The 144,179-nt window shown below is 37.8% G+C and overlaps 1 protein-coding gene across 12 annotated transcripts; it reads right to left on the bottom strand.

Annotated features, from left to right (window-relative positions):
- Positions 1-27,328: 27,328 nt before the first annotated feature.
- Positions 27,329-139,983, bottom strand: YAP1 (Yes1 associated transcriptional regulator). 12 transcript variants are annotated; one of them, XM_023644698.2, is made up of 9 exons: positions 139,523-139,983; positions 136,311-136,561; positions 87,038-87,153; positions 65,028-65,147; positions 49,209-49,402; positions 46,757-46,804; positions 36,307-36,437; positions 32,570-32,682; positions 27,329-31,039 (listed from the first exon to the last, which is right to left on the bottom strand). In XM_023644698.2, exons 1-9 carry the CDS (start codon positions 139,841-139,843, stop codon positions 30,801-30,803), a joined length of 1,533 nt encoding a protein of 510 aa, XP_023500466.1. In that variant the 5' UTR covers positions 139,844-139,983; the 3' UTR covers positions 27,329-30,800. The 12 variants fall into 12 exon arrangements, with proteins under 12 accessions (XP_023500466.1, XP_023500468.1, XP_023500467.1 ...); XM_023644700.2 differs by having other exon boundaries at positions 49,221-49,402; XM_023644699.2 differs by having other exon boundaries at positions 65,034-65,147.
- Between the last annotated feature and the right edge of the window lie 4,196 nt (positions 139,984-144,179).

The raw sequence follows: 144,179 nt of genomic DNA, 5'->3' as shown, positions 1-144,179 counted from the left end.
ACCTCTATCTCTAAGGCAGATGTATTATCTTTTGTTAACAAATTACCCCAGAACAGTGGCCTAAAATAATATTTCTCATATGATACAGTTACTATGGATCAGGAATCTGGGAATCACTTAGCAAGGTGGCCCCACCTCAGGGTCTCTCATGAATTTCCAGTCAAAACGGTATCAGGGGCTACAGTCATCTGAAGGCTTGACTGGGGCTGGAGGATTGGCTTCCAAGACGGCTCACTCACATGCCTGCCAAGTTAGTTCTGGTTGTTGGCACGTGGCCTCAGTTCCTTGCCATATAGACCTTACCATAAAGCTGCTGTATGTCCTTAGAGCACGGCAGCTGACTTCCCCCAAAGTGAGTGTTCCAACAAGGAGCAAAGCAGAAGCCACAATATCTTTTAACACCTGGGGAAGACATGCACCATCATTTCTGCAATATCTTATTGGTTACATAGGTCAGTCCTATTCAATGTGGGAGGGAACTACATAAGGGCGTGAATACTGGAGGTGAGAATCACTGGGGGCCATCTCAGAGGCTGGCCACCACAGCAGATGTTCCTGGGCTCATGCCTATTTCAATTCCCACAAGTAGAGCATCCATATGTTCAACTCTTCCTTTTTTTTCAAACTTGTTTCTTTTTCTGCATTCCCTGATCTACTTCCAATCACAAAATCTAGGAATCTCTAAACCACCTTACCCTCAAACTTCCCTCTCTTCTTCTTTCCCAAGTCTATTTCAAATCACTTGCTAAGCTTTGTCAAGTCTATAATTTACTTGTGTCTTGGAATATGAGTGATATTCTGAAGTCCATATGTACTATGGACTGAATTGTGTCCCCCCCAAATTCATATGTTGAGGCGCTAACCCCCCAGCATATCTGTACTTGAAGATATGGCCTGTAAGGAAGTAATTCAGGTTAAATGAAGTTCTATAGCTGGGGTCCTCATCCAATAGGATTAGTATTTTTATTTTTCTTTTGAGGAAGATTAGCCCTAAGCTAACTACTGCCAATCCTCCTCTTTTTGCTGAGGAAGAGTGGCCCTGAGCTAACATCCATGCCCATCTTTCTCTGCTTTATATGTGGGATGCCTGCCACAGCATGGCTTGCCAAGTGGTGCCATGTCTGCACTTGGGATCCAAACCGGCGAACCCCGGGCCACCACAGCAGAACATGAACACTTAACTGCTGCGCCACCGGGCCAGCCCCAGGATTAGTATTCTTATAAGAAGAGACATCAGAGAGCTTGCTCTTTCTTCCTCTCCACCATGTGAGGACACAGCAAGAAGATAGCCATCTGCAAGCCAGGAAGAGAGCTCTCACCAGAAACTGACCATGTTGGTACCCTATCTCAGACTTCCAGCCTCCAGAACTGGGAGGAAATAAATTTCCATTGTTTAAGCCACCTAGTCTATGGCATTTTGCTATGGCAGTCCAAGGACTAATGCAACATGAAACCAGAAAAATCTAGTTTGTGCGATGTTTTTATGTCTAGGTATAAGCAACACTTCAAGGCTCATTCTATGAAGCTTTCTCTGAACTTCCTAGTGAGAAGTACTCTCCTTTGAACGCACGTGGTTCTTTGTTAATATTTCTCCTGTGGCATAACCAGTTATAATGGTTTTTTGTGTGTAGGTGTCATCTTCAACTAAGTTACAGTGTCTTTGAGGGGAAGGACTATTTTTCTTTTTCCTTTTACCTTCCTACTGCTGTTAAAAGGAAGAAGCCACTAAAACAAAAAGCTAAACTTACGGCTTGCTGAGCAAGAGAGCGAGAGAGCTGCATAGTCTCTCTCTCTCTAAACAAAGCAGCAAGCTAGAGTTAAACTTTCTTTCTTTCTTTTCTTATTGAGGTATGACTGACAAATAAAAATTGCATATATTAATCTATACAACTTGGGGCAGCCCCAGTGGCCTAGTAGTTAAGTTTCGTGTGCTCCACTTCAGTGGCCTGGGTTAGGTTCCGGGGTGTGGATCCACACCGCTGGTCAGTGGCAATGTGGTGGTGGCAGCCCACAGGCAAAATAGAGGAAGATTTGCCATGGATGCTAGCTCGGGGCGAATCTTCCTCAGCAAAAAAAAACAACTTCGAAAACAACTTGATGTTTTGATATACATATACATTGTGAAATGATTACCATGATCAAGTAATTAACATAACCATCACCTCACATAGTTACCACTTAAAAATTTTTTAGAGTTAATCTTATATAGATTTTTGGTAGGTGTGAACTTCAAGGACTGGCAGACTTTCAAAAGAAGAATGTGTAGGGATTGGTTGACCTTTCACTGTGAAAGTGTGGTTACTGGAGGGAGATATAGCTGACTGCTGGCTTTCAGAAGTGTCAGGCTGTCACCAAGTCTGGTTTTCAGAAATGTGGTTACTGACGTTGTCATTGATTAGCTGGGATAAGCTTCACACCCGTCGTCTGGCAGTTACATGTGCAAGGACCAAAGAACAATTGGGTCTTTCCCTGAAGCCTTTTCTTCTCGGTGTCCACCTTGGTGTCTTACTCAGTTAGCATTTGTTGAGCAAGTGAACTAATAAAGTTACTCTTTTCTCCCACTCATCTTAAGTCTGTAAGAAACAATACGCTTTAAAAGTCCATAAAAACAATATCTTAAAAAGACAAAAACAGAAAGTTGAAAGCCAACTAAATGTCCAGTAATAAGGTATCAAAGCTGTGATTCATTCAGCCACTAGATTGTTGTGTCCCCTCTGAAAATGATGGTTATCGGAGCCATAGCACAACACAGAAGGATGTTTGTGATGTAATCATAAGTGAAAGAAAATGATACACAAATTTATAAGAAAGCAAAAAGCATACAAATAAAAAAATAAGAAAATGTACCAGAATGATAACATCGATTGTGATTTAGGAGGGTGGGGTTATTGGGTGATTTTTTTTTCTTTTTTCTATTCTCTAAGTGTTCTTCAATGTGTCGCTATTACTAATTATAATTGTTTTTAAACATTTTAAAGCTATATTCATTGTATTCCCCTTGCCTGTGGCACTTAAAAACAGAATGGCATGGCTGGAAAAGACTTCACAAGTCCTCTAACTCTGCTAACAAAGCTAGTTTCATCACTACCATGCAAGATACCTCCCCGAGTCACTGACACAGGAAAAGAGAAAGCAGATCTAGACAGAAAAGAAAGACGAAAGAAAAAAATTTTGCCTGGCATAGATTCATAAATTCAGCTTCCCCTGAGTGTGCTAGGGAAGACAAAAAAGAAGCATTTGCTGTTAGTCCTCACCTTATATTCCCCGTCTACTCAAACCTCATATTTTTCCCACTGGCCCTCCCCATGTCCCTTAGTTGCCTCACTGGTGTCCAGACCTGAACTGGTTCCCAAAGTGGTACTGATGCGGGCTGGGCATAAATTAAGGGCCTCCACACACTTCTACTCCCCAGACCTGGAAAGACTGAGTCAGACTTATTACTCGCAGGCCAGTCACACCTGCCGGACCCTATTATCCTCTGAGTTTCCTGTTTTACCCTCCCCAATCCTCCACAGCTCAGACCCCAGGTCCTGACAAGGCCTGGATGCCCACCTCTCCTGGAAGCCCTCCTCCGTCCCTGACCGCATGGTGTCCAATGCTGAAGATGGATGGGGATTGGGGGGACACCCTGACTTTAGCTGGGATTATCTATGGTGCTAATCCGAAAGGAGTATATAAAATTGTTAAATATATATATGTTTGTCATGTCCATGATTGATAGCCATATATATAATATGGAATATGTACAAAATTTATATATACAATTCAAATTATAATTTATAAAATAAATACATATACTATTTTATTTAATATGAGAAAAGCCACTATTTAAAAAATGCCAATTAGTAGGCAAAATTTATTTTAAAAATGAGGACTATGAGAGAGGTATTAGGAAATGGATCCCTTTGGTGGCAGAGTTTAGAACACTGCATAAGAATGTTTCAGTCAACAACAGACCACATATACAACAGCAGTCTCATAAGATCAGTCCCATAGAGCCTAAATGTGTAGTAGGCTATACCATCTAGGTTTGTGTAAGTACACGCCATGATGTTCCCACAACGACAAGATTGACTAACAATACATTTCTGAGAATGTATCCCCATAGTTAAGTGACACACAACTGTATACTGATATTCAACACAGAATGTTAGACATCTTAAATCCTTTTTTTTTTTTTGCTGGGAAAGATTGACCCTGAGCTAACATCTGTTGCCAATCTTCCTCTCTTTTTTTCCCCCCTCCCCAAAGCCTCAGTACATAGTTGTGCATTCTAGTTGTAAGACCATCTAGTTCTTCTATGTGAGCCACCACCACAGCATGGCTACTGACAGATGAATGGTGTGGTTCCACACCTGGGAACTGATCCCAGGCCACTGAAGTGGAGTGTGTCAAACTTTAACCACTGAGCCATCAGGGCTGGCTCCTTAAATCCTTTTTGAAACAAGGTGGAAAATTAATAAATACAGGAGATATTGGTATCCAAAAATGCCCATCTAAAATGGACTCTAATAGGAAACCAAAATTTCAGAGAAAAAAAGTTTGATTGCATTTTATTTTGAAAAACATAAAGTCATAAAAACAAGCATATTTTATCTTAGTTTATATTCCCCCCAAAATCAAGAATTCACTCTTTTATTGGCATCACTTTCTGATATCCTTCATCATCATGTTTGACTTCTGCAGCATGATCATAGAAAGGATCATTTTTATAGAAATGTGAAGGGGCTTCACTAATTTTTCCCAAAGGTTTCTATTAAATCTTTCGCTATCATTCTCTTTTGAAGCCCTGACCTTATCATCATCATTGTTGATGTTTTCCTCTAGTTTTTAGGTACATACTCTGGCCTGGCTAAATCCTTATTTACCAAAGGCTTTGCCATCTCCAACATTACTTTCATCAACTTTATGTAAACCTGTATATTTGACAAGACTTGTAACTTCACTTAGAAATTAATTTGCAATTATCAAATGACTGTTGACAAGCAAAAATGTAGACCCAGAGGAGTGTTTGATGAGGAGAGTTCATTAGATCATAGCTTCATGCTATGCCTTTAAATGCAAGGACTTGATATTGATGCTCTGATGACCAAAATCGCCCTAGAGGTGGAAGAACACTTCCAGCATTTTGTCAAACTCTCTCATTTTATAACTAAACCTCAGAGAATGGAACAAGTAATCCCAAATCACAGAACAAATTAGGAGCAGCTCAAGGCTAAAATCCAGATCTGCACTGTCCCGTATAATCAACTGAAAAAAAAAGGAGTTGATGTTGACAAGACTCACTCTCTTTCAACTCTCTAACCTGGAGGATGTCTCAGGAGAAGCCAAATAACCCACCCTCAAACCGTCTCAGTCATCCTCCCCATGCCAGGCTGGGGCTAGGCGGAGAGCACCTGAAGCCTGCACTGAGCAATCAGAGTAAATCACCACTCACTGGGTTTAAACAAGGACGACAGCATGGTTATTAGCTAATCCTGCAAACTGCTGTTTCAAAAGCGATGTTCAGGGGCGAATCATTGAAATAAAAACATCACCAACTCACACGTCACCTAACAGGAAACCAAGGGAGAGGAACAACTCCACTAACTTGTTTAGGGCTCCTGATCCCCCAAGCCAGCCTGCAAGCCAGAGCCTGAAGCCTCAGCCCTGCCCAGCTCCACCTTATTTGGCCAGGTCTCCAGAACATCTTCAGGGAGGGGCTGCTCTTATGCAAGCCTGATAACACTTTTCATTGCCTCCTGGCTTCTTGATCCCAGCAGCAAGCATGTGGAGGTGAGTGAGAAAGCAGGTTTACAAAGAGGCAGTTGAGTAATGTAGGTATAAAAGTTTTAATTTTTTTTTTCCAACCGAGTAATAAAATTTGCCTTGGAACCAAGCCTGGTTCATAGAGGGGATATTAAAACCCAACTCAATCCCACTTGTAGAGAAAGAACTAACAAATCCTCCTCGTCATTTCTGAGAACTCAGGATTACATAGTCTGAGCTCAAAATTTCCAAACAGTTTTGTTAGACTGCAAAAGAATTCTTCATTTGCCCCTCAAATGAAGCTGCCAACGATGAGGACCTTAGAAGTTAAATTGTACCTTGCACCTATGTGACCTCAGAGAAATCTTTCTAAAATCTAAATCAAATCATGTAACTCTCTTAAGATACTTCAATGGTTTTCCTTTGCTTCAAGATAGAAATCTGTAGTCAGTAAAATTTTACAATTTGGGAGTTCTTTCATGATCTGGCCCTCCAGCTTCACCTTTCCAGCCCGTCTGAACTACTTTCAGCTTCCCCGTTCTTGCTCTCATCCCACCTCTGATCTCTAACTGTGCCCTCTTCTTCCTCCTCAGACCTCTCTGCCTGGCCATCACCTTCTGACTTTATTTTTTGCTGAGGAATATTGGCCCTGAGCTAACATCTGTGCCCATCTTCCTCCATTTTATATGTGGACGCCTCCCACAGCATGGCTTGATAAGCACAGGCACTAGGCATCGGAACCAATGAACCCCAGGCCGGCAGCCAGCGCAGGAACATCACTACTACGCCACCAGGCCGGACCCCACCTCCACTTTTTGATTCTTTTTTCCTGTCAGACGCTCCCCTGACACCTCGCAAGTTGCTTAGGGGCCTCTATCGGGTGCTCCTAGAGCACCCAGCATAAGCTTCTTAAGGGTTATTTTACATCATGTCCCCTGTACCTAGAAACTAGTAGACCCACGATAGCTGTGCGTCGAATCAGATTGAATTTGGAAACAAACTAACGCTAAGGAGCACGTACTAGCGCTAGGCACGCAGATAATTTAAATACGTCTTTCTTTTAATCCTCAAACAGCTCTAAAATGTAAGGATCTTTAAGTCCATTTTGCGGATGAGGAAACTGAGACTCGAGAGTTCAGTCACTTCAGCAAGGGACACAGCGGGCAGGGGTCCAGAGCCGTCGTCGCCCGCACCAACGCTCTCCTCCAAGGCGGAGGGGCGCCGCCTCCCGACAGCCTGCCGGGCTGCAGCCGCGCCCCGAGCCCGCCGGGCAGCGAGCCAGGACCCCGCCCCCGGGGCCAGCAGGTGTCAGGGCGCAGGCCCCACCGACTCCGCCCACCCAGGATGCCCCGCCCACCTACTCGTGCACGGGGTCCGATGCCCCGCCCACCGCGCGCCCGCCGGGTGGCGGGAGCAGCGAGGCCGCGGGCGGGGCGGGCCCGGCGGTGCTTGCCTCCGCGGAATTGCGCTGGGAAGCGGCGACGCTGCCGTTCCAGGTGGCCTAGGGGCGTGGCAAGTGAGAATGTGGGAGAGGTGTTCCCCGAAAAGGAGTCGCCCGGGAATGTGACACCCACCGTTTGCCGTCAGCGTCACACGCAGACATCCACTGGGCCCGCAGCAGCCAGGCGGGCCGCCGAGCTGGAAGCTCCTCAGACTCGCCTCCGGCTCAAGTCTGAGGGTGGTTATAAGCTCCAACCGTCACAAGTTGTTTTTTCTACAATGTTCCAACTCCGCCAGGCTGTAAACAATGACTTTGCCTTAGAAGTCGCCGTTGAATAGGAAGAGCTTGGAAAAGCCTTTTGAATTGAATTGCCAAGTCCGAGCTTTTGAAGCTCCTCAGAAGTTGACTTGAATTGCAGCCCGAACTGCATCTTTTCCGCAAGGGCTGGACACGGTTCAGGAATCTGGGGCTGCTTTGGAGGATGTTTCCCTCTCCCCGATCTGGAAGCTGCTCTCCACGCTCTGTCTCTCTTTGCTTGTTCCCATCAGGTGAAATGGAGCCTCGTCCGGGTCAGGCAGAGCCCACCCTGTGGGGGACAAGCCCACTGTGGAGCGAGAGTCAAAGCTGCACACTCTTCCTCTTCTGATCCCAGCTCGAGATCGCCCCAGGACGTTCCCCTGGGCATTTTGGAACCCAAGGCCTTGGTTCTGTATCTGCTCTGCTTTGCCTTCTTGGGCACCTGCTCTTAGGTTTGGTGCCCTCCTCTGTGCTCCAAGACGCAACGTACATTTCTACCTCGGACAGAAAACTCACATAAATTTTGCTGACCTGTGTATTCATCTGTCTCCCCTAGTACCTGTGACCGCCTTGGATCAGAGACATTGTGCTGTTCCTGTGACAGCTTGATCCCTGGCACTTAGAAGCATGGTTGTGGAATGAGTAGGTTCCTCTAGCAAAAGGAAAGCTTCCCAAGCATGTGAATTGTCTCCTTGGCCTAGGGAGGACCAGGGCGAATAGGTCAGACTGGAAGAAGAATCCAGATCAAGTATGAGGCATTGGAAGCAAGCGGGTAACGCTTTCTTAATTTGATCTTTCACACATTGAAGCCGCTCAGCTAGATGAGAGAAGTAACTGCAAAGTACGGCATTTCACATCTACCATCCTTTCCTCCCCTCCTTCGACCGGCACATGTGTACATACAAATTACTCTGGGAATTCTGGGCCTGTTAAATTGCTCATATTCAATTAACAGATTTTTATTTTTAGAAATCCCCTCCTGCATGTATTTCCAAGCAGAATTAATATTGGGTAGGATAGTTTTAACAGTCATAGAGGCCTGAGGATGATTTTTCATTTTTCAAAGGAAGGAATTTCTGCCTAACCTCATCTCTGACATTCAGTTACAGATGATGTTTAAATTTTAATTTAAATATTCAAATAAGTGTCGCCTTTTCTTGGGAGGTTATATGTTTATTTAACAATGCTGTCTGTCATCTCTCAAAACATTTTTTAACACATTTTAGGCCGTGAAAGAAACAGACTTGTTTCTTCAAAGTGACACCTCAAATGTCCCAGGATTCTCAAGGCAGGGTGAGCAGGCATGCTGAATGCAGCCTCAGGGTCCCCACTCCCCCTCCAAGTTTCTTAAATTCACAATTAGCGTTCTTTCAACTAAGCGGACTAGAATATCTAAGTTTTCTGAAACAAAAAGGAACATGATTTATTGACCTTATTTAACCAGAGGAAACACATGGTGTCATTTAACACTAACTCCAGATTGCATCAAATTTTGAGAGTGAGCGATGCCTCTGCGTGAACTAAGCATCTCAGGAGTCATGCAAAGCTCAGTCTACTCAACTGAGAACAGAGCAGGCCAAAGTTTAAAATTATATTCCCCGGCTTTCTACAAGTTATTAAAATATTTGGCTGACTGGTTGAATAAACTTAACTGAAAGTCACAATATTTTCAGATACAACATTTGGAATTGAACGAGTTGCTGCTCGTCTGCTTCTCCAATGGATAGTGCGGCCCCCCTGACGTTCCCATGGCAAAGGCTATGGACTTTGCAAAATCACGGACTAAATTGGACACAGTCTCCTGGAGCATTGATTTTGCTGAATGGTGATTAGCCTAAAATATTTTATATTAAAAGTCATATTATGAATAGAATGCAACATTTGTACAAACTTTTCAGATAAAACAGGACATTTTAAAGAAATTTTTGTCTGCAGTGTCAGCATCATGTCTCCGATCATCTGAGGATATGTGTTCACTTTACTTTTTCTTGAGATTGGGAGAAATTTGGGATGCTCTAACCCAATGTGTTGGTCTCAGTCAGAGCTCACTAGATGACCTTGAGGAAAGCTAGCTAACTTTGACCTTAGCTGTGTTTTGGTCTTTATCGTTCTAGTTCTCCTCCCCCTCTCTCTCTTTCTCTGTCTCCCACGTGTGCTAACAACAAAAGGAGCTCATCTAAAGCTTATACTAGTGGCCAGCCCAGTGGTGTAGTGGTTAAGTTCACGTGCTCTGCTTTGGTGGCCCAGGGTTCCTAGGTTTGGATCTCGGGCACAGACCTACACACTGCTCATCAAGCCATGCTGCAGTGGCATCCCATGTACAAAGTAGGGGAAGATTGGCACAGATGTTAGCTCAGGGCCAATCTTCCTCACCAAAAATAAATAAATAAATAAATAAATAAATAAATAAAATAAAGCTTATACTACCTTTTAAAGGGTGCTTCCTTCCTTAGGCTGCTTTCGAGGACTGAAAGAAGTGTGCCAAACTGTTATGAATTCTCTTTTCTTTTCTTTTTTTAAATTGTCTATAAATATGTAAGTTTTGTGTGTGAGGCTTATGATTTCTGATCATGCTATTTATCTCACATTGGGTGTCACTTTCCTGAGAGTGCCAGTTCCCACACATCCACACCACTTTCTCCCATTCAGCATCCTGACTCCTGACTTACCTCTGTTCACATAACTTTACTCCCTCTCTGGCACCTGTGGTTATTCCTTCCAGTTTCTTTCTATGAATGTCCAGCTGTTTCTCCTGCTTTCCTATGGAGACAAGAGGCGAAAACATGAGCTGTTTTCTGCTAAAATGTGATATACCATTGCTGCATTTCCCAAGTTGGCTAGAGGTAAACACAGTTGATGATGCCAGTTTGTATAATTTTTAAGCCCTGTGTCTTTTTAAATTATTTTTGATTATTTCAACTCTTCCTCCAGTTTTTGCACAAAGCTTGGTAAAATCTCTAAGAGAAACTTTCTATAATCAAAAAACAGGACCATGCTCTAAAAATACTTGGAATGTGAATAGAGATGATAGTCTGAGTGATGACTGGATTTTAAAGATGTTGTTAAAAACCTAACAACTGCCCCCACTCCTTCCAACATGAGGCAGAGTAAGGCAGGAAGGAGATGACCAGCCCACTGAGAGAGAAAAGAAAGGCACTTACTTCACAGACTTCTCATTGTACTCTAGGGAATCAAAAGGCAGTGTCCAGGAAGGGAGCAGAACAGGGCGAAGAGACCTGTCTTTGGACGAGTTTATGGTCCTCTCATCAACTGAAGACGTTATTTATGAGGAACATGCAGTCAGGCAGTGGAAAATACAGAGAACGCATGACGGTGGACTTGACTCTAAACCTCATCATTACCTACAGTACAAATCTTGTTTCCCATCCAAGTACACAGTAACTTAATGCTGGGTCTCAAGAGGTGTGCAATTAAGTCATACCAGCACTGGGCAGAAGTTTTAAATTAAACAGATGTGATGTATATTAATGGCCTAATGTGACATCAAAGGAGCAGTTTGGGATTATTTTCTTTTTTTCTCCAAATGGGCTTTGATCTGGCGCGCTCTCTCATATTGCCAGGATTACTGTGATGTCTAGAGGCTCAGTGTTAGAAATGGACTGCCACTTAAGGACTCTCTGTGTGGCTGCGGCTGTCACTCACTGAATCCAATTTCCTGCGTAGAGACGGGACCATCGTCAGTTCTACTTAAAACAAAGCAAGCAAAACAAACTCAGGAAGGCTGAGGATGTTGTACCTACAAATATCAAGAATAAAACTTTCTTTAAAGAGGCTATTTCTATTATTTTGTTTTATGATTCTGCTATTTTTCAAACATTTTAACATATAAGGAATTTTAAAATTTTTGGACTTAATCTGTATAAAATCTAATACTTGAAAATGGAATAGGTTCAGTATATCAGTAAAGTACAAAGACAAAATATAATGATTTGATTTAAAAAATCCTTCTATCCCCTCCTGTCCTATTAGTGCAAATAAGGAGAGACGAACAAAAATACACTCTAGGCCAGTAAATAAAATGGAGACCTTGAACACTCTTTTTTAATGATGAAGGGTTTGAAGGAGAAATCTCTTCTTTTTGTGAATGTCAATTGATCTTATAAGCTGAATTGGACATTTGTTATTCCTTTTGGCTTCCCAGTGTCCAAACACCACTTTCTGTATTTGCAGAAACCCTACTGCAACTATAGACACTGAAAATGCTGGATATTTGCTTTCTCAGTTTACTTTGCATCTAGAGTGAAGGGATGTGACCAAGGTCCTCCCCATTAGATGCCCCTTTCCAGGACTTTGAATTGGAAGTGAGTGATACAAAAAATAGAGACCATACTGACTCTTTTCTGGCACAGCTAGCCACAGTGATGCCTCCTGCAACCACTTCCCAGAGGCAGCACGGACAGACATGTTGTGTCCTTGTCCAAGAGTGACATTAGTGGTGCAAGTGGCAGTGTGTGTGCCCAGCCAACTCCCTCCATAGCATGAGTTTGGGCACAGTTCCCAACTCATCTGCGACCTCTAAATCTGATGCTCCGACTCCTGCAGAGTCTATGATCTACTCAATATATATATTTTTAAAGTAATCTGTTTTCTGCTTAAAATAGCTTGAGTTTGTTTCCGTTGCTTATAACAAAAATCTTGATTCATATAGAAACCAATGACAGGAGCAACTATAGGCAACAGCCTCCCAGGAAATAATCAGAATCTGAGATTCATCCTTTGGATTCTTTGTGGTGACAGCAATGAAAATCCATCCAGTATTAAAGGACAGAACTCTGGGAGCCCATGAGGCACAGTGGCAAAACTGTTAACCAGAAGAGCATCTGAAGTGCTCATTAAAGGCAAGACTTTGCAGAAACAAGTGACAACTGACAGAGAACAATATGAAAGCCACAAGGAATTGAAGAACGATAGGCGTGGGTAGCTACTGTCGGACGGCTTGAAGAAAGAGCATGTCCAGCTCAAAGTTCTAAATTTTTGGCCAAGGACCAGCTGAAAACAAAAGACTTTCTATGATGGTCCTTAAAGGAAAACTTGTCTCTGGCAGCTGCTGGGCTAAGGTAGTTAAACCAAACTCCGAGTTGGATCTTATTGATTGCCAAATTATGTTAGCTGAATTCACAGATTCCCCACTTCAAAAAAGTGAAAGTTAGAACTCTCTCTGGGAAAAAATGTTGCCCAAAGAATTAAAATAGATCATGCCTGGAATTTTCAACATATTCTGAGCCTCCCTTGCTAGGGGAAGTTGCCCTGCTTCCCTTCTTATGACTCTATCTTGCCTTACTCAAAGACCCTACAACGCCTTAGCCTGCTTGCAAGAATAAGCCAGTTCTTCACTTGCCCTCTCCCCTCCGTTGTTGGCCAATCATAACTAGAATCAGAGCCCAGCATGCCCTGAGTGGCCAGTTACAAAGTCAAACTGAGGGGAGATTACCTGCTAATTCCTATTAGAAAAAAGAAAAAGGATGGAATACCTAAGTGGTATTCTGATGGTGCTAGAACAAATAGAAAAGATTAAAATTTTGGACTAGACTGAAATTATCAATGTGGGTGAAATTATCAGAGATTCTGAAATCACTGGGCTAGAGCAAACAGCTGGGAGCAATTCTAATTGTATGCTCCATTTTTATATTAAAATTGGCCCAATGCCATGTTGCCATTGATTTTTAGTAACATGAGTTTTAGTATTTCAGCATTTAATGTGACATTTCTTTTGTTTTTTAATTTATAGGTTCATCATTTTTAGGTAATTCCCTCCTATTTCTGCATAAATTTATATTTATATTGTATATAAAATAGTATATCTATCTATATCATATATGTACATTGGTCATAACAAAAAGAAAATTAACAACTGTGTATCTGCTACCTAGTTTAAGAAACAGAACATCACCAGGCTTTTGTAACACCCTTGGTATGCCCCTCCTGATCCACAGAGACTGTAGACAATAAATGTTTGTTTCTTCAGAAAAAAAAAAAAAAAAAGGCCCACCGAAGCTCACTGTGGCAAACTATTGCCCAGACGTGCTACAGCAAAGTTTCAAGTAGGCCTGACAATGCAGAAAGCCATCAAAGCAGCAGGAACCAGACTGTGTATCTGCAGTTGAGATATTACTCTGCAGTTAAGAAATTCCTTTTATGGAAATAGGTGAAGCCTTGGATGATACACGCCTTCCTTCTTTCAGCCTATGACACGAAAGGCAGCCAGTTATGTTTCTAAACTCTATTGACCTGATGAATTCATTACTCTGGGGGCTGTTGAGACCACCAAACTTAGGAGACACCTCTGTGATTAACAATGGAGATCCTGAGGTGTTTGTCTGGTCACACAGATGTGTATCCTTATTCATCTGTGTGTATTTTGAAGCAATTGTAAAACCAAGTAAGAGAAGTTTTAGCCAAGTCTGAGTTGTCATTCTCATCAATGTACAAACATGGACCCGCCTTTGTCTGCCCTAGCTTACCCATGCTAATTGAAGTTGAGATGCTAGAAATTCCTTGGTATAATGTGAAGGAAATAATTCAAAGACTTAGGGAGAAAGGAATGCTGGAGTAAATTTTTTTTTTAAAATAAAGATTGGCACCTGAGCTAACAACTGTTGCCAATCTTCTTTTTTTTTCTGCTTTTTTCTCCCTAAATCCCCCCAGCACATAGTTGTGTATTTTTAGTAGTAGGTCCTTCTAGTTGTGGTACATGCGATGACGCCTCAATGTGGCCTGACGAGAGGTGCCATGTCCGCGCCCAGGATCCGAACCAGCGAAACCCTGGGCTGAGGGAAGCAGAGTGCACGAACTTAACCACTTGGCCACAGGGCCAGCCCCTGGAGTAAATTTTTAATGAACTGCTCACTGACCTCCTAGCTATGTCCCTTGAAGGGCGAAAAGACACTCTATTCACCAAGACCTTGAGAAATATTGGAAAGGGGAGCACCAGCATCTTTAAATATTGCTATAGTGGCTATCAGGAAATACTCCAATTGAAATGAGCACCCTGATTTCTATGGGGAGAAAAAATATGATCCGGGAGTGACAGAGGCTAGGTAGAGGCCATTAATTGACAGATGCAAAGTGGGTGTCATGACAAAAATAGACGGCAGGGTCAGGGTCATTTTCAGAATAGTCTAACATACAGGCCCTGGCAGTGGCTGATAATTATACGTTCCCTATGGGCAAATTATAGAGCAGCTCATGCAGGTCCTGTCTGATCTATATAATAATAACAAACAAACAAAAAAACAAAATTTCTAGGTTTGGTAAAGACAAGCTGACATAAATCACTCGTATGGCGATTTATAGATTCACAAGTAATAGGACCTAGATGCCTTAGCAAGACACTTGCATCCCAGAAGGGTAGATAAATCCCACAAAAACCCAGGGGGGCCTGACACCACGTGATGTTTCTAAGGCTCTAGAAGTCTAGAGCAGGTTAAGTGATTTTCTCCCAAATCAAAGTTAAAATGATAGAAAAAGATATCCACATGTCAACATAATATCTTAAGCAAAGTCAAAAGGCTGGTGATAAACTGGGAAACTTTTCTACGACTGTGTCACAGAGGGCTAATCTCCCATAAAGAACTCCTGTGTATTCATGAGAAAAAAATCCAGCAACTCAATAATAAAATGGGAAAATGACCTGCATGCACAATTCAGAGTAAAAGATATACAAATCAGCCTTAAATATATCAAAGATACTCAACCTGACTCATAAAAAGTGACGTACAAATTCAAACTGCAGAGATACCATTTCTTCCCAATCAAATTGACAAAATGCCAAAAGTTAGATGCCACACTGTTGGTAAGGTTGTAGGGAAACTGGCATGCTCAGAAATTACTTCCAGAAGTATAAAAATGGGACAACCTCTATACTCTAAAATTCGTCTGAATTCATCAAATTACAAATGCACATACCCTTTAATTTAGCATTCTCACTTCTAGGACTCTATCCTACAGGTACTTGTATATTTGCACTTGAACATGTACATAATGGTGCCTGTACCAGAGTTTTATTGCAGCATTATTTGAAATGGCAAAAGATTGCAATAATGCATATTCATCAATAGAGAGCTGTTACATAAACTATGGTATATCCACACAGCACAATACTGTGCAGCTGAAAAAAAAATTGTGGACTTTATGTATTCATATAGAAGATATGTAGGATATATTGTTAAGTGAAAAAGTAAGGTACAGAACAGTGTGTATAAAGCGCTACTATTTGTGTAAGAAAGGTTCTGGGGAGGGATGAGAATATTTGTTGCTGTTGCTTTTAGGCCCTCCCAGCTGACAGAGCAAGGAAATATATGTGTGTACACTAACCCCTGTATATACATATAGCTATAAATATTTTAATATGTAACCAATTGTGTCTCCATTAAACTAAACATGAGTTCATCCTGATGTCTCCAATTCTAATCCGTTACCACATGGTTTATTTTAGCCTTTCTCCTCTTGCTTATCTGTAACCCCTTGCTCCGACAGTGAGAATCCTGGCTGTTACCCTCCATCATCCATTTAGTTAATTGTTCAGTTCCAGTATATGTTCATAGTGGCATCAGAATTGTTAAGCCATACCCCTGTGGGAAACACCTTTGTCAATTAGACCGCAGAGTTTATGTACAGTTCCTTCTTCCTTTAGTCTTACAGACTCCATTCATTTCCAAGGCTACTTAGGTTAGCAACTTTTTCCCCATCCCCTTCAGTGAGGTTGTTTCATAGACTTAAAAAATACATTTAGATTCCTTTGTCACATTCTGTATTCCATCCTGGGATGCCCTTACTTCCTAAATGACCTTTTAAATATTTGTATACGTTAAAGATAACTGTGCTGTCAAGGTCTATGGGTTTGACAAATGCATAGTGTCATGGATCCACCATTAGAGTATCATACAGAATTCACTGCCCTAAAATATCCAGAGGTTACATTTTAAAAACAGCTTTGTGAGATATAAATCTCATGTGGTGACTGCACTTACTTAAAGCAGGTGAGTAGCAAAGTCTCAGACTGGAGATGCATCAGTTCACAGGCCTTCAGAGATATGAACCTGCCGAAGGAACATCATCTCCTCAAAGGCATTCAGACTGTAGAGGTTTATAAATCACAAGTCTGAAGCTTTTTCATTTTTGTTTTTTAACTTAACAAAAGTAATACACGTTCCTTGTAGAAAATTAACCAAATAGAGATAAATAAAAAGGAATAAAAATCACATGTAATCCTGCCACTCAGAGATAATCTTTGTAATTACTTTAAGATATATAATTCCCTCTTAAAAATATATTTACCTATTTTTTTCAACAAAAATAGTGACATATGTATAATATTGCTTTGCTACTCAGTAATATTTATTAAGTGGCTGCTTTCTGTTAGTCGTGGAGTTAGTCTCTAGGAACATAATTTTGTAACTTACTTTTCATTAAAGAATATACAAGATTATTAATATCTTTCCATGTCAATCAATATGCTTCTTCAGCATCATTCCTGATAGTTACCACGTATTTCATTTATGGATATAACATAATTTAACTAATCTCCAACTTTTGGAAATCTAAGTTATTCCCAGAGTTTTTGCTCTGATTTTGCTAAATCTTTGCACACATCCCCAGTTGTTTCCTTAGGATAACCTCCTACAAGTGGAACCTACTGGCGGTCGTGTTAGGCGACTTTAAATGGAGTCTTCCATCACTTCCCTTTGGAGTCACAGGGCTACTGAGTTCCCCTGCTGTGTTGCAGCCTAGAAGCCTGCTCACTCTGATCCCTGCCCCAGAGAAGGTCTGCACAGCCTCCACCTCTCACCTGCAGGACTGCAGGCCACTCGTGGTAAGCCAGAGGGTTCCATCCATTGTCATTTGTGTTTAGTTTGCCTTCAGAGCATTCAAAACATATCAATAGAAAGAAAGGCTGAAAAGTTTAAAGTTTTAGTCAATTTGAAAAATGTTTCAAGTAAATTTTTAATCCAGTACCCCCTCTTCCATTTTGTTGCATATGTTAAACAATGTAGTATATGACACATTGATGTAGTTAGGCCAAATATGGATTTTAAAATAAATATATTTTATACCCATTTTCTTTATTAGTTCTGATTAATATCTTGGATTATAATGGATATTATACAGACTCGATTTCCATAGCTGGATTATATTCTAAGAGTTCTTCGCCAGTTGGTTGTTTGGAACAAGAATGAATTTACCCATCAAAAGCAATGTTATGAAGAGTCCTCAATGCCTACACTAGCACATAAAATCCATTTGATCTGTAGTGCTGCTGTAATATTAGGAGTTCTGTCGTCAAGACCCCAACTGTCAGCCTAAAGATCATGCTGGATTGTGGAGGGTTATGCCAAGAAGGGGACATTCTTCAAACAAGCCAGCTCTCTTCTCCCTAATGCCCAGTCCTGATCAGTCCCTCTTGGGCTCTGCTGCTGAACCTCAGACTCAGGCAGAGAACAGGCACCTCCTGTTGGGTGTGAAAAATAATGCCTGGCTTTTGTGGGGGGACCCCTTACCCTCAGGAGTGCTAGTTTGACTTTAACTGGCTTAGGCTCTTTAAAAGTAAAGTGTTCCAGCTGGGGCAGGGCCAGTGGGGTAGCTGTGAGATAAAGAAGCATGATGGGAACAGACTCTTCTTGAACGCACCTTGGTCAGTGATAGGCCTAGAGTGACCCTCTCTCTCACATTTCACTTCCTCTGGGAATCTCTTCCTACCCTCAGTAGCTATGGTCTATGACCACCGATGGTCTCCCTTAGCACACAGGGATGACCCAGACTGTGGCACAGTCAGCTGTCACTGCTGGTTTACATGTCCGCCTTCTCTACTCTGGCTCAGTGGTTCTCAATCCTGGCTGCACATCAAAGTTAGCTGGAGAGATAACTTTGAAAAAACTCTGATGCTCAGCCTTCACCCCTGTACAATTAAAGTAAATCTCTGGGGGTGGAGCCCACACATTAGGATGTTTTAAAAGCTACCCAAAGAATCCTAATATTCAGCCAGGATTTAGAACCATTTCCCTAAATAAGGAGCTCTATGAAAGCAGGGCACATGCTTATTCATCACTGTTATTAAATGGTTAACAAAGCTTGTAGAATAGTGCTTAGCTCTTAATAGTTTAGTTATTATTAGTAGTAGTAATAGTAGCACTAGTAGTTTTTAACTCCCCATTGGCCAGTACAGTTCCTGACCCATAGTAGGCACCTTACCACCCATTTAACTTATGTAAATTAAACTATACATATATGCTGAAGACAAAGAGGAGAGAGAGCAAGAGAGAAAGAATGTTTTAGAAGCCTGGGTGATTCCACGAACCCTTCCACTCAATAATCACAGGCCCCAGAGAAAGCCTGAAACTGGTGATCTGGATCTGGTATTCCTTCCATCGGTCTTAGTCCTAAGTGCCTTCCAAAGTGTGAGCATCTTCCTGTACCGTGTATAGGCAATTTAAGGGATGGGAGGTTTTTTTGAGTAATTTTGACTCTGTGACTTTTACCAGTGTATTTACAGGATAAATTCACTGGGAGTCAAAAGTCTTATGTTCTGTTCCTAGCTCTGCCACTTCTCAGCTGTATGGCTTTGAGCAAGTCTCTTCTACCTTCCGGGCCTCATTCTTCTCTCAAGAGTTCTTCTATTCTCTGATTTTGAAACCTGGATGAACCCTGTCGTATACCATCTTGTCCGCCTCTGTAACCCTGATGGATCAGGCTACCCAGTCATGACGGTGTGGGCCTCACTCCCAGCTACCCTGCTCAGCTGCCCGTTAAGGCTCTCACCCCACGAACGCTCCGGGAACCTTCCCACACCAGGGATGAGGCAGGGGAGGTTGTTAGTATCAGCCCTGAATAGTTCAGCAGCCGTGTGGGTTGAAAACATGGTCTTGGAAACCACTTGCCATTTACACCTCAGCCCAAAGGAAAAACACTCTGCTGGGGCCAAGGGGAAAGGGTAGCACCATAAACAAGTCTCCTCTTTCCTGGATGCCGGTTCTGGGGAATAAAGAGAGCTCTAGGAGTCCAGCTCAGGCTTTAGCATGTTTCTTTAAAAAAGGACCATCTTACATTTCACTCAGTCAGCCTGGACTTTCCCCATTTGTCCCAATCAAGGGAAGTTTTTCAGCCTGGCAGCTCATCAGGAACAGCTGGACAGATGCCAACAACAGTTCCCTAGCACGTTGTAAACAAGGTGTGAAATGCTAATCAAACACACATGGTGTTCTGGTCAATTTACAAATACACAAAGCCAATTGGAGGAATGAGGTGAATTCCTGCTAGGGATGAAATAACAGAATTGCCAACATTCTCTTGTACTTACATTATTTTAAATGAGAGTCTTTGGGTAGGACCAGGGATTTTTATTTTAACCACATACAGATATACTCTAATGGGATTTGACCTGCATTTAAAAATAGTGAAGTGAGAAATCTTTTAAATGCCTGGTGTGCACTGGGGACTGTTACATGTTAGCTTTGGTTTCTTTTGGTGTTGCTCTTGATTTTAAAGGGGTTAAGGACCTGTCTTGTCATTTGTGGTTTCCTGGGTGTCGTGTTAAACTTTAATGAGATCAGACACACTCTAGAGTTGCCCACTGCATTCACCATCTAAACCAGCTGCCCCTCGTGACAAGACAGGATTCACAGAGCAGAAACCTCTCTTTGGGCCAGGCTAGCAACCTTTATTTTATTTTATTTTTTATTTTTTTTTTTGAGGAAGATTAGCCCTAAGCTAACATCTGCTGCCAATCCTCCTCTTTTTGCTGAGGAAGACTGGCCCTGAGCTAACATCCATGCCCATCTTCCTCTACTTTATATATGGGACCTCTGCCATAGCGTCTCTTTACAAGCATTGCAGAGGTCTGCACCCTGGATCTCAACTGGCGACCCGGGGCCACCGAAGCTTGAGCAAGCGAACACAACTGTTACACCACGGCCGGCCCCAGAGATATTTCTCCCCAAACCTGCTCCTCCTCTATTGTCTCACAGCACTCCCTTCTCCTTCTCTCTCACATTTGGTCAATTATCCAGACTGTTGCTTTTATCTCCCATCTCCACAGCCCCAACCCGGTGCTAGCCACCCTCACCTCGCCCCTGGACTAACTGTAGTTTCCTAATTGGTCCCCAGCACCACACTCACCCACCTTCTGTTCGATGTCACACGGCAGCTACAGCTTCTTCTAAGCACACTAGCACGATCACATCCTTCCCTACTTAAAACTTCAATGGCTTTCCATTGCTCTCAGGATTGAATCGCAAATTCTCAGCATGGCTACCAGGCCTGCACGTCGACCACGTGCTCCTCTCACTGTGCTCCAGCCACACCCGTCTGTGTTGTGCTTTTGTTTGCAGTTTCTTCAGGGCTGATAGAAGCTCTTTTCCACCTCAAGCTTGTGGGAACTTGCTGTTCCGTCTGCCTGGCGTGACAAGCTCCCGGCCCCAGCCCCCAGCCAGCTTTCTTTACTTATCCTCTACGTTAAAATGTCTCCTTCTCAGAGAAGCCTCCCTTTACTCCACTCCTCCCCCAGCCCCCATCAGGTTAAATTTCTTTATAGGCTCTCATGGCTCCCAAGCTCCTTATGAATTAACAATGATCACAGTCATAGTTAGATAACTGTGAAATATTTCAAGTTGGCCTCTCCCTTGAGATAGTAAGCTCCATAGGCAGCCATCTTCGAGATCTTCAGGAAGAACCTATCTTAGTTATTACACACCAATCCCTGTCGGCATAGTTCTGCTGGTCTTTCTGTTGCCATTGGTCTCCAGTGAGCCACACAGAAGCAGGGGTAAATGGAGGGAGTACTTTATGATACTTTTCAAGTGTCACCTCTGCTCACATTGGCTTGTGATTACTGCACCCCAGCTGAAATGTTGGCACATCGCTCAAGTGCTGACATCACTTCTCTACTCATGGACAGTGCAGGAGAGTTTAGACTAGATTTTTGCTTTAGCACATATGGAGGTACTACTGACTCTGGTTGCTATGAGTCAGTCTATGACTTCAGTTTTCTTCAGCCCTTCTGGTTGGCCCATTCCTGTTCAATGACTCCCTGACAAGGGCTCACGGCCTTTGGTCTTTGAGTAACAGCTCTTGGTGGCCTCATGAGATTAGATTTTCCAGTTTTTCTTTGCTCGAGGTAAGTTTCACAAGTTAGGAATCTTTGCAGACATGAGCTTTCCTAACTTCTATCCCTGTATGATAAACAGACTATTTCTATTCTACAATACTTCACTGCCTGAGCAGACAAGTCTGATTATACTACTGGGGACACCAGTTCAGTTGCCTTTGAAATCATCACCTCCCTTTTCTGTCTTCTATTTGCCAGGTAGGAAAAAATTGACCCACGGTATGAAAGCAAATCAAGGGTACCCTGAGTTCACTCTTTAGGAATGTGTATACAGGTATCTATATTTTTTCCTCTCTCCACTTGTGTGTCCCAGTTATTTTTATTATCTTTTGGGTAAGTTCAATCATAATTTCCTTAAAATCTGATTTGATAGTTTGTACTTTAAATAATTTTAGATAGTGTTGTTCTCTTGTTTAAAAGACCTTCAAAGGCCTCCATTGCTCATTGGATATTCAAATTTCTTACTCTGGAATTCAACTCATAGAGCAAATGGTAGTAACAGGTCAGGTTCTGGAGCTAGACTGTCCAAATCCACTATTCAGAGATATGTGACCTCTGTGCCAGTTTCTTATCTGCAAAACTAGGATAGTACCCACCTCACTGGATTGTTGCAGGGATTAAATGATAATACACGGAAAGTACTTGGGAAAGTCTGGTCCTGTCCTGTTGAGAGTGTAGTAAACTCCACGAGGACAGGGATTTGTGTGTTTTGTTCGTTACTGTATTCCCAGAACCTAGACTAGTGCCTGGCACATATTAGACACTCAAATATTTGTTGGTTAATCCATTCTATGTTTACAGCCCAGTCAAACTGAAATACTCCCCCATTCCACATATTCTTAGTTTTCCTGCCTTGTGCTCTCTCCTCTGCTTGTAACACCACTTCTATTGGTTAGTCATAACCACTCAATGCCTAATTTAAATACCACCTGTATGAGGCCTTTCCCAATCATCCCAGAAGGAAGTAATCTTCCTGTAGACTATGCTGTCATGGTACATTGTATCAACTACTCTTCAGCTCTTAACAGGCTTATGTATTTTTTAATTAATTACTTTGGTAAAGAAGACTGGCCCTTAGCTAACATCTGTGGCAATCTTCCTCTATTTTTGTACATGGGATGCCACCACAGCATGGCTTGATGAACGGTGCACAGGTCCATACCCGGGATATGAACCCGTGAACCTCAGGCTGCCAAAGTGGAGGCGTGTGAACTTAGCCACTATGTCACCAGGGCTGGCCCCTTGCATCTTCTATTTTATAAGCAAATTGAGGAAGTTACCATACCATTTACTACTCAAGACTAGAATATGACCTGACAGCATGTTTGTTGAACCAATGTACACCATTTTTAAAAAAATGGACAGAAGACTTAAAAACCTACTAGAGCATTGTTATTGTTGTGGCAGTCTTTGTAGGATTACCTCTTCATGGAGAACAATGTCCCACCTACAAGGGGGCAAGAGTAGGAAAGCTCAGAACCAAGTAGAGATGGTTTTGAACTCCAATGAAGATGGTTAGCATTGGACAAAAAAGTTTCCCTGTTATGGGCTATGCTCTCAACTTCTAGTCATTTCATGATCATGATGTTGGATTTGGACCTAGGTTTGAGGCACATGGTTAGGAATAGTAATAATTAATACTACCTACATCTTACAGGATTTTGTGTGATCAAATAAGGTAATATGTGGAAGTGCTTTGATGATTATTATAAAATATTAAAACATTCATTGTTATTGAAAACAGCATACTTACATAAAACCGAGAAGGGGCAGGTCACTTGGTGTACACACTGATGAGAGCGAGGCAGACCCTCATGTACCTATGCAAATACCCTGAGTAGACCTACTCAAGTTTGAAGGGTGATTTTGAATTACTCAGTAACAATATAAGTCTCTAAACAAGATAATACTGAGAAAGATCACTGCCATGTTAAAGATATTGCTTTTAAAGAATGTCAACACTTTACCAGTTACTCGTTTGGTCCTCATAACCAGTGTCAGAGATTGTGTGAATTGTAGTATTTTCACTTTACCCCTGATGGAAAAAGTCTCAGTCCTCAAGTCCCACAGTTAGGTTGATGGCCATGGGATATCAACTTGATTGAAATAATTTGCTTTTAAAATTTGCCAAATTTAGCAGGATACAACAAACTGTTGGAAATGTTCAGGCCTTGAGAATTTTGCTTTCATGACCTTAGAAGATGGATAGAGATTTGCTTTATAGCTAATGTTTAGTTCAAATCAGCATTAAATTTCCTAAACAGTATTTCAGATTTGGCTAGGGCTTGCCACTCCATTCCAGATCAAAGATGTGCCCTGAAATGGGGAGTTCTGAGCTGGTTAACACACACATGCCCTGTTAGGCATCAGCTGTTTTTTGATTGGACAGTACATGGGCTCATGCTGTTTTTCTGCAAATCCCATTGCAGAATTCCACAGGAATTCCTTTGGCCTAGAATGCAGAAGAGCTACATTGTTGTTTCTGGTTTGGATTGTAAAAGACAACTAAATCTCAAATCCACATTCCTCTCTGGCCAGTCCCATTGGGATTATTTTACAAGGCTCAAGAGACTTCCTGGTGCCCAGAGAAAACACCTCAGCAAACGCCCTTCTTCAGAAGATACTGCACATGTGGTTTTGCAGTGTGACTTCAGGCTATGCAGTAGTCTGGCTGCTTGTGAATATGATTCTTTGCATCTCTCATAGAATCTAAGGTCTTGATTCATGGTCACCCCCGTGACAGGAGTCTCACCCAGTTGTGATGTTCTATCATTTAGATTCTGCTGACCTACAACCAATGAGTTGCCTCTGTGAACCCTGGCTGCAGATATGCTTACCTCTTAATCAATAGAAAGAGGTGCTTAAACACAAGTTGCTACAAGGATCACTTGAGAAATGATCCTCAGCCATGTTGCCTAGTCCATTCATCACTATGCTGGCTTTGAGTAGCTGGCTTCAGTAGCTCACAGAGGTAGTAGTGAAATGTAGCAGTGCTTTTTCCTCAGATTCTGCCACTTGATCCATAGTTTTGAGAAAATGAATTTTTCTTTCAATTGGCTAGCTAGAGCATCATTTTAACTTTGTGTAAATCCATTATAACATAACTTGATTTGTAACCGAACAAATGGCCTTAAAAGGAACTGAGATATGGTTTCTCATAATACCCCACAATGAAAACTACACCCAAAAGGTGATGTTTAACTCAGACTACTTCATTTTAGATTCTGTGAAGGTCACAGGAACTATAGTCTCATCATAAAATATACTTGGGGCAGGGCTGGCCCCATGACCGAGTGGTTAAGTTGGCGTGCTCTGCTTTGGGGGCCCAGGATTGCGCCGGTTAGGATCCTGGGCACAGACCCAGCACTGCTTATTAAGCCATGCCGAGGTGGCGTCCCACACAGCACAACCAGAAGGACCTACAACTAGAACATACAAGTATGTACTCGGGGGACTTTGGGGAAAAGAAGAGAAAAGATTGGCAACAGATGTTAGCTCAGGTGCCAGTCTTTAAAAAATAAATAAATAAAGTAAAATATACTTGGGGCAAGACATGAGGAAATATGGGTAAGGGTGTGTCATAACCCTAAGAAGTAAGTTAGCAGTCTTAAATATCATGCTACCTAAGAGTATCCTCCTGGTTTAGATCCTATTTTATTTCTTCTGTTGTTTCTTAGAGAGGTTCCTTTTACTGAGAATCAAGCCCTGCCCTCTCATTTACTTGGAGTAGAAACTAATATCAATTTCACAAAGTTACAGTAACTCAATAGTTTCATTTAAAAAAAGAAAAAAAACCATTCCAAGTACCAGCTTAGCTGTTTAAGAATTTTACAGAAGTACACTCTTTGCTCAGATATCTCCAAATATTGCTTTGAATAGCACAGAGATACCCGTTTTTTGTTTTAAACTTCCAACAGGGATATCAGGTCACCTAATTCAGGAATTTTCTTTTCTGCTAAAATACTGGCAGATTTTAAGATTCAGACTATCTTTTCACTATCATCTTGTTTTGCTAGTGTTTTGATTCTGCAACTGTTTTCATTTGTGGTGGTATTAAATCTGCCAGTTTAAGGTTATATTTACAGATAGGAAATTACCAATCAGAGCTTTTCATATCCAGAAAATATGGCAGAAAATATTCCATGTGTAATTTGGAAAAACTGCAGTACTAAATGCCACAGAATTCTCATCTTTCTAATTCATTAATTAAAATTTTAATCATAAAAGACCGTTAATCAAGTTTCTCATGATTATTAAAATAAAGTGACTAAATGCCAACAGCTCAAAGTGGGATAGGCATGACATGGCAGATACCCTACCAATGACATGGTTGATTCCGGAAGCACTAGCGCACATGGAACCCTGGAGGCCAAAGGATAACAGCACATGAATTTACCCATAAATACCAAATAAAGCCAGATTTTCAATATAATTAAGTCTAAACCTAATATAATTGATGATTGCCAAGACCAGGGACAGTCTGGTTGCCATTACAGAAAGTAGGAAGATATGATGGGGTCCTTGGGGCTACTCTTCTTGTGCAACCTCAGCTGACACTATGGAAATCAGGGGAATTAAACATAACTTAATAACGTCATAAACTTAATGAACATAACTGGTCTACTGACCACTCTTGCAATTATCACCTAGGTTTCCTTTTGTTACTAGCTATTGTTCTTTTTTCTCTCTGGAAAACCATTTTTCTGTTTATCCCAGCTGCACAATTTATTTACTGAGCTATTTTACTTTAGTTTCGGGTCTGTTTCTAAGAAAAACATTATGTAAATTATTCAATATTGAGTTCTAAGTAAGACTACTATACTTCTCAAATACTTAGACTGCCCCTCCTTGTTCACTCTAGAGGCCATTCTTCCCTAATCTAATATATTCTTCTGAATCAGACTAACTAAATCAGGTAGGTAAAGGTTGTACAACTCTGGCTCACAGGATCCAGAATGAAGGTAGTAGCCTCATGTTATGGGACTTCAAGCCATCCAACATAAAGAGCACCACCTCTCAGAGCAACTCCCAAGTAAGAGGTGCAACGCCTATAGACAGAAGGTATGGTTATGAGCTTAGATGTACAAGCACTACATTTTGCACAAGATAAGGGAAACAATAAATTTCAAGCCCCACAAAATTAGTGTTATACTACGGTAAAGAAATCATACATAATAAAATATGAAATGTTTTCAGATTTGCCTCACCAAAACTGATGTGCCAATAATTTATTATATACACAAACACAGAAATAAATCATTTCAAAGACAATCAAATCTACTTCTTACTCAAAGTTCAGGACCTACCACTTAAATTTATGTTTTTATTTATAAAACAAGAACTAATAATTTTCACTAATATAAGTGTTATATTTTGGAAATTTCAATAAATTTCAAAATTTATTTTGAAAGACTGTGTCAAGTTCTTCTCAGTTTCTTCTGTGCTGTTACATGTAATAAAGTCATTTAAGAATGAAGGAGACACACTTCTGCTTACAAACTATCATTGATGGGGAGAGTCTATGTGAAGAGTACAGAACATAAAGTTCAAAGGATTATATCTGTCCTGCAGAAGTTCCAAATGTCAAACTAACCTTAAGTTTAACCTGTCTACCAGTTACTACTGTAATCACCTTTTATTTCCTTTTATTACTACTATTCATTCTATTGGAAGACCATTAAGAAGCCAAAAAAGTTTTAAATATATTGTTAAAAACAACAAAGAAGAGTTTAAAGAAAGAATATATTTGAACCACATAAACAAACAGAAAGGTATTACATAAGAAAAAATAATGTAACAATTTATGTAAGTACCTAACATATGAGCATGCTCTTACAGCTAAAACAAAAAATAAAAAGGTAACATTGGTACTATATATATATATTTGACAAGTGTGCATTAAAGAATTCTCTAATATAAAACATTTAAAATGTGGAGAATACTTTTTCAAGATACAGAAAACAATTGTTAAGATAGGCACACCCACAATTCTTATAAAAACATGCTTATGGAAGGTAAAATTCATCTGAGCACTCTTCTCAGATGTGCAAAAGCTATGAAACTGTTAATCACTGGAGACTGCCTCCTACTTTTGCACTGTTTGAGTTTCAACACTGACTGGTATGAATTATGAATTACACAATTAATTACTGTTATTCTTCAGTGTTTCTGTCAAGGTTCCATATAGAATGCATCTATTTAATATGAATACTGAAACAGCAATATTACTTGTATAAAAGTCACTTCCTTATGTTCTTTTTCTTTTTTAAAAAAGGCACTATATTTAAAAAATAATTATTACAACAAATAGTGCTTTGGAAAATCTGAAACTCCAAATCAATGTGCTCCATCAATCATAAGTAGATCTAAGCAGCACTAACTGAAAAGAACACAAATGTAAAAAGCTGATAAATTTAAAGATTATAAAATTGGTTTATTGTAAAAGCAATTCAAGAATACCCAGTTAAAATCTTATCCCAATGCTATCCAATACAACCAAGAAGCAGTTAAACACTTTTACATTAGGAACAGGGACACAAAACAAGAAAGACCACATCAAGGCTGTGATTCCAACTCAGAAAGAGAAAGGACTCTTAGGCCTCCTTCAGGTCAGTACAGAGGGTACAATACAATCCAAGCACTGTGTCTGTCAGTTACCACAGTGCTGCTACAACATTGAGGTATAACTGGGCAAATTAAAGTCAAGGGGAAACAAAGAACTCCATTTTCTTGTTTTGTGGGTGTACTTAAGTGACTGAAATTTTAGGAACAACTGCCTTTAATGACAAGGATGCAAGATGAGTCTTGATTAAGAAAAAGAAGCTTATAAAGTTATCTATCAAGGTCCCACTAAGTCTTCACAACCCACCCCCCTCCCACCTTTCCACCCTCCCGCTAACCTAAAGCTACTCTGTTGATATATAAGATGTGATCTTAATTTGTGGCTTACTGGCAAATTGTAGGCACTCCTTCCAAGTAGCTTTGATCTTCTGCACATAAAAAACCCAACATGCTATATCATCCATATACTCAATTATGCATTCTAGGTAGAATTTCATTACTCTTTAAAACAAAAACAAAAATGATGCATTTGCACAGTGGCCATTTCCCCCTAGACTTATTTCAAGATTTAATCTTTCTGTTGTTTTCTTATTAGAAGCCTTAGAGTTAATTATTACGCATGATCGACCTATGAATCATTATATACAACACAGTGATTGCATTTTTTTGAGCACTGAAAGTACTTAATATAAAACTTCTTCCAACTTTTGCACTCCTCTAAATTGAAGGGTCAAATTACTCAGATTTTGTAATTAGGAAAAAAAAAATCTATCTTCCCAAGCGGAGGCTTTTCATAGCAGTTTTAGCCAGGAAGAGATTTTATGTCTGTTATAAACCCTTGAAAATAAGGGCTTATTCTAGACACACTGAAAAACCCTTAATCATAGAGGTACTAGCTTGGTGCCACTATAATTCACAACCAACTATTACTTCATAGCTTATACTGAAGAGTTGATTCATGCTCATTTTGTTCCTTTAAAAAATACTCTTTGGAAACCATTATTACTCCTGTAGACACATACTCTAGTTATATCTCTTCCTGTAAAAATAAAAGTATAATCATGATTATCTCTATTTCTTTGCTAAATTCAACTACCAATATACATTTATTAATCTGATCACTTTACCAGCTAACTTGTGACCTTACAGTATCCTACATACTGTCGAGGGTCAATTCTTCTTAGCACATAGAAGTAGGAGCAAGTCTTATAAGTAAGAACAATCTTGTAGGCAATATTTCAAAGTAACCTTTAATGTGTTCATTACAAATGAGAACTAAAGTACTAGAATTTATTTACTTCCAAAACTAAGGCGAAGGTAAAACTTCCCAAGCTAAAGGAGGGTGCACCACTATATAAAGCTTACTTCTGTCAGGGATATTATGAACCTACTCAGTTATGTCCCATCAAAACTTAAAATTAGTCCAAGGAAGTAACAAGGGGAAAATAAAGCCATTTCTTGTTTGCTTCTTTCAAATTCATCAGATAATATTTATCGTGTACCCAGAGGGCATACAGTACTCCTCAAGGCACAATCCATAACAATAGCCCTTTCTAGAACACTAAACTACCTCAGCCATCTGCAGACGGCCCCAACCAGATTTAAACTACCTGTGAAATATAAACTACTAGTCATTTATTCTAAATGCATACATTCGAAGCTACCATTTTAAAATAAATTGGAAAGTAGGGAAACCTAAAAAAAGATACATTCTGCTATCACACTATCATAAACATCATAAGTGTGTGTGTGGGTATATATAGAGCAGATAATCAAGACTTAAATATGATGGTAAAAAATCAGGAAATGTAGATTTTACCAAAGGAACTACAATAACCGTCCCAAGCTACAACTATAAACAGATTCACTACTATGGTCATTTGCCTAGGTTCTGAAAAAAACCCAATCAACCCAAACAAAACAAAAACAAAACAAAACAAACCCACAATAAAACCAAAACCTATACTAGAGTAGGTGGCAATAATTAATATATTTCTATGGAAACTGTCTCATGCCTTATAAGCTCCTAAAATAAAATCAAGGTCACTATGTGACTAATGATAGCACTAGGAGAAAAAAGAACACTGAAAGGAAAACAGTCTTCAGCCTTAGTTTCAGCTATCTCTTCAGATCAGCATTGAGTACTTAATGTCAGATACAACATTTTTGGCTTGTCAGACCAGTAAGTCATGTTTTTCCACTGGCCAAAGGCAGCTGAAGAAACAACTGCCTGAACAAACTAAATGCTGTGACATGAAGCATTTGACTTCCAAGTCTGAGTATTTAGTTAAAATGATTGGTGAACATCTAACTGGGCAAAAGGAATGGCATCCATCATCCAAACAGGCTCACTTCCCCCAGCCCCCGAAACGAACAGTAGTTATAATAGCAAAAGAAACAAAAAAAGTTTTTTTTGATTCTTTAGAGCCAACTATGAAAGAGGTCAGCAATATATTAACAGCAGCAATGGACAAGGAAGAGCAAACTAGTGGATGAAAGAGTCTTGCTGGACGTTTGTTCATCTTTTTCTGTATTAGCCAGAAGATCGCAACTGGCTTATTTGGACATTTCAGGTATATATGTCTTATCTCCTTAGATCCTTCACAGATGTAGAATTCAGTCTACCTGAGGGCTCTATAACCATGTAAGAAAGCTTTCTTTATCTAGCTTGGTGGCAGCCAAAACAGACTCCATGTCATTAAGGATGTCAGAACTCAAAGCTTCCTGCAGACTTGGCATCAACTCCTCTCCTTCTATGTTCATTCCGTCTCCCTCCAGTGTTCCAAGGTCCACATTTGTCCCAGGAATGGCTTCAAGGTAGTCTGGGAAACGGTTCTGCTGTGAGGGTAGGGTGCTTTGGTTGATAGTATCACCTAGTTGGAAGAGAAGGAGAGAATAAGGTCTTTTTAGAAAAGCCGACACCAGAGCTGTATCACATGAGCATACAGAAATGCACAGAGAAAGAAAAGTACTCCTGACCCACCTCCTGAACTGAGGCCCAGAGTTTATTTCAGGCCAAACCACCCGCAGATAACAAAATAACTCCAGGTTTACTTTTGCTCCAACATTTGTTCAGATACTGAACCAACAGCTTGACTGTTTATTACTATGTACTGAACACTGAAGGGGGTCATGAAAAAATTTAAAATCCCTTGAAAAATTATACACAGCAAGGGAGAAAGAACAAGTTCACTACATAACAGCATCACTACTTGACTCTCTTCCAGATATGCACCACCATAAGATAAAATATAAAAATGAATGGTATAGAACTGTCTTTCCCTTAAGTACACTTTGGGGAACACTAAAATAAAAGGACTGGATGAAAACTCTATTCTACTCTTGGAGATTCACATTCATAACAGGAAAACAAGCCTCCCAAAAGTCCCTGAACAAATAAATCTTCCTAGCTTTGCTTGCAGGTCTCCCAAATTTACCTGGCCACAGAACCGTTTTTGCACATGACAACATTAACGTTTGTTAGAGCTTCAATGGAACATGCTTTCAGAAAAAACTAGTATCAACATTTAAGTTTGGAGAAGAGAGAAATGGAGGACAGAGGAATAAGGAAACATGTTGTGAATGAGATGGGTTTGAAGTGACTCCTAAGGATAATTTAAGGTTTAGATAAGCAGGGAGGAGAGGGTGGTGTGGATTCTAGGAAGCATCAAAGCCATGAGCTGGATGATTACAGGCACAAAAGACTTGCCAAACACTCTCACGGGTGTCAGCTGAAGAACTAGCTAGTTTGGAGAACTCCTCCATTTCCCTGCCCATGCATGCCCTCTGACAGCTATCAAGTCCAGGGCAGTCAGTGGTCACCAGGTAAGCCAAAGGAGAAATGGTTCTTTAATTATTCCTGCGAAGTAGGTATTTCTTAGCTCCTGCAAAAACTTTGCATCTATTCTAATGATAAAGTAGGTGAGCCCCACCACCTAGCCTTTCCCACCAGGTTTCCAGAGCTCCATAATGCCTAAGTTGGACCAAAAACCCTCAGAGAAAAGAGGGAAGCAGATACTGCATCACACACAGAAACAGAGATATGAATCATATAGAAATCTCTCTCCAAAAATTAAGAATTAAGACTACAAATCTATAATAAGAGAGACTTCTAATAGGGTCCTCAACTGCTTTGACAATTAATATTTTAAATGCTAAAATAGGTCATCAGTTTTGTTCAAACAGAGCTAAGATATCCATGACATTTAAAAACTGGGAACCAAAGACTTAAATTACAAACTGCTATATAGAAACAAAGGCAGACTGGATATGAATTGAAGTTTACAGGATTTTAATTTGTTTTCTTTTCAATAATCTTTGCTCTCAACAGCTTATTAGACCTGGTGATAAAATGATCTATCTGACTGAAAGCCAGATTACTAAGAAGAATAAAGAATACCAACCTGTATCCATTTCATCAACACTGTTCAAGAAGTCATCTGGGGTTCGAGGGACACTGTAGCTGCTCATGCTTAGTCCACTGTCTGTACTCTCATCTCGAGAGTGGTAGGTGCCACTACAAGAATGAGAGTTAAAGACCGACAGAAAACATTTTTAAAATGATTTCAAAGTAAAAATAAACACCTGCTGAGTACCAACATGATTCTCAAAGAGGATTAGTGAAAATTCCGGCCCTGCAATGTCTGAAACAAGTACTCTCCTTTGGGGCCCCATCCACAGCCCTTACGCTATGAAGTGAAATAGACAAGTTAATCCTAATTGAAGCTGGCAGCTTTAAGGGGCCAAGATCTCTCCTAAGGTTCTGCGCTTGGTGGCAATAAGGGAAAAAAAGATACACTCAGTTTTCCTAGCTGACAGAAAATTCTCAGTACAGGTAGTCTCTCTGTAATACCATTTGCATCTGGGGATCCACAAAGCTCACTTATTTCAAGGTCTCAACCTTCCAAGCAGTGGCAGAACAGGCATGGGTCAAAACACAAACTCCAGGTGGGCGGTGAGACAGGTCTGCACTAGACTCACGTTAAATCCCCAGCTCTCATGCAGAGAGTTTAAGCCAAGGAAAAATCAACCCAAAATAAAGAACCAGAATTCCTTTTTGGACTAGGCCAAAACAGATGAGTCATTGCTGATAACTCCAGCTCAATCTTGCTTCTGTTGAAGGGGAAAAACCCCAAACACCTCAGCATAAATAGGAGTCCTTAGAGTTCCAGTTGAAGGAAAGATTAATAAAACAACAAAAAAACACTACAAGGCACATATCTTGAGAAAAACAGAAATGTAAGCCAAGACAGATTTTTACTTCAGGCTAAAAGAAAAAGTTTCTCAGATTTACATACAAGTATGCTAAATATCCTCAGAACATTACTTTCATAAGTAGAACACTTTCCCAAGTTAGTAGCATGTAGACGCCAGCTGGCACCGACTGTAAAATTTGGGGTTCTACTAATTCTAGAAAATCTTATGGTAAAGTGTAAAATAAAGGCAGTTTTATTCTTAATGGTCTCTGACCAGGATGTGAACTTCAACCTTCCCCATAGTTTGGACATTTAAACAGCTGTTCAGCTTACACAAAAGTTAAAAAACAAAAAACAACTAAGCTTTAAAAACAAGCTTTAACAGTTGCTCAAGGTTGAAAGCTCAGTCCCCCAAATTTCTGCCCTAAATTACTCAATGCATTTGCTGTCCTCTTCTCCCTCATTCTGTACATTGCAACCACTGGTTTACTCTAACGCTTCTGCGAGATTTTGGCAAGATTCAAAAGCCTAACGCAGATCCAAGAAAAGACAAATCTGCCTCTGAGACCATTTGTATACAATGCAGCCTTGCAGGAGAAAGCCTCAGGATGTGGTTTGTTTTTATTTTGCCTGCCCTGATCTGGGAAAAGGGCCTGGGCCTAGTCATCACTCTATTCCCACTGCTAAGTACAGGGCATATATCAGACACTCAAGACTCTGTTTCAGAAGAGCTGAATTTACACAGTTGTGCAGAGTTCCTTCCAAGCCACAGGGGAAGCACATGGGCATTCCTGAGGACAGTTCACAGGGCCATTTCCCTGATTAGGAACTGCTCCCTGCAGAACCCCACCGCCTGCAGCCCCCACTCGTTCAATAACATTCATTGAGCATCTGCTACTAAGTGATAGGCATTAGACTAGGCTCTAAGGATACAGAGGTTAACGTTAACAACAACAAGAAAAACCTACAACTGATGCTTTTTGAGAGGCTCACGACTTCGGGGAGGGAGATGAACAAATACATGAATGAATCATACACAAGGGCTATGTGAGCAAAGTGCTTTCAGGACAAAGAGGAGGGAGCTTGAAAAATACAGGGGAAAGGTTTCACGGAGGGGACATCAGAGCCAGTTTTGAAGGATCTCAGGGTGAAAGGGGGGTAAAGGGGATGTCACACCACTACTAAGAGTCAACTCTGTGGCAAGTTAGGGAACAGTGTTTAGAGCTTAAGGAATATGTAAGAATCGAATGACAGGCAATGGGGAAACCAAAAGAGTTTTTGAAAAGAGAAACGTTATAGTCAGATGTGTGTTTTAGACACTGAGGGCATTACAGAGAGTGGACACAGAATTCTGCCCTTAGACTGATAACACTGAGGATCTACCACTCTGTGACTGTTACCAGAAAACAGAGTAACAAACTGTAGCCCAGCTCCCATCAAAAGTTTTAAGAAAGATCTTCACAAAGACTATCAAGAAGGGTATTCAGTCCACTCATTTTTCTAAATAGTCTAATTTTATCCCTGGATCAGTAGAGGCCTTCAATGAGATGGGTACTGGAATTATATTGATCTGAAATTTCCCTTGTGGAAAAAAAAAAAAAGTTCTGTGGCTATGACCTTTACTAATTAAACGCAGTTTAAGTTCAGAACTATAATCTTGTATAATACACTCAATTTTTGGACAACTTTAAACTGTAGGTATCAGAAGAGTAAATACAAACTCAAAATACATTTTAGATGGTTTTCCAAACCAAACCCACCAATTAGGCCACCAGCACTAATCTTAACACTGCGCAAACCATGGGAAATTCTATTGTACTAAATATTTTGGTAGGATAAGATATTTCATTTTTCTTAGGATCATGAAGTTTTCAATTCAACTGGTGAGAAGTGAAAGGGCAGCATAATAGCTTTCCCAAACCAAGTATCTTTAAATATTTTTAAAAATGCATTGTTTAAAATTGGTTAAAAAACAAAAATGAAAAGCACAAAGAACAGAAAGTATTTGTTCCATATATATATTTTTTTTGCTGAGGAAAATTCACCCTGAGCTAACATCTATTGCCAATCTTCCTCTTTTTATATGAGAGCCACCACCACAGCATGGCCACTGACAGATGAGTGGAGTAGGACTGTGCCCAGGAACTGAACCTGGGCTGCCGAAGCGGAGGGTGGTGAACCTAACCACTAGGCCACCAGGGCTGGCCCTGTTCCATATTTTTAAAACTGAAATTCCATAAATATTTTACAACCTAGAAGAATGAATTGTAGTCAAATCTTAATTTTAAGTGGCTTTCTAGACAAAGAATATGACCTGTTTCAGCTTGCAGTTTTCAACATAGCGCTATATATAATCACATTTTTGTAATTTGCCTGAAATACAAGATTTGTGGTAACTCACCAAAAAACATCCTTAAGCTATGTTATTTTCAAATACTGCCTTTTAACATTAACACATTTTTTTTTGAAAGCGGCACAACCATAGATTTTATCTCCTTAAACTATAGCCCTTAAGAAATGAGGCCTTACAGGGCTATTGCAGTAAAACCTCTCAGGTTGAACACTCACGTGGAAAATTCCTTGCAATGATCCTTACAATGTAGCCCTAAGTAGATTTAAGATGCAGTTCACTTGCTTTCATAGAAAGGCATTCACAAGTTCCTTCATGATCCTGTAATTTTAACTGTTAGTCAACAGTATAGGCAGAAGCAAACACGTGACTGAATAAGTACCCACTCTACAAGTCTGAACATCTCACTTCCTCTCACAGGAGCCTGCTTTTAATCCTCAAGTTTTATTGTACTTGCCATTTATGGAGAGATTCATTTACAGCTATGGTTTTTGGCCCACACAGATGTTCAAACAGCTTATTACAAGTACCAAGGAGAATAATCTTAAAGCTATGATCCTCTTCAGATATCGGCCAGTAGCCAACTCTAACTAACCTGTTAAGAAAGGGATCTGAGCTATTGGTCGTCATTGTTCTCAATTCCTGAGACATCCCAGGAGAAGATACTGGATTTTGAGTCCCACCATCCTGCTCCAGTGTTGGTAACTGGCTACGGAGAGCTAATTCCTAGAAAACAGACACAAACAGAATCACAGAATTTACTAACAAATTTATTGTTAGGTTTAAAGAAATAAAGCGCACATTAGGGTAACCATGTACACATAAAGTTGAATATTAACATATATTTTAACGTTAATAAGTTTCCCAGAGAGACCAAGTTCTTCTATCCATTTCAAGTGACTGAAAATTAAATTATATAAATTGAAAGTGTATCTAGTCTTACGAACTCCAAAAAACACATATACTTTACTACCTAGTTTCATTTTGTTATTTTCCTTACTCTGGCAGATACCCCCCCCTTTGGGGCAGGATGGCAAGTCTGGTCTTCCAAAAAGGAATTCTTCTTAAAGTTTATTTTTACTCACCAACCTTCATATGATTTTTTGTGTTCAGTACCAGTAATAAAAACAAAGTTGGAAGAACAACATTTGATGATTTACCATAAGATACCAATTCCCTCCACTGCCCCATGCATTGTTTTATACTTTGCTATCAAGTGTTTCATTTTGACTTCAAGTTTTTCTATCTTGAACTACCTTCAGGGGCATCCAACAATTTCTTTCTGGAAACCTGAGCAAAAGCTATGGGCCACTACTACCCTGATGGTTCCAGAAGGTCAGCCTCAACAAGCTTCAAACATTCGAGGCCTCAGCCTTATATTTCCCCAGAGCCTCAAGGCTAGGTCTTCTCACTCTGGCCAATCTAACACATTCATTACTACTCTATCCTTTTTCTCATCTTTTCATCCATTCATTGTTCCCTTCTCTAAGAATTTCCACTGTCTCTCTCAAGGCCTCATAAACATCATCGCTGCTAGAGCATCAGCTTCCTTTCCTTCAACTTTTCTGGTTTGACTTGAACTATGGCTTTTAATCACAAAGGACACTGCCCTGGCTGCAGCCTTTCTGAGCCAAGCTTACTCACTGAGGCACACACCCACCGTCCCCAGTCCCCTCACTCCCACAGTCATCACTGGGTCGAGAGGCAGTGAGAGATATCCTCTGAGCTCTATATCACCATTTCTATACTACAAATTCTTCCTCATTCAAAAATCACTTCTTTTTATTCAAGTTTATGCCTTCTGGATATACCATCCTTTAAACGTGAGTTTCTTAACCTGAGGATCATGACAGAATGGAGAGGGTCTCTGAACTTGGATGGAGGAAAAAAAATACCACTAACTGCAAACTGAAATTTACCATTTTCTTCAATTACAAATATAAGCAACAACAGTAGTATTTACTATACCTTTGACTTTTCAACAATAGGAGACATTTTCATATCATGTTGCAGCTGTGGCAAATATCTTAAAATACCATTTATGCTCATTACGATGTCAATATCATAGTAGTTGTGAGACATGTTTGTTATTTATACATTTTTAGTTGGATGATTCACTCAAAATGACAGCTCCTTGACTTTCTGGATTCCAATGATCTTCATCTCCACCTCCCTCAATCACCCACTTGCACAGCCAAGACCCTGTTATTTAAAACCAAACCAACTTCTAAAATCTTTAGTCATGTTTGGGACAATAATCAGTGTTTCACTTCATTGCAACTATATCCATCACTTTGGAACTGTCAACATCCATGCACAAAACCTATACAGTCATGTGCCTGCACTAATGCCGTCTCAGTCAACGGCACATTGCATATATGACGGTGGTCCCATAAGATTAGCACCATATAGCCTAGGCGTGGAGTAGGCTAGATTTGTGTAAGTACACTCTATGATGTTTGCACAACAATGAAATCACCTGACAATGCATTTCTCAGAATGCATTCCCATGGTTAAATGATGCACAACTATATTGTAATGCATGACTATATATGGTAATCTGTCACTGAAATTCCTAGATCTCTAAATTACAATGATACTGACCACTTCACCATTGTATTTCAATCGTTAAGTCCCTCGGTAATACCCTGGAACTGGCTTAGAAATTTCTCCCCAGAAATCTTGGATGCACTCATTCTGCTTTCTGGGACCATATTTTTTCTTTCCACCCAGTTCCTGCATGACCTCACTCACACTGTACCAGCCTTCCAACCTCAGGGACTCCAGTTCCTTCCCTCTACTACTATTCCAGTCTATTGGCTTCCTTTTGGTTTCCTATTTTTTCCCCCTTCCTTACAAGCTTCAACTCATGGCTGGTCATTTGAAATACACAAGTACTTTTCACATTCCTGATATACACATATCTCAACACAGCAAATTCCAAACCCGAATCAGTATTAAAAATGTGCTTGCTTCATTTTTATACTGAGATTGATAAGAAATGCCAGAGAAAAATCACACAGCTGTCCAGACTGTTCATATAAAGTAATAGTCTTTGGCCTTGGCTGGACCCTTAGTACCACTCACTGATTTCTTGTTTTGGCCTTGGTCAGTTTTCTCTCACACTCTCATGGTCACTACTGCAAATCTGGCACACTCTCCTCAAACCCCTATTCAGTCAAGTCCATTTCTATCTCTCTCCCATTTAAATAAGAAGATTGAGGCCATCAGGCACAATTTATGGTTTTCTGGCTCCTCCTGCCATCCCTTCCCTGTTCCCCCCAAAGCTATCTTCACTCATACTCATCTTTATAACTTTTCTTCCAGTCTCAGAAAATGGTTTTCTTGCCCCTCCTCCTGTTTAAAGCTAACTCACTCTCCCAGTAGCTTCTGGGGATCCATTTTGTTTTCTCTCTATCCTCTATCTTTGATTTCTCCCATTCCCATCTTGCAAAGTGACAAGTGACTTTAAAATGATGAGGGTGTGCTCCCTGCAGGTCCATAGTATGACACATTCTCTCTTGGTCATGTTTTTCCATATGCTCTTCTTGACTAGAACACTTTCTTTCTTATTATTTAAGACTCAGTTACCTTCTCTAGGTAATTCTGCATGATGGGTCCCATCTCCACCTTCAAACTGGATTAGACAGATAGACATAATTCTTTAACACCCTAAACATACATATGTAACAGGATCTTAGCACTTAACACATAATATTGTAATTATTTCTTTATTTCTTCTCTGTCCCTTAAGGGCACATTGAATGAATGAATGGACTGTTTTAGAGCATAAAACAATAACTTCTAATACTTTGAAGAATTTATGTTGCTATTAAAATATGAGGATGTAAACAGCAATAAATTTTAAACTGAATAAAATAGGCTCTGGATGAGGCTGATGCCTAGGGTTCTGTGAGGAAGCTGTAGGTCTTTCAAAATAGAGCAGTGTTTGCAAATATCTTGAAAAGAGCTTCATCTGCTTTCTATCAAAGGTAGCATGCCTCATGTTTCTGTGTACCTAGTTTTGAACTCCTTGTAGCATAAAGCAAGTACATGACATGGCACTAACCAGTAAATCACTCTGAAATAACTGAATAAATTCGTAATAACTTTCATATTGTTTTTATAACTTTTTGTTTACTCTCTTTGATACAGTTCCCACTTTTTCAAGATTGTTTTATGAGGTTAAAGCTAATTGTCATGTGCAGACTCTCCATGTTTCTGCTAACTTTGAATTTTGCTACTTTGCTTGTTCAAAGTGTCAAATTTTTACTTTTTGCTGCCTTTAAAAATTGAACTTCTACCGTGGGCAGACATTGCAGAACTAACTATCCACATTTACAAAGAAAGGTAAATTAGAGATGTGAATAAGAAAGCAAATTGTTCCAAGTTGCCTAAGAAGATGTACAGTCCCCTAAAGGGCTATGGAAACACACTTCTCAGCAAGTCTATATTTGAGCCATAACTAAGAATAACTAACTGAGGGATTCATCTAAATGGAACCTGAAATGATCAAGGAAAACAATGCCACTCTATTTACTGGTGGGGTGGTAGGGTGTTAGTATTATTAATCAAATAGAGAAGAATTTGGCATGAAAACGAAACAATGTGATAAGGCTAATGATACAAATAACATACACAGATTATAGAAATCATACTCAAGGTATGAATATTCAGCTCAGTTTTGAAACTTCCGTTGCAGCAAAAAGAACATGGCTAATTAGACGCCTTAGATAATTTTTTAACAGCTTTACTGAGTCACAATTGATGTATAATAACTTACACATATATTATCTAAAAATGGATATTCTTATATAGCTCAGTATTTGCTAAAGACAAAGTTGCTTTAAGTAATTAAAGTTGACTTGGCAGGCCCCGCCCCCAAGTCATTAATTCTTACGTTAATATTTTTATCTGCTGTGAATATAATTTATTTCACTGTGTTCAATAAGGAAGATGAAAATTTTTGTTGCTATTTTAAAGAAGTTGTCAAAAATGGGGGAGGGAAACTATGTATTTACGTAGGAAAACAAGCCAATCTTTTTTCTCCTTTCATAACCTATGACTCTGGAGTTCAACTGAATATAAAAACAGTAACTTCTCCTTCCCACATAAACACACATACACGCACGCGCACACACACCCACACAGAGATAGTTTTGTTTTTGTGTTTTACTGAGGAAGATTAGCCCTGAGCTAACATCTGTGCCAATCTTCCTTTACTTTCTATATGTGGGTTGCTGACACAGCATGGCTTGATAAGTGGTATAGGCCAGTGCCTGGGATCCGAACCCAAGAACCCGTGCTGCTGGAGTGGAGTGTATTGAACTTCACCACCATGCCATGGGGCCGGCCCCTGAGATACTTTTAAGAAGGCAGATCTTAAAAGTGAAAATTAAAATTTGGGGAAGTGTCCTACTCTATGCTTTACCCTCATCAGATCTGAAGGAGAATGAACATGGAGTCAGAGCTAATGGAAAGAGTTCTTCCCTAAGCTAGCCGGCTTCCAGTGAGGAATATATAAGTCATGGGTTCTCATTGTGAGTAAGCTTTATAATTCCTCGTATTCTTGATCAAGAATTGTAAGTGTGAAAGTCAACACACTGTGTGAAATTAAGAATTTTAGAAGTAAAATATTGAAAACTTGTTTCAGAGCTGTACAGACCTTTTGGTAGTTAGAGAAAAATAATCATTTTAATATGGATAAGTATGAAATGAAGTTACATAATCTGAATTTTTAAATAAAAAATATATTCCATATAAACTCTCCATTATACTGCACTTCAAAATAAGCCTGTATATCCATGTAGAATAAGCCTATTCTATTGCAATAAAGTAATTTTATCAAAACACATTTTGGATGAATATGAACATTATTTTGTAATTGGGTAAATCTAGCATAGCTGTTTTAAAAATAAGCCTTGGGACATAATTGGACTGTCTACAAAAAGAGTCCAATGTTTCAGTTGAAACATTTTGTGTTGAAAGTTACGTCTATCTCTAAGGAGTTTTTTATCCTGAACAAATGCCTAAAGTTAGAATTATGAGCTAAAAATACAAGTTCGTTAAGCTTCTCTTTTCCCAAAGGTAGTTAGAATAGTTTGACAGACTTTCCAAAATGGAGAAGTAAGCAAGTTATAGAAAATTCAGCCAAAATTTAATCATGCTTCTGTATTTCAAAGGTCAAAAAGTTCTTTTGGAGTATTTGACTTTTCCTAAATGAAGCAAGTATTTTTAGCTCATATTCTTCTGTAATAATATAAAAATGTGGTGGCTTTTCCCATTGAGCTTGTAAATCTTAGCTAATCTGGGACACATTTGGAGTCACAGCTATCTGCACTATAAGTGAAACTGATGGTCCCAGCTTGGTCTGGAGGAAACTTTCCAGGATGGTTTATAAAGGAAAACACGAATTTGCCTGCTTTACAGAGTGGACTTTTATGGACTTAGGACCCAGATATAAGCTATTGGCTCTTTTTATATTTGCCCCCTCTCGTTTATAGCCATATCATCTCTCATAGGGTAAAAGACACTTTAAGATAATATGTATCTGGTAGTTAAAAGTTTTCTGGCCCCATATACAATCAATGCTTTTGCACATCATTTAAAAAAATATGGAGAAAGGGAACTCTGTTGTAGTCAGCAGTCTGGAAACATTTATAGCATTTCTAGGTTATTAAATTCTTAGGGTATCCAAGAGAAATGAAAGGATATATCTCCACAAAGTCAAAATTTAGAAACAAGTGTCTATCAAGAGGCGACTAAGCAATGGTAGTACATCCCTACAATGGAATACTCATTAGCAATAAAAAGGAATGAACTATAGATACTATATGAATGAATCTCAAAATAATCATACCAGATGAAAGTTACGATTCCATTTATAGAATATTCTATAAAATACAATGTCAATTTTACTTTCTGAAAGCAATTTTGTCTTTAGCAAATACTAAGCTATGTAAGAGTATATCCATTTTAAATAATATATGGCACACAAGTGGAGGTCTCTCATCCTGCCCTGTAATCAATTTATTTAAGGAAGGCTGGTTTAGTGAACTAGAAATCCAAATTTAGAAATGGAGAATAACTCTAAAAATATACATTTTATAAACAGTTTGTCTTAGTAATAGCAGTTTATGTCAACAATTCTAAAAATAGGGGGAAAAAAGCCATTTCTTCCAACTGTTCAAGATAGGTCTTGCCATACCTCATTTCTCTACACATCTTTAAATACTCAGAATATTTCATTATGTCTCAAGTTATTAAAACATTTAGCCAATACTTAGAATGCTTTTTGTTTTTTGCTGTTTGTGCCATTAATTAAGAATAGAATATTCATGGGAAAACACCTAAATGAATCTGTGGCTTATCCAATATTAGGGCTCAAAAAGAAGAGAGACAATCGTGGACAAAGTATTAACTGGATTCTGAAACAGCTTTTCTAGTGTCTGTTATCAGGAAAGACAGTTTGGAGGAAAAAAAGCCAAATTCTTTGCTTTTATTAAATTCAGAAAAAAGCAAAAAAAGATTGATGGCAATTGTTTTCACATGGCTCTGAACAGTGGTATTATTTTGGTCTATCTGACTAAAACTATGGACATCAGAACCTTTTCATCATTGTGAGCTAATGATGTAGTACAGTATCCTCAACATTAATACTGTGGATTTTATCACTCACTAAACCAGCAACTGACCTGTTGCATATTTATTACTACCCATAAGGAATGGCAACTACTCAATATTCATTAGTTGCAAAATATTTATAGCTATAATTTCTAAGAAGATTAAAGCAATTATCTGCTCAGAAATAAAGTTAAGATATCTATATACAGCAGTCTTGTTTCTATTTTCTGGGTAGTTTCAAGAATTCTGATGAGGCCACTTGAGGATGAGCTGTGACATAGCCCTTAGAAGAAATGGAGAATCTTAATCAGTAAGAAGGAAGGGGGAAAGCCAGGTATTCACTAAAGGGAAAAGCTCATGAGCAGAACCATGGCAATAAGACAGAAGAGTGCACTTGGCTGAAGGAAGAGTAACTGGCTTGATCAGAATTGGTGAGAGAGAAGGCTACTGACCACAGACCATGAGCCAGGCTGCAGAGTTTAGATTTGATCTCATAGGTATTAGTGAACCATACGTAATAAGAACCACATTCTTAAGCACAAGAGAAGGTAAAAATATTCACACTCAGGTGGTACTATCTTTCCTCCAAGTGTTTCAAAAGATTTTGAAACAGAAGCTGGGATGCATTCTTAACCACTCTCAAAAGGTCTCCAATTTACAAAGGAGCAATTGATGTATTAGAAAGAGATCTAACTAGAAAATTGAGCATTACATGCTCAATCTCATAGAGCAAAGATGATTACAGTTTCAAAAAGTTTTTTCTGAGAAGAGAAGCTGCTTTTGAAACATAAAAATAGTGAATAATCAAAATGAAATAAAAAATTTAAAGCTCTACGAGGACAAGTTTTTCCAAAATTCTGCAAACAAACCCTAACAAATTACAGTGATAATTTCCATCTTTAACTAAGAAGATATACTACCGCCGTTAAAGTTGCTTAATTTTTCAGAATTTTGCATTAATCTCACCCATACTAACATTACTTTCCATGGCCAGAGAATCCCACAATACAGACATGTTTAGTTAATCCTATTTGGAAGTACTTAAAGACAGCTTTTGAAACAAGTAATTTGTAAGCATTTTGAAGCTTGGTACCTTCCCACATCCCACAGTATACGATGTATATAATTATCAAATAGTGACAATGATTTCACGTTGCTTATTAACTCACCTGTACTAATTTCTATTAGAAAAGTAAAAAAAAAAAACAAAAAAAACAAAAAAAACCCAAACTTTGAATAACAGTGCCTGGCACTCAAATATTGAATGGATCTGTCCCTTTTTCTCCGTTATTCCTTTATACATTCTGTTCTTTGAGACTAGAAAGCTCTTTCTGGCTTTATTGATTATCCTGGTAACCATATTTAAAGCCATCTTCACTTAAGATATGACCCTCCGGGGCTAGCCCTGTGGCTGAGTGGTTAAGTTTGCGTGCTCTGCTACAGACGGCCCAGTGTTTCATTGGTTCGAATCCTGGGCACGGACATGGCACTCCTCATCAAACCATGTTGAGGCAGCGTCCCCCATGCCACAACTAGAAGGACCCACAACGAAGAATATACAACTATGTACTGGGGGGCTTTGGGGAGAAAAAGGAAAAAAATAAAATCTTGAAAAAAAAAAAAGATATGACCCTCCTTTGTGAAATCTTTCCTGACATCTACCTTCGGGTCATTTAGAAAATATGTAGGAGGACAAAAACAGAAATGCTTGCTTCATACAAATACCACCAGGTTCCATGTATTTGAGATACTCCAAATTTAACCCTATATTGGAAATTCTTACATTTATTGACATTTTCACAGTTGTGCCAGATAAATACATTGACGACTATAACTTTATATAACAAATCAATATCTTATTCTCTAGCATATACAAAATTGATTTTAAAAAACCTGTCGTTCAGGTCTTTTTCTCTGGCTTAAACAAATCTAAGGAATCAACTCTGCAATTTTAATAGCATATAAATTTAACAGAATTTTTATTACTTATAAGCCTCACCTTTCTAAAGTTTAACTGCTAAAAAAAAGTACCTAAGAACTCCTAACGATAATTTTAATAACAGCAACGATTTACACCTACACTCAAGTATGAAATAAAGACCTAGAAGCATTTATTTATCAGATTTAAGATCTCAGTAGAAAAAGAAGAAACAATTTCAAAAGACTTTTGGCATGAAGGACTTTTTGCTTGAATCCAAACCTTGTTTGAGTTAATTTCTGCTCCTATATTAGTTACCACTTCATTTATCACGAATAAAAGCCTTCCAAAAGCAAGGAAAAAATGTGTTCACTTTATAAAGATGCAATGCTACTGTGCTCTTCCCAGTCAAATGTGGTATTAGTGGGCCTCATTGCAATAATATCTTGCTCTTCTTTAGCAAAGACGACTTTCATGAGTTATTCCCTTATCTGGTCTCTTGACTAATGGAGGCATTTATAAGATTGATAAAGAATAGTTTTTCCTTTCACAAAGTTAACTGGTCTCAATGAGGACTATTATCTGATTTGATCAGCATGGTGCTCCAGTGGACAAGTTAACAATATCCAAAATGAGGGGAGTTTTGCCAACTCTCACTTCTACAGCTGATTCTAACACAATGCACTTACTTAGCCTAGTGCAGAAGAGCTATGTAGAATATGAGGTGCTTCATCGTTGCTTCTGACTACGTGAGAAAAGTACAATGATCCCCTAGCTCCTAATTCTTTCAAATCTTGTGAACCCTGAACAAAGAGAATCTCTTTGGCTTCAAAAATAAGATTCTTCCCACAAGTCAGATAAGTGCCTGTGTTAGAAGGAAAAATGGCCACAATCTTTCCATCTAAAAAAGATGCCTTCACAACCACTGCTCCCTTGGGTTCATCAGGGAGAAATGTTGATAAAAGCCAAGAAAGAAACCCAAAACACCACCCAGGCAGATCCTTCTCTCTTCTGATAATTTTGATATTCTCCTTTGGAATGTCCACTAGAAAGAATTTTTCCTAATAGTATCATTATGACTCAATAAGATTTCCTAAAGTAGCCTACCCAAGTAAATAATCTGCACTACCTTTGTTACTTTTCAAATTATTAATTCCTATAAATCATTATAAATACTATTTTAAGCTAAGCAAATAAAAGGCACACCTCAAGGCTGACAGGATGTACTATTGAGACATAATACATCTCAAATGTGGAATAAAAAAAGACCTCCATGAAATCAAAATGAATACTAGAAGCTCTCTGGGAGGAGCAGGCAGGAAGCAGATAGTGTAGACTTTCTGGGAACAGCAATGTTAACTGAAGTATCTTGGCGGAAAGATGGCTCAAAGTTACACTCTGGGCTAATCTTCAGTGAGGACAGACCCCTGGAGCACAGGTTTCTCTCTTTCCTAATTTAGTTATCTTTTTTTTTTCAATGCTAAAATATCAGACAAGAGCCTACCTGACATTTTGGAGAATTTGCTGTGCTGGGATTGATATTCCGCATTGCCTAAGAGTAAAAAATAAGACGGATAAAAATTACTTGGAGCCACATAGTTTGGCTGTGTAGGCTGACTTACAAATTGTATCCAGACATATCACCATAGCACAGAATTCCCAAGCTAGCCCAAGAAGCAGAAGCAGACTGAGGAAGACAGGAGCCAATGGAGTCACCACATAACAAACTGAAACCTCAGAAGTGTTGAACAGCATTGAGGATAGGACAGCAAGATGTTAGGTGTCAGGACTCAAATAAAATTTCATACTGGCCAGGTAGGTTCTTTGCTTCTGAGAATTAGATGAAGCAAGAAAAGTATAATTTGATGTTTCAGTGATAAGAGAAACTATCAATGGAAGTTCACAGGAAGCCAAAAGACTTAAGATACACTGAATTTATACTGATTACTAAAAAATAAATAAATCCTAAAAAATAGACTATTCATATAAGAATAGGGCAGGTCTGTCACTTCAACATAAGAAAAGACAACAGAGTAGGTAAAGAAGAAACAAAGTAAGAATTACCTTTAAAGGAAGTGAAGCTATTCTGTCCAGGACCCATCACCCAGAGTAAGAGCGAGAATAAGATTTAGAACAATTCTTTGGAAGGAAGAGTTTTATAAGTAGCAGCATTTTGCCCACCAAAAATAAAACCAGGCTGATCTATAGCATACAACAAAATGACGAATGGCCCATTTCTAGACTTTAAAAATTATCTTACAAATAGCAAGACTTTGACATTAGTAATTAAATAACTTTTAATAAGGTTTCTTGGTTTTGATAGTCTTCAATGCGTATGTGAAATTGAGACTTGTGTTTACTTAGACCATCTAGCATTCAGCAACAACAAAATGAAAAGCAAGCAATGAAAACAGGCTGTGGAAAACATTCTCTTAAATTGCTTTATTTCTTCTAATAGCTATATAATTATATTCTTGATGGTGCTACCTTGTTCTGATACTACGCAATTTAAATGAAAAATATCTTTCCTTTATAGTAATTTGTTAGAAAGTCAGTTAGAGATACAGTAAACTCTGTTAAGATGTTCCTTCTCTCCACCTTCTTAATGGCAGATGAAGAAATAGTTGTTTCAAAACCACTTCCTGACGTCATATGCTGGCACAAATTCTCTTACTCCTATCAGGGCTCACTTCTGGTACCAACCACATTAGAATCACTCTGATAGATTACTGACAGCACAAACAGTTTAAAGGTGAGTCTGTCTAGAATTCCATGGCTTAGTTTAATTCCTCAGGTACCAGTTCTTCAAATCCCCAATCAGAGTTCAGTGATCCTATCAAGTTCATGTATTTCCATCAACACTCAAGTGACACTTTTAAAATGTAGTCCTCATTAAAAAAAAAAGAAGTACCTTGTTCAAATGCTTACATCCCGGTAACAGAAATGTAGAGTATAATGATTTTTTAATGTCTACCCTTAGTATGCTATGATTTACGTGGGGAAAAAAATAGTACAGATACATGTATTTCATGTTTGTAAACAGACAGAAGGTCTCTGAAAAAAAAATTTTACAAGAAACTGAGTTATTTACACCCAGAGAAGAGAACCAGGGAAATGGAAAAGGAGATTTTATTTTCACTGTACTTTCACCTTTTGTACACTTTCAGAATCACACCATGTTTTTATTATCTATTCAAAAAATTTATGTAAGAATTTAAAAATATACTGCTTTGATGAGATCATATTCCCAAAATCTTAACTTAGACTTTACCATTCTGAAACAAGATAAAGTAAAAATTGATTTTGAGACAAGGGATTATCTATTCTTATGGAACATAAAGACGAATAGGACTTTCTGAAAGAAAATTGATGAAAATGGTCATAAAGGGTTTCAAGCTCGCTGATGTTAGGTCCTACCCTTCCCAACATGAAAACATATCCATAAGCAGGTAATTTTAAAGCACTCTGAGATCTTGTAACCTTAGCATAATTTGTATTACGTTTTAAATACAACATCTTAGATTCAGCAATACTGAAACTTATTTGTCATTTGAGAAATATCATATCGGTGTGTTCCCCCAAATAACTCATTTAAAGTAAAAGATGTTTTTCCCCACGTAACGTCTTAGAGTTTCCCCCTTAGTGAAATCCTCAGCAATACAGTAATCCACAATTCCATGTAGATTTCAGAAAGCACCCTTGCTTCCTTCAGTTTCCACTTGACTGCAATGACCATGGCCAAAACATCTCTTTGTGATATGGGTTTACAAGTTACAGTCCACGTGATCAAAGGTCAGTCAAGAAACTAAGACAAGGACAGAGCTGGATAGAATATTTTTGTGTCACTCTACTTTTAAAGAAACAACATTCCTATGTAACAAATAAATACTAAAATGAAATATGCCCAACTTTAGGTAGGAAAACAAACCCAAAAAAGCGGAAGGCTGGTTTCTAACCTGTGGCCTCACCTGCCGAAGCAGTTCTTGCTGCTTCAGTCGCAGTCTCTCTTTCTCCATTTGTAGTTGCTGCAGCCGCATCTGTTGCTGCTGGTTGGAGCTGCCACTACCCATGACTCCTCCCTGTGGGCTCTGGGGAGCCAGGGGTGGTGGCTGTTTCACTGGAGCACTTTGACTGATTCTCTGATTCATGGCTGAAATGAAATAAAAGATCTGTCCTAAAAAACTAGCAAAGGAAAAGGATGATTTAGTTATTCAAAAGCAATTGGGGATATTCAACATAGCCTTTTCTGTAGTAAGACTGGAAATAACCTAAAAATCCATCAATAGTACAATGATTACATTAATTTATTATCGTTTTGTCATATTCGTCATTACAAGATGACAAGGCAGCCATAAGAGAAAAGAAACAAGAGGTGGCTCGACTATGCAATGCCATGGAACAGTCTAAGACATATTAAGTTAAAAGCAAAGTGCAGAACAGAAAGTGTCAAAAAGAAAAAATGAAGAAGAGTGAAATATATATTGCATGCATATCCAGAGAATATGAATTGAAAGACAGCCAAGAAGTAACTAACATCTTTTGGCTCTGGAGCTTGGAAACTGGTGACTACAGGACTGAGTTGAAGAGACATTTTTTTGTACCTTTTGAAATTTGAGTGATATAACTGCATTGCCTATTACAAAATATAAATACATACTTAAGTAGATTAAAATGATCTGATGCATGCTGATTTACAAGTATATGGATGGCAGAGATTTGTCTCATTCAACACTGCTGTGCCCCCATACAGCTCAGGTAGTCATTTTTTCAGGTGACCCTATAGCATACCTTTTGACAACTAGAAACGGACTAGATTCTTACACTACTGAATTTCTGTCAATAATGCAACATTGATCAAACTGTGGACTGTGGTAACCTCAGTGAGCAAATGGAAGTTTTATGATGCGAAAATGTTAATAAGAATGATATATCACCTTTTCAGACACATATTCAACTTTTTAAGGTGAAATTTCGGGTCACTGTTTCTACTAAAATGTTTAAAACGAGAAAACCTTAGGCCCAAATGGCTTCATAACATTCAAGGAAGAAATAATACCAAGCTTATACACCCTCTTCCAGAGAACAGCAAAGAACGAATACTTCACAACACTTTTATGAAGCCAGCATAGCCTGATACCTTCAAGGACATTAAAAGAAAGGAAAATTACAGACCAATCTCTCTCATGAACTTCACTGTCAAAATCTGAAATAACATACACTGAAAGCTCTTGTGACTTATTGGCCTCCCAGCCACATAGGGAACTCCCTGTGGTGATTTTCCTCGGTTGTCCCACAGAGGCCGCTTGGTAAATGCCAACTCTTCTTGGAGACTACTTGAGCAAACCTCCCCAGCCTCTTCCTAGAGTCCATCATGTACATTAAGAATTGTCTTCCCTCAGGGCACTGCCTCGAGGTACTTTCCCATTTTGTCTACTGACATTTCTCACCCAATTATAATTTTATATTTACAAATTTGTATCTTCTAGACTCTAGGAGCATGGGAGTGGGACAGTATTCTAATTATGTATATATCCTCAGATGCCCTCACAGCATCCGGCACAAAGTTTGTGCTGAAGTAACAGTGAAACATTTCTAAGTGAGTATTCGCTCAGGCAGAAATTTAACTATTTTAGATATGGCAATATAGAAATCTTACCAATTTCCCGTTAGACTGACCAGCTCTTCCGTGAGCATAACATCGACACAGAACCAAAAATATTAGAAAAAGAGAAAATTACAGACCAACCTCTCTCTGAATGCCTTAGTTCAATTCAACCTGCAAGAGCTACTCTTAATATAAGGTGATGGCATTATCAACTTATTTCTATTTTTTTGTTCCAACTTTTTCCCTCCAGTTTTTCTGTATTGCCTTTTCTAAATTAAGTTGAATTTATTTAGTTTAAATCTTTTCTTGGAGCATTTAAGTCAGTAAATTTACTTTTAAGTACTGCTTTTCCTGTACGTCATAAATTTTGAATTAGTATACTTCATGATTGTTCTATCCCAAATATTTCTAATTTCTATTGTGATTTCCATTTAGCTCATGAGTTATTTAGGAGCACATTTTTAAGCTTCTAAACATATGTCTTAAAATTTTTAAATAATTTCCATAAACACATAGAGAAGTAGAAAAAATAATACAGACTATGAATCCTCACATACTCATCACCCAGCTTCCCAGTAATCAAACCACAGCCAATTTTGTTTTACCTTTATCCTCACTCACTTTTTCCTCAATTATTTTCAAGCAAACACTACAGCATTTCACCCATAAATAATTTCAATATGTATCATTCAGAGTTTTTACTTCGATTCTCTGATCCCATAGCTATTTTCTCTTTTATGCTGAAAAACTTGGTTCTAATAACATTAATTGTATTATCCTTCTATACATAGGCATTGTTTCAAAATAACATTACTGAAGTTATAATCAACAAAATGATTATTAAAAAGTTTGTAAATTCTATGTCATTTTTTGTCCTTAAGATATTTCATTAGATGTACATAGTCAAATCACTGTGGTTAAGTCACCTGAAATAATTTGTGTGTAATTTGGCCACCAACTCAATACACAGATTCATTTGTGACATTCTGATTTTGAATTTTAGAGAATTGTTTTACTTCCCTCCCACCATCACCCCAGCCCCAATAGGTAACAGGTAACTGTTACCAGACCAGTTTTTTGTTTATTCTATTTTAAAAAATTTAAGCAAACAGAGACTTCTTAAAAATAGGTAGCATACTTTACTCCACTGTGACTTTTTTTGTACTTAACAACATATCCTTGAGATCACATCAAAGCAGTATATAGAAATTTTTCTCCATTTTCTTTTTAGGGTGTTTTTGCTAATTAGCATTCTATTCAACCAGTTTCCTATTGGGTTTTCACCAGTACTAAAGAGTGCTGTACAGAATAAGCTCACAAATACATTATTTTGTATTTCTGTTACTGTATCTTTGGGGTAGAGTCCTAGACAGGAGAGACTGCTAAATTAACAGTTAAAGACATACGTAACATTGCTAAATCTCCCGACCTCCCTACATACACAGGGATTGTACTTTGTTGTATCTCTACTAGTAAGGTAGGAAAGTTCTTTTTTTCCCCTCACAGCCTTGTGAAACTTTGGGATTTGTGCCAATCTGAAAGATAAGGAATCATTTCTCAGTGGATGTTATTTGTTTTGCCTTGTTAAAAGAGTTTGATCAATTTCCATATTTTAAAGGGCCATTTGCATTTTTTTTATGTCAACCGTGTTCCTATAGCTGCCTATAGCATTATTGGTCTTTCTCTATTTTAGACAATTTTTATATACTAAGGATAGGAAACTTTTGTCAAATATGTTACAAATAATTTCCTTCAGTTTACCATCTGTCTTTTTAGTTTATCTTTATTTTATTTCTTTTTGAGGAAGATTAGCCCTGAGCTAACTACTGCCAGTCCTCCTCTTTTTGCTGAGGAAGCCTGGCCCTAAGCTAACACCTGTGCCCATCTTCCTCCACTTTATATGTGGGACGCCTACCACAGCATGGCATGCCAAGCAGTGCCATGTCTGCACCAGGAATCCGAAATCAGTGAACCCCAGGCAGTGGAGAAGCGGAAAGTGCGAACTTACCCACTGCGCCACCGGGCCAGCCCCTAGTTTATTTTTTAAGTCAAATTTATCAATCTTTTTTGAAATTTTAGCTATATGTTCCCTACTCACAGTTGACAGAGGAACTCATCAATTTTTTAATGCAATGACTATATGGTTCTACTTCATATATTTATTTGGCAATTCAATCTAATCCATTTGGAATTTATCCTGGTATATGGCATGATCTATTTTATCTTTCTTCATGACTATCCATTAGTCTCAACACTGCTCATGTAGAGTGTATCCTTCCCCAAATCACCTTTATCATAGACTAAATTTCCATATTTTGTTATTTTGTTTCTGGATTTTCTATTCTGTTCATTAAGTACTCTTATACTACGTACCACAGTTTTAATTACAACTTTTATAATATGTTTTAATAGCTGGTAGGCAAACCATATTTTTTTAAAGCTTTTTTTTTTTTTTTTGAGGAAGATCAGCCCTGAGCTAACATCTACTGCCAATCCTCCTCTTTTTGCTGAGGAAGACTGGCCCTGAGCTAACATCTGTGTCCATCTTCCTCTACTTTTATGTGGGACGCCTACCACAGCATGGCTTGTCAAGTGGTGCCATGTCCGCAGCTGGGATCTGAACTGGTGGTTGAACGCGCGCACTTAACCACTGTGCCACCGGGCTGGCCCATAAAGCTAACTTTTTATTATTGGGTTCTAATATAATTGTATTGTGGTCAAAAGAAGGTGGTCTGCATAGATTCTTGAAATTTGTGACCTGACGTGTGGTCAGTCCTTGCTTTTGTAGGTAGCAGAGCCAGGGCCAGCCCGCTGTGTGCCCGGCCTTCTCTGTTAAGCCTGTTTGTGTTCTTAACACTTTGAGCTCTTGATATCCTCAGGAGCTGAACAGCCCCAAAACTCAGCAGGCCTCTAGCCTTGCCCTTGCTCACTGCTTTGTGTGATTTTATTTTCTGACCCACAGAGATTATTTTTTTCAAATTTATGACCCTGGTTATGTCTTTTTGGTTATCTCTTTTTAATATTTTGTCTGGCACAGAAGGCATGTCAAAACATGACTCACTACTGCATATTGTTGTAAGCCTTACTAATCTCTTATACGGAAAAATCATATTTATGAAATGTCTTTACAAAGAATAAATGGCTAAAACTTTCCTAATTATGGTATATAGTTTATAAAGTTTTATTGGAGAATGGGTAGAAAAAAAGTAAAAATTTTTGAGAGCTAAGATTTGTTAGGCACCAATCAACAACCTCGTTTAATACAATTGCTTACATCTACTGTTACTAATGTAAAAGTAACATTCGATGTACAATTGACAGGCATCACAGGATGACAGAAAAAACATGGCCTTTAGAATTATACGAATCACAATTAGAGCTGGGCAAACCAATTTAGTCATTCATCTAATCCTCAATTTCCTCAACTATACCTGGGGACATAACATCCCCGTTTTGGAGTCGTTGTGGGGATTAAGTAATGTATGTAAACATCTACTATCGTCCTGGAAAACCAGTAGATGCTCCATAAATGTTACTCTCCTCCCTTCTCTAAAACAGTCTTCTCTAAACTTTAAGATTACCACTCCTAAAGATAATCATCCTGGCTTGTATTCCTGTATTTCCCTCCCTCTGCTCCCACTTTACCAGGCCACTCATTGTTTCTAAGTATTCTAGATTCACAAAGGTAAGCATATTTATCTTTCCTAAATGATCTAAATGGAAAAAAATGAGTGGTGGAGATTGAGTCTTAGCTCAAGCCTCTTAGGGATCCTTCTTTTTCGGTGAAACATGTTCCTAGCATTCCAGTAGGACACTCAACATATTTCCCCAGAAATGTTTTTACACATTTTCCTATGTCAGGTTCGATAATATGAGTTAAATGTGAATTGGGGGACTGATCAGAGAATCCATCATATACAGTGAACACCTCATAAACTGAGGCCTAGAGCAAACAACTATTAGGAATAAAATGTTTTCAATCTCAAGCAATTAAATAAATTGATTTTAAAAAACCAATAGCTCATTAGTAAGTTGAGGAGTGTTGGAGTTATAAAACATGACTGATTTCAAAAGAGATTATAGCGCTATTCACTGCTAAATATTCCATATATTAAGAAACATGAGGAAAGCTTTTGAGCTTTCTACACTGCATTTTTATTAAGTAATATAGCATTTAATAAGTTATAACATTTAATAAGTTAATATAAGGTAATACATATTCCTTGGAAAAACTAATTAGACAATAATAAAATTTCACAAAAATAAAGAGGTAAATATCCTCCGCCTTCCACTAGTTTCCCAGAATCAGATACTACAAGCAGTAATCATCAATGACAGGCACCATTGCTCACGGCATTCTGAATGAATTGGTTGGTAAGGTCTTTTTCAAATCTAAGCTTATCTGACTATTCAAAACCACAGAAAGGGAAAAAATAGGATATCAAAAGATGGAGGAAGAACAGCTCTGCAGAATTAAACAGAAATTTGCACAAAATATGCAACAGAAATAGTCTCTTTGGCTGATAATGATGAGCACTATCAGTTGTGTTTACTTAAATGCTGTTACCTATGGATACAAGCAGTGCTACAAAGTTTCCATATAAAGACCTCCCTTAAACGACTGATTCAAACAACCTTGTTTATCTACTGAAGCAGGGATTTATTCCTCTCCAGAAGCAGCCTCCTGTTCTTTACCTTCTGAGTATCTCAAGCATTTCAGCAAAGTACAGAGCAGTGCGCCCACATGGGGTGCAGCAGAGACCTCACAAGCAGGCAAGAAACAAAACAGGCTTTGTTTCCTGGGGAAAGGGGGCAGAGTAGCCAGAAAAGAAGAGAACAGCATTACCAACTTCCACTCCTCATGATCAACTACAGTACTGAAATCCTAATGTTCCCAGTTTTAATAAAATTTCTAAAAGGTAAAGAGGAAAAAAGAGCCCCTAAAATATGACAGAACTTTAAAAACTACATGCTATATTTTAAAATTCATAGTCTGTGCTGCTTGGACTATGAAATAGTAACTGTTTCAAGTTTTACTTAACAAATTAGTCCTGACAGCTTCATGGTGGTGAACCATCGAATCAGCAATTACCGAAAAACAAGAGACCACCTTCTCAAAAAGAAAGGAGGTCATCACCATGGGTCTCTCCCCAAATTTCATTCCAAACATCTGAATTTTCAAACTTCAGACAATTTTTAGATTTACATAATTTGTAACCTCAACCTTGGAATGCTACAGAGTATTACAAATCTGGTAATCAACCATAAATTTGGGGATAATAAATTCGATTCTAATAACCTCATTAAGTGTAATTTAAAATTAGAAACAATTTTTGAACTTTTTAAACATTAATTTACATCAAATATCCCACAACATAAGAAAACATTTCTTACATTACTTTGTCTAGTATTTTATCAGGTCTCAGACACTGCATGTTTACATATTAGCACGGCTATATTAATTTCTTCATACATTTAGGGACAAATTTTAGCTTTTTCCCATATCTAGAAGGGTACACAAGACTGTAAAATAGCAGACATTTAAAAAAGAAAATGCAAGCTTTCCTAAAAACACAAAGTAACATGCCATCTGTCAGTCTTGAAACAGTAAAGACAAAACAACACACCCACTGCTAGCTAATTGGTTACTACACAAGCTAGGGGACTGAATCATCTACAAAAAGTTGCTACTAATCGACATAATCTATGTATTTAAATATAAAATGATGGTTTTTCAGCAATAATTACTACTTGATTCACAATGAAAATTTGTCTCTTATAAAAGGAGCAAAAGGCCAGGGTCCCAATGATTGAATATATCTCTTTATTATCAATATACAAAATGTTTCCCAACATTTAATTAAGCTAAATACCTAAATGACAATGCCATGTCTAGGAATGATTTAAAAAAAAATTTTACTGAGATATTTTACACATCATAAGTTCACCCTTTTAACAGTTTTTATTTATTCATAGAATCGTATAACCATTACCATTATCTAATTTCCAGAACATTTTAATCATCCCCAAAAGAAACCCCTGTATCTTTAGCAGTATACTTCCTATCACCCCTCCTCCAGTCCCTGGCACCCAGTAATCTACTTTCTGTCTCTATGAATTTGCCCACTCTGGACATGTCGTATAAATGGAATCAAACTTTATGTGGCCTTCTGTGACTGGATTGTTTTCCAAGATTCATTCATGTTGTAGTACATATCAGCATTTCATTCCTTTTTAATGCCAAATAATACTCCATTGTATACTACATCCTGTTAGTCCATTCATCAACTCATGTACATCTGTGTTATTTTCACTTTTTGGCTATTATGAATAATGCTGCTATGAACATTCATGCACAGGTTTTTGTGTGGATATATAGTTTCAATTTTGGGGCACATATATCTAGGAATGGAATTGCTGGGTCATATGGTAATTCTGTGTTTAAATTTTCTTTAAGTTTATTTTTTTATTTGTTGTTGTTGTTGAGGAAGACTGTCCCTGAGCTAACATCTGTGCCAATCTTCCTCTATTTTGTATGTGGGATGCCACCACAACATGGCTTGATGAACGGTGTGTAGGTTGACACCCAGGATTCGAACCTACAAACCCTGGGTTGACGAACTGGAGCATGGGAACTTAACTGCTACACCACCGGCTGGCCCCTATGTTTAACTTTCTGAGGAACTGACAAACTATTTTTGAAAGTGGCTGCATCATTTTTCAACCCCATCAGCAATATATGAGAGTTCCAATTTCTCCATTCTGGTCTACATTTGTTATTGTCTTTGATTTTAGCCATCCTACTTGGAATAAAGTGGTATCGTGTGGTTTTGCTTCGTACTATGTGCTAACAGTTCACCTAGTCTAAGACTACTCTAGGTCTTGTTACTAGAAAACTAATTTCTCCCTCCCACACTTTGCTCTTCTTTCCCAAGCACCATCTCCAGGCTCCAAAACTGGGTTAAAGTATTTAAATTTTTAAACTGATCAAAAATATCAGTAAGAAACATCATTATTTAGGTCAAATCGATTTCTTCTTCCTTCAACCTTCTATCAAAAGACAGGCATGAAAATTCTTTATAATGGTACTTTTCAAACAATACAATTATGGATGGAACTTAAAAAAAAATTCAACAGAACATTCTCTTCTCATCACTTCATTAAGTAGTTTGGGGCAGAACACAAGGGTTGCTAAATGAGGTGAGGAGGAGAAGGGAGAAAGTATTCTAACTAGCTTTCAGCTTTCTCTGTCCCCAGAGTATAATTGTTTTTTCCCTCTATTGTGAAAATAAAGTTTAAAGTCTAGCTTGGAGAGAAAAGTTCAGATAATGAGACTATTAGTCTAAAGGGAGGGGGAATTACATTTTAAAATATACCTGCCACTCTGAATTCATATTAGATTAATGTATAAGCAGTTACATTAATAATAGCTTTATTTCTAATTACATGTAATTTATTACTACTATGAATGCTCTTTCACTAGTGGAATTTATAATTTAGAAGAATATATACCTTAGTTTTTTTTATTGGTAAGCACAAAAACTGGTCTTTTTATATAGTCTTGAGCTTGTCTGGCATTTTCTCATCCTTTAATGTTCCTCTCCACAAAAGCCTTCCCTGAAAACCCATGCTCAAGCAGGTTCCCTCCACTCCACATTATTTCCCTTCATAGCACCTTATTTATTATCCTTCATTGTACTTAACACATTTTGTAGTATTTATTTGTTTAGCAGGCTGTAACACCCCCCCCCCCCCCCAAAAACAAGGCTAGCATAGTGCCTGGTACATAACTGGCACTCAAATAGTTGAGTAAATAAATACTGAAATAGTTTCTATCCCAACTAAGTAGGATGCTATTAGTAATGCAAAGGAGAATCTCCAAGTTGAAGCAAGTCCAGAATGAGTTCTAAAATGACTTCAGCAACAAGAGTAGCAGAGCAAAATGAGTATAAAACAAAACAAAGAATATGAACTACTCTCTTCTTCCAAACATCATTCTGGTTTATTTTATCAGAAACCTACATATTTGAGTTTTCCCTCAGGAAGTCTATAATCTCTTTTTCTGTTTCTTGTGTCCGAATCTCTGGGTTGGCACAAAAAGTGGCATCACCAAATGGCTCTCTTCTCTAGCACATTTTCTAAGATTCTTGCTATTAATGTAGAGTTGACATAAGCAGTTATAACGTGAACATAGTTTTATTTTAAAAACTAATTATGTTTTTCTGTGTGTGTTTGACATTAGGGGCTTTAGCAACACAAATAAACAATTTAAATTATCATTCAGTGACTTCCGTGGATCTTAAGCTTTTAAGTTGTAAAAATTCTATGACTAACTCATGTAAACAAAGACAAAAATATTTCATTATATCATTATTTGCATCACTGAATCATTATCAAGTAGAAACTACATATTAATTTAATTTCATTAACATATGCCTACTCACCTTTAGCAAGTAATGGAGAGATTGCTGACTGATAAACTATTATGGCACCATGCTCCTGAATTTAACACAAATTTTAAAAAACCTAAATAAAACCGCAAACCTCAAGTTGAACTAATTTTGATGTTATCTAATCTTATGCATTAAAATATTCATTTCAGTAAGTGCTTATTTTTTAAGTAAAAAAATATGTATTGAGGGCAACAATTAGTAAAATCTCTAACAGTATGTTTTAAATCAGGCTTCACTAAACACATAGCCTGGAACTATATTTTAAATCAGCTTACATCAGGCTTTCTATCATGGCAACTTCATGGGAGCTCTAAATTACAGAAACAAAGCATACCAGAAATACACCATCTTTAAGGCAGTAAAGCTGAACCCTGCTAATATGAGCATGTTTAAACTCCTGCATGCTTCCAAGAGTTTGAGAGTTGGACAAAATTATTGCACTCAGCACTGCCCATCCCCCATCAGATTTGTTTGCCTGGCCATACTCACCATGTGATAAGGCTTATCTTTAGATTAAAGGTTGAAAGATTTCCCTGTCTCCTCTTCAAAAGCAATTCCCAGCTGTGACCAGAGGACCAAAAGCTAAACTTAAATGGTGCAATAAAATAGTTCAAAAGTATCTCTGAAACCTCAGTGCACTCAAATCCATAAGGCTATTGAGAAAAATCAAGAGTCCAAAGCAGTCACTAAAGAATTCATGATCTAGCATATTGTATTGAATTAACGACTGGAAATACTCTTAAAAGCATTCAGTATAATCCAGTCACATTTTACAGATGAGTCCAATTAAGTCAAGAGAAGTCAGGTATCTTTCTGAATAAGTTGTTACGTTGTGATACCAGAACTTTGGGCCAACTGATTCCCAACTAAGTAGCTAAATTTTTCTACATCACAATTTAATTCATTTGAATTTAATACATTATGTAACTACCATGTAGAAAACAGGATGCTAGCTAACTTCTGCAGATTTGAAAAATGGATTTTTGGAGGGCATATAAATTGCCAGGTCAGAGCGATGCCATAACTATTTTTTTGCACTGGATAATGTACACATAAAATACTGTATTGACCATCACATGCAAAGAGGCACTAGTAAAACAAAAAGCATCCAGAGAAGAGGAGTGAACTGGTAAAGAATCCAGAACTCTTACCACATGAAAAAACTGGAGAAACCACAGAAGAGAACACTTCTGGGATTAGAAGTGTATTCACAAATTTGAAGGGAAGTGTATTTCTGGGTAATAAAGGAACACATACTTTCTGGTCATTAGAACTTTCCTTAAATAGAATGGACTGCCTTGTAATGTGGTCAGCTCCCAGTCAAGAGAAAGGTCAAAGCTGAGGTTAGAAGACAATCTTTTAAGAATATAACAGAGGAGAGGGATGATAATTCATCCAGATGGTTTCACAGTCTGCTCCAATCAGAGATCTTATAATTCTCTTCTGTAACTGGAAACTCATTACCTTGGGTAATTTCCTCAAGATGAGTCACAATATCAGCATATAAGTAGATGCATTTACCACTGTCGTCTTCCCTCTGAAATTTCCATGTATTAGTGTTGGTGAATTAGGTGTTTCTGAAAGATTAACCGCATGTAATCTAAATTTCTTAAGAATTCTAGGTGTCAAAGATCAAGTTCAGATTCTAGTTCTGTCACTCAACTTTATAACCTTAGCTAGGTCACAATTTCCCTAGATTTCAGAGAAGTTCAGATTTGGGGCACTATTCCCTACCTCGCCCAGTGTTTTTTTATTTTTTAATACAGGTTGGTGGTTTGGGGAGTCACAATGACTGGGTGTCACTATGGCACTTAGTGGGCAAGAGCCAGGGATGTTTTACGTCCTGCAGTGCCCAGAACATATACTCTCCCCTTTTGAGGAATGTCAATTAGAAGAATTATAAATTCCTTTTCAGGGTCAAATTTTCTAAAGTTTATCCGTTAAAAATTTTTAGTTAGCAACAGCTCTTGTAACCTGAAACACATGGAAACATCTTTTCCTCCCTATCCTAAGTAGTCAATAATAGTCCACAACCAAATACTGACAATTTAGTATCACCAGGAAAGAGTTAAAAGAGAGAAAGAAAAACAAAACAACTCTTGTTTTTAATGCATGGATTATTAAGAAATTTGCTTCAGTAAAATTCAAATGATTAGATGCTGACATTCTATCTACACAAGACTCCATTAATGGAGTTACAGGTTTAGTTTCCACAGCTTTTAGTGTTTTTTCCCCCATCTCTAATAGACCAGACTTAGGTATTTAGTTGGTCATTACGTGCATTTTCATCTAAGAGCTATTAGAAATATTTGATCTTAAAGGGAAAAAGTTAATGAACGTCTGAAACAGTTAAAATTTTTAGTTGATCTCTATTGATATAAAACATTCAACTTCGATAAGAAAGATGTGCTGAAGAACTTTTGGCTTTGGGACTTAATAAATTATATATATTTTACTTATTCTTTTTATTATTTTAGGAAATTATACCACACACAGAGCGTATAGCAAGTTTTGGGAAATTTTGAAATGGAATCAAAATCAACATCTGGGTTTTAATTACCTTTGCCATTTCCATGGACAGGATTTCTACACACAGAACTGTTGTTAGGAATTAAAGGATATTCTGTTTTTGCCACACTAGATTGTTCATTACTTCCTTTAAGACTCAAGATACATATGTTAGCCCAAATCTCTGGTTCCAATATTTTATTTGCACTAAGTATGTTTTTATCCCAGCAGTGCCATCAGCACTTATTTCAGAAACACAGATTGCTAACACTATTTAATGTCCTTTTATATAAATAATAGGGAAAATAACATTACATAAATGACCAATTCATTGACTATTAGTGCTTTGGAGTAGATGTCTCATTATGAAGTACAAAAATTATAATTTTTGTGTGTTTTCATTAGAGATTTTACTGGAAAATGTTCATATGACTATATTACATAAAACAATAATTCTACAATGTACAAGAAAATGTTTTAAACTTGAGACTCTGCATGTTTACAAGTATAAAATCTCTAGGAAAAAAGAGTGTTTATATGAAATAATTTAATGGCCTGCGTAATACTCAAGCATCAATTTTAATACAGGGTAAAAACATTCCTAACATGATTCCTTAAAAACAAACAAAAGCCCTCCTTTGTTCAAAGCCAATAATTATCAGTGAGTCCTTACTGCCACTGGATGTCATTTCATGAATTGTTACAAATTAATAATAAATTTTCTAAAAAACTATAAATGTCAAATATACCTAGTTTTTAAATGTTAAAGAATAAGAAAAGTCAGATAAAAAAGAACCAACCCACAACAAATTACTATTTAATTTCCTGAAGTTATATGGATAATTTATTAATTTCATGTGGGATGTGAAGGACTGATAAATTATTGTAAATATAATTCATCTAAAGTATCTGATAAAGAACTGAAATATAAGAGAGGCTGGTGTTTGAAGGAAGTGAGTGATAAAGTTAAGCTCATTCAGAGGCGTTATCTTCCATTCTAAAATATCAAAACACACAGGTCAACTTGACTTAAGCTAATTGGTATATACTTTTAACACAGATTTGGGGAATACAGGAAAGCAACCACGAAAGCAATAATGTACCACTTGTGTTTGTGTGGCTCAAAGAGTCAGAAAGGGGATAGTTTATATTTTTTTGGCAGAGATAAAACACAATCCCCTACAGAACTTCAGATTTCAAGGAAAACTCCTTCAAATTCAGCAGCTAACAGCTTGTCTCTATTTGCTGTCACTCTAGATCAGAGAAACCCACACTTTTTTTTCTTTCCTGCCCCCCTTCAGTTACACTTGAGCTCTCTGACTGAAAAGGTCTGGAACAGATTAAAAGTCGGGCCACAAAATAAAAAGCTCTGGCATGTTGTCAAGCCTGTCTGGAATACACATACACAGTGGGCCCAAAAAGGGGAAACTAAAGGCAATAAGAGAATTTCATGAAACTTTTTTTGGCATATCTAATTGTATGCTTGCGTGTACATATGTGTTGGAGGTAGGAAAGAAGAATGTTTTTTAGTACTTTCTTCAATTTAAAACAAAAGACCAAGCTGTGTGTGTAATTAATGAATCTAGTTAAGCTCACACCCAAGTTGTTTTATTTCACTGTCTTAACTGAAAAAAAAAAAAAAATTTTTTTTTAAAAAGCGCTTTGTTTCCCTTTCTGATTTCTGCATTAGTTAGGAGTTAATCATCATCTTTTATAACCTTATGTTGGTGCGAAAAACCACAGTACCATTTTTAAAAACTTTTGAAAACGAGGACAAGCTAAATTCATTTCATTAAAGATGATTTAAGGAAACATGGTTGTTATCACTCCAGTCCACACAAATGGCAACATTTATTAAATTCTCTACCTTACTTGGTTTCCTATTTCAACCACAAGGGCTTATTCAAGTATTAAATAGAATCTGAAGTTGCAAATTATTAACATGCCACATTACTTTTTTAACACCCAAATAGGTCTTGAAGCTCAAAAGGCTAGCATTTAAGCCAAACCGGATATTTGTCAAAATGAGTCTCTGCCCTGATCCCACCTTTGACTTTCCTTGAATGGGGGTTCCACCAGTCCATAAAGCTGACCAATTAGTCAGTTTAGGACAAACCCGAACGTTGGGACTTTTTAAAGGTATAGATAAAGATACAGGAGAACTGTTCATAATGTTCCTGACAGGGAAGTTATTTTACCCAACCAGCTCTGGGTATAGTTTTTCTTTTTCTTTTTTCCCCGGCATTTGTGTTTTGATGGCATTCACAGAGTTAATTCCTCTTTCCCGTAAGGGCCCCACAGTTGTTGTTAGGTCAACCCCTGTAAAGCTTCAAAGGTTCCGCGTCCCCTCAGTCTGACCTACTCAGTGATCTGCACATTGTTTCATTTAGCTGCATCCAGTCCAAGACGAAAGCTTTAAAACCACAATGATCTGCTCCTTTTTAGATTCATTTTTCCATTGCTTTGGAAAAATATCTCAGAAACCCAACGGAAGAAACTGAAAACAGTGAAAAAATATGGATAAAAAGGCATTAAAGAGCTTGTACACTAACATCAAAATGTGCACATTTGAGAGGGGAATATTCCTTTGTGCAAATGGTGATTTAGTCACGTGACTTGAAGGAAATATGGCTTTGCGCTTTTTTTTCCTAAATGAAAAACAAAGAACAGGACCGTTACTTTAAAGAAAAAAAAAAAAAGGTAGAAAAAAAGGGAAAAAATGCTTTCACTGGTCAATCTCTAGGATGACAGGGTTTTCCCCCCCTACTGAGGACAGAAAACACTACAACACCCAGGCACAGGATGGTACTCATTGCTCTCTGAAGTTAAGCATAAGCAGACATTGGGTCACTGGCAAAGGCTGGTAACCTGGGTTTTAGATGCAGCATGACAACCTGATTATTATTGCAGCTAGAAAGATCATTTTAAACAAGATCACAGTGTCTCCCAGAAATGTGAAAGGAAATGTGATTCTGGCCAGTCAGCCACAACATTCCCCTAACCCCATCCCAAGAAGTCCAAGTTAAAAAGCTGATTTGGACTTGAATTTCTCAAGTTTAAAGTGAAACGTATAAAAACAGTACTGGAAAAGTTGGGTGGGCAGTCATTTTTTAATACTATAAAGCAATGCAATTTTATTTAAAGTACCTTCCCAAATTCATATACAAAAAATAGTAATCAAAAATCTCTAAGAAGGTTTTGAGATGAACCTTTACCAAAACGAGGGTCAAGCCTTGGGTCTAGCCAAGAGGTGGTCTTGTTCTTATGGTTTATATAGTATATTTCTCCATCCTGAGTCATGGCTTGTTCCCATCCATCAGGAAGAGGACCTATAAATACAGAAAAAAAATCACGGTTGGTTTTTATTTGGTGCGCCTAAAAAAAGTGTGAGGGGTGCTAATTTAAAAAGAAAACACATCTTGACATAAAACAATTCATTAAAACAGAAGCAAGCATCATTTCAGAGAAGAAAGGTAAGCCTATGTACCTGATTCTTCTCCACTAAAAAGAAACTACCAAATAATAAAATCAACATCCCTAAAGACACAGATGGAAAAAAAAAAAAAGTCAGATTTTCAAAAAATCCTTTTGGAAGTCATGACCCAAATAATTATTACTACTCTTATTACAAGACATGAAGTGCTACAGCTCAGAGACTACCTCCCAATCCAGCCAGTTTTGTGACAGTACCTTCCTAGGGGTCTCCAAGGTTCTTTAACAAGGAATACGCAAGTGATTTCAGAACATCCAAAGTATCATAAACATTCTGTTTAATATAAAGCACACTTTAGCTAAGCCTGCCAAGCTCCATTTGTTTCCATTATTTATGTGACTGGCTCACACCAAGAAAACTATAATCCAGAAAAAGTTTATTTTTAAGCAGCCCAGAAGTTGCTAGGAGGTGGGGGTTGCAGCTGGAAGTTTAAGTTTGTCAGAGGCTTAAAGGGGGCAGGGTCAGCGCTAAAACTGTTGGAAAGCAAAAAGAGACAATTTCAAAGCTACAGAGTGAGGAAACAACATCCGGAAGATAGGACTAAAGAATATAGAAGTCTAAGAAGATTATTCTATCTTTATGAGGGCAGGGAAGCTAGATAATTGCTTTAGGGATGTAATAGCAAAGAAAAGAGAGACCCAGAATAAATTACTAAATTCAAGCATATTTCCTCCTCATCTCCTCCACCCCTCTTCTCCTTCCCATCCCCACCAGGAGTCAGGAGAGGCAAGTGTAAATTAGAAATAGAGTCTGAGTAAATGCTTACAATTTTTCCATCTGTGGACAAATATGAATTGAGTGCTATGTGCCAGTCACTGTTGTAAGTATATTATGCACTTTAACTCACTTAATCCTTACAACCAATCACACGAGCAGTACTATCTCTGTTTTTTTTTTTCTTTTTTGTGAGGAATATTGGTCCTGAGCTAACATCTGTGCCAATTTTCCTCTTTTTGCTTGAGCAAGATTGTCCCTGAGCTAACTAACATTCATGTCAATCTTCCTCTATTTTGTATGTGGGTTGCTGCCACAGCATGGCTTGATGAGTGGTGTGTAGGTCTGTGCCTGGGAACCAAACCCACGAACTTCCTTGCTGAAGTGGAGTGCACAAACTTAACCACTACATCACTCAACTATCTCCATTCTAATGAGGAAATTGAGGCACAGAGTGGTTCAGTCTGGTACAACATCAAAAGCTAGTTAGTGTCAGGGATGATAGTCAAACCAGGCAGCCTAATTCCTGAGCCATTATTCCTCCTAACTACACTTTTTTATATTCATCTCTCACATCAAAGACCAGAAACTGAGTATGCTTCCTGTGCAAAAACGGAATAAGTTCCTTCTTTCTATATTGGCAGTCTATGCCAGCCTTGAGTGATGCCGAATGAGTAACTGGTTATACAGAGCACTCACACAGGCCCAAGGGACCCAAAGTCCTAATTCTAGGCCAGTTTCATTTTTATAGGGAACTGACCAATTTGCTACTAAGGCAACTGTCAAAGCTCTGCTTTAATGGGGGTAAAATCCTGTTAGGAAATGTAGACATCTGAAACTAAAGTGTTCTGTGCTCCAAAAGAGAGGCCACAGGGGGAAGACCCTCCTCCAGTTCCAGATGTGGAGTTCTGTACACAATGCTAACCATGTCCAGAGTTGGCATTTGCTGTAAGGATCCCATGTTCAGTAAAAGGTGAATGGGAAGCAAACTTGTTTAACACATATAAATCAAACCACTTTTCTCATTAGCTTTCACTATCACTTTGGGCTCTATTTCCCTACCAGGAAGATAAGCAAACCTGCAAAACTGAATACTAATGGTCTGTTACTACCTTTAATTGCAAAGATGGCTCAATTGTAAAATGCTTTTGAAAAACAAGTTAACTAAAATCCTAAGTTCCTAAGATATCATGATGATGAACAAGTCAACAGCAGTCACTGGATGCCTTTGGGAGCCTCAACTCAACAACCCAGACCTCATTATAGCCTCCAAACCTGCTTGAATACATCAATTCTCTACTTTTTCTTTTTTTTTAAACAGTATTGCTCTCCACCTTAGCTGTCTGAGTTAGAACAAAGAGACGTATGTATCTTGGATACAAACCAACATTCCCTATCTGCTCCACTCACTCTGTCCTGTAGATTCCACTTAACGTTCTCTCTGATTGATCTGTTCCATTCCATCTCTAAGAACTCAGTCATCAGCAGCTACCAGCTCTTTTTCTTGACCACTATAGAACTTCCTTCCTTGGTGTCTGACTTCTCATCTCTCCTGATTCCAGTGTCTTTTATCAAACAGCCATCAGGGTTTTCTTCTTAAAATACTACCTAATAAACTTTTATATGGCACTCACTGCCTTTAAAAAATTTCCCTTGCTCTCTACTATCAAAAGGAAAATGCCAGCTGGACTTATTTCTTAATAAGTCTTCTTCACATACCCAACCCCCGCCCCCCCCGCTTTTCACAAAACATGTCATCTCCTTGTATGTGCTATTCCTGTTATCACAGACATCCTTCTGCCCCACCCCTTATAAACTCTTTATTCTGAGAAAGCTCAAATTTCACCTCTTCAATTCAGTCTTCCTTGATTACCCTACACAAAATTATTAGTTTCTTCTACTCTGTACTAACATTTAACAGACAGAGCTGTAATTATTTGTTTACATGTCTGTCCTCCTGGCAATGACTAGGTCACTCATCTTTTATTTCGTAGGCTAGTATCTGAGTAATAATATTACACGGAAGAATGAATGTCCTGCCTCTTAATATTCTGAACTTTCTATAAATGAGCTTAAAATCATGTAGTACATATTATTTTCAATTAATATGTTTATAAACAGAACATATGAATGACATGTTGGTAACCCAGTTCCTTTTACTCAAACTTTTTGTTCAGAAACATATTCACTTTTACAGTTCATATAAAAATTTTTTAAAATGTTAAAAATTGCAGAAACGCATAATGGAAAAAGCCAAACTTTCTTGTAACCTACCCCCCCCGGGGAAAAAGTGAATTACTTCAGTTTTGTGATATGTTCTAGATTTCTTTTGTGTGTACAATCCATAATACATGCAGACCCACTGATGTCATGCTCTACATCTACCATACTTGCTTTATTCCCTTAATATATTATGGGTATCTTTTCTTGACACAACACATAGGTCTCTCCCATTCTTTTTAATGGCTTCATAGATCTCACTGTATGGCTATATTAGAACTCACTGATCCTTTTTTTCCAGTGTTGGATATCAGAGTTGTTTCTAAATCCTTTTGCTGTTATAAATAATAGTGCAATGCACAACCCTCGGGGGCAGCAATGGCAGCAGTCCCTCTACCACTACCAGCTCCATTACTACCATCTCACAATGATGACACTCTCACATTAAAATCTAAACGGTGGCTCTGTGTGCTACCATATAGGTGGAACACAGTGACTTTATCCCTCTATATACAAGTTTAAATCATTACATATTTATTATATATAAATCATATATTTATCAAGTATTTATCATATATGAATCATTAACTATTTAGTATTTCACTAAAAAACAGCAGACTTCAAAAATTAAATTCAAGAAACTTTTCACCAAAACTGTTCTTATATAACAAACCACTAAAAACAAAACTCTACATGCGCTAATTTTAGACATGATATAAAGGAGAGACAAGCCCAGTACAAATAAACAGGGTAGTGATTGCTGCCTATTTTCTCACTATATTTCTAAGAATTAAATAATGTCCATATGATATAGAACAATTACTATACAATTAATCTTATAAGCATTCAAATTCCTACCAGAATATAATACTAAACAGAGAAGAAGAGGAGAAAAGAACACTCTATATATTCATATATGTCTTTCACTTAACACTCTGGGTAAAAATATAATGTTATGTGGAAAAAGATGGTCCAAAATAGGATGTTTTCTTTACATAAAAAGAAAGCAAAGACAAAGGAGTAGACGAGGAAAGATTACCTTTGCACGACAATCAAATCCTTATTAGTAGAAAAATAAAACTGGAAAGAACCAAATCTTCAACCTTAAATGTGAATTAAATAAAACAATACAGATCTGGGCTTTATTCATACAAAAAAAGAATTTTTAGTTAAATGGTCCTTAGAAGAAGTCGAGTGACTTATACTTAATGCAGGATTCTAAGTAATCATGTTACACTAAGCTAACTGTTGAATAATCATGAAAAGCAGAGAAAGCAAGAGTGATATATTTTCTAGATTATCAAGTTGCACAGGCTACTGCAAGTTTAATTGAAGCATCTGTTTGGACTAGAGTTAGAATGGAGTACGGTCAGTAAATTCAAGGGGAAATCTGGGCTTCCCACAAAACTAAATTTACAAGAGGGAGGGACAGATCAAAATAAATTTAGAATGCCTTGAATTAAATTTATATTCTGATTTTAGACTGTCATAAATACTACAGCTTCTCCAATACAGAGTATATAAAATGAAGCGAATGTAAGTAGCAACATTTTATTTACATAAGATGATCTAAAACAGTGGCTCTCAAACTTTAGTATGTATCAGAATCACCTGGAGGGCTTGTTAAAACACACCCCTCCAGATTTTCTGACTCAGTAGGTTAGGGGTTGGCGTGATGCTGATACTGTTGGTATAGGGAGCACACTTTGAGAACCACTAATCTAAAAATAACAACTGAGAATTCTTTAGCTGGTATAGAACTGCTTTTTGAATATACTTAACTTATATACAACTATAATTATTCATTGTCAGGCATGATGGGCAGTTCAGAGACCAAACTATCAAGCACTACATGTCTGAGAACAGCACACAGCCACATCTGCCATAGGAAGATGAGGCACATGGCTCGCATTTATCAGGACAAAGAAGTCATAAGAAGGGTGATGCTTTTCCTTTTTTAAAAACCTTGAATGGCCCAAGCAACTATTTTGGAGAAGTAGCCCAAAATTCATTTCTTGTCCTCTAAGGACCAGATGGAAATGACAAGTAGCACTTTGAAGACAAGATGAACTGATGTGACCCACTGAATTATTACTAGTAACTTAGCTTTGAACCATTTGTAGTTGAAAACTCTTCACTTTCTCAATTCAAATGAAGAGCTTTTCTGTGTGCTGGCAAAATATTTTTTTTTCATACATGTGCCATAGCACTTATCATACTGGATTATTTGGTTATGTGTGTTTTCTTCCAGGCTAGACTGTGAAATACCTGAACAAAAGATTGTACACTAGGCATTTTTCTATTTATCATCTAGTAGCATGCCTACTACTCAGAAAGGGGAGGAATAAACGTGGTTGAAATTAAATCAAATGAAAGTGAATCAAAATCTTTTATTTATGCTTGTGAAACAAAATATTGTTTTACTCTTTCCATGTAAGTTCAATTTCTCCACTATTTGACACCACTTAAACTGAAGGCACAAGGATGTAGCAAAATCTTTTATTAAGTAAGTATTTATTGAGCTCCTGCTATATCCAGGCACTCGTCTAGGCCCTGGAGATACAGCAATAAGCAAAACAGTCCGTGTTTCACAGAACTTAAATTCAAACCATGAAGACAGATATGTACAGTACAATGTTGGCTAATGATAAATGCAGTGAAACAAATAATAAAGCAGCGTAAATGCAAAAAAAATTGGACATAGTCTTTTAGAAATGTGGACCAAGAAGGGCCACAGTGAAGAAGTGACCTTAAAGCTGAGACTCTAATACAATGCAAGTTCAAGCACGTGATGATCTGGGGCATGGGCATTCCGGTCAGGGGAAAAGTGAGGAGGCCAGGATGGAGGGGACACAATAAGCAAGGAATGAGGTACAGTGGTTCACTTTGTTTTTATGATCAAGGCTCAATGAGAAAACCTTTCATTTCAAACAGTAAAGGGTTGAATGGGTAATCCTAAAGGGGATTACCAATGCTAAAGGGTAATACCAATTTCTCCAAACCCATAGACAACATCTAAACAAGTCGGAGCCAGCAATAAGCATTTTCATCCAAGTCACATTTACATACAATAAAGGTAGGCCCTTAGACATGAGAAAGATGTGGGAGCTTTTCAAGGCTGGGCTATCATGTCTGACCAGTATACCAAAGTCTTTTGGGAAAGAAAAAAGATAAAAAATAGGCCCTGCATCAAGAAGGTAGAGAAAAAGAGGTTAGTGTTTTAATGAGATGTAAAGAGGGTGAGAAAATAAATTAAGATAAGAGAGAATGGTAAGTTATAATTGAAGTAATTCATAAGTCAGAATTACTTACCCTTGGGGAAAATAAATTTTTATGTAGGATTTACTCCTACTGGTTGAATGATATCTTATCTACTACAGCAAATACTAACTTCCTGCAATGTTTTAAAAACAAAATACTCCATGTCATAATACCGAAAGTGACTCAACACCAACTTCCTGCTCTTGCCTAAAGACCCTCTTCATTAGTAATGACTAACAAACTACCTGCAAGGTCTAACCAAACAAGAAAGTCTTGATTATGCCACAAGTTAGATGACCGACCTCTCCCTCTCACCTGCCCCACAATTCAGGAAAAAGAAGTCACTCAGGACACTGAAAGTTTACTAAACACACCCTCATGGGTGGTTCAAAGTACAGGACTACCAAGAAGAAGTTTCCTTAGAACATAAGAGTAGCAGCCGGAAAATAGATGCAATGATCTTTTAAAGGAATCTAATTCTGACCAATTTCAGTTTTGAAATTTTGGTCTCTTGTATTTCTGATGAATCACAAACTGTTCTGACTATATGCAAGGCACTGTTTTAAGTTCTTTGCAAGCAAATATTAACTCATTTAACAACCCCATGGCATAAGTACTATTATTATCCCTTTATACATGAGGAAACTAACACACAGAAAAGTTGTCCAAGATCACTTAGCCGAGGGTAGTAAGTGGCAGAGCTGGGATTCAAACCCAGATAGTTCTAGCTCCCCAGAATTCATGCTCTTAAGTACTGCACTGCAAGTATGACAAACATTAAGCAAAAGTAGCATTTTTAAAAAAATTTTTGTTCCCCTATAACTTTCATGAACCCCCATAGCTCCAGTCATGTCAGTACATGACTCTCACATCTTTACTGCTTCTCACAGGTTCAACAGTAGTACTTCTTCTCCAACCAACTGGATACTGACACTTCACAAAATATGTCCGCATATTTTGAGTGGATTTTACTTTAAAATAACAATTGCATCTGTTCCTCAAATAAAACTTTAATGTAGACTTTCATATTTCCATGATTAAGTTTAGCAGTAGCCTCTAAATGGACTTAATCAACTGCTACATTAAACATTACACGTACCACAAGATCATCTTGCCTCACCCTCCTCTGAGGAAGTAGCTCTCTGATTCAGGCTCTCTAAAGACCACAGGAGAGATTTTCAAATCTGTATTGAGCTATTCAAGGCCCTTTATAGTCAGGCATGACATAGCACTGCATAGGTCCTGAAAGCGTCCACCAATATCATTCACACCCCTCCTCCCTTAGTCTTCTTTCAATCCTTCAACCTTCTCCTCTCCTCTCCCCAGGACCTCCCGGCAGAACTCCTCCTCCTCACCCTCCTCACTCAGCTTACTCCTACTCATCCCTCCCCAATGTGAATGCCATTTCCTCAAGAGGGCTTTGCCTACACAGTTTCCTCTTGTATTGCATCAGGTGCTTTCTCTTTGGTAAGATGATCCCATCACATTAGTAATCCATTCAATGTTAGTCCTCCCAGCCTACACGTCTACTCCTGTCTTTCCAGTACTTAGCAGCGTCATGCACTTTTCACCTCCACCACATCCCCAATGCACCCACCAACCAGCCTGACTCCTCCTAGCCTCCACTGAAATTCTATTTTATTCTCATGCTATACCTTTGTCAGGATTTTCTCAATTCTACCCCATTAAGACTTTTCCCCACTTATGAATTGAAATTGCACTTATTTTGATTCCTTGGATGCTTACTGAAGATTATCTTGTATTTGCTCTTTTACACTGAGTTTAACTATAGGCCAGGTAGTAGTGTGGGAAGAATTTATCATTCTGCCCTAGAATAGAGAAAAAGAGCTCTCACTTTTTTTTTTTTGAAATGAGTGGGAATACTGAATTTTGCAAGGTTGCTCAGGACAAAAATGGCAACATTTATTAGAAAGTATCACCAGGTTAGTTTGTGATACTGTGATCTGCTGACTTGTGCAGACTTGTGGTTTTCAAAATATACTGGAACTAAAATATATTCACCCCTGACTCTTCTGCAGTTTTGTTTCCAAAGGACTCTTCCATAAACACAAACATCTAAAATTCATATGCTCCATCTTGTAAGCACTAAACAATCCCTAATAAAGTTCTGCCCAAATTACTAAAATTTTTAGGTAGACAAATGGAAAAGGTTGTCATGTACAATAAACAAGAAATATTATTGTCACTAACTTTTTTTGTGGCTTTAATCAGTAAGTCAAACATGGAGCAAGTGCGTATAAATGCATTTATTGAAGAAAAATCAGTTTATAAAATCAAGTTTTAGTAAAAGAAATATGATTTCTAGTTTCCATAGTAACAGTTTTATTCTCAGGGTGAAAGTCATGAGCTCAGGCTAGAACTTTTTGTGTACAGGCCTAGAAGCCGGAAACTAAACAGATTATAAATAAACAGATGAACATTTGCTTCAGGTAAACAAATACAAGAGTGGTGGTGACTCCATTTCTTTTTTTCCCTTCGAATTCAGTGTTCTCCTTCGTCTTAATGGGTAGCTAGAAAATTCTTCTGCTAAATCAACAGAACAGGTGGATGAGCCCAAATCCCTGTAAATCACAATGGACAGTGTAGCAGATTAAGATGAAACTCTGGCCCACGCATCTGAAGGCTACGTTGGAATCCTGGCACTGTTACTTACCTGCATTCTACTCACTAGCATACAGTGCCCCCAACCACTGTGCTCGTGCTCCCTTTATAGCAGATGCCTCACTGTATGCTAACCATCTGCCTACAGTCCTCTCTCTGCCCATCAGGCTCTAATGAGCCTGAAGTAACGTCTTGATTTTTTTGTTTTTGTATCCCCAAAGCTTAGCACTGCCACCAAACACAACCAAAGTTTGTTGAGCTAAAGTGATTAAGAACTTAGTGTAGAAAGAATGAGTGATTGATCTTGGTCAAGTCAATCTCTCAGATCCTTGGTCTGTGATTTTATAAGTCATAGGCTTTTTAAAAGTTGATAACACAGTGGGTTTCATTCCAGGGATGCAGGGATGGTTCAACATCTGCAAATCCATCAATGTGATACACCACATTAACAAAATGAAGAATAAAACTCACACGATCATCTCAATAGATGCAGAGAAAGAAAAGTATTTGACAAGATACAGTATCCATTTATGATAAAAACTCTAAATAAAATGGGTATAGAAGGAAAATACCTCAATATAATAAAGGCCATATGACAAACCCACAGCAAATATCATTCTCAATGGAGAAAAACTGAAAGCTATCCCTTTAAGAACAGGAACCAGACAAGGATGCCCACTGTCACCACTCTTATTTAACATAGTATCGGAAGTCCTAGCCAGAGCAATCAGGCAAGAAAAAGAAATAAAAGGGATCCACATTGGAAAAGAAGAAGAGAAACTGTCACTCTTTGCAGACAACATGATTTTATAGCTAGAAAACCCTAAAGAATCCACTAAAAAACTTTTAGAAAGAATAAAAGAATACAGTCAAGTCGCAGGGTACAAAATCACTGTACAAAAACCAGTTGCATATCTATACACTAACAACAAAGTCGCAGAAAGAGAAGTTAAGAATACAATCCCACTTACAACTGCAACAAAAAGAATAAAATACCTAGGAATAACCTTAACCAAAGAGGTGAAATATCTGTACATGGAAAACTATAAAACATTGTTGAAAGAAATCGAAGAAGATACAACGAAATGGAAAGATATTTTGTGCTCTTGGATTGGAAGAATTAACATCGTTAAAATGTCCATACTTCCTAAAGCAATCTATAGATTCAACGCAATCCCTATCAAAGTTCCAACACTTTTCACAGAAATAGAACAAAGAATCCTAAAATTTATATGGAACAACAAAAGACCCCGAATAGCCAAAATATTCCTTAGAAAAAAGAACCAAGCTGGAGGTATCACACTCCCTGATTTCAAAATATACTACAAAGCCATAGTCGCAAAAACAGCATGGTACTGGCACAAAAACAGATACACAGATCAATGGAACAAAATTGAGAGCTGAGAAGTAAACCCACACGTTTATGGACAGCTAATATTCGACACGGGAGCCAAGAGCATACGATGGAGAAAGGAGAGTCTCTTCAATAAATGGTGTTGGGAAAACTGGACAGCCACATGCAAAAGAATGAAAGTAGACCATTCCCTTACACCATGCACAAAAATCAACTCAAAATGGATTAAAGACTTGCATGTAAGACCCGAAACCATGAAACTTCTACATGAAAACATAGGCAGTATGCTCTTTGACATTGGTCTTAGCAGCATATTTTCAAGTCCCATGTCTGACTGGGCAAGGGAAACAAAAGAAAAAATGAACAAACAGGACTACATCAAAGTAAAAAGCTTCTGCACAGCAAAGGAAACCATCAACCAAATGAAAAGACAACCTAACAACTGGGAGAAGACATTGGCAAACCACATATCAGATAAGAGGTTAATATCCAAATTATACAAAGAACTCATACATCTCAACAACAAAAAAACCAACAATCCAATTACAAAATGGGCAAAAGATCTGAACAGAGATTTCTCCAAAGAAGATATATGGCTGGCCGACAGGCATATGAAAAGATGCTCAACATCATTAGCTATCAGGGAAATGCAAATCAAAACTACAATGAGGTATCACCTTACTCCGGTCAGAATGGCTATAATTAACAAGACAGGAAACAACAAATGTTGGAGAGATGGGAACCCCTGTACACTGCTGGTGGGAGTGCAAACTGGTGCAGCCACTATGGAAAGCAGTATGGAGTATCCTCAGAAAATTAAGAATAGATCTACCATATGATCCAGCTATCCCACTGCTGGGTATTTATCCAAAGAACTTGAAAACGCAAAGGCATAAAGACACTTGCACCCCTATGTTCACTGCAGCATTATACACAATAGCCAAGACTTGGAAGCAACCTAGGTGCCCATCAAAGGATGAATGGATAAAGAAGATGTGGTATTTATACACAATGGAATACTATTTAGCCATAAGAAATGATGAAATCCGGCCATTTGTCACAACATGGATGGACCTTGAGAGTATTATGCTGAGTGAAATAAGTCAGAGGGAGAAAGTCAAATACTGTATGATCTCACTCATAAGTAGAAGATAAAAACAACGATAAACAAGCACATAGCAAGGGAGAATAGACTGGTAGTTACCATGGGGGAAGGGGAGGGAAGGCAAAAGGGGTGATTAGGCTCACATGTGAGGTGGTGGACTATAATTAGTTTTTGGGTGGTGAACATGATATAATCTACACAGAATTCTGAATATATTATGATGTACATCCAAAAGCTATATAATGTTGTAACCCAATGTTACTGCAATTAAAAAAAAATAAAGAAAATTGAAAATAAAATTAAATAAATAAAACAAAAAAATCAATAAAAAAAGTTGATAACATTTTGCAGGATTTCCATATAAGATCTTATGAAATGACGGATTCATTAACACGGATTAGGTACTTAGTAAAGGTATAATTCCAACCGAAAATAAGAATATAAAAATAGGAATAACAAAGTAGACCTTTAATAATATTTCTATGGTTAAGTTTACTATTCTAGAGTCTTCTATCTGTGTAGTCCATGAACCAGCAGTATCGACACTACCTGGAAACTTGTTAGAGATGCAGAACCTCAGGTCCCACTCCAGACTTACTGAATCAGAATGTGCATTTTAACAAATCCCAGGCAATTCCTCCATACCTCACAAATGGAGAACCACTGATCTAGAATACAGAAAACTAACAAGTCAAACTTGTTTTATTAAAAACTCTTTTATAGAACTACCTATCATTAACTCAAACGTTACCAACATAGCAAAAGTACCATTCACTGGGTTACTTGGTTTAGGGGGAAAAAAATCACCTTTGATTTTAGCTTTATATTAAACTCTAGAAAGACAGCATAGTTTAGAGAAAACTGTAAAAGGTTTAGATTCAGACAGACCTGGGTTCAAATCTTGGATCTAATATTTATTAGCTTATTCTAACTCTGGGTAAATCCCTTACCTGCTTGATGCTAACCTTCCTTATCCAGAAAATGGAGCTAAACACTCTTCTCAATTAATTGTTGAAAGGAGTAAAAAGGGAAGAGTGTTGACATAGAGCAGGGCTTATAACAGGTATCTTAAAAAAAAGTCAGTTCCCTTCTCTTTCCTGGAATAGTTCTGCCATTTGTTCCAATAATATATATAACTTACTAAAATTCATGTATAATACAAAGAGGCAGATTTATGAGAAAATAAACCTGGGTCTTAAGGATGAAATGACCAGATAATAAAAAAAAAGGAAACCCACAGGTTTTCCATCTATAGGAGAAGGATCATAGAGAAGAGTCATATTTTTAATGGTATCCCAAATTTTTCAGGATAAACCTCAAACTTCTTAGTTGATCACATAAAGGCATTCTGAGGATGTCTTCAGTCTCATCTCTCCACCATCCACCATTAGTTACATGGTGTTGGGGGGTTCAGGCCTCAGTAATCTCTCTCATACTGCTACCTTTACCTTCTCTTTTCTTCAGCAAACTTAACTCCCACTTATCTACTAAAATTCAGATCCTGAATCCACCCACTTCTCACCGCTTCCACTTCTATCACCCTGGTCCATCCTTGCCCCTCAATTATTACAACTGCCCCCTAACTCAACTCCCTACTTTTACAAAACTTATTCAGATCATATCACTCCTCTGTTCAAAATCTACAAGGCCCTATATAATATGGCTTCCAGGCTACCTTTCACTGACTCTTCCTAGTTGCAATGGCCTCCCTGCTATTCCCCAAACATGCCTCAGCACCTCTGAAGTGGCTATTATGTTATGCACCAAACATTCTTCCCCTTTCTCCCACATATCTGCATGGCTCTCAGTTCATTTATATCTCTGCTCAAAAGACATCAATTACAGAAGCCTGCACTGGAGAAGCTATCTAAAATATCATCTCCCTCTATCCCCACTCAGTCATCCTCTGCCCCTTAACTGGTTTATTTTTCTCTTTCCATCTTAAACTATCTGACACATTATATATTTGTTTATAGTCTATATTCTCATGATTTGCTCAGAAAACTTTCTAATATGCAACTCTTCAGACTTTCTTCAGTGCAACTTAGGTCTTTTAGATTTGAACTTAATAGTGTAGAGTTTTAGTAAGTAAATTTATAAAAGATAGCTTTCTGTAAGTTCATTCAGACTTCAGAATGCTCAAATAAAGAAATGAGATTTTGTTACAATTTCAACCTAAAGCATGCTTACCACCTCCTTATCTTATTGACATCAAAAGAAAATATTATTCTGGAAAACTGTCTATTGTTGCAGGATTTTTTTCATTTCACTGATGCTGCCTATATATGGTAATCTATGGATACCATTTTAAAAGAATTAGCATCTTAATCTTTCACACAAATATTCCTCTTATGAGTCATAAAATTATTGTAGCTACAGAGTAACCAGAAGGATTTAGAAATCAGTGGGAAAGACGAAAATAATATTCCAACACTTATCAAGAGAAGAAATAAAACAGGCATTTATTTGGTTCTCAAATGTAAATAATTTAATCTCTTTCTCATCTTCTCTACTCCAAAGCTGAGTAAAGTTTCTAAAATTCTACAAATAATCACTGAAGAAAAGTTGAACATGGATATTTCTACTTTAAGGGCCACTATCTAATAACTCATTTTTATAAGAGAGCTGGGGGCAATGAAGTATCTAAAATCTAAAATATAACGTATCTCAAAATTCTTTTCCTCTTATCCTTCTAAGTTAGTCTATTGGTTAAAGTAAGAGAAACAGCTTATATCCTTTTTTTCTTCATTAGGTTCAGTATTTACACTAAAATCTTAGTAACTTTCAGAATTTAAATGAACTTTACTTTCCCAAATGATTACTTCAACAGACTTCTTCTAATAGATTTTTAAAAATATTTGTTATTTGTGCTCTAAGATCAGGTCAAAGGAACTCCACAATCCTGAGCTTCTCTCTCGCTCTCCTTGCTTTAGAAGATAATCTCTAATATAAAGCAAAGACGACAGGGAGGAATTACCTCATCTGAAATAATCAAGCATATAATTAAATATATGAACACAGTACTCCCTAACACATTTGAGATTTAGATAGTTATTTTGGATATCATGATTCTCAAAGTGAAATAATCTTTTAAAAAATATTGATCTGAAGCTACTGAAAAACCTACTAACTCTACATATCCACCTTTCAACATGATTAATTTGGGTTTCTTCAATAAAGGAATGAAGAAATGAATACTTTAAAGATGTTATAGATTGTACACGCCAATACATCAAGTAATATATAAACACATGCCTCAATTCCAGAATAACTGAGTTTAAAGTTTTGCTGATATATTTGGGGGGTGAGGGGTTCTTGCCCTGGGAGCTTATTTTAGAAGCCCAGCAGGGTAGACTAAGCATAAAGAATGAGACTTTATCAGCCAACATCTATTGTTTCATTTGCCAAATGTTGCTGTCTTACGGGGGTATTTCGAGCTTTAATATTATTTAGAAAATATTTTTTAAGTTAAAAATCATGACTGGAATCAGTTAACATCAACAGCGATCTCCAGTGGAGAGGGAGAAACAGGCTTTCACCATAAGAGTAAAACAGAGGCCATCAGCTGCCCCAAGACAAGTGGCATGCTTCTTTAAGGAGCAAAGTCAAGCCATCAAGATTAAAAAGTGCCATGTGTAGGGCATCAGTGGCTTTAACAAAGACTACAGAAGAACTTCTATACTGTAGAAGATACGATAATTGCAAGCTAATGTCATCTGCAACTTGACTGGACCTTCTCACTGAATTATTTTTTTCTATTTCACACGTATTTTTATCTTCATATTCCCTATACATTGTTTATTCACAACTTTTATTAAAATGAAATGGACTGGTCCATATTTTTAAACAAGAAAAATGGTTCTTGTTTCCATATTACTAACCATTTTTCAGGAGCTTAATCATCAAATAAATCAAGACACAAACTATATAAAACAAACCAAGTTTCTTAAGGATTAGTTATATTGATTCTGGATTATTATGTTTTTGCTTTTTACTATTTTCCCTTGTCCTGTGCCATCTTTTCTAATTCATCTAAATTTCCAGATGAGGAAAAAGAAAGCAGCAATTTTGGTTTTAAAAAAGATATTTGAGATAGGAGCTTGAGAGTAATTAATAAAACATACTGTCTCTGTCTTTTACTTCATTCACTGCTGACTTTGGGCTTTGTTACAGTTTTATTCCTGTTTGATATACTTTGGTATAGTCTTGTTCCATATATTATGACTTCAGATTGACAATTTCCAACTTACAGTAATCAAGAACTTTCAGAAGAATGAGAAAAATTTTGACTGATGTAAAAGAAGAAAACCATAATTATATTTAAGACTCTACCATCTATACCAAATAGAGAATCTATGTGAATCTGAAAGCCAGAAGATAACACACAACCCATATCTGATGATAAAGAGTGTAGAGATAAACATAGCTCCAAAGACAGTGCAGTAATAGATTTTTTAAATTATTTTAAATGAGCAGCAGTGGCTATCATTTAATATAAACTGAATAAATTGTAAAATATCAGATCACATTTATTTATCCACTATACATGCAATACATTATACCAAGAGTTCTGTATATTGTTTATAATTTCTAACTGTACCAATCACATTATATAGATTGTGTCGTCTAATCTTTACAATAGCCTGTAAGTTTAGTGTTACTATAATAATTGTCATCCCCATTTTCCAGGTGAAGGAACTGAGGCACAGGTAGATACAGTGACTTGTCCAAGATCTCACAGGCAGTAAGTGACAGAGCTGGGACTCAAACCCACGTCCACCTGTCTCCAAGAGCCCTTCATCTTGACCCCTATTCCGAATTCGCTCTCAATTCACTCCAAAGGTGAAAAGTAGAACTTCAAAGTTTGCGAATTACAACACATGAAGTAGGAATTATCAACTCCTAAAACCTGTTGTCAGCTTTGCAACTTCTCACACATCCTTACCTTTTCTGTGCTTTTTAAAGTTAAAAAGCTTTTATCTACCTTTTACCTGCCATTTTTACATTTCACATCTATTCTATACCCGCCATTTTTCTTGGTAACAATCTCTCTTTCCCATTTGTTCTTTTGTGCTCTGACAGAGATGACACAAAGCAGAGAGACTAAGGCAGCTCTGTACTACTTACTCACTTTGCTTCCAAACATTTTCCCCAGTTAAGGGGTTTAGCACATTCCTCTAACATGCATCATCTTTCATGATAGAGAGGGCATTTTCTCCACCCATCTTGAGGTATTTCCTAGGAATTTCATGCAGGTTTTCATAATAGGGAAATCTGAAAGTGCTGCATTGGTAGATTTAGGCATTAGTCAAATAAATTTCCTACTATAAAATGTAAAAATAACGAATTCTTTATAATGTACCTGTAATAAGACATTTGACTTTGGATTGTTATCAAAGGAACATTTTTTAAAAAGCAGATAATTGCATTAATTGATTTTGCTTGATTTAAATCAAGGCTTATGATTTTTAATGGTCTTAAATAGTTACCAGTCCTTCAATGTAAAGTTACTTCTGGATCATCAGAGTATACTTTCTTGACTTTATTTTGCTTGACTTTGCTTTAAGATTCAGCAATTTTGTGGGCCACTGTTAACAAACTACTACTAAAAAATTTAGTATCTTCATATCAAGAGAGCTGGTTAAAGAAGTAGTATGACTTTTCTCTCCCTAAGTCTTTATTTTCTAGCGTCTAACACAAAAATCACTAATGTTTACCTGACTCTTAGTATATAGAAGTATTTTATACAGATCCCAAGCATGCATCAAAAGGCTATTAATGTGCTACAAGCATAATACACTTAATATAACTTCTAAAGGGCAATCAAGTAATTTAATAGGGTTTATATATAATTTTATATATGTATATATTCTATCTTTTAATGTAAAGTAAAATAGAACCATTATCTTACTGAATTATTCAAATTTCCTTTTATTTTTTCATTTTCTTTTCGTCACCTTTCAAATTCCTTTCATGAAGTCCATCGTCATTTATTTGCCAATTAAATGGTGAGTTAAAGAATATGAATTAATCTTCTTCATAGGATTTAGTAAGTTTTGCCTCTAGAACCCTTTCCAGGTGCACCTTTAAGCAATTCTCAATTACATATATTTAGAAATCTGGCTAATTACAAACCACAGCTCTCCAGTCTAGCAATGAAATTCATCATTTCAACCTCATAATTTGAAAAAAGACTTGCAAAAACAAAAGTAAACTGACCATTTTTGCTTAACTGAATTAGACTGAATGAAAGAAATAGGATTTCATAAAATCTTAGAATTAGAGAGAATCTTAAAAGATCATTCAGTCCAGCCAACCACGAAAAATTATACAGAAAACAGGTCTGGAGAGTCTAGAGAAAATGAAAGTTTTTAAGGGAAGTGGTCTGATTAGAAATAATCGGTGCAGAACACAAAGCTAGACTCAAATATTTGAATGAGGAGAATTCTTTTTAAAAAAGAGCAAAACCAGAAAGTTCTTTGTAAAATAATTAATGATAAAAAAGTAAATCAAGTTGCATTTAGCTTGATTAACCTAATAAAGTGCTCCAAAAGAGTGGTGTAGCTTTCTCTTTTATCTGAAGGCTTCAGATTAGCAGTTTGAGAAGGCATTCCCTTCAGGGCGAAAACTGTCCGTAGATACCGGGCTTAACTGGAAATCACTTGCTGCTTTGTTACAGTAAATGCCCTCGAAACTTACTTAATAACCCTCACAATTCTCCTTCCTCATTGTCTCCAGGCTCTAAAAACTCTTTAAAAGATTATTTTCCAAGCACAGACAAGCATCACTTTTGCTGCTCTTCTCAAGGAGAAACGTAGGACTGAGAGAGAGATCATTTTCTCTTAAAGCTATGTGAGAAAGTACGGCACTAGAGAATGCACACCCACCAAGCACCATGGGTGCTTTCCAGATGGAGAAAAAGAAGTCTCTAGGTTGAAATGCAATTAACATGACATTATGGCTGTAATTTTACATGAACATGAGGTATATCAAGATCACAGGTCCCATCAAAGAGAACAGTTCAGTGGTTACCAGGGGAAGGGGGCTGGGCGGGGGCAGAGAGGAATACTTAGATGGTGACAGACAAGTAATAATGTACAACTGAAATCTCACAATGTTGTAAACTAATATGAATTCAATAAAAAAAAAAAGGAAACGATTACAGATCCCATGACATTCCAAAGCATTCCAAAACCATGTAGAAGTCCTTTATTCTTAAATGTCCACTGAACTGGAAGAAACGAAAGACAAAAATCAAATGCACGTAATTCAGAGTAAAAAGAGGTATGTACTGGGCCAGCCCTGGTGGCCTAGTGGTTAAGTTCAGTGCACTCCACTTTGGTGACCTGGGTTCAGTTCCCACGTGTGGACCTACACCACTCTGTTAGCAGCCAGGCTGTGCTGGCGGCCCACATACTAAAAAATAAACGAAGACTGGCATGGATGTTAGCTCACGCTGAATCTTCCTCAGGGAAAAAAAAAAAAGGCAGGTACTATACAGATGTTATCAACAGCCTCAATACCTGATTTGACAGTTAAGCCTCCATTTGTGTTCGTGACCAAATTGAGAATAATCCAGTCTTAAATTTGTCCCATTCTGAGAACTTTCCTATATACTTAAATTTAATACCTTATCTCTCATTTTGAAACTTTAGGTGACTCTTTTTCCTTTTTAGGGTCAGTTTTTGTTTTTCGTTTAAAAGACAAAGACCTCTAGTGTCCTCTTTAAATATTCTCTCTTCTTTGAGGTATTTTAAATAGTGCCTCCAATGCATTAGTGTGCCCTATCCCCTCTGCTTTCTCTGAGGCTTTACTCTGTCACTTATCTTAACCCTGGTTCACACTACCAAAGTCTGAATCCTGGCTTCTACCACTTAAAAGCTGTGTAATTTGGGGAAAGGTACTCAAGTTTTCTCATATGTGAAGTGAGACTAATAACAGTACCTAACTTAAACGGCACTTAAGAGAATTAATTCAGATAGTACAGAATGACCTGAGCAGAATGGTTGGCATATAAATCGGGTTTCTTATAATTATTGAATACCTTCTACTACTATTTAAACCTGCTCAAGTCTCTCTGGGGATGGCTTTTCCCATTTCAGGTTCTCCCTCCAACTATCTCCAAGTCTTTCTTCATACACTCCCTTCCCCCCCCACCCCACTCACTACAGCAGCACTTCTTGCCACTCTACTCAAACTGTTCCTGCCAAGTCACCTCTCTACTAAATACAGCTGTAAGTAGCATGCCCACTAATTTATATGCAATATATATAAACACATTTCATATTTTACAAACAAAATGCCTACCTGAACTAACATATACACAAATATCCTAAAACCCACTAAAAACAATTTGATACATACTTTTGATTTTAAATATAAATTGAAAAATAAATTCTCCCCATTTCCTTAGACCATTACCATCAGAAAATTTAACAGAAAAAAACCAATATTCTAAAAGAATCAAAATCAATCTTGTTAGATGCTAAATGCTTAATCTTCCAAAATAGATTTAAATTAATGAGTTTTGTTACTTATTTCCTAAGTAATAGTTTTAGATAGAGCATGACAAAATGAATAATGTGAATCATCTTCTTTGGACCATAAATACAAGGCAGCTTTCACAACTTTTATTTGGAAATTTGATAATTAAAAAAGAAAAATAGTTGCCAAATAAAAATACTAGTCAATAGATACTTGCATACTTTTTCGACTTAAAAATTTTTTAAATTTAAATTAAATGTCACAAATTAAACATAGATTCTGAAAATAAGTAAATGTATTCATATTAAAATAAGCTAAAATAGAAGACTTAGGGAATTAATCTTTCTTCAACAGTTTATATAAAGAAAGTTTATGACAAGAAAAGCTCAGTCACAAATCTTGCCTTGATTTTTGTACAGCTCTTAACTCTTTAGCATTCAAGTACTCATAGGCAAGAGCAGAGAGTTAGGGAACAGCAGAAACATTCCAACACATTGGCATCATCTTTAGGGGCAGAAAAACATTTCAAATTCTGTGAGTTCTCCTAGTCAAGGATCCTTTTGTCAACTGACTGTACCACCCTCTCCACCTCCACTAGTCCCTCCCAAAGGCTGCTGTTTAAGAAAATCTATGGTGCAGCTACCACTATTGGACAGTTTCTTGGATAGGGAAGATGGATGGGCTATGAAAGAGACAGCCATCAACACCACTAGGCCTGCCAATTACTGTTGTTGCCATCTGAACCCTGAACCAGGGTACTCAGCAAAGGAGGTAAAGTGTGGGAGGCAGGGGTGTGGTTAGAAATCCAGCCGGGGGGGGGGGGGGGGGGAGGGGGTCAGCCTGGTGGTGCAGTGGTTAAGGTTGCATGCCCCGCTTCAGTGGTGGCCCAGGGTTTGTTGGTTCAGATTGGGCACAGACCTACAAACCGCTCAACAAGCCATGCTGTGGTGGCATCCCAAACATAAAGTAGAGGAAGACTGGCACGGACGTTAGCTCAGGGACAATCTTCCAAGCAAAAGGAGGAAGATTAGCAACAGATGTTAGCTTAGGGCCAATCTTCCTCACAAAAAGACAAAAAGAAATCCAGCCCAAATGCTCCAATCCCTGATGCCAGGCATGAGGATGCATCTTACCAAAGGAAAGGGCATCTTTTCCTTATATGCACAAAGATGTATACTGAGGTAGCTATGGCCTTGGGCCTATATAACACAGAAGAAAGAAGCCAGACAGCATCTAAAAGACTAGGTAAGAAGGAACTAAACCTTTACTTGTTACCTACTCTGTACTAGAACTATAATAAAAGCTTTAAAGATATTATATTATTTCCTTTAACATCTTCCTCTGTATAGTAAGGGGCACTGTTACTCCCCATGACGTAGATGAGAGAAAACAGTAGATTTAAGTAAATTGCCAAATACAAGGCAGAAAAAAGATTTATATTCAGGTTTATCTTCTGTGAAAAAGGTGGAAATTTGTTCAATAACACATACTAGACCTAAGAAAGATGCTTCGGGATTTATCAGTTGCTACCTTCCAGTCTTTCTGATGGTAGAACGAACACCTACTTTAAAAGGTAGGTTAAGAATGCCACAGCTTGGCTTCCTATCCAAACCACAAAAGGAAGAGAGAAACTTCAACTCTAAGATCTCAGACACAAGAAAACATAGAATAAAACCCTAGCATGTCAAAACTAAACAAACTAGGAATTTGAGATACTCACTTCAGAATCAAAACTCTAACAACTGTTGGCTTTCAGATACCAGCCCCTTGATCTATTAATGACTAAATAAGGCTTTGGTATAGCATGTTACTTTGAAATAAAGTAAGTCTCCCATATGAAACTGGATAGGAAATAACCATCACCCATGCTCCAGTTTCCTTAAAAGAAGAATTACTATTTTCCACAGAAAGTTTTACCAATGCATAAGCATTACTTGGTGTGCTCTAATTACAGTGTCTGACTCACCTGAGGCTGAGTTCATCATATTCTGCTGCACTGGTGGACTGGTGGGGGCCGTAACGTTCATCTGGGAGAGCATGGCCTTCCTGGGGTCCTGCCATGTTGTTGTCTGATCGATGTGACTGAGACGAAACAAACCACTGCATTAGATAACAAATACGAGGTCCTAAAAACAAAAATCCCATTTATCAAAACAGAGTAGATAGAAGGGCTAATAGGCAAGGGTTCTAAACTAGCTCTGTAAAAGCACAGTCATGTTATCTCACGGCTCACACCCTTCCTCTGAAACCTTTTTCATCCTCGTATCACTCAACTTTTACCTCTTAGATCTTATGCGTGCAAGATTCGAAAAAGCTAGGCCTGGAATTTTAAGTGAAGGGAAACCATCTTCATCTAGTAGACAACTATTATCTGCTTCTAATTTAACGATAAAATGTAATTTACAAACTAATCTTCTAAAACAGTAGTTATAGGACTAAAACCCCAAATCTGCAAGGGAATCACCCACTTTTTTTCTCCTAGAGCTAAGAACGCCAATTAACACATAATTTTTAGGCCTAAAACTCTTTAGTTGTAAAACACAAAAAGACGAAAAAGTCATATTTTAATATATACTCCAAAGCCAAAACAGAATTAAAAACTTCCTCTGTAAGTTTTCATTGTTTCCTCTGTCAAAGACCTTTGTTATTTGCTAAACAAAACATTTAAACATTTTCTACATACTGTTAACTTACTGCAAAATATCTTATATGTATGCATATAGATTTCTTCACTTGAGAAACTGGAAATGAAAACAACTAGATTCTATGATATATAAAACTATAAGGCATCTAGCATAGTATCTGGTATATGAGCATTCAACAAATGTAAGTTTTCTTCTTCCAGCAAAGTTTAATTGTTTCAGTGAAACCGAAGCTAAAAATATTATACACATGAAACTACCTAAAAAATTATCCTGAAGAAATAACCAGAGAAGTAGTCAAAGACTTATGCATAAAATTCTCTTCAATATAATTTATAAAAACAAAAATTTGAAAGCCAGCTAACATCTAATGACTAGAATTGGTTAAATGCTGTAACATGATGGACTAAAATGCAGCTATGGAAAATATTTTAAAAGAATACTTAATAACATGGAAAATATTTATAATACAGCTTTTTAAAGTAGGTTGTAAAACAGCATGTACAATAGGAAGCTAATTGTTTAAATATTTATGTGTGTGTACTGAAAACATATGGGAAGGATAGATATCAAATGTTTTAACTGTTTATTTCTAGATGGCAAAATTACAGAACTCTGCTTTCGCAGATTTTCCTATTACTAAACAGTCATGAATTCATATTATTTTTTAAATTGGGGGGGGGGGCAGCCAGAAATAAGGGTAATTTTAAAAAAGAAATCCCTCAAATCATTTTTGGTATGGCTGTTTAAATTTCAAATCTGAGTTCTCTCTTTTTGAATCATCCCATGATAAATACCCATGGAACCGGTAGGGAAATGACACCCTGTCATTAACTTTCCTGAAATGGGACAAGAATGCTATCTCATCAATAATGTTATCTTATCAATAACACAGTAAAAAAGGATCATAGACCTTGGCTAGAGAGGACCTTTAATATTATCTACTAGAGATGGAAGAAGAATACTTTTAGCTCCTAGGCAAGCAGAAATGGGATGAAAAGAGGGAGGTAAGAATGTGGAAGATTTGTATACTTAGGATTGACAATAGTACCTGTCAATTCAAGCCTGTTACAGACCAACTATAAACGTTAAGAGAAAATATTTATTTATTTAGTGGACTATATAATTTCTCAAATGTTCACTTACCAGTCCTATATACTTTTTTAGCAGCAGCACTAGCATTTGCTCAGGTCTAGACAATACAGGTAAAACCTTGTCCAAGTCTTGCTATGTAAGCACCTCATTCCAAAATCAAGTCCTTATCAAGCCCAGTAAGAGCTTATTCCTTTTCAATCCTCCGTATGAGCCACTGAACAAATTAAACAATCAAATGTTCTCCAGATATACAGTGCCTCTCATGCTTACAGATATCAAGTAATACACATATGGTAATTAATACAATCATACTCAAGGAAAGAATCTTAAAATCTACAAGACGACCAAAATTTAGGGAAATGTCGCTCACTTTCTGTTATAATGTTAAGAAGCCAGGAAAGGAAATGGCCAGTGGACTCATTATTACTAGCTCTTAAATTTCAATGAAAGTGTGTGCCACCGCCTACTCCTTGTCTCCGGTACTTCTGAAAACCCCCAGCATCTGTGAGGTGCAAAGAGGAGCGAGCTATACTGTAAACAAGTTCAGGATTCTGACTGCTGAAGGTTTTCTACATATCTAACAGTTGGGTTTCTCCGAAAACTAACTGATTATATAAACCATACTGATTCATTTATAACTAGATGTGGGTTTACCCAAGGGTTTAGGAAGACCCCATTCTGACGACTAAACATAACAACCATATGAATCTTCCCAAATATTGGAGCCAAGCCATAAACCTGTTCTTAAGGCTTCCTTCTCCTTTAAATAAATTAGGGTTTTGAATATAATGCAGAGAATGTATAATTTTACTTTGCTGAAATGTTACTTAAGTGTACAAATGCTAAAATTTCTTTTCTCCTCCTGAAAAAGCTGCTGAACCTCAGTAAGTTAGTACAGCTCTATAGGGATCTAAACCACGTTACCTCAGCTATTATTCCAATTACTTACAAAAGATCTACTTTAAGGAATAAAAGATGCCATTATTTAAATTGTCCAAGTATAAAAGTATGCAACCATTTAGACGTCAAGGAAATGTGAAATAAAATTATCTTTAGAATTTGTCTTCACTTATTCTGTAACATTAAATCATGAAAAATAGTTTTATCTTTATAATAAGTCAATTTGCAACACTACACCCCAAAATATCCAGACTTCCTTTTTATCATAAGAACAAGAATCTTTTTAAAAACATTTCATACCAAGAGGAAGCATTTTTGCTGAGACTAAATAAAATAGTTTGCCAGGGTCACTCTTCCCCCAGATATCTGCATGGTACCTTCCCTTGCCTTCTTCTGGTCTTTGTTCTAATGTCATATTCTTTTTTTTTTTTTAAAGATTTTATTTTATTTTTTTTCCTTTTTCTCCCCAAAGCCCCCCGGTATATAGTTGTGTATTCTTCGTTGTGGGTTCTTCTAGTTGTGGCATGTGGGACGCTGCCTCAGCGTGGTCTGATGAGCAGTGCCATGTCCGCGCCCAGGATTCGAACTAAGGAAACACTGGGCCGCCTGCAGCGGAGCGCGCGAACTTAACCACTCGGCCACGGGGCCAGCCCCTCTAATGTCATATTCTTAATGAGGCCTTCCCTGGCCATGCCATCTAAAATCTACTCCATCTAAACTGGCACTCCCTTTTCTTTGCTTTATTTTTTCTTCCTAATTCTTTATCATTATCTGGCATATATTTTACTTATTTTGTTTGCCTGTTTCCTCCAACTAACATAAGCTCCAGGGAAACAGGGACATTTACCCATTTTATTAACTACCCTATCTTCAATGATTAGAAGAGTGCTTGATAAATATTTGTCAATGAATTAATGAAAGAAAGCTTTTTTCTTTTTTGCCCTAAGAACATCAAACTTTCTCCCAAAGTCCTCATAGCTTTACTGATTTTATCAACATCCACCTTTTACAAAAATGAAATTACAAGTAGGGATTATAGATCCACTAGAATTAGCAAGGAGGAGATTATTAATGACATTGGCAAGAGCAGCTTCAGCGGCATGAGATGGGTATACAGGAGGGTAAATACGAGGGCAAATAGGAGGTAAGAAGTAGACAAATTTAGTTGTGTAGAGGGGAAAGCAAAAATGCAACTGGATGGACATGAGATGAATTTTTGTTTAAGAGGAAGAGACACAAGTGTTTAAATGGGAATAGATCAGAGTAGCTGAAGATGTGCTAAGGGATAATTGAAGAGTTAACAGTCATCCATCAGAGGGTGGGAAGGAACAGAACCTAGACACTGCTTCCACTATAACAGGAGGTAAGAAAGAAAGGATGGGGCAGAAGCAAATTATTTCACTGGCTGGTGAAAGTTGAGTAAGTTCTGGTGTGATGGTTTCTACCCTCTTATCAAGAGATATAAGATTCAGACGATTAATGAGGCTGGCATTATTGGTAGCCACACTATGCAAATAGAAAACCGAGAGACTTGCACAAGGTCACACATCCAGTACACGCAGGACTGCATCTGGCACCCAGGAATTCTGAAAACAATTTCTGTGCTAGACATACATATGAAAAGTACAATACTCAAAAACGTCAATTCTTGGTAATACGTATTGAATAATAAAAATACTGCATAAATACCAAGAGAAAGGAGAATAAAAAGGCATGGGTATTGCAGACTCAATAAGACAAAATATTACACAATCTTTATTACCACTAGAATATAAGCTTCTTGAAGGAGGTACACCTGGGAGAGTGCCTGGTACATAGCAGGGCTCAATAAATATGTGCTGAATTGAATGATTAAAGCAATGTGCATTATTTAAGAATGTAAGTGATTAAGGATTCACATAAATGCTAATCTGAAAAAAGGCTGAAAAGAATTTTACTACTCAAACTACAATGATTTTAAAAAATGTCAAATTATAAGTAACAGAATCAAAACATGACAATCAAGAAGATAAAATTAAGGACAACTCATAAAACAGTATTTTCAGAGTTAAAAATGAGTGGTTATACATAACATAGAAAATAATTAAAGATTTAGTTTCTCTTGTTCCTTACGATAGCCTAGCAGCTGAACTTACTACAGGAAAATAAGAAGTGTGAAATTCTATAGCCCCTTCAAAATATGTAAATAAAGTATTCTTTGCTGTTATTTTGGAAAAGAAAAGGAGATTGAATTTATGACCAAGATAAACCCTATGATCTCACTCTACAGCTGGGAAACAATGAATTTGTCAATTTACACCGATAAAACACAAGCAGTTGTACTCTGACCAAAGTCCACATCCAGCAGCAGTCTCTCCTGTGTAAACAGAGCCACCTCTCCTGTTGGCTTTTGTCTCTTTTACACTGTAGAATTTGGTCTTACATACTGGATGACTTAAGAAGATGTATACAGAACCCAAAAAAGGGGCAGAAATCCTGAAGTGAACCATTAGAAAACTGACTTTTTGTATAATCTCACAAGTTAATTTAAACTATGATATTTAGAAATATATAAAGAGCTATATATTCTCTTGTGAGGTGTAAATCTCATGAAACTCAAATCTGGGCTGACCTTATAAAGAATTACACTATTGTCACATCTTCAAATTGCTGGGGAAACCATAAGAACACAAAATGCTGCCTGAAGCTACCATGAGGAGACCCAGAGATCTCATCTCTCCAGGACCAGAGTTCAACAGAGACGATGACAATGTGCCATAGTTTGATGAGTTTCACACAAAGGTTGAAAAAAATAATCACTTTAAAAAAAAGACCTACAACTTATTTGGATTAAGTGGTATGTCCAAGGATAGCTGACCAGTATGTAGCAGAGCTGGGATTTCAACTCAGAACTAATTGATGCAAAATCTGCACTCTTTCTACTATATCAGACTTCCTCTTATGTTGTGAGGGCATTTCAGGTGTTGTTTAGATTTCTTGAGACTAATCTCTACATCACCACCTCCCTCCTCTAACCTTTACAATAATTAAATACAAGGAGACAGAAATCTCTGCAACAACACCCAGTAGACCCAGGATCACATCCTTCACATCTCTCCCACTCAAATACAAAGAGAATATGGTAGTTGAGAGAAGTTCCCAGGGATTTTAGATGGAACCAATGATAGATAAGCATATCTTCTTACAGATCCCTTGGATCAATCTTGGACACTGGGGAAAAAAAGAAAAAGCCCTCCATGTGAATTCTGAAGGTCCAAGAAATATCCTATAGACACTTTCCTGCATATCAGATACATGCGCTGCCTCCTCATTGAAACTCTGACATTTACTGTACAGGAGAAAGTCACCAACTTCTATTACCTGCTCTCAGGATGATGTGGCTCTCCCCAACAGTCAATGACAGCAGAGAATGAAAGGAGACTAGAGAATTTGGTGTTGAGATGGTGAGAAGTAGAGATTGGGCACAGGCAAGACTTCTCTACCTAAGACTGGAAACCTATCGTATTAGTTTTCATTCACTTCTCAGAAAAATCCTTCCTTAACAAATAAGGACACAGAAACTCAGGAAAATTGAGTAACTGGCTTTCAGTCACACTGCTGGTAAGCAGCACAGCCAGGATTAAAACGTCTTTTTGCTTCTAGCTCAGTGCTCTTTTCACTCCATCTTACTGGTCTCTAAGGAGAAAAGGATTTTCTAAAATGATAATTTGCCACTCTAGCAGAATAGATTTTTTTCAGGGAATGTAATTTAAAAAGAGAATCAGAGGGGCTGGCCCCATGGCCGAGTGGTTAAGTTCGTGCCCTCCGCTGCAGGCCGCCCAGTGTTTCGTTGGTTCGAATCCTGGGCGCAGACATAGCATCGCTCATCAAACCACGCTGAGGCAGCGTCCCACATGCCACAACTAGAAGGACCCGCAATGAAGAATATACAACTATGTACTGGGGGACTTTGGGAGAAAAAGGAAAAAAATAAAATATTTAAAAAAGAAAATAAAAAGAGAATCAGAATCCTTTTAAATGCTTTCCTTTTCAATTTGTCAACTATTAAGACTAATTTATGCCTAGCAAATGAGTTCTGCCACCAGAACAGAAAGCTATCTTTATTATAGAAAATGCACAATCATTAGAGAATGTTAATAATTGATTAATTGATGGCACTGGTAAAGAGATAAATTGGTTACGGGGGTGCTTACTATTTCTATTCCTTAAATTGATGGTTCGCAGCTCCAAAAAGTTATGCTGGCTTTTGTTCTTCGAACTTTGTTTCTTACTTTAGAGAAAAGATTTCTGGCACTGGTATAAATTAAGATACAGATACAATAACCTGCAAGTTGCTTTCCTATCTAGGCATTGTCTTCTTGCTATATTGTAGCGTCTAATCTCCTAAAAAAGTGTCAGCTAAAGACTTCTGTCAAACCATCTCTCAGAATCTACCAAAAGTAACTCTCCCTACTGTTTACTTCCACATATATCGTTACAATGGCATATAAACAAATGTGTTTTAAGATGAGTAGTGAACCCATTTTGGAAGTGGATCACAGCAAGATGGCTTAGACAATGTATGTTATTTAAAAAAAAAAGAAATCCTTTATGCAAATCAAGTGTTATCGACACTATATAATCAACAGCTATACAAGCTTAATATGAATCTCGGATTCCTTTGAAACATCTGCTACCATTTCTTGAGACTACTGCTCTTCCTCAGGTAATCTTTTCCCCAACTGGCCCACAAAACACCTAATTTCTAACCTAATCTTTTCAAGACTCATATCCCTCCTTTTAGAAGCCTCCTCTGTGGAAAAATAAGAAAAGTAAGGCAGACATGGATTCAAATCCAAGCTCTGCCAATGATAATCTGGGTTGTACAGGCAGGTCATTTTATCAACCTGTTTCATCTTCAGTAAAATGGGACTAATTTACTTACTTACTTACCAGGGCTGCAAGAATTAAATTCAGTAATATATATAAAAGCAACTAGTACTGTGGCTCTTGGTACACAAAAGCCCCTCAAATATTTTTCCTAACTTCATTCCTGTGCTAGTCCAATATTTAAAATGATAAAAACTTCACAGTGTACAGGCCAAGTCAAGAAAACAGTTAAAAATGAGATAAGAGTTCAGTTAAGTGAGGATGACAGATCCAGGGCTTTAAGAGCTTTGAAACATAATTTGCTTTTCACCTGGTTGGTGACGAAGAGATGCAGTAGGTAGACACTACAGGTTTCAGGATAGGAAACAAATGGTAAAAATGCTTCTGGACCATTAGTTCAAGTTGCATGGAATTGTAATGAACTAGAAAAGGCACCATACAAGTGTAGACATACTGACTCCTAGGCAAGAGTAGCAAAATAATTGGAAAAAAAAAGAATAATCTCATTCATGCAACAAAATGTCTCAAAATATTCATTGTTGAAATCTCTTCGTAGAATTTTTTTTTTACTTAAGCCGTAAGATGGTCAACTCTGTCAATCTAAACCAAGGCAAAGAGAAAGCAACATTTCTTATGTACCAGCCAAAGCCCAGTCCAACAAATTTTGATGCTCTTCAAATTCTTGGTTGTATGTTTTATTACCAAATACTGAATCCATAACCTTTATTTAAGGGACACTGAGCAACATAATGGGAAATGGGTTTTACAGTGATAGAAAAATATTGACTGTCTTTATTCAAAACAGTCATAATCATGGTGATTCTACGTATACTTGCAGGCACTTTATTATAGCTTCTAATATAGTCATGCCGAAGCATTTATATATTAATATATGTATTATTTATCATAAATTACTTTATTTCTCCTCCATATTATATGATTATGATATAATTTTGATTTCTTAAAATTTGTGTATGTAATTAAAGTTATATTACACATGAATTTAACTTTAGGATAAAGAACACTTTCCAAAATACTTCTTACTAAAAGGAGCTGCTGGGACTGACAGGATTAAGAACCACTGCATTAAGAGACCATAAACTACAAATAGAGAGCACTTTTATAGCACAAGTCTAATGTCTTTCCCATCAGATCATGAATTTCTGAAGGGTAAACAATCTCACCCTACCTGCCCTTCTATATTTCGTACATGAACACAGTGCTTTGCAAGTGCTCAATAACCATTTGATGAATGGAAAGCTTATTCTATTGGGTTATTTTTTAACCACCAAGCATTACTGTGACCTAAATCCTAAATGGGATCAAACGACATGTAGGGCGTGGCACTCGTGAATAATGAGTAAATTAGCTAAATTTTGAGAATAAAGACAAAATCCTGCCCCCAAGACTTGTGGAGTAGTGAGAAATATACATCAATACGTACTTCAACATGAGGTGAGGTGTTAAGTGTTAACAACGTAGTTATACATAGAGAACTGTGAGAACACAAAGATGGTTTAATAGACCCTGGTTTTGGTAGGGGGGAGGGGGTGGGTAACAAGGAGTTAAGTGTCCTCTCAAACGCCCTGTCAATTTGTGAAATGCTGCAATCTAGGTTAAAATCTAGAACCAGCATAGTCAAATGAAGCTGTTATAAACTTAAGCCTAACCATACCGTAAGTATAGTTTATCCTCTTTTCATAATCCACTTTTGAAAATATTTTTCTTCTAAACCATAAAAACTGCTTTTCACAAAACCCCAGCAGTGTAGTCTTAAGTTGTTTGTACCTGCACACAGCTACCTAACAAACTGATTCTTTCCAAACTCTGCCAAGATTCTGTGATGTCAGATGGCACAAATTAGTTGTAAGAATTCAACAACACAATCTACAAACTACATGAACAGAAACTTTATAAAAATACATACGACAAGTGTTTAATCTCCTACCACACCTTTCAGACCTTCTTCATTGTGTTGTAATAGAGGAAAACAAAACAAAAAAAAAAATATTTTTGGGGGGGGTTAAGAGTGACCTGCCTCGTCCCTTTGATAAAATGCATCCTTGTGAACTCATCTTTGCTGCCTGGGCTTGTAATTCAACTATATTATGGGAACTGTTAGAAACTCCTAATTTTTCCCAATAAAGGTGAACAAAGATGAAATGATAGAAGTGTGCGCTGCTTTTATACTAGAGACATCTGGGCAACCAAATCACCACCATTCCTAAGAAAGTGAGAAAATTTTTAGTTAAGTATATTAAGACCACAAAACCTAAGTATCTAATGAGAAGCCAAGTGACCGAACTAAAGGATTCTTTTTATTAAGAAAAGTTAACTTTTAGGAAACAACAAAAATAAGAATAAAACTGGAAAACCACGAATAATACAAAATAGATATGAAAAATGTTTTAATTTTAAAACTTCTGTTACTGCTGTCAGGCCCTCAAAATACTATGATGGCAGGACTGGTTCTAAAATTTAGAAGAGTGGGCAGTCAGCCCAGATTTATTGCTCACTTATCAAGCTGTGTTTGTTGTGCAAGTGTTATTTATAGAGTCACATGCTAGAGGCTGTTCCCAAGCCAGCTAAACCTACACGCTTAATTGACTCTAGGAACAATGATACATTGTTCAGTCTAATCCTTCTATGAGCTACAGTTCCTAAACCACAACCATATGCTTTTTATATTTGTGTATGCCTACCATGGACCATTTTTAGAACCCTCAAAAGTTCCGAGATATGCACATACTATAAGTTCTGGATAAGGATGAGAAGACTTACATACTTTGCCTCTATGATAATTTTTATATTACCGGAAATCAAAATCTTAAATTGAAATTTAAATAATTGGGCTATCACTATTAAAAATGGGTTAAAATTATGAAAAAGTGTGGGCAAAAACACATAAAAGCAAATGTGACAACTGATTATAGTCTACGCTACAAATTGTACGCCACACTGTAATCTAATCCTATAGCCTTAGGCTGAATAAAATTAACATTTGTTCACGTACGAAATCAATTTAGACCAAACTTAACCACATTGCCATATAAGACTGATATGCTTATATACACCTCCTTTTGGAAATGGTTATTCCCTAAGGAAGGGGTGAGGAGGGAGTAGTTGTGAGAATAAGCTCATGGAGGCTTCCTGAAACACACACACAGTTCTCTCAGTCTTGATCCAAGATGGCTTCTACACGTAGGTACGTTCAGTGACATTCTGTTTACAACGCCATAACAGCTGAGAACATTTTCTCCAAAAGATTAAAAAAAAAAAAGGGGATTTGTCTTTATTTCATCATATAGAAGATGACAGACGTCATCACAGTATGAAAAGAGACTCATAGTTGTATTAATAGAACAAAAACTAGAATTCAAGTCTCTTGACTCTCAATTATAAGGTCTATCTAGCTCTCTTCATAAGAGTCACCTTCAAAAAAAGAAAGAAAAAAGCAGCAGCAGAACTATGGCCAAAAGCCCCTCTGAGAAATGTTAAGACACAGACAACTTGTAAATATTATTCAAAATGTGGTCTTTAAATCATTTGCATCAGAATTACCTGGAAGACCTATTAGCTCCTCAGTATTTTTAACCACAATAAGATTGGAGAGTAATTGATCTGGCAATTTTACATATTCGTTCATACTTTGAGATTCTTACACACAATTAATAAGACAGTTATTTACCCAGAAGCCAGATAAGGAATCCAATCTCTTCAAAAGATGGTTGATGGTTTTCTCATAATCCACTGTTTTGCTTACATTAATATTCCTGAGCAAATACTGTTTTAAATAAAACTACTACATATCAGAAGTCAAAAATAAGTGAACTTTCTTATACATGTTAAAGACCTTGGCAGTATTATTCTTTCACTTTATAACCTGTGAACATAAGGAAGCAAATGTGTTGAGTACCAACTCTGACCTTATTTGCCATGACAACACTTAGGCCTAAGGCCCTCAACCCAAGGACCAAGAAGGGAGACAGATTTAGGCAGTCAAACAAAGCTATACTCAGCTTTCTGTCTCCCATCAGACACCAGTGGCTTCCAAATAAGGATCTGTTCAGTGTGTTGGCTCATGAGTCTGTGAGGAAATCACAGTTAGTTACAAACCTGGAACCATATTCATTGCATATTTATTGCCACATTGAAGTTTTCAACTGTTAACACAACAGGGCTTCAGCCACTCAAGATATTAACACAGGACAAAGTCTAGCAGTCTGTGAAAGCTTTCCCAAATGGTGAATCACCAGAAGGCAGTCAAGAAAATGCATAATAAATACTCCTATGCAAAGTAGGCAAATGGCCCTACCAAAACAAAACATGGATGGAACTTTTAACATAAACTGCTGGCACCCCCCCAACTCCTGCCATTTTGATAAAAATAATACAAATACTTAAAGAATCTTATATGTTTTCTCTTTAATTGCCACTTGCTTTAAACAACAGGTTGATAACACTATAGATTGTCTTCAATCATCTAAAAAGATTCATATTGAAATTACTACAATAACTTGAAGAGAGTCTCTAGCATCTAAAAGAGTTAACTTTTACATATTCTATACCACATTTTCAGGATGAATAGATATAATGCATGTCAAATAATGAGAGACGGTTTCTATACAAATAGTAAAAACAGCATCTTACAGTCTTAATCACATTTCATTAAATATCACATAAAACCTATTTTATTTATTTATTTATTTATTACTTAATAGTTAGATATCAGTTTAGGGGATGTAACTCTGAAATTTTAGTAATGCCTTCAGGGGTTCCATAATCAGGAGAGAGCAGGACATTGGTGGAAAGTTTACTTAACTTGAAACTTAAGGTACTCAATCTCAGTCAAGTCATTCGACTTTTCTGGACCTCAGCTTCAAGAGCTGTGATATATGATAGGCCTCCATTAAATAAGAACCAATACTTCACTTTTGGAATAACTACCGTACTAAAACCAAGAATTTTATCCATATAATTATTCTCAAAGTAAATAAATGAGTACCTGGTGGAAACACTTGGAAAAATTATCTTGAATGGACTGACAGAACCACTTAGCTAAATTAGGGCTATTGGTATTAATTAATAATAAATGAATACATTTTACATGTAGGACTACTACAGATGCTAACAAGGTAGTTTGCCAGGCCTGTGTTTTTTAAATTCGGCAAAGGGGAAGTAGGATTCTTTCATTCACGGCCAAATAATCACACCTTTCTTCCATCAAGTTCTCCTTCTATGGTCATGACATGCTAATTATTTTTAAGAAAATGAATGCTGGACACTCATCCAAACCAGGTTTACCTTATTAGGGTAGGGCTGGCTTACATAAAACACTCAGTAGTCTATTAACACTAAATTACAAATACAGATTAAATGTCTCCCTTATGTCTCCTCTGGGCTTAGTATCTTCACTAAAAAGAGGAGAATCACTTTGTAAATTCCCCAGTTCACCAGAATCAGAACATTTATTCAGGCTGAAAACTAGAATTCAACTTGCTTTTTGTAAGTGGCAATTGAAATGTGATCCTGTCAGTGAAAATACAGTTTTCTTCTTTGAACCTTTCGAGTTAAGTGACTATGAAATTCAATTATACCAAGAAATATATTAACACCTTTTTGAGGGGGATTTTTATGGATATCGGTAGAAAGTGTTACAAATAGTCACAGTCATGGTCATTAAAAGTAAATTAACAAAAAGGTTACCCTGTAAACGCTAAGTAACATGATCACTTAGGGACTGCCTCAATCTTTGAGAACTATCCTAGTAGTTTGGATCCTCAATTTTACAGGAGACATTGTCTAAGTAGTAGTTTCACAGGTTTCTAGTTACTAGGGTTTTTAAAGAGCTCTTACGTATGAACAGAGCATTCCTCTACTCTCTAATTAAGATACCAAACTTCAACCAGGTTACTGAGAACAAATCCAAGCTCTAGGCTTCTAAAAACTTAAGGAAGAGGCTGTCTACTAGTTGAGAGTTTCACTGAAATTCTCTTTAAAATTCTCTTTCAGTAACTAAAATGATTAATAACTGAAAAAGGTTCCTAAAAGCAGGAACTTAATTTGGTTATCTATGGAACTCATTTTGTTAAACTTCTAATTCACATATAATGTACATATAGAAAATAACTGATTCTTTAAAATAGTATCAGAATACACTATACTGATACTGGACTAGATTTTCAAGTGAAAAACTGTTCAAATATCTGAATCATACAGATTATTTCTTTGTATTTTAAAAAACAAAACAAAAAAGCCCTCTCCACAAGAGTTTTCATAAAATGTTTTGTCCACAACTCTGGTGAGAAGCAGCAGCCCCTGAGTGGTAGAGTGGGCAATAACGTCTGCCTATTATGAATCACTTGTATCTGTGAAATTGTGGAAAGTTTTTGTCATTATTGCTCAAGACTGACATAATGGAGCTGCTGGACAAAGACAAACTATTAAAATAGCTTAAGGGATGGAACAGACTGGGCCTAATTGGAATGCCTCTGTCTATAAAGATGAAGTCCAAGTGGAGATATAATTAAAATCACAAATGGAAAGGAAGATTCTAAAGTTCTCAAAATATGAAAAACACTTTACACCTGAAGGAAAACATCAGCCACTGATCCACGCCTTTGGCTCATGTAGTATCTCAAGCCTTCAATTCCTCTTCCTCCTCAACTCCTCTCCTGTCAAAAGCCTTTGAGGCCAGCTCAAATGTCAGCTCCTAGGAAGGCTTCCGAGCTCTCCACACCTCCACTCAGCTCCTAACAGATCTAACTGTCCCCTTTTGTTTTCATGGATATTTCTTTACAGTTACCTCTATACTGATCAGAGCATTATGCATATGTCCTTCAACCCCTGCTAGACTAAAAGCTCATTAAGGCTCAGGATTCTCCACACATAATATACTTTCATAAATGTTTTAAAGAACAGAAAAGGACATTCATGGGATCTTGTAGATTTACGAGGCTCCATGAGAGTATGAGGCATTATGGGAAAAAAAGTACTATACCACCATAACAAATATTAAGGCAAGCAATAAATCTAAGGGTCTGAGAGTTAGTTTTACTAGTATAAAGCCAAACTCTGATTCTATCACGTGAATCATTTCAGATGCATAAATTAAAGTGGAAACACACTTGTATCAAGAGAGTTTTTATGTGATCAGCCAAGAGGCATCAGGTAAAAGACCCAATATTTGTGAGAAGAGCCCCTCAAGATCTCAGAACTACTTAATCCAACATACTCATGTTATAGATTAGGAAAATGGGAAACAAAAGGTAAAACTGACTTTTTCTTCTATAATCAAAAATGTCCAAATAAGCAACATATGGTGGCTTCTGTGATTGGGGAAGGTGAGAAAGGAGGATTTGAAAAAATAATAAAAATTTATAAAAAACAAAAACAAAAACCAGCCTGCTAGTTCAAGTAACCTCCAAAACCATGTAAAAGCCTTGAGAAACTATCAACATTAGGCAGCATAAAAGAACCAAAATCTGCACAGCAAAACAAACAAGCAACAAAATGAAAAAACCTACAGAATGGGAAAAAAATATTTGCAAAGCATTTATCTGACAAGCAGTTAGTATCCAAAATATACAGGCAACTCATACAACTCAAAAGCAAAAAAACCAAATAACCCAATGTAAAAAAGGACACAAAGAACCTGAATAGACATTTGTCCAAAGAAGAAACACAAATGGCTAACAGGTACATGAAAAGATGCTCAGCATCACTAATCACTAGGGAAATGCAAATCAAACCACAATGAGATATCGCCTCCCACCTATCAGAATGGCTACCATGAAAAAGACAAAACATAACAAGTGTTGGCAAGGATACGGAGAAAAAGGAACCCTTGTGCACTGTTGGTGAGATTGTAAATTGGTACAGCCATTTTGGAAACCAGTATGGAGGTTCCTCAAAAAATTAAAAACAGAACTACCATATGACCCAGCAATTCCACTTGAGTATTTATACAAAGAAAATGAAAACACTAATTCAAAAAGATATATGCACCCTCATGTTCACAGCAGCATTATTTACAATAGACAAGACATGAAAACAACCTAAGTGTCTGCTGATGGATGAATGGATAAAGAAATTGTGGTGTATATATACAATGGAATATTATTCAGCCATAAAAGAACAAGGAAATTCTGCCATCTGCGACAACATGGATGGACCATAGGAGCATAGTGCTAAGCAGAATTAGTCAGAAAGGGAAAGACAAACACTGTATCATCTTTATCTCCCTTATAGGTGAAACATTGAAAAAAAGAAAAACACATATACACTCATAGAAAAAGAGATCAGATTTGTGGTTACCAGAGGCAGGGGTGGGAGAAGAGGAATTGGTGAAGGTGGTCAAATGGTACAAACTTCCAGTTATAAGATTAAAAAGTACTAGGGATATAATGTACAACATGATAACTATGGTTAACACTGCTCTATGACTCATATGAAAGTTAAGAGAGTAAATCCTAGAGTTCTCATCACAAGGAAAAAAATTTTTTTTTCTTCTATTTTGTATCTATATAAGATGACGGATGTTAACTAAACTTATTATGGTAATCATTTCACAACATATTTAAGTCAAATCATTATGCTGTACATCTTAAACTTATACAGTGCTGTATGTCAATTACACCTCAATAAAACTAGGGGTAGGGAGAGTCCCAAATCTTTTAGTTCTTTCAATAACCTGTTTAGGTCTGATTTGTCTCATAAAACCTCTTAATTACCTCAGCCCTTAATGATCTTTTCTTTTCCAAAACTGTTACAGTAGTTATAATGTGTTACTTATCACCCAATCATTTAAACATTCAATTTCCTAACACTAACCATAGTACCAGGTGTAGGGAAAACAAAAGATAAATAGAAATGTTTCACAGTTTCGAGGGATTCTACATCTACTACAGGATGATTGTTTGGTATGGTTCATCTCACCAATTAGATTATAAACAAAATGTTCCTAATTACTTGCTTAGGAGCAAAATGTTTACTTTGCTTTCTCGTGCACTATGTCAAGGCACAGAATAACAAACTTAAGTTACTGACTGGGAGAAAAAAACCCGGAATATGCTTTATATATTCCAAGATAGGCTATTCAAGTTTCCCTTTAATTATCCAAATACAGCACAACTCACTTCTACTAATTGAAGCAGACCCTAAATTATATTCATTCAGTTATGTTCCAAGCATAACCTGAATCTTTTGAATCATTAATTGGTGATTAAGTCAATACAAATAAAAGAATCACTGAAATCAAAGGTCAAATTTACATAGAATAGTACAATGTTAGAACCAGAAGAAAACTTGTAGACCATCTGACCAATCGTTTCATTTTATAAGTGGGAACGGACAGAGGGTCATTTAACTAAGTTCTTGCAATGGGACTATAAAACAGATTTTCTCACTCACAGACTAACATGGCTTCCTTGGGCAACATCCAGACTAATCTCTTAAATCAAGGAGCTTGGTCTGGGGAGGCCAGAGTCAAAGATGCATAGGCACTGCCTACCTGTCCAACAACTGCTAACATCAAGGTCACACTGGTAGAAGCAGCATCTACAACTGCTTTGATGCCAATGACTCGGACACTGAAAAACAACTCACAAAGCCATTTCATCAGCATCTTGCAGGTTTTTACTGAAGACAGTATGTGAACCGGATTGAATATGGTAATACTTGACTTATCCAGGTCATCAATAAAGAATAAAGTGTACCCTAAACATTCCTTCACAGGTAAGTGAAGGGACCACCTCATTTGGACTCTCAGTGTTTGGTATTTATTTACTATTAACTACTGTTTCTAATCCCCTGACTTAACTTACGGGGTGAGTATCTGGAAGTTACACTAAGGCCTCTTCTGGTTACTCTTGGACATAGCTGTGTTCAATAAGGTTGTCTGGTCTCCAGTTAAGTGGGTTGTGACATATTGCTTATAGGTTGAGTGCTATTCTTGATCTTATAAGTCCAATCCTCCTTCACTATGTAGATGACAGAATTTAGACTCACTATGGTCACTCAATTGCCAGTCTGAGATCATGACACAGTGAGTGATAGAGACAGAATTAGCATTCAAGTCTCCTGCCAATCAACTTTTCTCTCTACAACCCCAACTCTCCCATACCACCAAAAAAACTAAATTCAAGCCAAATAACATTATCTGAGCTAAGTTCATTTAAAACACTTACTAAATGTCTACTAAGCCAAACACCACTGACATCAAGATGACTAAGACATACTCCCTGACCTGGAGAAGTTTCCTTCTAGTGGGGAAGATCCACAAAGATAAAATTTTAATAAAAAATGATAGACCGGGAGGCTCATAGAGTTCATGGAAAGCTTCTTGGTCCAATCTAGGGATACAGAGGACACAAAGAGGAGATAACGTCTGACCTGAGAATCTATACAACTAGCTAGTTGAAGAGGCTGGAAAAGCATTCCACAAGAAGAGGGAAACATGAGCTAAATCAGAGGTGTGGCTGGTTTCTGTCCACTTAAATAAAAGAGCCGAGGTAGATTTCAATGAAACTCCTTCTGACTGAAAAAGATCTAACATGATTCCAGCAATCAAACATGTCTCCAGACATTACCAAATGCCCCCAGGGAGAGAGAGGACAAAGACAACTCTGGTTGAGAAGTACAGCTTTAGTCTTAAGAATAAAGATCATGTTCTGTTCATCTTTGTACCTCTAGCTTCTAAGAGTCCCTAAATTTCAATAATGTTTCAACTAAGCTATCTTTCTTAATTGTTTAACTAACATGTTTTACTAAAATGTTATCACTTAACAAATACTAGGCTAATGAATACATATATATAAATAATAAAATGGAAGAATTAAAAAAAACAAGAATAGATCTAGGAATACATGAATCGCCAGGACAGGGCTGGCTACATGCTTCTAAAAAGTATATACGGAGCCTCTATAAATAAGAACATATATGGTTCAATTTCCACTACTGCAGGAGAAAGTATTAGAAAACACTAATGCTCTTAATTTTTACTTATTAAGAATTAAATGCTACAACTTTGATTCCAACTTTAAAGTCCCTATTATCTCCATGTGGCAGAAACATTTACTGATCACCAAAAAAAATCCCCAAATGCTCCCCTACACTTCCTCTCTCCCTTATAGTGAGGAGGGATCCAGTGACTCGTTCCTGTCAATGGGCTATGAGAAGTTCTATGTTTCATTTTCAGGCCAAAGCATAGAATAGGTGTGAATTTTCCATGTTTCTCTTCCCTTTGTGTGATGACAATGAAGTCAACATGTCAAAATGGCAATCACAAGAGAGATATATCTGGAATGCCTGAATCACCACTAAGAAGGGAGTACCCTGGAAAACCATCAAACCACAAAAAATATTTTGTGAATGAGAAATAAACTGTTGAACCACTGAGATTTCTGGATCATTTGTTGCCCAGTGTAACCTAGCCTATCCTAATACAAAGCACAGAAAAGTGCTGCTAGTATCCAACAACATGCCCATTCTGATGTTTAAGACATGAGAGTACTTCCTGAAGAATTTTTATAGGCTCTAAACTCCTCACCTATCACACAGAAAAAAATAAGGGTTCAAAATTTTCACTATGATTATTATCTTTTTTTTTTCTGAGGAAAGATTAGCCCTGAGCTAACATCTGCCAATCCTCCTCCTTTTGCTGAGGAAGACCAGCCTTGACTTACATCCATGCCCATCTTCCTCTACTTTATATGTGGGACGCCTACCACAGCATGGCTTGCCACGTGGTGCCACGTCCGCATCCAGGATCCAAACTGGCAAACCCTGGGCCACCAAAGCAGAACGTGTGCACTTAACTGCTGCACCACTGGGCTGGCCCCCTGATTATTATCTTTAATTAAAAAGGTAAGAAAGAACTTGAATAGATATTTCTCCAAAGAAGATATACAAACGGTCAATAATCACATGAGAAGATGTTCAACATCACAAGCTATCAGGGAAATACAAATCAAAACCACAATGAAATATCATCTCACACCCATTATGATGTCTACTATCAAAAAAACAGAAAACAAGCGTTGGTGGGGATGTAGAGCAATTAGGAACCCTTGCGGATTACTGACGTGAATGTAAAATGGTGCAGCCCCTACGGAAGCATTTGGCAGTTCCTCAAAAAATTAAACAAAATTACCATATGATCCAGCAATTCCACTTCTAGATATATGCCCAAAAGAAGGGAAAGCAGGAACTCAGATACGTGTATACCAAGGTTCATAGCAGCATTATTCACAAGAGCCAAAAGGTGGAAACAACCCCAAGTGTCCATAACACATACACAGATAAACAAAATATCATATACACATACAACGGAATATTACTCAGCCATACAGGAATGAAAGTCTGATAAACAAAAGGACAAATATTGTATTACTCTATTTATATGAAGTACCTAGAATAGGAAAACTCACAGAGAAAGTAGAATAAAGGTTTCCCCCAGGGGCTGGGGAAAAGGGGAGAATGAAGAGTTACTGCTTAATATAATAGGTACAGAGTTTCTGTTGGGGATGATGAACAAATTCTGGAAATGGATACTGGTGATGGTTGCCTAACACTGTGAATTATCTAATGCCACCGAACTGTACACTTAAACATAGTTAAATTGGTAAATTTTATGGTATGTATGTATGTATATGTATCACAATTTAAAAAAAATTTTTTTAAAGGTAAAGAAATTAATCATGCAGACTATTTAATGTTTCTTTTTCCTTCACAGCCTAAGACCTGGTGAGAATTCTCCTAAATGTATCATTGAACCACATTTTCAATCCTGTTTTCCAAGAATTGCAACCAGTTTGAACTTAAAGGAAGTTCAGTGAACTTCTTTGCAGGTTCACTTCAGGGAAAAATTCAAAGAAAATCAAGCTCTTCTTGCAGTCTCGGTTGACTTCGCAAATCCACTTGACACAACGGGCAGATCTAGGCTTTGGAAGCTATAAACAAGTATGGCAAGCAAGCAAGGCAGCAGAAATTCTTGATGAACTGAAGCAAAGTTATAAATAATAAGCTCTAGCCACAAAACTAGAAAGGCAGACAGACTGGCCTTATGGGCAATCAACAATGAGATATATACTCCCTTTAGGTAGAGATTTCAGGCTCATTTCATATCCTCAAGAAACATAATTTTAATTGACTCTGAAAAAGTGGATTTAGGCACAAGTCAAAGCAGAATATTAAACTGTGCAGGGTGAAAGACTGGGTACATTGTTCTATGACACTCCCAGACAATCATCAAAATTAAGTAAACATCTAAATGGAATCCTAAGCCATTAAAAGTGGCAAACATAAAGACTCTATGTAGATTGAAAAATGTTTGATAATTTCATCAAGGTAAAGAAAACAAAATTGCACACTATGATTACAACTACATAAAAGAAATACTACTTGGCTATATGTATTTTCACAAGGAAATGTAGACCAAAAAGAAAAAAAGATTCCCGTCTAAGAATTTTTCATCTTTTAAAAGTTAACATTCTTAACCTTAAGAAATAAAAATAGTTTAAGAATTAAAGCATGCATCAGGCCAGTATACATGTTATTTTTTAAGTACTGTAGGCCAAGCACAATTCTACAGATATCATAGGAAGTACAAAATACATAATACAAGATAGAATCTCTACTCTCTTGAGGATGTCATCTAAAGGGTGAAAGAGGGTTGGATGAAGCTATTAAATAACCAAATACATTACTTAACTCAGGCCTAACTTGATAACTACAGCTGCTCGTCATTAGATTTTATATCTCAACAATTTGCAATGCAAGATAATTGAGCCCTAAGTTATCATTTTAAAAGTTCCCAAAACACTTCAGCTCGCCAAAGATCAAAACATTCAAGACTTCTTGTTCGACAGACTAAAGACAAAGGACACTAAAACGACACTCCTAATTTCTATGGAAAAAAGTGAGCACACTGCTTGCAATCTCTTTCTTAACAGTAAAGGAGTTAAAAAATTGGAATGTAAAGAAAACGAGTGTATGTTCTCTGCTGGTCTGTCTAAGCACCATAGAGAGTCGAGTTTCTCTGGCACTGATCAGCTGGTCCCATGGCTATATTCTCACTTCATTTCTAACAGCTTTTCCTATTTATTTAGCCTCGGGAAGGTGTATGTAATGACAGCCTCATGTCCCTCCACAGGACCATCTTGGTATTGAAATATCCCACAGTAATATATATTCTTTCATTTATGCAATCAGTCAATGAATGCTCCTGAGCACATGGGCAAAGTCATCACGCAGGGTGATGTGGGGTACTGAAAGGGAGATCCAGTCGTCAACCAGAGTCCCAAGTCTCAACACCACAAGGGTAGGAGAGAAATAAATTTAATATTTTACGTAACTTCAAACAAAATAAATAATTTGAACTTCCCCAAACAAATTCTTCCCACTTTTCCACAATCACAAAAGCAATATTAAATCATTTACACGCCCTTTATTTTTTTACTTCCTATACTTGACAGTAGTAAGTTTCGCCAATCATTTCAATTCCATCTTAAAAGACTTAACTCCCTGCCTCACAGGCCAATTTCCACACAAGCTGCTAGGCCAGGTTCCCTTAAACACAACCTGTATCTGGTCTCTCACCTCTCTTTCCAATAATAAATCTGGCTTCCACTTTCATTTGTCCCCTGGCTTAACACTCAATTTGACCCCCCGTATCTCACCAGCTTCTTTTCTCTCCTGCAGATATGCTGTCGATTTCTTATCCAGCAGACGGGTCATGCTCATCTTAGTCCACCTCCCTATACAAACCACGCTTCTTCTTTTTCTAATCCTATGGCCCCTTCAAATTCTGACTCCAAAACAGCTCGTTCAGGAAGTTGTAGACTGACTTTATTGGCTGGTGATCATGCTATCTGAATGTGTTCAAGTTGTATAGGATTAATATTCCTTTAATTCGTTGCTTTACAGGAACAATTTCAAGATTTCCTCCATATCCTCCAGCATGATGGGTGTTTTGCCCAGAGTGGTCACTTTAATAATCTAAAGGAACTCACACTTCAAAATGTATTAAATAAAAACTACATAGCAACACATGAAGAGGTAAAAGACAATATACCAGAATACCACCGACAGCAATAAAAATGTCACAACAGGCTCTATCTTATGCTGCTAGCAGGAAGACAAACAGTTATAACTTTACTAGAGAGTTGTTTGGCAATATCCAAAAACTATAGTGCAAAACATCTGAAAATATATAGGCAAAATGTTATCAATGACTAGCAGGATCATGGGTAATTTATTTCTGTTTTTCGCCTTTCTATATCTTCCTCTACATTAAACTTCCATTGTTTGTGTAATAAAAAACATAATTTATGTTTGTTTTTAAAAATGAATTGATATAATGATTAGGAACTGGTGTAAGATGAATAAAGACATTTCAGACATTGGTGTGCTATCCAGAGAACAGTAACATAGTATTTAAAAAGGCATATCAGGGGTCAGCTGGTGGCTGAGTGGTTAAATTCACGTACTCCGCTTTGGCGGCCCAGGGTTTCACCAGTTCAAATCCTGGGCACAGACATGGCACTGCTCATCAAGCCATGCTGAGGTGGCATCCTACATGCCACAACTAGAAGGATCCACAACTAAAAATACACAACTATGTACCGGGTGGCTTTGGAGAGGGAAAGAAAAAATAACATTTTTAAAAATAAATAAATAAATAAAATTAAAAGGCATATCAAATAAATACTCTATAATGATTCTAGTGCTGTATAAGCTACCCCAAAATTGACACCAACACTGAGTAGGTATCATTAACTCTTAAAAGATCCTTAAACCTGGCACAATAATGCCATTCAGAAACTATCAGTGTGTGACACACAGTGAGCAGACAGGGTTTACTGAACTGAATGAACCACTGCTAAACCATATAGGTCTTTTTTTTTGAAGTTCTTATCTATTACACAAGACTTTTCAGACAGGTACATTGAATCTGAACCTACTCTCCTTTTGCAGAAACACAGGCTGTAAAAAGCATAAATTTATTTCAGCTTTCATACCAATAGTCTTCTTAGGCTCTCAGAAAGCCCTGAAACCAGGTATTTACAGACAAGTTAGATATTTACGTGCAGTTCAGAGATCAAAGCTACAAATCTCTTACAAGACAACTAAGAAACACCGAAGTTTCCGAAGTTTAAGCAGGTTCTATTATTTTCGTATGTTATGAAATGGGCTACAGTTTAAAAAGGACTAAAAACATTGAAAACTCTTGTTTCCAATACAGACTATATTATCTATTAATTATTCTAAATAATCAAGGATAAAGTTAGTACAGACTTGGAAAATTCACAAGGATGCTTTTAAAGCTTTTTAAAGACTTTTTCAAAGCTTTATTTTACCAAAATTCCACAATATACTCAATCTCTAAAACCTAAATAGTAAACATTTTATTTCTCCTTTTTCATGACTATCATTCTAATTTTTTTTTCCCGAGGAAGATCAGCCCTGAGCTAACTGCTGCCAATCCTCTTTTTTCTGAGGAAGACTGGCCCTGAGCGAACATCCATTCCCATCTTCCTCTACTTTATATCTGGGACGCCTACCACAGCATGGTGTGCCCAGCGGTGCCATGTCCGCACCCGGGATCCGAACCGGCGAACCCCAGGCCGCCGAAGTGGAACATGCGCACTTAACTGCTCCACCACTGGGCTGGCTCCTAATTTTTCTAATATACCAATTTTTTAAAAGCCCATGGTATGGCTGGCAGAGAAGCTATGTGGCTTAATATTAAACATATGGTTATGAAAGTTTTATTGAATGAGTTTTAAGGCAATTCTTTGGTGGAATAAAAGGATGGTGCGAAAAAAGGACTTCCAAAAAAATTGAAAATAACTCCAACAGAGAACCTGCCCGTTTAGAAGTCATTGTCAGAGGCAGAGATCCAATGCTGAAATTGAATTCTGCCTGTGCTACTAGTTCAAGCATTTGGTAAAGTTATTTAATTTCTCTGAATCTTAGATTCCTCATTTGTAAATAGGGATGACGCCCACCTTCATTAAGCGTAGAAGGTGCTCAATGTTAGTTCATTTCCTTTAGCGTCTGAATTTCAGAGATTGAGTTTAATAACTTCAAAAGGTGGAGAAGACCTAGAAAGATCATTTTATTAACCCCCATACTCTAGCATGTACACTCCTTAAGGGCAGGAAATTACGTTGTTTATCTCTTTATAGTGTCAGAATAGGGACTAGAATTTACATCTAGAGACGACTAGTGAGAGTGTCCTATTCCATTACGTTATAAATCTTCATGGGGCTGTGATAAGAATTATGTAAGAAATGCAGCTAAAACATAGTGCCTGGCTAAATAAAGATTCAATTATATTTTAGTATAGAATAGAGGTGAAAAATATGGACTCTGGAGTCAGATTGACAGAGCTGGAATCCTGGCTGTGCCACCAATCAGTTATATGATCTTGGTTTAACCGTGCCTTAGTTTTGTCATCAACAAAATGGGAATAACAGAGTTGTGAGGATTCACTGAGTTACTCCACACAAAGGACTTAAACCAGTGCCCGGCACGTAATAAATACTCAACTAATGCTATTATTGTTATTGTTGATATATTTTTGCATCATACCCTTGAAATTTACCTGACTATAGTAAAAGCCAAATGAAGTACAGGCATACCTCATTTTATTGTGCTTCACTTTGTTGTACTTCACAGATACTGCACTTTTTTTTTTTTAACAAATTGAAGGTTTGTGGCAACTCTGCATTACATTCCCAACAGCATTTGCTCACTTTACATCCGTGCTGCATTTTACTAATTCTTGCAATATTTAAAACTTTTACATTATCATATTTGTTATGGTGATCTGTGATCACTGAACTTTGATGTTACTATTCTAACTGTTTTGGGGCACCATGAACTGCGCCCATATAAGATGGCAAACTTAATAAATGTCCTTGTGTTCTGACTGCTCCACCAACCAGCCTGTCCCCTCTCCCCCTATCCTCAGGCCTCCCTATTCCCTGAGACACAACAATATTTAAATTAGGCCTATTAATAACCCTACAATGGCCTCTAAGTGTTCAAGTGAAAGAAGAGTCACATGTCTCTCACTTTAAATCAAAAGCTAGAAATGATTAAGCTTAGCGAGGAAGGCGTGTCAAAAGCCTAGACAGACTAAAAGCTAACCCTCTTGCGCCAGTTAGCCAAGTGTGAATGCAAAGGAAAAGTTCTTGAAGGAAATTAAAAGTGCTACTCCAGTGAACACAAAAATGATAGAAAAGTGAGCCTTACTGCTGACATGGAGAAAGTTTTAGTGGTCTGGAGAGATGATCAAACCAGCCACAACATTCCCTTAAGCCAATGTCTAATCCACAGCAAGGCCCTAACTCTCTTCAATTCTATGAAGGCTTAGAGGTGAGGGAGCTGCAGAACCAAAGTATGAAGCTGGCAGAGGTTGGTAGATAGGTCTAAGGAAAGAAGCCGTCTCCATAACATGAAAGTGCAGGTGAGGAAGCAAGTGCTGACGTAAACGCTGCAGCAAGTTCTCCAGAAGATCTAATTAAGACAATGAATGAAGATGGCTACACTAAACACCAGATTCCAGAACAGACAAAAAGTCTTATATTGGAAAAAGATGCCATCTAGGATTTTCATAGCTAGAGAGAATGACTGACTTCAAAGCTTCAAAGGACAGGCTGACTCTCTTGTTACGGGCTATTGTAGCTGATGACTTTTCTTTTTGTTTAATTTTTCTCCCCAAATCCCCCCAGAACATAGTTGTATATTTTAGTTGTGGGTCCTTTCTAGTTGTGGTACGTGGGATGCCGCCTCTACATGGCCTGATGAGCGGTGCCGTGTCCACGCCCAGGATCCGAACCGGCGAAACCCTGGGCCGCTGAAGCGGAGGCAGGAACTTAATCACTTGGCCACGGGGCCGACCCCTAGCTGATGACTTAGTTGAAGCCGATGCTCATTTACCATTCTGAAAATCCTAGGGCCCTTAAAAATTATGCTAAATCTACTCTGCCTGTGCGCTATACGGAACAACAAAGCCTGGATGACAGCACATCTGTCTACAACATTGTTTACTGAATATTTTAAGCCCACTATTGAGACCTACTGCTCACAAAAAAGATCCCTTTCAAAATATTACTGATCACTGACAATGCGCCTAGTCACCCAAGAGCTCTGATTGAGATGTACAACAAGATGAATGATGTTCTCACGCTTGCTAACATAACATCCATTCTATTCTGCAACCTATGAATCAAGGAGTAATTTTGACTTTCAAGTTTTATTATTTAAGAAAGTAAATATTTTGTAAGGCTATAGCTGCCATACAGTGATTGCTCTGATGGATCTGGGCAAAGTAAACTGAAAACATTCTGGAAAGGATTCACCATTCTAGATGCCATTGAGAATATTTGTGATTCATGGAAAGAGGTCAAAATATCAATATTAATAGGAGTTTAGAAGTTGTTGATTTGAATCCTCATGGATGACTTTGAGGGATTTAAGACTTCAGTGGAGGAAGTAATTGCAGATGTGGAAATGGCAAGAGAACTAGAAGTGGAACCTGAAGATGTGACTGAATTGCTGCAATTTCCTGATAAAACTTCAACGGATGAGGTGTTACTTCTTACGGATGAGCAAAGAAAGTGGTTTCTTGAGATGGAATCTACTGGTGAAGATGCTGTGAACACTGTTGAAATGACAACAAAGGAGTCAGAATATCACATAAACTTAGCTGAGAAAGCAGTGGCAGGGTTTGAGAGGACTGACTGCAATTTTGAAAGAAGTTCTACTGTGGGTAAAATGCTATCAAACAGCATTGCCTGCTACAGAGAAATCATTTGTGAAAGGAAGAGCCAACTGATGAGGCAAACTTCACTATTGTTTTATTTTAAGAAATTGCCACAGCCACCCCAACTTTTAGCAAACACTACCCCAATCAGTCAGTAGTCATCAACACCGAGGCAACACCCTCCACCAGCAAAAAGATTATGACTCACTGAAGGCTCAGACAATAGTTAGCATTTTTTAGCAATAAAATATTTTTAAATTAATGTATGTACATTGTCTATTTAGACATAATGCTATTGCACACTTAGTAGATTACAGTATAGTGTAAACACAACTTTTATATGCAATGGGAAACCAAAAATTTTGTGACTTGCTTTATTGTGATATTCACTTTATTGCAGCGGTCTGAAACCAAACCCACAATATCTCTGAGGTATGCCTGTATTTCAGTTTTATTCAACAACATTTGATCATAAACATCAGGTATTGTGCTGGAAGAGGAATTACAGATAAGACCCTAAAGTAGAGTGCAAGTTCCAAAAGGGGCACAACCACAGAACTTCAAATCTTTGTTAATATGTACCAGAACAGAGGTACCTTATTTAATCAGATCTAAGATCCTATCAATTGTAAGAAGTACCCTAATTTCAGAAGATAAAATGTGAAAAATATACATATTAGAATCAAAGAAATGCTACAAGAATAAAAATGAGTGAAGTTGAGATGAGGAGGTTCAAATATCGTCAGTACAAGCTGCAGAAAAATTTGTGGCCACATCTGAGCTACAGCTGAACCTTAAATGATAAAATAAAAATGAGGAGAGATTGGGGAGACTTTCTCAGGTAAGTAACCCAAATAGTAAGAACAGGCAAAGTTGCAACTGCATGAACATGCACAGTCTCTGAAGTGCAACTGATGGTGTATGGAGGGCAGGGGGAGAAGAAGAGGTGGTAGACAGAGATGAGACTAGAAAGGTGGCTTGGGGCCAAGTTATGGACCTTAATCTCTAGGCTAGTGGTTCCACTGACTTGTACATTACTTATATGTGACAACTAATTTGTTTTTAATTGAAAAGTTTTAATGTTCAAGTTTCAATAAAAATATGAAAATTAAAACAGTGAGGTACAATTTCTCACTTGATATGACAACTAATTTAACTAACTAAACTAAATCCTTGACAGAATTGGCTCACCTAACTTAACCTAACTGAATTTTGATTAAGTGACCTACCTTAACTACCTAGATCAGGTAAGAGGGCTTCTCTTCTCTCTCTCTCTCTGGTGGACCATAGCTTTGCAACCACTTTTGTCCTGAAAGATTCCAGAATATCCAGGCATCAAAACACCAGCCATTTTGAAAAGCATAAAGAACCAGCCAGTGGCATAGCAACAAAGCTTGTGCCTTCCCATTTGGTGGCCCAGAGTTCGCGGGTTCTAACCTACACACCGCTCATCAAGCCATGCTGTGGCAGCGTCCCACATACAAAATAGACTAAAATTGGGGGCCAGCCCTGTGGCTGAGTGGTTAAGTTCACACGTTCTGCTTCAGCATCCTGGGGTTTTGCCAGTTTGGATCCCGGGCGTGGACCTATGCATCACTCATCAAGCCACGTTGTGGCAGCTTGCCACATAGAAGAACTAGAATGACTTACATCTGGGATATAGAACTATGCACTGGGGCTTTGGGGAGAAAAAAAATAAAAACAGAGGAAAATTGGCAACAGATGTTAGCTCAGGGCCAACCTTTCTCACCAAAGCAAAAAAAAAGAGAGAACATGATGAACAAAGCAAAAGGAGTAGGAAAAGTAGAAATACACATAAGACACCTTGGATCTGAGAACAAGAATCCTGAATTTATAAAGTATTATTAACGTTGTGCATCAAAAGAAGAACTGTGAGGTGGTTGTGTTTTGATTTTGAACAGTTCAAACTAATAGGTTGAAAAATATGGTCAACATTTTACAGATATTTCATGCCTCACAGATGAACCTATTTCTTCATGCTTCCTAATAATCTTTCTTTACCCTCAATTTTTTTCAGTTCAAAATGTATGGTTTCTAGAGCGTAGGTTCCCAAGGATGAAAGATTTAGATGCTACATTTATTACATGTTTCTTTTCAAGTTGGTTATAGTTAATATAAAAACAGACACTTCTTTCCCCATTTGAAGACAACTTCTGTGGGGTGAGGGCAGAGGCAGGTTTTAGGTATCAGTGGTATTTCTGGTACACTAGAAGTCCTCTCCCAAACTCTTTGAAGAATTATTCAGATTTTTTTTTTTTTTAAAGATTTTATTTTTTTCCTTTTTCTCCCCAAAGCCCCCTGGTACATAGTTGTATATTCTTCGTTGTGGGTCCTTCTAGTTGTGGCATGTGGGACGCTGCCCCAGCATGGTTTGACGAGCAGTGCCATGTCCGCGCCCAGGATTCGAACCAATGAAACACTGGGCCGCCTGCAGCGGAGCGCGCGAACTTAACCACTCGGCCACGGGGCCAGCCCCCCAGAATTATTCAGATTTTGCCTCTCTTTCTCCCTACAAAGAAATACCTGCTTGTCCACTCAAAAGACACAAAACCAACATGCATATCTCTGGGATTCTAACCAATTATTGGAGAACACCATAAGCACTGAGCTGAACTCCAAGCATTAAGCAGAGTACTTCTATTCTTAGGAAACAGCAGGGTTTGGTTCAGTTGGCAACACTCCTCGCCTCTGGATCAAGAAGTCATAGTCTCACATTTCACGTAAGAACTCCAGTTTACAAGCCTTGCTAACACTCCTGCAGAATAATTCAAGAGGCAATAAATGATAGTCCCATCAAAAACCAAGAATTCCAGTAAAACTTCAAATCTAGAAATATGGAAATAAATTGGACATACCAACCCTCCTTTTAAACAAAAGACTTGGATGCTTAGAAATAGCAGAGAGAGAGAAAGAGAGAGAGTGTGTGTTTTGGCCAAAGGTAGGATAAATGAATTACATTTCATAACTGCATTGACATTTGCTTTTAAACACTGCTCTGTTCCAAAAAGAGGAGGGCAACATCTGCAATAAAGATTTTATTAAAAGGAAACTTTTGGTCTCTAAATATTTCTATTCAATAATTTAGCTTTATACTAGGGTGGTGGGCTAAAAATATAGGAAAAGTTTTTGCAGAAACGGGACGCCATATCAAGTGATTTCATGTAGACAATCCACAAGCACAGAACTCAGACAGGGTGGCACCAAGTGATTAACAGCCCTTTACAAAAATAGATAAATAATGTTGCAATACATGAGCTCTTATTTGAAACACTAGGCTGAATTCCTGAAAGCAGAAGCTGATTCTGTAATTTAAAAATAGGCATCCTAGTAAAATCAATAAGGCACATTTAAAATTTATACAACAGGTGTGTTAATTTAAAGAATATCCAGAGGTCATAAAATGTCATAAGGTAAATTTCCTTAAATAAAACTATTTTTTCCTACTTAAAATTATGCAATTAAATATTTTACTCACATGGAAATAATTCAGCCCTAAGATCATGATAAAAACTAATTTCAACAATTTTGCACATGGTTGGGAAAAAATTATGCGTGTGGGTACAAATAATCTTTTATAATGTCATGAATTTTCAGTTTTCATTTTAAATAGGCTTGTCTGGTATCACTATTTTCAGTGTTCAAACAGCTTTAGTTATGAACTCTTGATCACAGGTCTGGAGCCAGAAGGTGCCCAGGAGGTCATCCTGTCTCTTCTCACACTGGACTGCCAATGCTGGAATGCCCTCTACCACACACCTGCTAGGCTGCACATTTGTTTAACCTTCCTTACACATCTTTATGATGAATCCCACTTTATCTTAATCAAGTACTATGAAAGAAATCATTCCTATTGCTTAACATTCCCAGAAATGGGAAATTCCAACTACAACAGTTCCATTAAGGAAGTTATAATAAACGAGCATCAGTTTGAATTTGCTACTGTGAAAAGCAGAACAACATGAGCCTAAATGAAATCCTTATCAAATTCTAATCCAAATATAAGTACTAACATGTAATCTGTTCAACCCAAACACTGGTTTTCAGACAAAGCAAGATGTCTATGCAAGCTCTTCTCCCTTAGTGCATACACCATGTGACCTGCTCTTAGGAATAAACAAAGCCAGGTAATAAAGGACAATATTTATACGGTTCTCTACAGTTTATGTAGTACTCTCACATACGTTGTCAGAAATATATATAATAAATCGAATTTAAATAAGCAGCAGTTGGGGTTCTGGGGAAGGGTTCAAGGAAGTGCTGGCTAAAAAACTTCCACACCTGTAAAATGAGGATCCACCCACTTCACAGCTGGATTTATGTGTTTAATGATATGAAAGAGTATACAATAAGTATACGTTGAATCTGAAAAGTCTTTTCAATTCATGAACTACTATTTGATAAATGGATGCATAGATCAGAATCACTCAGGAAGCAGGGCTGGCCGAGTGGTTGAGTTCGCGCACTCCGCTTCGGCAGCCCAGGGTTTCACCGGTTCAGATCCTGGGCGCGGACGTGGCACTGCTCATCAAGCCATGCTGAGGCAGCATCACACCTGCCACAACTAGAATGACCCACAACTAAAAGTATACAACTATGTACCAGGGGGCTTTGAGGAGAAAAAGGAAAAATAAAAACTTTTTTTAAAAAAAAAGAATCACTCAGGAAGTTTTTGAATAAGTAGGTCATCCTTCCTGGTGTCATTTCTTTTAAGGAACATGGTAAAGAAATTAAAGCATACTAGTTTAATTCAAAAAGAGTTTATTAATCACCAAACAAGTATGCAAAATTGAATGAGACTCTACGGAAAATATAGTATAGATTTAACTCAGTCTACAAAAAAAAACGTGTTGTAGGACATAAACAAAAAAACTTTATGATCATAAAGAGACAGCCATGGATCTAATAGCTCATGCTATGGAATAACACAGGCCTGGATGGGTGAATCTGTGTGCAAGTTATTTCACTCTTCAAGGCAGACACCCAATCTATAAAACAGGTAACACCTTCATCTACAAGACTATGGAGAGGATTAAATGAGATAAGGCATGGTAAGTATTCATATAGCAAGTATTCAAAACACGGTTACTCTAAAGCAGTGTTATCAAATGGAGGACATAAAACAAATTTTACACAGTCAAAAGGAAATTCTTTAAACGTTTTTCTTTAATTTAATCTAAATATAAATCACTACCCTACTCAGAGAATATTAAAATTCTTCTACACACTTGCATGAGTAAAGCAACTAAACAAACATCAAGAATTTGCATTATTGCCCACAACGGGTTAAAAAAAATTCTAAGTTGTATTCAACAATCAAAACAGTCCAAAATTAAAACTGACTGTAAAGAACAGATTCTGAAAAATATGGAAAGTGTCTGGGACTGCTGTGGTTCTGACAACAATGAACAGCTCTTTTCTCAGAAGGCCATAAAAATCCCTTTTTTGGCTCTCGGGGATGGTGACTCTCCCTCAGTTTGTTGTGCTAAAAGAGAAGACACAAATGAGAGGCAGCTAGAAGTTTAAATCTCCAATTTCTTTTTTCTGATATCTTTTTACAGTTCAATAGATAATAATTAGTGATATGTTAGTATTTTCTCAAACAGAATCATATTTCTTAAAATCAGTTTGTATTCTTACCAGAACTACACCCCAAAACAAATCACTGATTGTTTATCCAGAAAGGTCAGTTCTCTCTCTTCTAACTTCTTCAACCCTAAATATTAATCCCATCTTAATTTATACTTAAATGTCACAGTTAGAGATTTACTCTTCATTTTCCTCCACAGTTAAGTCAAAGTAAGAAAAATCCCTCCTCTAAAAATCTCTCTCCTTTTGCCCACATTACTAATTGTTTTTTGCTTAATGGTAGTACTTATATATTACATTTAGTATACTTTATACTAAATGGAAAGCACTGTAAATACAACATTATGTCAGATACTACTTAATTTGATATTAATATATAGACCTGGGAATTCACATGAATCTTCTCAATGATTTTCACAGCATTTTAGAGCTAGAAAAGTTCTCAGAAATCATATTCTCCAATCCACTAATTTTTACAGATGAGGAAACCAGGGCTCCTAGAATTAAGTAAGTAAATCAGCCAGCTGGCTACATTAAACATTTATTATATGACGGACACTATGCTAAGTGCTTGAGACATAATGTTGAACTGAACGGGCCTTGCAATATCCAGTGGGGAGAAAAGCAATCAGGCAGCTGAAATTCAATAAGAGGGAAAATTTTTTTTACCAGATGTAGGATTTTACTAAAATCACATATTGTCAAGTTACAAAACCACTCACAAATAAAGCAAAGTCAACAAAAGGATTCAGTACTCAGTACAGCAAAAATGCCTATTCCATCTAATCCTGTCAATCCTTCAAATACAACCAAAGACTGAACTCCTCCACAAACCTTCTCCAACAACTCCAACACAGCAATCTCCTCTTTTGCTGGGTTACTCACATAGACTGTTTAGGCCTTACTACATATTTAGCAGCCAGCTGGGTATTTTCTCATGCTATTCCTAACGGTTTCATAGACCTTGCCTCCTAACTGAGGACATGGGGACCACGCAGTTCTCAAGCCTTATGTTCCGCAGCTCTGAACAGAGTGCTGAAGCTTTCTGAAGGCACTAAAACATATGAAAGTAACTCGATGCTTCTGAAATGACTAGGAACAACATTTAAAAGCACATTCTCAACATTTTTTCGTGAGCAGTTAATATGTGCTGGCACTATGGGAGGTGTAGGGAATACAATATCAACAGGTCTGTAAGTGAAAACGTATTCTCAATGCAGTGAGGTTCATGGGAGGTTATTAGACTCTAAGGCTGATGTGGGGCTATGAAAAATCTAGGAAGACGCTCTAGGGGAATTAACATCTGAACTGAATCTTGAAGGAATATGTATTTTATTTAAATAGCTCCTGGAAGGGGAGGGGGCATGAGGGAATCCAAAAAGCAGTTCCCAAAAGCTACCATTTAAGCTAAATTTAGAAATGTCCTAAATCTCAACTTAGGTCACTGAACTAGAAAATTTTTCTCAATTATAACTGCCACGGTGAAGAAACTCAATATTTCACTCAATCTAACTGTGAAACTCAAGAGGATTATTCAGGGATTAGGGTGCCATTTTTAAAAGGCCTAGTAATTTGGGGAACATCCTATAATGATACTGTTCTTGTTTTCCTTTTAGTCTAAGTTGTTGTCTATCATAGGTTGTTCTGGGGGGTAGGTGTCCAGAGGAGGGGAGAGTTATGGAGACACAGTAAATTAGGAAATACTTATCTCTTATATATATAACATCCATGACTAGAAAACCATTTCAAATATCCTAGATTATTATAGCTACAAATGTCAACACTTTCAAAGAATTTGAATTAAAAGCTGATTTCTATTCTTGTAACACAATTCCTGATTTTACCAATTGATGCTTTCTTGAGATTAAAATTATAGATATTCCTAAAAACCATTTTTCCCATTTAAAATTTTCCTGAAATTGAATCCAGAACAATGGGAAAATATAGATTTTTTTTTATAGGATGGAGACATTGTGGAACAATGCCTAAATTTTTTAAGATATAAGACTATAATACAGAAAAGCTACTAAGTTATAAAAGTTTGACACCAAAGTGTGAAAAGGTTGTGAAATTCACAGATTAGAAGTGTCCTGTTTAAGATAAAACTGCTACTAACTTTCCTGAGCAGACAGGAGTGCCCTGGTTTTCAGTTCATCATGCAGCGTTATCTAACCAAATATAATTTCCAACCACATTCAGATAACTCAATTTCATCCTGATGACAAAAAACATAAATGAGATTTTATTTTCTACACTATTAAAAAAAAAACCAAACTCTACAGAGAAATGATGTTTTCATATAGACAACAAAGTTACCTAAAGTTAAAATCCAAAAACTCCTCTCAAACATAGAGTCTAGGTCTAAAAGACGCGTACATTAAGCTGGAATTCCTTTGATAAACAACTCTCAACATCTGTTTCTGTGAGCTTAAGCAAAACTGCTAGATAAGTTGTGCATTTGATAAGATGACCTGATTTTAATTAACTAAAAAGAAGTGGGGGATGGAGGAATCATTACATTCTTGGATGCTGAACTATTTCCTGAAAACTCAAAAACTAGTTTATATCCTGTAACTGCTTAATAATCTGTTAAGAAAGTGGGTTTAGAATACTTGAAACCCTCCTGCTCTTTAAAAAGTAAGCAACTGACAAAAATTGAAGAGGGCAAACTTTGCAGAGCAGTAGTCCTGAACTCTTACTCCACACAGGCTGCAGGGTGGGGGCCTCAGTGACTGCTGGCGTGTAATCACTGACTTGCTCAGCAACTTTGCTGTAATGGCTTCAAATTGCAGGCCTGAGGAAATGCGCCATAAATAGCTGCTCTTTTTTCTTGTAAAGCCTCTTCATAGACTCAATACAACTCCACTACCAAAAATGGAGGAGTCACCATGGACCTTTTTTTTAAAAAAAAGGTCAAGAGAACAACTAGGGTTACCCTATTAACCACATTACTCATTTTGGGAGTATGAATCACAGTGCTGAAATCTGATTCACTGCTTAAATTCAACTTTTAGGTAACAAAAGTTACAGTGGATTAAATCAGTTTTTATAATCACTCAATTTCATGGAGAGGAAAAGAACTGCTGTTTTTATACGCCTTCAGAAAAAAAGATGTATTCTTACTTTTGAAATTAAATGTTTGAGAATGTCTTCATTAACTCTCAGTGAAGCTGTGCTCCTTGAGTGTTTGTTCATTCATAAGCAACCTGGAAACCTAGATATGCACAGTGTGGTCACAGAAAACACTTTGGGAAGCAGGAACAACATAAATATAAATGTTCTAAAGTCACTGTGATTACCTGCTGCCTGCGTCACTTACTTATAGGTATGTATATTTACACATACACACGCACAACTTGATAATTCAGATAACTTACTAGTGTGTAAATTAACAAAAATTCAATGAATAGCCAATTAATAAAGTCAGACCTATTAGGAATAACAATGAAGATTTTTATCAACATAACTGAATTCAGGTAAGGAAAAAAGCAGCAATGTAAATAAATCAAATTACAACAAGTAGGCACCAGGAAATCCAGGTTTCACTTCTGCTACAGTTTTCGATCTGAGTTCATACCTAAATTAATCTAAAGATAAATAACTTAAAATAGACAGTTTTTTGGTAAAATACCAGAGTCAAGTTTTGAGGATAATTACAATTAGCTGTCAGTTAGAATTCATGGTCTTGAACATAAATTTTGAATTGTAACCAAAAGGCCCATATTCTGAATGACCTACTGAATGGTTTAAAAATAACTTGGCTTGGGCTGGCCCCGTGGCCTAGTGGTTAACTTCAGCATGCTTTGCTTTGGCAGCCAGGGATCGGTTCCCGGGCGTGGACCTGAACCACTCACTGGCGGCCATGCTGTGGCGGCAACCCACATACAAAATAAAGGAAGACTGGCAACAGATATTAGCTCAGGGCCAACCTTCCTCAGCAAAAAAATAAAATAAAATAAATAAAATAACTTGACTGATTTGATGGCATCTCAAGAGGAAACACCTACCAACATTTATTTATATGATTCACCAAAAAATGAGATTTTACTTCTTAACAGTATAAACTTTTCCAGTGACATTATGTTCTACCCTGAGTTTTCTAGGCCCCAGATGATAATTCATCTGTCTTGAACATTATTTTAAAAGATTTCCAATCCAAGTGTGGTCTACTGAAAAACAGGGCCACAATATTTTGCAGTTCCTCCCATCAAGAGACAGTCTACTTTCCAAGCCCTTGAATCTGGGCTGATCTTGTTACATGCTTGGATCAACAGAATGTAGTAGAAGTGACATTATGTAACAGCCTTACGAGACTTTGCAGCTTCTGCCTGCATCCTCTTAGAAGGCTCCTGCCATGTGAGGAAACCTGTCATGTGAGCACACGGTAAGATGGCAGCCGCCTACAAATCAAGAGAACAAGCCTCAGAATGAAACCTAGCTTGCTGGCACCTTGATCTTGGACTTAGCAGCCTCCACAACTGTGAGAAATACTGGGTGGTTGTTTAAGCCACCCAGTCTATGGTTTTTTGTTATGGCAGCCCAGCTTATTAAGACAATCAGTAACAGTAAATGACCTCCATGTGGCTTACTATAAAACAGAGCTGACATCTTAACAGCCTAATATGTTGCAGTTGACTATATTTATTTCTTAATTACTAGCATTCCTGAAACTCCTAACTTCCTTCCACAACCACATCAAACTTTGAGTTTAGAGTAAAGAATTCTGACTGCCCTGTGTCCCACAAGTTTTATCAATAAATTTAAAACCCTAGAGATTTTAAAAGAAAAAATTTAGTTTCCACAGTAACTTGTAACGGTAACAGGCTGAATATTAGATTTGTCTTAAAATTTATTGTACTAAAGTCAATTAATAAACAAGCACTCAAATATTTATTTGGTTTTGGTAATGTAAAATGGACGAAATCATCTGATTCTGCTTGTCTAAAACAAATTCTAAAGCTTAACTTAAAAAATCCTTTAAATCTCTGAAAGAAAATGTTTCAGTCATCAGCAGCTTTCCTATGCAACTTTAAAAGTAAAATATTGTAACTTTCTACACCATATTTTACTATTCGATTTGTGCAATTTCAATATCTAAAACGGAAATAATGTATGAAAAGGACTGATATTCAATTTGCCTAATTCTAATAAAGTTTACTTGGTAAAAAAAATGCACATTAAGCTAAATTTAAACAGTACCAGAAAAATGAAAACAATTCCTTTCAACTAGCATTTTGTAGCAAATAATAGCATCAAAAAGTAGCAAAAAAAAAAAAAAAATCTTAACTAGGCTGTAACATCAAAATAAACTTTTAAAATGCATACAGGATACAACTGTATTTGACAATGTACCTGTAATGGATGGTCTTTACTTTTAGAACATTTTTTTTTAAGCAGTTAATAAAACCAAGTCATTTAAGGGTTTTTCAAGTATTTTGATAGAACTGTTTTTAAAAAATGCCCAAAGTGGGGCTGGCTCGGTGGCACAGTGGTTAAGTTTGCACATTCCACTTTGTTGGCCCAGGGTTCGCCGGTTCAGATCCCGGGTGCAGACATGGTACCGCTTGGCAAGCCACGCTGTGGCAGGCGTCCCACATATAAACTAGAGAAAGATGGGCACGGATGTTAGCTCAGGGCCAATCTTCCTCAGCAAAAAGAGGAGGATTGGCAGCAGATGTTAGCTCAGGGCTAATCTTCCTTAAAAGAAAAAATCTCAAAGTCAGAGTGCAGATTTAACCTCATGAAGGGAGGAGTGTCTTAACATGGAAATGTCAGTCAAGGTGGGAAGGGCAAGCCATTTGGCTGTTATTAGAAAACCTTTTTGCAGCTCAGTCTTTGACTCCTTACCTCCTCTACTTCCACATTCATTGAGTTGAAAATGCTAATATCGTAAGCATAACTTGAGTACTGTCTCTTCACTGCCCCACTGCCACCACCTCATTACTTCTTCCCTGAACTCCCATAGTAGTTCAGCTATCACTAGCAGTTCACTGATATCACTTTTACAACAGCAGAATTTTATTTCTTATTCATTTAAGTCTACAGCAATCAAATACTTCCTGTGCATGGAACAAACCTGTAATGCCCTGAAGTAGATTATTCATTTATATGCAGAAAAGAAGCAGTATCTATTTAAATAGTTCTAGTTATCTGAGCTTAAGAATAATCTCAAACTTCTAAAATTAACTTTAGAATACACAAAGTGAATACTCCAGCATCTTTTTAGCATGGAGTCACACACAATAATTATTATAAAGGGACTACAGGCATTAATCAGGGTTTCTATCAACCAAAAGACTGAAATAAATGAGCAGTCTAAAGGATGTCATCTGCCAATAAATACACCAAGAGCTACATACATGATGCTAAACAAAGAGGGCAAGATCTATCTTTATTGAGCTTATAATTAGTTAGCCTCAACAGGTTCAAGTGAGAGACAGTTAGCAATGAAAAGGCAAACAAGATGACTTGCAATGAATGGAGTCTTGAGACATATGCAGTCCATGAAGACTGACATATTAATTTTGCCCCAATTCCACAGAATGAAACCCAGGGAGCCCTTAAAACAATGCCTGCTACATAAAACCACTAGGTAGGTGGTTTTATGAAATCAAGAGACCACTAAGCACATATAGTGAATTCAAAGGAAATAAGAATGGCAGGGAGAAAAAAACTATAACCACATCAACACAAGCGACCCAAAACACATCACCCAGAACCAAATGGGTCTTTTTTGAGAAAAATCACCCCGTGTTTAAGGGAGTAGAGGTAGTCAGGCCACTGACAGAGAAGCTAGGTAAATTCTTATCTACAATGTGATGGGCACTACCTGAAAACTGAAGAATAAACAGGTACACAAAAGGCATGCTTTGTCTTCAAATACAGAGGAGGATGATATTAATTTTATATATCATTGTCTAGAAACAGTGATTATTTTGTCATCCATAAGAAGAGATTTGTACCAGTTCTAACAGGAAAGTCTGCACACCCTCCAGCTGGGAGGGGTTAAAAGCGATCCTATTACATCACCTGGACCCTAGCCAAACTACACGACTTCAGAAACATAACCTATCTCAGTCTGAACATGTGTAGAAGAAAAACAGAAACATCTGCATTTTGGCCAACTCTCCCCTAGAGGTTTTTTTTTTTTTTATCTTAAAGAAAAAGTTATCCAGGAGAGCTTGGTGAATTTTAACTGCAACTCTATCACTGGCAAGAATTAGTTCCAGGAAGGGTCTCCAAAGTCTCCATTTATTGGGCTCATTTTTAACCTTAGGCACTTGTTTATTTTAACACATTTCCTTACTCTACATATTTAACTAAGATGTATTAATTCTGTTCCATTCCTTCACACCATTCAACATTTTAATACCTTTTACAATCCAGAAGTATCCACTTTTCTGGTATCATTTAACACTCTTCTCTGATGGCTAGAGTGCTCTGGTCTGGTTTTGCATTGGTCACTTAACATTTTATGTGGTTTTCAAAAACTGTGCTTCCTCTTTTTCCACAAAAGATTTCCATAGGTAAATGCTTTTTACCTAATCAAGGCAGAGATTGCTGAAAAAGTGGATCTGGAGAAATTCGACATGAGAACAACAACAAAGCGTTCTAATACATCTCAGTGATCACCTATGGATGAATCTATTTTAACCTAAACCAAGCTTTCAGGAAATTCTAACTACTTAAAAATCTCCAAGGTTAGTCTATAGGTAAAAAACACTCTCTCTATATTATTATTATTCTATGACATCTACAATGGCCTATTGAAGACTGACACAGCCACTTTTCTGAGCTGTATCTATTCAAAGAGGACTTGCCAGGGAAAGCAACACCCTAAATTAAGAAAAAACCAAGTTACATATTTCTGGAGGTTAACCTACATAAGCACACCAATAATTATTTAATCAATTTAGACATGCATAAATATTTTCTTTATCCTACTACCATCTGTATTGATGAAAACTAGGCGAAAGGAAGGAACGAAGGAAGACAGACACAGGCCAATTTCACAAGGCTGCTTTACATTAAAGCCCTACTTTTTAAAGCTGTGTATACTAGACAAAGAACTTGAAAATGACATACAAATAGATAGGAATATCTCCACTATTACATATAAGAATAGGAGTTAAGTTTTCAATCTCTCTGCCCCTTCACACTATTTCAGAATCCAAACCCTCTGAACAAAACTCATACACTGCCCAACGCCAACCACCTTGACGTCAAAGTAAAAAGTTCCCCCTTTAAGAAAATCTAACACATGAAGTTGAAAACTAGCAACACCAACACTAAAGGGGACAAATGTAATGGAATTAATCATTTGCCTGGTAAAAGCACTACTTAAATATTCATTAAAAAGTGATTCTGTGATATTTACGTCAAATCATATGAAACTGTCAACATTCATTGTTTTGGGCTTAAAAAATTAGCAACTTTATTTAGTCAACCTAATAGTTACAAATTGGATTCACAAAAATTCAGCCTACACACAACTTTTCAAAAACCTATTGCACACCCGCCTCCCTGGCCCAAGCAGGAGATGAGAAATTTATGTTCCAGAGAAATGGAGCCACAGGCTCTGGATTCAGATACCTGGCATAGCCAAGAACAGGGACAAAACCCCACCCCTGTTCAACCCTAAAAACACTGGTAGTCAGTCTTAACACTCATCACCATCAATGCTCTCTAGAGAGAGGACTGGCAGATTTTTATCTGGAGAAACTGGCCCCTACAAGAGAACCTAACCAAGATACTGACACAGAGGACACCCCAGAACATCAGGGCCTGGGTGATCCCTGTTAAATCACTCTCCAGTGAGGTCCACTAAGACACTGAAAGCAGAAGAAAATTTAAACAGAAACACCCACTATAATATCCTCATAGAGAGATTCTACTATTACATCCATGAAATAAGAACAGCATGTTATTAAAAATAACAAAGGAACAATGAGCTCAGAAAAGAGTCCTTGGAAATTAAGAATGATAAATAGCTTTTTGAAAAAAAAAATTCAACTGAAAAATTAAAAGCTAAAGTTGAAGGAATCTCCCAGAAAGCATAACAAAAGGCTATGTGAAGGAAAATGAGGGAGGACAGGAATAAGAAAATTAGAGAGTTATTCTGACTAGCCGGAATTCCAAAAAAGGAGAATAGATAAAACACACTGGAAGAAATTATGCAGGAATTACTAAATCTTTCCCAGGACCGAAGACAGGGCAACTGCACTACAAACCTTTAAGGTGCACCATTCACACTGAAGACTGAGTTTCCAAACCGTGCAATGTTTACAATGAATTAAAAAAGGGTGCATACCAAAGTATATCATGAAATTTAAGGCCTCCCCTAAAGATAATGAAAAAAATACTAAAATCCCTGAGAGAAGCAAATTGGGTTTAACTACTCAATAAGAAAACTGAAAGCTAGAATAAAATGGAGCATTGCCTTCAAAACTCGAAGGAAAAATAACTTAACCTTGAATTCTACAACCAAATTGCCCACCAAAAGTCAACAGATAAAGATACTTTTAGACATAAAAGATCTCAACGTAGTTACCTACCATGCACCTTTTTTTCTCAGCAAATTCTTGAGGAATGAGCCAACACTAAGGGTTAGCAAATCAAGAAAGAGAAAAACAGTAAATAGGGTATCCAACCAAGAAGAGGGATGCAGGGACTTGCCAGGACGAGAGAGAAGGGAAGTGCCAGTAGGAAAACTCTGAAGCAAGTTGAGAGCAACCAGTCTAGCCCAGAGTAGGAAGACAAAGGACTCAGGAACGTTTCCGGGGGGGGGGGGGGGGGGGGGGGGGGGCGGCAAAAAAGCAAAAAAAATACAAAGGAAAACAACAAAAAAAAGACAACTAACAATTCCAAGAAAATATCAAAGTTGTTCAGGAAATCACATTACATTGTACAGCTCAGCTGCAGGCAAACTCTAAAGAGTCATAACAATGTAAAAATACTTAAAAAAAATTATAGTAAGTATACTGGGAGGATTAAGGAAAGGAAGAGGCAGAGGGTGCAGAAAAATTAAGAAATAGCAGTGCAGCATATTTTATAAATATGAAAATTTTAAAGGTATGGGGGGTAGGAAATCTCAAGGGAGCTGAATGTTTGTGTCGGGAGAATGCAAGCAAGAGATTTTTTTAAAAGGTCAGAGCTGTTCTTTTTCTTTAAAACCTTCTAGTACTAAGGAATTTTCTAAATCTATGTATATGTTACCCACCTAAAAAGTAAATTTCAAAATGTTTCTTTATGAGGCAATGAAAACAAGTATCTTTAAACCCATCTCCTTGGCAGAATTTAGGTGCTTCTTCCCCTTTCTCCTTTTCTGAATTTTTCAATTCTCTCTAATGAACATGTGTCACTTGTACAATAAAAAACAAACACCTTATTAAAAATCCATGAAATCAGATACATGTGGGAGGAATATGAGAGAGGGAGGACAATCTTACAAATATTAACAAAAGAACTCCACATTCATACTTGTACAGAAAAAAAAATCCTTATCTGACCCCCAACCTCCTAGGTGGTAGGGTTTAATTCCTTGCCCAAAGCCTGCTCCATATTATAGTCACTTCAGGGTAAGAGAGAAGTTCAATTTCAAACAGCTTTCTAGTCCACATTCAATTTTGTGAAAGCACATAGTAGCACTCTGAATAAAGCCATCTTTACTCTAAACCCCAAATCAAATAGTCTATAGTTAAGTTTTCATGCATGTATCAAAAAGCACATCTCTTTAAACATACCTATTGGTCACATAAGGATCTTACTTTAAAAACAAACAGAAAACCTCCTTACTTTAGGTGAAGTATTTGCAAGAGGAAGAAAGGAGCTTTTAACGAAATGTACCATTCAGTACCCCCAAATCAGGACCCAGCCGAAGAATTTGATAAGTTTAGTGACTAACACTATCCTGTGAAGAGATAGGGAAGCGCACTAAAGTGAAGATAAGTTATAGCACTAACCACAAATAAAGCACTGAAAATATGTGGTGCAAGAAAACAGTAGTACTTTAAAAGATGTTCCTATTCGGATTATTTTGCTAATGTGCAACACTATTCAGAGAAACAAGACCAACCGATGTGTTAAAGATTACCATTCTTCTCACGCTAGGAGCCAAAAAGGGTTAAACTACTGACCACTTTTTCTTGTCTAAAATATTAAAAGGAAGGATAAAAGGACCGTTGTGATTTATACCAAACTTCTTTGTTTGGTTTTAGAAGGGGTCAAGCCCTCCGCAAATAGAAGTGCTTCCAGGGCGGCAGTACTTGCTCCCAGGAAACTTGGTGCTACCGTACTTGAGCAACCAGAACCATGAAGCAATTCTTCTTCATAAAAACAGCAATGTCTCTTTCATGGTTTGAAGTTGTGATTAATCCTAGAATCAGAAGCCTTTTTTTAAGAACTGCATCACTTAGTAACCATAGTTATGGAACCATACAGCTCTTTAAGACCTCCCTTTTATGCAATGCTACTCAACTATTATTAAACTTTCAAGCCATAATTAATGGCTAAATTATGCTATAACTAAAGGCAGCAAATTAAGCTTGAATAATCCTAAATCTTAACAACTGCTTTTTAAAACGACTTCACTTTGATTTGCCCTAAGCCTCAACTTCACTATACATTTTCACAACTAAAAGGTTTAGAGTTCACCTCTCTTCAAAAGCCTTAAGGTAAACAGCAATTCAGAGTCATGCTAGTGTTACATGCTAGTGTTAGTTAGGATGCTAATTTACATTATTTTTCTAACTATAAAGTAACACATATTTCTGTACATTACTAATGAGGACTGATCCCAGGGTTTCAGAAACACTTTTTTTAAAGTTTCAACTATTCAAATATCACCTAGGCTTTTTTCTTAATAGTTAACACGAGTCTTTCGGGGAGGAATATTTTTTGAGTGTTATTTTTTAAAGAAAATTAGCCTACCATGTTGCAACCAACCGAGTCTGCTGCATTTAAACATTGTTTGTTAACTAAATATCTTTCGTAGTTCACACTAAAAATACTCATTTTTTTCCCCAGGAAATAAATTAATCTCTATGTTCTGTTTAATCTGTCACATCCACTATCTTCCAACTGTTTTTCTTCTGCCACTGCATTCAACAGTTCCCCAGAGTTTTTCTGCTGAAATCACTGCGGCACTGCGGGCCATTCTTCCCCGGGATGCCCACCCACTGAGCAGAAGCAAGCGTTTTTTCTGAGAGCTGGGGGGATACTTTCATCTTCTCTCTCCACCCTTCCTCAACAGCAAGACAAATGGGCAGAGACCAGGCCTCTCCTCAGATAGGGAAATACTTTGTGACTGCAATTTGAACTTTTTTGGTTTGCACCTTAATCAACATTTAATGGCAATATTACAAGCTTTTCTTTTTTAAAGGGAAATCATTTTGGTTACACTTGATATAGCAAGAAACCAAAAAACACAATAGCCTTACTCTTTATAAAACTGTTTCCTTTTAAAACATCTAATCTTCATTATGGTAACAATATACATTTGCATGTGTGTATGGTCTTCTACTGGGCAAGTGTTTGGGAGAAGTGTAGATGAAATTATAAGAAGAAATGGTTTAATTCATCTCCTTTAATTGATACACTTCTGAGGTAGCTTTAATTAGGGCAGTGGAGCATTCATTTCTGAAATAACATGTAGCAAAAAAAAGAATCAAACCACTTATAGCAACCAATAACATCTGCAAGGCAACTGCGTTTAACGTTGGCATATTGGCTAAATCATAGGCTGTGCAATGTTGAAAATCTCTGAAAACATACCTTTTTAAACTACAGATCAAGATGCTCAATAAGTATAATTTTTAATCAAATCACAGCCACAAGAAACCTTGAAACTTCAAGGACTAAAAAGACTGTGGCCAGTTATTCAGAAAATGATAACAGAAATGAAACAAAATGACCTTTTAAAAATTAGAAGAACACTATTAAAACAATGCAAATCTACAAACTTTTAAAAATTATTGCCTCAGATTTCTTAAATCAAATTGTAAGGTCCTATATGGTATAGTAATATACAAGAAGTTCTTTGTACATGGTAACAGTTACAACGTATCAGATTCAATGAAATAAATCTGAGAAGTAAAAACACTCCTTGTAACCAGAGATATTATTGCAACCAGAGACATTATAGAATACTAATTCAGGAAGTTATTCAGCAGCTTATAAAGAAATAGGAAGTTGTTGACCAACTACTTGAAGAACTATTTCCTGTAGGAAAACTATAAGACAGCTGAAGAAGGCAATAATTCTCAGAGTAATAAAAAGAACGGACTGTTTTTAAATAAAAGCTCAATATACAATGTTGCAGAAATTAGTTTTAAACAGTAAATTCAGTAGAATATGTAATATACAGACTAAACTTTTTTTACACACTTCACAATCATAAAGAGCTTGAATACGTGTCGTTGATAAATGTAGCCAGTACTATACTTTCATAAGGTACAAGTCTTCTCCAGAACATCTTACTAACCCAGGGAGGGAGGGCTTTGAAAATACCAATGATCACCTGCCTACAATCTTTCAGTAATTATGCTGCCTTGAAAGGAGAAGACGGAAAAACTGACGTGAAAAATTATTCATATGTCACAAGGCAACAATTAGTTGTTTCCAAAGTCAACATTTCTAAGTTTTCAATCAAATTACATCACCTTGCATGTCTGGACCATTTATGGTCAGATTTCTTCATGCCAAGTATAAATCTCAATAAATTATATAGTTTGTAACTTAAAAATTTGTTCCAACAAGCATTTAAGAAGATGTATAGTGAGATATAATGTTTCACTGTTGAAATGAGTATAAAGTATGAAACTACATAGCTTAAATCTTCATTCTACATCTAGCTGGCAACACGTATCTTCTTTAGACATAAGATGAAAATGCATTAAGCATTGGTTGTAAAGAGAGCCTGACTTTTTTAAAACATCAAAACTAGGATAAAAATGAACTTGGACAATATCAAGTTGGCTCCAAAAGCTTCATTTATCATCTTTGACTCAGTAAGGACAGAAATTAATCTCATTTACCAGTGCAATACACAAAAATAAGTTACGACAACTCATACAGCCCATAACATTGTGGAAGTAGCTAAAAAGAGGTGAACTAATCTTTTCTAACTTTTCTTCAAATGGCATATTGTTCATAAAACAGAAACTCTTTAGAAAAAAATGAAATTTTATTAGCCCACAGTACCCACCTTCCATATCCAATGCCTAGGGGCCCTCTCTACAATTATTCCTGACAGGTACCAACTAATGCATGATTTTGCCTGCTTTTACTGACCGAAGTTCATCTCTCAGGGAAAACCATTCTATTTCTGAAAGGTTTGATATGAGAAAATTATACCAACGAGTCAAAAATCCTCATGTTTCTTATCATAGAACAAGCCTAATTTTACTTCCACGACAGTCCCTCAGAAATCTTGAAGAACAATCATGTTTCTCTCTCTTCTTTCCCAGTTTCTTCTTTTCCAGGTAAGCTTCTCTCCACTCCTGCAACCATTACTCCTATGGCATACTTTTCATATCATTTTGGCCTGGTTTACCTTCCCTACAGGCTGACTCAATTGGGGTGTTTGGGGGTGTGTGTGTGTGTGTGTGTGTGTGTGTGTGTATGCCCTTCACTAATTCATCTTTATCAATATATTTAACGGAAACGCTTCTTCTCAGAGGAACCATTGGAACTTTCAAAAATAAATTATAGAATATTTATTTCATCTCAAAACAAAAAGATCATTCAAAATAACGAAAATGTAGGCAAATGTCACCTATAAGCAATTATTACAGATACAAAAAACTAAGAGCATAAATGTTGCTATTTAACCTTAAACTTTTAGCTTCGGCATGAACCAAAGAAAGGAGGCAAGCAGGCTATTAAGTTGTTTAAAAATCTCCCCAGGTCAGCATGTGACCCAGCAGGGAGAGGTTCAAAAGAGTAAAGCCTTTCTTTTTCCTCCTAACAACCTGGTTTGTTTCCACTCCTTTTCCCTTCAAGACATCCCTCACAGCTAGCAGCTCTTTCAATCATTTACTTTGGATGTCTGCTTGAGAACAAATGATCTTGCTCATGCAGATGAGTTTGCCAGACTTGTGTGTACTTTCCAGTCTCAGGCACTTTATTGTTCTGGTTGAAACCTGACCCTTTGAAATGGATACCAGGACACCAGAAAACAAATTAAAAAAAGAAGAAAAAAGTTGCAGGAAAGGGGCCAAAAAACTGCAGAAGCTTTTCAAGATCAAAATTTTTTCCTCTGCCCTTCTCCTAAATAAGCCTGTCACAAAACTGTACCTTACATTACAAAGTAACAACCCACTCTGAGACATTTATTGAGACTCACACAACAGTATCATTAATTGTGTTATCTGATCTAATAAATAAATGTTACATTTGCCTTAGTAGATTGTCAAGACAGATCTCAATCAAAACTTCGACCATTTTTCACTTTATCATCTCAACCTGATTAAACAGTACTAAGTAAGCAACTCTTTAAAAATATCAACTTCAGTCTGTAACAATTACTTTCAGAAAACATTTTGTATACACTTAATCCAAAAAGCCCGATACAAATATTAAGGTCTCATCTATAATTCCACAGTGAGGGGGGATAAAAATTCTATTTTCATCTTTAATGAAAATTTGCTATTTTGTTAAAGACAAAAAGGCTGATAAAAATAAACAGCCCAATGCCCTTGTTTTTGTTTTCCCAAAGAGGGATTCTGTTCTGAAGACCTGCTAGTCTGGAAGAAGTGTGCCACTGAGCAACTGTATATCAAAACCGAAAATTCATATTTCTCTTCACGTTTTGGGGAAAAAACTGATAAGTCACATCAAACTGCAGCTAAAGGGTTTGTCATTTCACAACCTGAAATATTGTAAAATTAGACTCCCAAAGAAGTCCTACTTATTTTGTAGTTTTACCAATAAAATACTTATTTAAAAGAATATAAGAAGCGCCATACATATTTAATAGGACTATGCCAACCTTATAATTCTCACAATTTGAAATTTTTCATGGTATTCTTTCAGTTTTGAGCTAAGCTAATTAAAAGGTTTGGCACAAACTCAAAAGAGAGTATGAGAATATGCAAATTGCCACAAAAGAAAAGGTTAAGAATCAATCTTTCAAAATATTACCCAAGCTAAAGAAGGTATTTAGGTCATACCAAACTGAAAAAAAAAAAATTGAAGCTATACCAGAGCTTGACATAAACATTAAATATAAAAATATAAATAAAAAATACATTAAGTAGAATATAAAAATGACATTTTATATTGACACCACTTTACTGTGTTTTCCAAAATATGTTTTTCCTAGAAAACTATCTCCCACCATTATTTTCACTTACTTTAAAAAGTATCTCTGACCAGAAGATGTCTTCGCCATCTCCCAGCCTGCTGGCAGAGGTACGTCATCTGGTATCTCAAAAGAAGACTGTCGAAGGTGTTGAGCAGCGGGTGTAGCTGCTGGGCCAGAGACTACTCCAGTGGGAGTCAATGTCCCAGGCGATACGGCTCCCAGCTGCAGGGAAGCTGGAGAGGAATGAGCCCGAACATGCTGTGGAGTCAGGGCTCCTGCAGTGCCTGCATCAGTACTGGCCTATTAGGAATAGTAAAATGAACATTTCTTAAAAACTGTCTTTAAAGTGAGTCCCTTTAAATTTCCTAGATAGAATTTCATTGCAATCAAATATCTAAGTACCAAAGGCAAATTTCAACATTTAATATTTGACACAGAGGAATACAGGTTTGTAGATGGATACTTTTAAATGGTTGATATAATTTTAATATGTACGTTTACAAACACTTGTCATTTTACTGATAAGCAGTCCATCTAAGTGAATTCCTACCTACTACACATTAGACATGCCTTCTACATATTGTAGAGGCAAACAGTACAGAAAGAATGAAACATCCCTAAAATAATAAATGATGAACTTTAAAACCTAATTTCTAAAAGGTGGTATGGGTGCTTTTCCAAGTTCTAAAATGTTCCAGGTATAAACAAAACCTAAGAAATATAATAACTATGCTTTCTTTTTCTTAGCTAGGTTTTGAGTAATGTTTTTTCCTACCACGCCTTAAACACAAGACAATTGTCATTTCTCCTCACTATGGACAAATGCCATTAATAAAGCAATCACCACAAGTTATACAACTTTTAATGAATGCAAAAGATTTAGAACCATCCAAATGTTCTTAAAAGCCAACTAATGAATGAAATGAAAACCCAACCATATATTTGTGTCTAGATGATAAAGATGGCAACAGCTCAATTATAACTTAAGAAGTTACACACTTACGTATTTACAACTGTGTAACAGCAGAAAAAATTCTGCACTCCCGACCCTCAAGATCTGGGTTCTAGTCCAAGCTGGTTAGCGTGACACTGAACAAAGACCTTAATCTCTGAGAGCCTCGGTTTTCTCATTTGTAAAACAGTTTTCATGACAGAAAAATGGAAAATACACATATATATGAATGAAAATATCCATTAGTTTGTGGACAATAGTATTTACAACCCACATTCATAATCTAGTATAGTTATTTAAATTCCTTGATTAGAATTAGGATTGTCAAAAAGTTAGAATTTCCTAGATTCACATAGGCAAGGAAGGGAGACTGGAAGCAATGCGCAGGGGCACATCTGCCTTAAAGTCAAGTCGCGTACCTCACAGTAGATTTGAATGAGGAAATCATTAGGAGAAATAAAAATCAAACTTACACACACACAACATTTAGTTAAGAAACTTACTAAAAACAAACTATAAATTATTAATAGTATAAATGCATAAACTGCTGGATATAAATTCTTGTGCAATTATTTACTAGAAGAGTCAGTACACTTTTCAGTTGCAATTCCTTTTGGCTTATAGATGCCACAAAATGGGGAATTCAATCTCCTATGTGTATTATACTTTCAAAACATATTAAGTAACTAGCAGCATAGCTTGCAGTCTGCAGGGTGCAATGCCAACACACATTTACCCATAATGAATCCAGAAACCCACTTCCAGGGGGAAGAGAAAAAAGCATACCTAAGTCTACTTCTTACAAATTGAAGTGTTTAGGCAAGCAGCTAAATTGTTTTTCCTTTCTCCTCCTTAACCCAGGTTTTTGTCAGCAGGTTAAGTGAGTTTTCTTGAGTTCCAAAACCCCCTTAGTCTGCGGCAGGAGAACATACAGCAGGCCTGCAAACAGGAGGGGGAGTGGGAATAGCAGTGGGGGTGCTAACTCTGCTTTCCACTCAACTTACAGCCCGAGTGGACTAACTACATTGTAGTATTTGGAAAACCAATTAACTTTTGGACAAAGCTCCTAAGCTGAAGTTTCGCCTGAAGCAAGTTCTTTAAAAAAAAAAAAAAAAAGGAAAGAAAGAAAAACCTACACTAAACAAATCTACTGTGGGAATGTTAACACTTTCATAATAGTTTCACTTCAATGTTGGATCAAGTTGACAAAATAATCGAACGTAGTGTATGTGGAACAGCCATGTTCGTATCCTCAGTAAGAATTAAAAGCAATGGCGAGCCTCGAATTAGTCATCGCTTCCCAAACATTAACTTTTAATCACAGTTGAACTAGGCAGGACTCGGCCTATGAGTCAACCTGCACTGTATTATCAAAGGCTTGTGTTAAAACCAAGGCATTGTAAAGCGCGACTCAGGTCCTGCACAACGTGCAGATGTGGCTAATTTAAAGGCATTTCAGCAGACTGTAAATAATAGTCTACAATTGGGAAACCAACACGTGAAAGTTTGATAAGAGCTAGCCTGCCCGAGTTGCAAGGCACAAGGGAAGCGCGGGGGTGAAAGCGCTAACTCCATAAACAACTTCCAGGAAAGTCTGGATCCTGTATTCAGAAAGCGCCGGGGCCGCGAGGAAAATAAATGCTTTCGGGAGGGGGAGGGGGAGAAGGAGCAAGAAACGGAATGGACTGGTTCAACCCCCACCCCCAATCAACACTGCAAAACAAGAGAACAATTATTGGACTCCCCAGGAGACTGAAGTGGACCGAGAGCCCCCGAAGGAAAGGGGCCCAGGGCTCAACTTCACAAACTCGGCCGCCGCTGGCAACGCACCCACACAAATGCCAGAGGCCTCCCTCCCCCTCCCCCTGCCCCGGCCGGCGGCGGCGGGAGCGAAGGTGCGGAGCGCGGCGGCGCGCGCATTGTGCAAGCCCACCGCGGCCGGGGCCCGCTCTCCCCACCCCCTTCCTTCCTCCCCACCTCCCCCGCCACTCCCGCCAACCTCCCGGGAACCCCAGGAAGAAAGAAAGAAAGGAAGAAGGGGAAAAGCACACCCCCCAGGGCTGCAACCGCAGAGAGAAACTCCGAGGGGAAAAACAAATCTCGGCCCCGGACTCCGGGAGGAGCGGGGAGGCGGGCCCCGCGGCCGAGCGGGCGCCTCCGGCCCCTCCACGGCTCCGCGCGGGCCCCCGCCCCCACCTGGCTCGGGCTCGCGGAGACCCCCACCCCGGCCCGGGCTGCAGCCGCCGCTCCCGAGCGCCCCGGGCCTGGGGCCCGCCCGACGGGGAAGGGGGCCGGGGCGGCGAGGTTACCTGTCGGGAGTGGGATTTGGGCTCGGGCGGCTTGAAGAAGGAGTCCGGCAGCTTCCGGAGCCTCATGGGCAAGGTCTGGGGCACGTTGGCTGTCTTGGGGTTCATGACGGCGTTGAAAAGCGCCTCCAGGTCGGTCTCCGAGTCCCCCCGGACGTGCACGATTTGGTGCCCGGCGGGGGGGGCCTGCGACGCCGCCTGGGACCCCGGGGGGGCCGGCTGCCCGGGACCGGACGGCGGGCCCTGCCCCTGGGGGGCCTGCGCGGGCGGCTGCCCTTGGCCCTGGGGGGCCGGCTGAGGCGGCGGCTGCTGCCCGGGATCCATGGCTCCTGCCTCCCCCGACGCGCACCCCGACCAGGCGGGCTGAGGGCTCCGCCCGGGCGCCCCGGCTCGTCGGGCCGAGACGGGAGAAGCGGCGAGGGCGGCGAGGCGGCGGGAGCGGCGCTCTCCTCGCTCTCAGGGCCGGGGGGCTGCGCCGCGGCCCCGCATCCCCCGCCCGGCGCCTCCGCCCCCGCCCGCGCCCCGGCTCCGCTGGTCTGGCGGCTGCGCCTCGGGAGGGGCTGCGAGAGACCCGGAGCCGCGGCGCCGGAGAACTTTTTTGCCTTCAGTCCCTTGACGGCTGCCGCACAGCGCGTTGCCTCTCCCCTCCCCCTTTCTCTTTTATTTCCTTTTCTTGTTCCTTCCTTCCTCCCTTTCTTTTCCCCGGCGGCGGCTGCGCCCGACTGCGACAGAAACTCGCTTCAGACGCCCAAACTAAAGTTGAGAGAAGCGCCCGCCCGAGCCGCTCGCCGGCTCCGCCTCCTCGCGGCTCTTCCTTCCTCTGCGCGCCCGCCCGCACCGGATCGGCGGCCGGCCACCGAGGGAAACTTTCCCCTGCAAGTTCCTACATTCCTGCGGACTCCGGGCCTCCGCCGCCCCTCCCGGCCGCACGTGACCCGCTCGCCCTCCGTCCCGGCCTGCGCCAGCGGGGCCCGGAGCGTGCCGGCGGGGCTGCCGGCCCGACGACCCACGTCGAGTCCAGTCTGGGTCGGAACCCCGGTCTCTGCGGAGAACGCGGCCGCAGGAAGGCCTCCCGCCGGTCCGCGGGAAAGGCGGACAGGATCCCAGCTCGTTCTGAGACGCGAAGCAGTTGAGGCCGAAGGGAGTCGGGAGGGGACGTGTAAATCCACTTCAACCGCCCTCGCGTTAGCTCGATTTGACCAACCGGAGTGCCAGTGCGGGCTTAAAGCCTAAGGATAGGTTGAAGTTAAAGTAGATACCCATAACCAGCACAGATTTTAATAAGGGTCCACTTTTTAACATTAACTTGATTTTTTTTTCCACTCCTTAATATGCAAAAACCTGCTTGGAAGGGATCAACGATTACTGTAATTTGAAGCTTCGAGACTAAATGTGTGACAATGTAATTTACCCAAAAAAATGCCTTTTTTAAAAGTGAAAACTTTTTAGCGCTCCAGTTTGCAAGATGGTCGTGAAAACCTCAATGCAAAAAATCACTGCTTCGCTTTGGTTACAAGCATTCCTCTGTGTACCTGCCTTTCATCATCGAGGGGATGGGAGCCTGCCCTCTTTGTTAGCCCTGTGCCTGGCACAAGGGTGGACTCCGTGAATGTTGACTGAATAAGAAATGGATGGATGAGGAGCTCACCTGGTTCTGTATGTGGCAGTGTCTTACATGCAAGGAGTCCATTTGAAATCACTCAAGAGCAATGAAAATTTGTTTTTTAATTAATACATTCTAAGATGTTTTTTTAAAGAAAAAAAGCTTTATAGAGAGAGAATTCACATACCACACAATTTGTCCATTTAAGCAATTCAGTGTTTTTAGTATATTCACAGAGTTGTATGTCACTCTGATTTTAAATCCGTTAGCCGGTTCTAAGCAAATCTAGGCTCTTGTTTTAATGATTTTGTCTGCAATGCTAGTGAAATAGATGTATAAATAGGATTAAGCAAGAAAAGATCCCCCGAGCAAAAAGATAATCTCTTCCTCCAGCCAGGACTTGCCCAAGAGAATTCTGAGGAGGAATCTACATCCGTTGGTGAAGTAGGGTGGGGTCAGAAGAAGAGGCTTCAGACCCTCAAGATTCTAAGGCAAGACTCTAATCAACTTCTTTGGACCCCAATTTCCTCTGAAAAAAAAGGAATCCCGATCAATGACTCCCATGACAGCGGCTTGGATTTATCCCCACCCACATCCCCAAATGTCAAGTGCATTTAACTACAAACTTGTAGGTTCTGGAGTTATAGAAATTTGAGTTCAGATCTCAATTCCACCATTTACAGGTTGTGACACATTGGACAAGTTGCTTCTTTCCTGTTTTTTAATTTCTTTAATATTGGGGTCAGGGGTAATAATACCTACTTCATAGGTTGAGGCATTAAATGAGTCAATGCACATAAAGTATTTAGCCCAGTTTTTGGCGTGTAGTGAGTTCTGCATAAATGTCAGCTATCATTCACAGATTACTTCCCATGTAGTGACGTGGCCTCTGCTTTGCAGCAGCCCCCCTCGGGGACCCTGTTGGCAGTCCCTTCCTGTCACATCCAATAATCAATCCACACAAACAAAGCCTTTGGGCAGAAACTATGCATTAAAAATTTCAACTGAAAAAAAACAAAAACCAAAGTGATTGAACACCTAGGATTGTAATGGAAGCTGTCACTTTAGAGCATTTACTACTATGAACACTCATTAAAAGGCTTAGGGTACAGCAGAGGTTGCTTTGTTCAATATTGTTTCACCTGCCATTAAATTGAGAACAAAATTACTTTGATAAGTGGATTGAAAGGCTGTTTGGAGTTATTTTATGTTCTGTAAGCACCTCTGCAGCATCAACCAAGATTTTGTAATTTACTATGCCTCCTCTATAAAATTTCAGTCACAGGTTAGTATGGGATAAAGATAACATGTATGCAGTCCTTCCCCTCTCTTCCTGTCCAGCCCCACTTTTAGAGCAATTATCAGTTTAAGGCACCTTGAGCTAGGGAGTCACCTTCTTCATACGAAGACCCAGCATTCCCCTGGATCATTTTCGGTGTGCATGTAGGTAACGATCTCAAAACACTAGTCTTACAATGACTTGCCCTCCCAACCACAGCGGGTCCTCATGTCACTCCACATTAGCCACCTGCTCCTGTGTCCACTCGCTGTCATCCAGAAATACTCCAGTTGTGAAATCAAACAGTGTTATACTAGTTTCTTAATAGCCGGTTCTCTGGTTTTGTTACTCATGCCTCTTTTCTACCAACTTATCACTCCCTCCTGTTTTTACTTCTTTCTCAATTCAGTTTAGAAATCATAACTCATTATTTCAACCTCTCAATCATCTATGCCCTCAATTCCATTGCCCCATGTATTTCAGTGAACTGAGTCTATTAAACTGGATTAATCTAGTCATCGGTCTTTTCCACTCCAACACCTAAGGCTTATGGGAGCCTGGGCCCCACATTTGTTAAAAGCTTCAATTAAAGCTTTTGACATTTTGTCCAAGTGAGGTTATACTATCATCCCAGAGATATACTGACATGATTACAAGAAGGCATTCATTGTAGAACTTTAAACTTTGTCCTATTACCAAATCACACTATCTGTAATGCATTATGAATTAATATTTTAAGTAAATTCTGTCATTATCTGGTGAATAGCACAATTATATCGCATTGTAACCATTGTGCGTTAAAAGTTTTAATTTGCTAAGTGTAAGCATTTGAAATATACTCTAGTTTTATAACCCTCTCTTGGCATTCCATTATGCTTGAATATCCTGGCGACTTGAAAAGAGGAAGTATCCCAGCCTCTGGAAAGCCTAGCTGACACCCAGCTTCCTGGGGACAACTGGAGAGAATCTCAGAGGCTAGTGGATTGGTGCTCTCCATATTTATAGTCTTTAACCATGTTTCCTTGTGTCCGCAATCAGCTTCTCATTCATATGATAGCTATTCTAAATTTTACCACTCTCCTCACCATGTTTATTCATCATCTTCCTACCCTTCAGAAAACTGTATCACCACCAACTGCTGAGAGAAATGGAGGGCATCATGCACACAAGCCCTAAGTCTTCCTCTGAACCTAGAGAAACGAATGTACAACCTCACAAGGCCTACCCTCCACAGGTACATTTTTTGAAAGAGCAGTCCACAAGACTGATTTTCACTTCCTCACCTTTTGTTCATTTACCCTTTGACTCAACACACCTAAAAACGAACTCTACCCCTAATCTTCTGCACCTCCTACCACAGACACACCCTCCAAAACCACATCCTACTTCTGATTCACCATCTCAGTTAATGGCATGATGAGCCACCCAGTTGTTGAAGCCAGAAAACTGAGTGTCCTCTTAATTGCCTCCCTCTCATCATCACTTACATCCAACCTGTTAATAATGCATGTTTTCTTTCAGATCTTACAGTCTGCTGCCCAACTCCATGTCCATTTCCACTTCTACCTCACTTCCCATCCTTTTTCGCAGAGCTTCCAAAATCATGTCCCTGCTTCTAGTTTCATGTGGCTCCATTAGACTTCTATTCTGATGTCAGTGATCTTTTCAGCATAAAAGTCTGATCATATTGTGATATAATTCAGGATAAATCCAACCTCTTAGGATGGTAGATAAGGCCCTTCACCATTCTGGTCCTTGCTTCTCTCCTAAACCAATCT

The sequence above is a fragment of the Equus caballus genome, chromosome 7 (assembly GCF_041296265.1).
Source record: "Equus caballus isolate H_3958 breed thoroughbred chromosome 7, TB-T2T, whole genome shotgun sequence".
NCBI lineage: Eukaryota > Metazoa > Chordata > Mammalia > Perissodactyla > Equidae > Equus > Equus caballus.
The sequence above is the reverse complement of the archived record's forward strand: the minus strand, read 5'-3'. Positions and strand labels throughout refer to the sequence as shown.

Excerpts from the sequence above, each read along its gene's own strand:
- YAP1 (XM_023644698.2), bottom strand. The coding sequence starts at position 139,843 with ATGGATCCCGGGCAGCAGCCGCCGCCTCAGCCGGCCCCCCAGGGCCAA. Across the intron at positions 136,562-139,522 it reads CCAAATCCCACTCCCGACAG|GCCAGTACTGATGCAGGCAC; the intron begins GTAACCTCGCCG and ends TATTCCTAATAG. Across the intron at positions 36,438-46,756 it reads CAAATTCTCCAAAATGTCAG|GAATTAGCTCTCCGTAGCCA; the intron begins GTAGGCTCTTGT and ends TCTGTTTTCTAG.